The sequence below is a fragment of the Natator depressus genome, chromosome 7 (genome assembly GCF_965152275.1).
Source record: "Natator depressus isolate rNatDep1 chromosome 7, rNatDep2.hap1, whole genome shotgun sequence".
Taxonomy (NCBI): Eukaryota; Metazoa; Chordata; order Testudines; family Cheloniidae; genus Natator; species Natator depressus.
In genome coordinates, this window is record NC_134240.1 from 71,115,711 (window position 1) to 71,259,889 (window position 144,179).

The following is a 144,179-nucleotide window of genomic DNA, read 5'->3' on the forward strand; positions in this document are numbered from 1 at the left end:
CCTGAAACCTTTTGTCTACAGAAAACAGGCAGCACAGAAAGCAACAGCGTAATCTTCCCTTGCTTGGCCTGCTGCCATGTCTCATATCCCTTAGGGACCACTTCAAGGGCCAGGAAAGACTGGTCATTCTTAGCCAACAAAGGTGCCACTGGGGATAGAGGAGTTTGAATAGGTTTTATGGAAGCACAATATTCTTCCATCTAAGGATCTCAAAACACTCTACAAAGGAACCTCAGCATGCTTACATGAGGTAGTTAGGTAGCACTATTTTACAGATGGGAAAACTGAAACACAGATGTCTTCTGCATGGCCATGCAACAAGCAGGTAAAAAAGTGATACATAAAACCTGATTACATCAATTGAGCTCCATGTGGGTGCAGTGATTTGAGCTACAGCTCTGATTGCAGGATTGAGGCCCAAATATTACTATTAGATTTGTGTGGAAGGGGCCCCTTGCATTAGTACTATTGGTACTAATATATCCAATAATAAAAGCACCGCTTTCTAAATACTTGAGGCTAAATTCAGTCCTGGCATAAATAGGTGTAACCCCATTAATTTTGCTGCTTGAATGCCAGGACTGAGTTTGGCCCTTAGATTTGCTTTCTACTGTCTCTAAAGCAGTGGTTCTCAATCAGAGGTATGTGTAGCCTTGGGGTATGCAGAGGTCTTCCAGGGGGTACATCACCTCATCTAGACATTTGCCTAGTTTTACAACAGGCTACATAAAAAGCACCAGCAAAGTCAGTACAAACTAAAATTTCATACAGACAATGATTTGTTTATACTGCTCTATATACTAGATCAGTGTTTCTCTAGCTGGGGGTCATGATTTATTTTATAATCATATTGTAAAAATGAGAGAGTTAGCAATTTTTCAGTATCAGGGTGCTGTGACACTTTTTTGTAAACAAGTAGTTTTAAAGTGAGGTGCAACTTACAAGTCAGACTCCTGAAAGGGGTACAGTAGTCTGGAAAGGCTGCGAGACACTGCTCTAAAGAGCTGGTTTCCATCCCTCTCCCAGAAACAAAGTGAAAGGAGTAGAAATAATTTGAAGGCTATGTTAAGTCAGGACTAAATGTGACTTTGACATTCACAATGAACTTTATTAATGATGTAGGACTGACATTTTGGAAATGTATTTTAAGGAAATACCACAAAAATGGTCTCAGCTATAAGCAATGAGGATAACTTTGACTAAAATATGCAGGGTTGGCCTGTCCATTTGCCAGTGAAGTACTACAAGGTCACGGCCACTAATTGGTCAGCTTCCCTAGGATCCACTCATTTGGGATTATAGGCTCCGAGCCTATAAGGTGTTGCGTGACCTGTTCCCCTATTGAAGTCAATGTGTGCTGAGAGTCCAGCAGTGCCCAGAATTGCACTCACAGTAACAAACATGTCAGATTTTAAAAGGTATCTACTGTACTTAGATGGTTGCTGTGTAGTGTCTACAGCCACGTTGTTTCACATTGTATATACTTCATGAGCAAAGCGCATTCAGAACAGGAATAAATGAACTATTTTTTAAGCATGGGTAATAAAGACAAGATCAATAACTAGACAGTTTGTGATTCACAGCGGGATGGATGCCTACCACACTTTATGAACTACTGAGTCCTAGTTTTCCTCTTCTCCCCTCACGCTTTAAAATCAGTGCATGGTCATTCCTGCCCTATCCAAAGACAAAGCGAAGCAGCCATCTTTGTTTAACAGCATTTGTGAAGGCTACAGTGCCTGTTAGAATCAACCTTTTCCCCCCGACTGCTGAGTTTTGTGCCTTATTTTGGTCTTCTGTTGAAATCCAAGCACAGGTTTGTGTTAACACACCGAATTCCGCAGCCTTTAATGTCATAACGAATCACAGCATGTTGAGCTGTGCGAATAATTGATTTTCCAACTCAGCAACTGAGCCCCAAAATGAAGAAGACAGTTTCACGTTACCCAAAATGAAATTTGTAAAAAGTTTTCATTGAGGCAAAAAGTGAAAAAAATTCCATCCGAGTGAAATTAAATGTTTGGGTTTGGGATATTTTTACCTTTAAAAATAAAATTGAAATAAGAATCAATAGGCCAAATCATTTTGCACTGAAACATTTACATGTTTCCAAAAGGCCAAAACAAAATGTTTTAGACTTTTTCAGCCCCCCCGCCCAAATGAAACGATTCAGTGAATTGACACAAATTCACAGAATGTTTCAGTTAACTTCTGCTTCTCCCTTACCCTAGCCAAATACAGCACCCAGCTGTGTGTGTAGTGCCAAAACATGGTGCTGTTCTAGTGAAGATTATCACCGTTTGCAATATCACTCAAGTAAATAAAGTTTACAGCACACAAGTCGAAAGACAGGTTTCAGAGTAGCAGCCGTGTTAGGCTGTATTCGCAAAAAGAAAATAAATAAATAAATGGAGGAAGAAAAGGCTTCCTTTAGACTTGTAAAAAGAAAAGGAGGACTTGTGGCACCTTCGAGATGAACAAATTTATTTGAGCATGAGCTTTCGTGAGCTACAGTTCTCTTCATGCATCCGATAAAGTGAGCTGTAGCTCACGAAAGCTCATGCTCAAATAAATTTGCTCGTCTCTAAGGTGCCACAAGTCCTCCTTTTCTTTTTACAAGTCTAAAGGAAGCCCTTTCTTCCTCCAGTTATTTCAGAGACAAGGTGGATAAGAGAATATCTTTTAAAGAGCTCAAAAGTTTATGTCTCTCACCAGCAGAAATTGGTCCAATAAAAGATATTACCTCACCCACCTTGTGCCTCCTGGGACTGACACAATACAACATCCTAGCTATTTGAACAGACCTGCTACTACAACGGTTTGTGTCCTCTTTTCAGGATTAATGTATATACAGAATTCAGGATACCTTAGGATTTCATGTGCATACATAGTCTCACACTAGGTTCGCTACGTAACTCCATTCTAGTCAAGTGTGCCAACAAGAAGTTTCAAAAATCAGGGGCTTTTAGTTTATTGAATGACACTTGGAAAACATTAGTTTCAAAGAAAGGAAGGTAAAAGTTGTTGGGTTTTGTCTAGAGTCTCTTCTCCGGATAGTTCTTGAAGGTTTTTAGAGGGGTGGGGTTTTTCCGTTTATTTTTTGGGTTTGTTGTTAAAAATCGATGATCAATGAACAGGCTCTGCCATTTCTTTTCCAGTCATAGATGTTACCTCGCATTGCCTTAGGATGAGTGCAAACAAAGTTTGAATGGTCCCATCATTTTAAGAAAGTGATTTCCCTTTGTTATGGCAGACTGGTGATGCAGACAACAGACAGCAAAGCGGAAAGGACCCATTCAGCTAATAATGTTAAAAATCATCAAACTCTTAATTTTCTTTATTACAGACTGGAAACAAAAAATTCATATCACAGGCTGTTCACCCAAGCAATCTACTGTGGATACACATGGTAAGAGATCGCACTGGCAAATACGACAGAATGGATACGTTCTTATGCTGTGGTGGTTTGCATTTTTCCTCCTGAGTGAAGAAACACCTTGATATGTCACTTAATAATGACTCAGGTTTCAAATGCAGAAGATTTGCAGGATGGGGCCTATAATACTTGACCTCTTTCCAAGCACTATACAAATATTAACCACTTCTGTTTTACATAAGATACACTAGCCCAAATACTGCACGTGTTAACAGCCTTCTGTTTCAAAGCGTTCAGGGAGACATCTAGCTTATTTCATTTGTTTAAAAAGGAGTGGGAAATGCCAAGCCTCTGGCTCTCCGTGGAAACTTGAGTTTGGAATTAATACACAAGCACTCATTTTTAGGAGCCTTCATTCAAGGTCCACAAATGTTTTTTTATTCAGAAGTCATGTTCCGGCACAGCAGCAGGATCATACATTAATGAAACTAAAACAGAGCTTGGGCATTACTGGCAGGATTTTGGCTATTCATTGTCATGCTTTATTGCTAATGGTGAGTCTCAACTGAGAGTTTTGAAAGTTTACTGTCTAGTGAGTGGAGCCAATAGCAAAAGCCTAAGCAGTAGAAACTTGCTAAGTAAATAACCTTTTTGAACCAAAATGTTACTCCCAAGAGGCCTCTAACAGCTGTTTAAAATAAGGCTCTGATAGTTTATAAATATGCTTTGATTTGGCACAAAGTAATGTACTCATTACACTGCTCTAATTTTTTTTATTAGGTAAATATTTTATTTTAACCTCAGTGTCATGCAATTATTTTTAATCAGATTGTTCAAAACCATCTACTGCTTTACTTTTTTCTGCCCTATCAAATAGCTCAATTCCATCCCTTTTACTAAAGTGAAATGACCTCCACTAAGGTAGAAAACAGACAGAGAAAGCAGACAAAATGAGAGATGCCAGCACTTTTATGAATGGGATGCTAATACCAATCCTCAAAGGAGAAACTGTCAAAAAACAGCCATAAGAGAATTTATACATATATTTTTTTACATTCTTGGATGGATTCTTTTTAAAAAAAAACAGAATGCCACAATCTAAAACACAATGAAAATGGAAACCTGTCATTCACTACTTTTATTTCTATGTTAATTTTGTTTTCTACTTTTGTGAATACAGAGCCATGCGTGCATCTATCACAGAAATGAAGACTGAAATATTTCATGTTGTACTGAGATGGCACACAGAGTACAATAAATAGTCCCACCATTATTTAGCTGCACCCACTTGCCACTGAAATATGCATTTATAACAGCATTGAAATAACAGTCAGCGGCCACAATCCAATGCAAGACTAATCATGTTCTCAGCTATAGGAATGAATAGGAGACAAATTTGACTGGTCTAAACTTGCAGTAATTTCCCAGCATCTATAAAGATTGTTAAACTTCAAAGACTGAATCAACTATTATGTTTCAGAGGTGAGAGAAGAACCCAAGACATGCAGCCCAATTTAAAAGGGACACCATTAAGGCTCTTGAATGTACTAAGCTTGGTTTTGGAATCCAGGGATAGGTGAGCATCTCATCACTTTGTACATCTACTCTGGCAGATGGATCATTCCACTAACCTGCTATCTCGCAGGCAGAGGGGACAGATCGGAGGAGGTGTACACCTGTTTGTGATGCTGAAGAAAGCTCGTGTCCTGGTTGTGTTCTTGGCTGAAACTCTCAGCTGCTAAGTTCAGTTTTAACGGGCTACTGCTCACTTCGAGGAGAGGATGGACTTTGAGATCTGAAGGACAGTTAAACATCAATAAACTATTTAAGAAAACACAGTAGGATAAAGTCTGGCCCATCAATCCTGGTGACATCACAGGCCAAATGGCAGCAGCAGCAACAACACAGGGGCAGACCTTATTGCCCACAGACCAAGCACACCCCAGCACCGCAGTACACAAAGGCTGAGTAAGCATAGTTTGGGCAGGGAATCCAAGATGGGTTGAGGGAAGAATTCCTTCAACTTGCTTCCCAGTGGCTTGACATGATGTTACTGAATCACTGCTTAGCTGCTACCACTGCAGCCCCTGGACTGTAGCAGCAACAGGGAGGTATAGTCATGTGGTGGAATCACTGGCCACGCTTCCTCCCCAATATATAGCAGCTGTGAAATACCCCATACAGCCTGTGGCCTCCTACCCTGCACAGCTTACTGTGGTGATCCTGCAACTGTCTGCACCTGCAGGAGGAGAGGACTGCACGTGGCCCAAGGAAGGGAAGATTCACTGCCACTGCAAGACCTTCAGGGCTGGAAGATAACAGTTAGAGTCCAGCAGAGGGACAAGCCAGCCGTAGTTGCCAGAGAAGAGGAGGAGTTGTTGTGCTCCTAGGGAGATCAGCAGCTTTCATTAAAAAATCCTGCATGTGAAACTAGCTCACCTGAGGTTAGTCTGCCTGCTCCAGATAACCCACTCAGAGCTGCTGGCCCAGGGCAGGAAATAAAAGTAGAGGAAGCCAGGCTTCTGATACCACTAAATCCTATGCTCTAGGACAGTGGTCTCCAAACATTTTTAACCGCGCACCCCATCAATAAAATTTTTTTGAGCACCCCCCATATATGCATAAATTATATACTGTACTAATATATTATGTAAATTATAAAACATACACAAAAAATAGAAATTAAAAAACAATGATAAAGATGAAAAACTGTTTTTAAAATATTTTATTTTATTTTAATTTTATTTTTGAAAATCTTAGTTTAACACTTTGTGATACAGCTGGTGCTCAGGGTGGGGTGCGGGGTCTGGGAGGGAGTTAGGGTGCGGGAGGAGGCTCAGGGTGGGGGTGTGGGAGGACGCTCAGGGCTGGGGCAGGCAGGAGGTGCAGAGCACTTACCTGGGGCAGCTCCTGTTTGGTGCAGCACAGCACCACCCCCAGGGCCACGATTCTGGGAGCTGCCCCCCCCAGCACAGGCAAGGCCACCCGGAATGCCGGGGCTTTAGGGCCCTGGGCTAAGGGGGCCCCGGGGCCCCGGCCTGCAGCTCTAAAGCCTCTCTCGGAATGCAGCCCTGCGAGCACGGGCCGGAGGACTCAGGAGGAGCAGGGGCAGCCACGCAGCCAGCGGACGGAGAGAAGCAGCGCTTTCCCGTTCAAAGCGCCGCTTCTCTCTGGCCGGCTTTGAAGGGCAAAGTGTCGCTTCTTTACGGGCCCGAGGACTCAGGGCTGCTCCTCCACGGGCTGGAGGACTCAGGGCCGCCCGCCCGGCGGTGCTCCTCCTGCCGCGCTGCCCTTTTGCTCCAGCGGCCCTCCTCCTGCTGCGCCCCCGAATCGATCGTCTTGCGCATCCCCTGCGGTGCGCGCACCCCACTTTGGAGACCAAAGGAGAGAACAGGAGAAGGGGCAAGACATGACAAAGCAGGGATCAAATGTCTTTTCAGTAGCACTCTGGCAGACTGTTTAACAAGCAGGGTCTCTGTGGTAAAATTAGCCACTATTTCCCCAGAGGTGCTCCCCAGGGTTTGACCCTGGCCTGCCAGGCTGGCTCTATCAACAAGTGGTTGGTCCCCTGGCCCTAACAAGGTCTTCTAAAGACAGCATGTTTTCCTTTCTTTGGCACAAGAGGTGCCTATGACAGCAGAAGCAGCAGGGACTTATTACTACCAGGAGAATGAGACAAAACAGAGGGGTCAAATATCTAAAATTAATGTACATTGTTTTTCCTTCTGAGCTATCTATATTGCACTAATGAGTGCCTTACAGGTTAATTACGTGTTCAGAAGAATCTTCTCTCTCACCTATAGCTTCCTCTCCACACCTCCTCCCTGCTCAGATTCTGCCCTCCCTTCACCTCTTCAATGCCCTCTTTCATTCATCCAGCTTTAAAAGAGGGGTCAGGAAAGAGTCAGTCCAGCTTGATATGCAAAAGTGAAACTCTGAAGCATAGGTAGTAAAATGAGGATGGGTAACATACTTTGCAACTATCTAATTAGAGCCACATGCAATTATTTTGCCAAGTTGCTGGTCAACATTTTTGTGATTTCACTGCATGTGATTTTGCGCCTTCAAAATGTTTTTTTTCCACAAGGCTCTAAGAATTTTTTTTTTTTTTGCAATGTCATGTTGGGATATGAAGTGCGTCTTCATCTGAATACTATTTTGAATTTCAAAACTGGATTATTTATCAGAAAACAGGGACTATTTTTTGTACGAACATGAGCTCCTGCTTAAACTGCATAATGTGCTAACATTAGCATGTAACTCCATTTGCAAGTTGAATCAAGTTAAAAATGTTGTCTGCAGGGAAAAAAAAGATCCTGTTTTCAAGGTAACAATGAAATTTTTGAAGGTTTTGACTAACTGGACCGTTTCCACAATCAAACTGTCACCACTGTTTTCAAACTTCACTGCAAGCATTTTGCACAGCCCCAGTTTTCACTCTTGGGTATTTGTAATGATTTCAGGTACCTACAGAAACCTAGAAGAATCACACACCTTAAAAACACAAGGTTCTACCTGGCAGCATGTTTCAATCACATCATCTCAGCTTCTATTCCTCTAAGCCTGAAATCATGCTGTATGTTAGCTGTTTTAAGAGAAGATCAGCCTGGCTGTTGGAAATGGCTAGTTTTTACATCCATATTTCAGATTCCAAGGAAGTCAGTATCTGAGGAGGCAGTTAAGAAAATGAAACAATTACAAGTCAATAAAAACTCAAAGGCCGTGGGGCAGTGAGCAACAGCAAAACCACCAAACCTCAAAAAACAAGAGGCCCAATTCCCTTCTCATATCAGTATAAATGAAGAGTAACTCCATTGCTGTCAACAGTTACTCCAGCAAAAGTGAAGAGAATCAGGCTGGAGACTTAGCATTGCACAGAATAGGGAACCATACAGAGAAAACTGACTTTCCATCAAAAGTGAATAAAGGGCCAAATCTTTGTTCCCCTTACCCCAAATGGGCATGAAAGCACCTAGAGGGAAAAAAGCCACATTCTGGCAGTAAAATGGAAGAATGGGCTTGTCTAGAAGCAGAGAACCTGCATAGAAAGACTCTGTACTATTTTCTCTGCCATGATGCTTTGAATTGTGGGCCGCCACAGGAGCGGAAATGGATCCATGCATAACCAGCTGATTTCCTTTAAAGTCCCTTACCATCCTGTGCGTTCTCATGTCTCTCCAGCTGCTCTGTCAATTGTCCCTTTGTGCTGACTCTCTTCTCCTACTGCTAGCATTCCTCAAGGTTCTGTTCCTGGTCCCGTTATGTCCCACATCTACCCCTCATACTCGTAATCCCAAAGCTTCAATTCTACAGCAGTGACTCCCAAATCTACCTCCCCCATCCCTGACCTCTTCTGTTTTATCCAGTCTAATCAGCCCCAATTTAATACAGAAAAATTGAGCTTATCTTTCTGCCTAAACCCTTTCCCCGCTTTCTTCCTGCTTCACTGCTGTAAAGGGCACCCCCATCCTCTAAGGCTCAGAGCCTTGGAGTCAAATGTAGACTCCTCTCTTCAGAGGCCATCACCAAAATCTAGCTGGTTCTCTCTCTACATCATCTTAAAATAAAACAAACCCATACCCAAGCCAATTGCTACAGCTAACACAGGTGACTAAGGTGACAGCAATGGCAACCTTCCCTTTATGGCTTTGCTTTGCCCCTCCTCACCACCCTCCAATGTATCCAAATGGCCACTGCTAAAATCATCTTCCTTGTGTGCTGCTAGGATCATATCATTCCCCTCCAGTTGCTTCCTCTTGTCACCATGTTCAGACTTCTTGTCCTCAGCTTCAAGACTCTGCATGACTCCACCTGTGGCCACATCCCTGTGCTAATTATGTATTATCTACTACAGCAATGCTTACCAACCCCAACAGAGATTAAGTCCCATTTTGCTAGGCACATAGATATACATGGAAAGAGACAGCTCCTGCCCCAAAGGGCTCACAGTCTAAGTAGACAAGACAGACAAAAAGTGGGAGACATTATTCCCATTTTACAGAAGAGAAACTGAGGTGCAGAATAGTATGTGACTTGGCTCAAGGTCACACAAGTAGTATGTAGCAGAGCAGAGAACTGAACCACACATTTCTAAACGCCAGTCCAGCAGCTTAGCCCCAAGCCCACCTTTCCTCTCCATCTATTCTTATTTCCTTCACTCAACCCTTTCTGCCTCACTATTTCCTTCTGCTCCCAGGCTTGTCCTTGGTTTTTCATCCTGCTCCGTGAGTCTGAAACTTCCTCATTTCTCCCTCTTCATTCAGAGCTCTGAAACTCATTTCTTCCACAGATCATTTCAACATTGTCCCACCAGAGCAATGCTACCACAGCTCTGTCACTATACATACCAAACCCGCCGTGCTCTATGATGGAAGCAATCTGCTGGCCAGGTAGGGCATTTCCTGTCTGAATGGCCTTCTGTCTACTGAGACTGTGACTCTTTAGATCGGGGATCATGTCTCCCAAGTGCCAAGCACACTGTTAGCGCCTCCAATAGCTATGAAGAGTTGGTCAATTAACTATGTTGCCTAGAAAAGGAATTGCTTCAATTCAACTTAAGGTGGGAACTGGGTGTCCTGTGACTCCAGGAGACTAATATACTTTCCCCTAACTCCTCACCCCTTTAATTTTTTCCATTGTTTTGGCCTTATTACCCTCAGAGCAGCCCTATACCTGGAGTTACCTTTTACAGACATTTGTAAAGGCTTTACTCCTTCATTCATTCCCCAGTTTGCCTACAGTGCTTTAGAGGGGAAGATCTACTCACAACCTATTTTCTTAGAAAGCCAAAAACCAAAATCCTCAATAGTTTTCCCATGTGCTTTTATTTACTCCTTTGGAAGTGCTGTTTTATAACAATTCTGCATGGAGATCGTGTCTCAGAGTCAGAACATCTTTCCTTCAAAGGCCTCCAGGTTGAAAACTGTGTCCAGAAATCTCCTGAGCGACACCAGGTGAGCATTCTTGTTACCTGTGGCGGGAGCAGCAGCTGGTTCTCGGCCAACATACCTTTGTAACACAAGAGACAATTGGGTAGACAACAGCGAGGAGAGAAGAGATAGAACAATAGAACTAACAAGGATGCGTACATGTAATGTAGACAGAATACACTGCTAAACAGCAGCTTTAGACAACACGTAAGTATAAGACAAGAAAACTCTCCTGTTTTCTTGCTTGGAGGCATGGAGACTTGCTCTCATGCCTCCAGTTCTAGCTCCACTGGAGATTCGAAGTGATATTGCAGGTTTCTGGTTACAGAGCAGACGGTCAGCTGGTGTAGATCAGCATAGGTTCCACTGGCTTCAACAAAGCTATGACAATGTCATCAGCTGAAGACCTGGCCCAACAGATCTATCTGAAGTCTGGGTCTATGTGGGTGGAGGAAGGGGTGGCTTTCACTAATTAGATAGGCTGCTATTGGCGAGGTAGGGACCAGAATCGGATCATTCTTGCACCAATGTCCCTACAGTGAAATAGGAGCAAACAGGCTGGAAAAATAATTGTGAAGGGAGCTTAGTGGCTTAGATATTGTTCCATTCAATGGTTGTTTCCTCCAGAGAAGCACAATTTGAAATGGGATTTTTAGAAGGGAAAAATAGCCCATTCAGAAGTACAAAAGATAAAACATAAGGCATGAAAGTGCGATAGGGCCAAACAATATAGACAGTGGTGAAGAGCGTTGGCTTGATAAATTGCTTTGGATTTTTATTTAACTAAAAATGAAGTCACCTGTTAGAGACTCTGGTTTGGGATGATCACCAGGATCTCACGATTTAGGATAGCAGAGATGGTTAGAATGTACTGCTGTACTGTTTATGTACTGACCCACCATAGTAGGTGAGCAATGCAGGTGCAGACCAACCAGAGCAAGGGAGTTCGGTGTGGACCACACACTGGGGCCATAAAGACCAGGTTGAAACAGAAGAAGGAGGGAGATGGAAGCCTCGAAACTCAGACCTTTCAAGGTGTGTAGAGTTTGATTATTCCATACATGCATCACCCCATCTCAAAGCAACAAACCAGTAAGAAGCCTGGAAGGCAAAATCATGCCCGTGATGCAAAGGAAACATGGAAGTAAGTCTCATACCATATGGGCCGAGTGTGATTCACAATGGTGCGGAAACGAGGTTTGACGTAGTCATAGTAGCCAATGTTCTTGTGCTCTTCCTGACACCACACTAAGTCAGCTCCAGGATATTTCTCAAGCTCTTCCTTTACCAGATCAAAGGGGAATGGAGAGATCTAAAGAGATAATACACTGAAAACACATGGCAATGCTTTCTTTTACATGGACAGATATCATGTAAAGCAAGGTTGTCCATGGCAAATATTGGGCACTGCAATTGTTACTATCCATTTACTACTAAGCTACCTAGTACCTGTATGTTCTTGTAAATTATTGCACTTCATTCTAACAGAGTAAATATAAGTAACTATAATGTAAAAATTAAATTAAATTAAAAGACAAATAACCACATTCTGCAATGTCACAGTACTCACTACCATTGGGAACAACCAATATAAAAGCACACTTTTCTGCTACTCTGGAGTCTAGTTGTTATGCACAGGGCTTCAGGGAAAATGTCTTCTGTAGCACTTAATCCTTTCCCAAAGATGCTTTGGGAAAACTGGAGAACTGTACTATTTGGTCATTCTTGGCAAACATGACCGTTTTCAAGACACACTTTGATCTAGCAAACTGAGCATGGGGCTAGGAGCCAGAAGCTACCAAATTCTAATCCTGGCTCTGCCACCACTGATTTGCTATACAGCCAAGGCATTTAACCTCGCTGGTCTCATTATCACTACAATAAAGATAGGAAAACTAGTCCTTCCCTAGCTCACAAGGGGCTTGTGAGGATTAGTTGATGTCTTGGAAGATATAACATGCTATACAAATGTTAAGCATGATCATTATCATCATGTCTTGCAACTGCTAATTATTTAAAAGTTGGCTCAGTCACAATCCTTGGCTGAGATTCTTCCCAAAGCCTGAGTTTTCAATAGGTTCAGGGCACTCACCTGCTCCAGCCTAGTTATAGCCACTTGTTTCTCCAAATCTTGATTCTTTCTCTCTCTAATGAGATCATAGTACACCTTCCCTGTGCAGAAAATCACCCGCTTAACCTCATTCGGTGCGTGCGCTGCAGACCCATCCTCAGGAATCACACGCCTGAAACTGGTACCTAGTCATACCAAAAATTAAAATAAAAATGCATTCTTCTAGTGATGGTCACATTCAGTCAAGAAATTCTACTGAGGCCGGCCCTATCTTGGGTGATCCACAGAGTAGTTGTCACAGTGCTCTGTACCCAAGAGACTGTATCACCCCATCCTCTATATTCCTAGATCTTTTCAGACTCCAGATTTCGACATAGGTTATTTAAATACCATCCAGTTCCAAGAGGGAGCGCATTAAAGGGTTTCTGATAAACAGCTCTTCACAACTAAATGGGACGGACGACTTCAAGACTGGTATCTTTCTTGTCATGCCCAGGTACTAGGCTCACATTATCACAGTTCAGGAAAACTGCACCTGTATTTCCTCTCAGTGGTCCAGCAAGGGCACCCACTCTCATGCTTCCAGCTCCCCAGCCCTTGCCTTCCTTGGGTGGAGACCCTCATCTCACCCCCTTCTGATAAGGGTATTTCTAGGCTGCACAGTTCCTGTCTGCACTGTGTTATTCCCAGGAAAGACAGGCTACCCAAGCATCTCTGCTTGCTTTCTCTTCAGAAACAGCTAACAGTCTGACTGCCCCCAGTTACAGATACCACACAGCTCTTTCTATGCAAGCCTATTTTATTCTTGAGGTAAAAGCACTTCAGAAACACAACAGAACCTACACACATGCTAATAAGCTTACCTGAGATCACCCTCTCACTCTGATAAGGGTTCTGGTTGGTGACAAGTCCTTCCAACCCTTCTCTAAGAATTGAGGCTCACCTTGGACCAGGGGTTCTTCCTGTCCATTTGTTGGGCCAGAAAGAAGGCTCTGAACCAGTTTAAAACCAGCTATTTATCAAAAATCCTCTCTTTGTCTGTTGGTCCCTAGAGAATCCAGTTTGAATTAGCATACACAGGCCTCTTAAGGGGATGGAATTTCTCTGGGGATGTTACAACATGAGTGAATTTACCTAATCACCTCCTGCTGTTTTCCTATTTACCCTTCCAATGGAAGTATCCACAGTCCCTCAATTACACACAGATGATTGCATTTTTAAAGTAATGCACCCCAAAGATATTAAAAACTCAATTTAATAAGGTTTAACTCAATTCAATAAGGTTTGTCCAGGATATTACCGGATATTGTTAGTCTGTCCCATACATCACCTATTTATAACCTGTATTTTTGGTGTTGAGGAGCTGGTGTTGAGGAGCTGGTTTAATAGCACCGCATAGCTGACCTAGGTGCATTTTTAACAACTAAACATTCCCCCTTAAAAAAAAAATCTTATTTCCAAAATAATCTTAGCTACAGAATTAAGTAAATACCTCTAGAAAGCCTGCAAGAATGCTTGGTATATGCTGAAAATTTACTTTTCATTCCAGTACAATAGGTTTTTAAAAATTTGTGTTTGTATATATTACAAGTCTGTGCACCAGCAAAAACCTTCAAATAGCCAGAACGGATGGTTATAATGGAGCTTCTATTATGTAAGCAAGTATATAACTAGCTTCAGAGTAGCAGCCGTGTTAGTCTATAGCCGATGAAGTGAGCTGTAGCTCACAAAAGCTTATGCTCAAATAAATTTGTTAGTCTCTAAGGTGCCACAAGTCCTCCTTTTCTTTTTACATAACTAGTGTCTTTGTTGTATTCTGTGATCAAGACTTCTGTTTGAGACATTAAAACAGAATTATCCCAAAAGAAGAATTAATACAGTACTTGGGCATACAGCTTTGAGTACTGGGATACAATTTAGGCTGCTTATCACAAAGGACTTCCTGACAGTGGGATGCATTTTCCCTGTGGAACAATCTCCCAAGAGAATAGGTACAAGCCCTTTTGCTTGGGCCACATAAAACTAGAATATACAATAGGGAGTAATTCTAGATGGTCTAATAGGTCTCATCCATCGTTCGCTTCTATGATTGATACAGAAATAGTTTTAATCATCCAACTGTGAGGTTGCAAATAGCAGCATGACCTCCAAGTCTGAACCAACACAACACACCCACTTACCAGGAGAATAAATGCGTCATTCATCTTAGGGAGCAAAACAGGCATAAATGCATGAAAGAAAAACTGATTTATGTCAGAATTATCCAGTCTGACTGAGAACCAGAGTTCATCATTAAAGACGACTCAGAATCAGTGCTTTATTGGGTCAGCTGGAGCTAGACTCCTCAGCCTTCACAGATATAAAAGAAAGTCATCTACAGCAGTAACACAAGTACATCTGAATTAGCAATTAGCGGCTTTGGCCACTATTGTGGGCTAACGTAAAATCGATGGGGAACCCAGGAAATAAATGAAGAGTGGACAGCATATAAGGGAACCAGACCACAATTATTAATGAATCCCAAATTTCATTAGTGTCAGGTTTCCAGACTGACTAATTCTACGGGCTACAACACAATCAAATCCAGGAAAATCCCTTTGATGATTGGCACTGCATTCATACGAAGGACACACTGTCTTTTCCTAGTGACAACATCCTCAAGAAGAGGAGAATGGAACAAAGTTGAAACCAAGCAAATACTTAATGGCAACAATTGCTTCATTAATTACTGTGGAGGATGGTGCAAATGACACACAGGTTACAAACCTAAGGTCTAAGGAGATGAAAATCTGACCAATAATTTTTCCTTTAAACACAATGCTAGAATACCAGTGTGTCCAATGATTCAGCTTTAGGCAGAGGGCCCTGCTTGTTTGTTTACGCTTTCTGATCACTCAGCTATTCTGCGCCTCTCCCTGCATGTGCCACATTGGGGGGCAAATTCACACCCCCTTTCCTTTTTTCCTGGTTGCATGGAGATGGTGGGCTTGCCGCCACTGCCTCCTGGTGCTGTCCAGCACAAAGAGCAAAGCTTCAGACTGCCAATCACTGACTTAACGCCTCACTTTTACTGGCTAGGATCTTGCTTTAGGTTAGCAGTGGGATAAGGCAAGCCCAGAACTGGGAGTGGAAGGAAGTGACAAGTCAGTGGAACCAGAACCACTCCTGGAAAGGGAAGCAAGGGGGAATGATTTAAAACCATGGAGTTGTCAAAAGCAGTAAAAAGAACATTTCAACTTTTTAAATGAAATGAAGACAAATGATGAAGATGGATCCCTACAACCTTAGGAGGATGGGAAGATCCCTGCAGAGAGATGAATGCCACCCCGCACCCAACCCTCCCATTAAGAGAGCAACTGGCCATGAGATATGCCACTATATACTGAAACTGAAGTCTAAGAACTCTCCTTATTTGGATGCAGATTATTTTGACACAGGAATTACATTTCAAAATCCAGGCCAGATCTCTCCCACCCTGGCACACGGCAACTCCTAGGGAAATCAGTCAATGAGAGATGCATGCGAGCTCCTCAAGGTGAAGTTAGCTCTCTCTCTGGACTGGATACTCAGCATTCTGAATACATAGTTTGGCATGCTGACTGCATACAGATGCTTGAGAATTCACAACATTTGTAACTTGACCTACCAGATACCATTTCGTCAAAACTGGATTTAGCTTCAGGATGTCTCAGCAGCGACTTGGGTGTGAAGATAATAAGCTGTAAAATACAGATTGTTATAAAACTCTCAGAAGCTGCTGCTTGATCCACGGCCTGTTGTACATACACATTATTCTTCTTGACACACAAATGGATACTGCATGTGGTACTCTATCACAGATTCTTAATGGACTGGGTTTGGGAATAAACTAAACAGTGGAAAAAAAAAATCTATATTCTTTGAAACTGATTAGGCGCTAGGAATCTCTAAGGCTGGGATTTTCAAAAAGCCCCAGAGCAACTAGGCACCCAACTCCAACTGAATTTCCCTAACTCCATAGGGTCCCTTGAAAGTCCCAGCCTACATAACTACTGCCCTCTGAGGACACAAAAAATTAATGTGAATTATAAATTTTTGAGCTGGACTAAGGTAGAGAACCATCAGAAAAACCCCTTGCACTTTTGTTTAATGATAAACATCCAACTAGTGAATTTTAGGCTTCAAATTGTATAGAATCCAAGTTGCTTCAGAAACTTGCACTGAGGTTCCTTAAAAACACTTAAGCTTTGTTCGATGCCATCCCATTAACACTGAATAGCACAAGTCACACTAGGATCTGATGTAACTCAAGGCAATTGCCCTTGGAAAGGGTCTCATTCTTAGCACAAATCTTCCCAGAATGGAGAAGTAATTAGAGGTGTGCTAACTTGGCCTTAAACCTGAACTAGAGAGGATGAGAATCTCAAACTGAATGAATGCTTAGAAACAAGCCCTTTGTCAACTGGACCATAAGGGCACCACAGCTTAATTATATAGGGATCAGGTTCAACTTCATCTTTAATGCCTTGTCTACATTGTGGTTTTAGTGACCAGTATAGCTATACCAAAGCAAATCCCTAATGCAGATGCAATGCAAAGATATGAATTGTGACATAGTATACAGTTTACCGCAGCTGAAATGTGGACTAACCTGCACCAGAGCAAGTCATGATTTACATCAGAGCAGCACGTTTGCTCTAAGTGTCTGCAAGAGTGACAAAAATCATTGTAGATAAGGCTAAGAAGAGCCTGGTTTTGCAGAAGGTGTCCTCCTTTTGTGCACAAACACACACATGAACTTTTCAAGCACTTGTACCTATGTCCGCAGGTGACTGAATTTACAAAACCCATTTGAGCAACACCCAGGCATTAGTGCTAAAAAAAAAAAAAAAAAGCACGTAGGTGGGCATCTGCTTGGACAAAAGGAAGCTAGGCTGAAACCCAGGCAGTACAATTCTAGAAAGCAAAGCTGAGATTTCATTAATCAGGTCCTCAGTCTCCAACTTGAGTTCCATGGAGAAATACTAAAATGCATACATCTTCCATTCTGTCAGATGTTCTATACAAACAAAACCCTGCATGCAAGTGGTTTAGTATTATAATTAGACAACAATATCAATTAAGCTACTTACTGGTTTTCTGAATGGCAGCAAGATCTGTCTTCTGAGGACATGAAAGTAATTGGCTGGAGTTGAACAATTCACCACAATCCAGTTGCATTCATAGAGCTGGGAAACTTCAAAGTCTGCACTGAACTCCTAATAAAGACATTAAAGGCACCAGAAAATCTGCCTCCTTTCTCTTCCTCCCAACTCTGCCCCCCATTAACCTTTTTAGGCTCCAATATGTTATGCATTTTGGTGCACAAGAAAGGAACTATAGTAACCTTGGATGCACTTACCACTACCAGTGAGTAAAACTGCAGATTCTCCATTCTTGAACTTAAAGGTTTGTCTCCCACACTTACCTGATCAAGAGCTCAGCAGGTATTGGATCATAATCACTATGTACACACAACCCTAAAGGCAAGAAAACCAGCATGCTCCCATTTCCTACTCCCTATCGTTCCCTTTCCTGAACCTCATCAATACATCTCTTTTGTTAATGTTTTGTTGTATATAGATAAGTGCCCCAGCAACTCAATCTCAAGTCAAACTTTCTCCCAAGCTTTACTTCACCTCAACATGTATCTTTAAAGAGACAGTCAAGTAGGAAAACAAAATCACACTTGGATCTGAAAATGTTGTACCTATTATTGTTACAAATAATGCATATGATTATTCTAACAGAAAGAGGTAGGTTTTTATACACTTGAGTCTACCATGATGCCAACAGATATCTGCAAACGACGTGTAGGCAGGAGATGAACTGTGATCATGGAGATTGTTACTAGTCAGCTTATTACATCTACCAATTGTGCACACAGCTAACGCATACAAAAACATTTTATTATTATAGGTGCAGCTGAAAGTGCCATCTATTATTAAGGTTTCCCATAACTTCTTATAAGACCCTAGTTTCAGTTGTTTAGAATTTTGTCAAAATTTAACAGTTTGTGCTAAATGTTTCCGTGCTGGGTGTCTGCCTCAGACTGATTGAGTTATTTGTGTATTTTAAGTTCAGCCATAATGGTTGAGCCATTCCTGAGAAAAACTAGGGGAAAATGTTTTCCCCATTCTAAAAAATGCTGACAACCTTTCCTTTGAACAGCTCAAGTGCCCGTATGCTGTGGGGCAGGGACTTCAGATTTGGTGGGAGGGTGGCCTTTGTTTAAGGGATGCTAGTCCTGTAAAAATCTGCCAAATGTGTCAAGATGCAAGCTTTTGAAAAAAAATAACAGTTTACACATGCTTGTCTTAGAATTTAGCAGCCACAATGTCAGATGATTCCATCCTCACTGAGCGTGCTCCATTCCCTCACAGCTCCTTATCTGACCAGACTGCATATGCACCATCCCCACATAGTGACTGAGCATGCTCTACCCTAGGGCCACAGTGGCAAAGCCAGACTTTCCCTATAACTGCTGCTCCCAGCACGAGTGGGGATGAGCACTGGAAAAAAGTTACCTACCTTTCTGTAACTGCTGTTCTTCAAAATGCATTGCACATGTCTATTCCACTGTAGGTATGTGCGCGCCTCATGCACAGTTGTTGGAGATTTTCCCCTCAACAGTATCTGCTGGAGCATTGTCAGCACCCTCTGGTGCCTTGCACCACTGCACAGAGGTATCAAGGACTTCGCTGCCCTGACCCCCCTCAGTTCCTTCTTATCAGGAAGGCTCAGAGGGGGGAAGGAGGGTGGGCCATGGAATGCCCATATGTAACACTTTTCCAAAGAACAATATAGTTACAGAAAGGCTGGTAACCGTTTTTTCTTCTTCATGTGATAGCACATGTCCATTCCACTGTCGGTACTCACAAGCCATTTGAGCTCTAGGTGGGCTCGGAGTCTACTTGAACAGGGATTGTAGGACCATCTCTCCAAATCTGGCATCATCTCTAGATTGATGAGAGATGGCACAGTGAGAGGCAAACGTATGGAGCAGTGACCAGGTTGCCACCCTACAAATGTCCAGCATGGGTACACAAGCCAGAAAGGCTACAGAAGCTGCCTGCAATCTGATTGAGTGAGCCGCCACTTGATGTGGAGGTTCGATATCCACCAGTCAATAGCAAACTAATACAGCTGGAAATCCTCTGGGTGGATAGTGGGTGGTCCTTCATTCTGTCTGAAACCGTGACGAAGATCTGAATGGTCTAGTCCTATCCAGGTAAAAAGCCAAAGCTCTTCTAATATCTAGAGTATGGAGTTTTCTTCCCCTTTACTCAAATAGGGCTTTGGAAAGACAGAGTGTAAATAAACTATTTGGTTAATAGGAAAATCAGAAGCCACTTTAGACAGGAATTTAGGGTGAAGTCAGAGGAAAACCTTATCCCTAAAGAAAATTGCATAGGGAGGCTCTGCTACTAAAGCTCACAATGGGATAGGTAGTTGGCAAAAATTGGGGTGGGGAAAGATGGCACTCTGGTAGGTAGTAGACTGCTCTCCACCAACAGGAGAGGACCCAGTTTGCTTAGAGGACCCAGTTTGCCTAGAACCGTCAGCTGCAGAAGAGGTGGGAGGAGGAGGACATGTGGTAACTTCTGTTCCGCTTTTTTCCTGTGTCCTGGGCACACGGCAGGAAGAGCTGAAACCTCTGAGACTGCTGTCGGGGTAACAGCTTTCTTTTTGCTATTGGTGTATAAATCTTCAGAGACTTAAGGGTCACTCTTCAGTCCTTAAGGCTACGAAGCCCCTCATCTGTCTTATCAGAAAACAGAAAGGGGCCTTCATATGGGAGGTCTTGAGTGGTTTGTTGCACCTCCAAGGGAAGACCTGATGACTGCAGCCAGATGCACAATGCATAGTGATGGAGGAAGCCATAGCTCAAGCCATGCGGTTTGTTGCATCCAGACTTGCTTGCAATGCTGTTCTGGCAACTAATTTGTCCTCCTCCACTGTAACAGTGAACTTCTGCTTTCAGGAAGCTTGTCTTTGAACTTCAGGACATTATCCCACCAGCTGAAATTGTAGCGACCCAGTGTTGCTGGTTTGCAACACTAAGCTGTAAACCTCCTGTGGAATAAAGTTCCCTGCTGAACAGACCTAGCTTTTTTGCTTCTTTCCCTTTCAGAGTAGAGGCCTGGGGTCCCTGCCTCTCTTTTTCATAAGCCACAGTGACTATGAGGGAGCCTTGAGGAGGGTGGTTATAGGGACATATCTTTTCTCCACCCTTTTAGCAGCAGAAGGCAGAAAAGATGGCATATTCTGCCATAAAACCTTGACTGGTTCCAGGATAGCCTCATTAAAAGGGAGAGCTACCATAGTGGGTCCTGCAGGGGCTAAAACGTCCATGAGCCTGCGAGATCTTTCCAGATCCTCTTCTGGTTGGATATCCAGAGCTGCAACAAGCCTCCTCAACAAGACTCAAATCATGGGGGGCAGGGCAGAAGTAGTCTCAGTCACGACTGCCTCATCAAGTGACAAAGCAGCAGCAGCTAAGAGTTGTTGAGGAGGTCCCTCCTCCAATTCCTCCACAGGAGAGTCCTGAGTGCACTTTCCCCCTGCACGGTATCAGTACTGGAGGAGGGAAAATGGTGACCTTGCTGCAGATGCTCCCAGCACCTAGCCAATGTAGAAGGGCAGGAAGGTAGAGGAGAGGCTCTCCAATGTGGAGGGAAACCCCAAGGGATCCAAAAGGGCCACTGCTATGGAGGTGGGACCCAGCTATGTGAAGGCAATTGGCCCATACCATGGTGGGCAGGCACCCCACTGGGGCTGCTGGGCATGCTCAGGTTGAGTCACTAAATGTTCCCATCTCAGAGTTCTCTTCCTCAGACCACGGTGAGCTGACCCTATTGGTACCAGGGAGACCAGCTCTGGGTCTGGAGATGGGGTACCAGTGAGATCATCGCTGGATGGAACCCTACAGAAAAGGTGCCACAACTGCAGAAGACACGAACTGTGCTCTGGGGCTGGGACTGGGACTGTGGGAGTGAGAACTTCCAAGCCTGTTATTGGGGAGACTCCTGAACAGCATGGGAAGCCAGCATTGACAGGCAAAGCAACCCTCTGGCTGCCTCATAAGCCTCAGCCACAGACAGCACCAGAAAGGGCTCCTGAGTCTGCGGTACCAAAAGGTGCCCAGTCCTTCAGGGAGTGGTCTCAATGGATCCTTCCAGTGCTCCGGAGTCAGCAATCCCTCATGGTTTATGGACTGAGCGTGGAGGGGCGGGGGTGTGTGTTTTCTCTGAGCACACCTCCAAGTCCTTGCCTCTGCTCAGTGCCTTCATCATAGACTTTGAAGGACCTTGTACTGAGTCTTAAGCAGAGACCATGCAAATCTCCTAAGGTACTGGCTATTAAGATCTGCGTCTTGACTCAGAACAGGGGAGCCCTCCTAACTGACTTGGATGTGCTAGGTACGCATACAAAGCATTTAGATGATTCAAATATAGTAATAAAATAAATTTATAGGATTAAAAAACACTGAGAACTGATCACCTAAACATAACATTGCATACTCTCAGTGCAGAGATTTTTCCACTGTTCCCAGTGGAAAGGTTCCAACAGCAGCCAAAACGCAGACTCCGTAAGCAGGTACTACAGTCTGGTATCCCTGTCCTTTTTAGATCAGCATTTGAACCCTCTATAAATGTGACATTTGTCACTCCCATGCACCTCTCCAAGATACTTAAGGCAGCTGTGGTGGGGGTTGCTTGCTGGCATAGACATGTTACATGAGTGGCAGACCTTGAAGCCAGTATAATGAGACCCGAGTCTGGTATCGAGCTCAGTACCTCACCAGGAACTGGGAGTCCCACTCTAGAGAAATACTGTTCTAAGCTTAGTTTTATAAGTAACTGTGTACAAATACACTTCACTAGACTAAAAACCAACACTGTAGGTACTATTATATTCTAAAAGAGGGAAGACTTGCAGATATGAAGAATGCAGCTCCAGTAACAACCATCACTGGTGGTAGGAAAGAACTGAGGGGTCAGAGGCAGCGCAGCCCTTTGTGCCCATGTGCAGTGACATGAGGCACCAGTAGGAGCTCATGCTGCCCCCCTGGGTACTGCTGAGGGGAAAATCTCCGACAACTGTGCACGAGGCACACGCCCCCCCCAACCTCCCACAGTTCAGCTGAGATAGCAAGGAGGAAACTGACTTCAATGCCGAGAGGGATAAGAGCCATACTGTGGGGGATGGAAAAGACTTGACAGGGACAAGGAGCCTGCTGAGACCAGGATTCGGGGCGGGGGGTTTGAGGGGCATGGTAGTGGGAAGAAGACACTCAGACTGATTGATAAAGACTGGGAGCTAGAACAGAAAGGAAGGCTGGGATTAACTGAGCAAGGAGATTGGGACTGGCTGGGGAGGATGCTGGGACTGAGAACTAGAACAGATGGGAAGCAAGGACCTGCTTGGGCCAGGAGGCTGGGAGCCAGGTGGAGAGGCTGCAACACCTTAGGAAAGGCAACTAACTGGGAACTGGTGAGGAAAACAAGGGGAAAGTGGGGATGACCCTGACTTTGGATGGGGAATTGGAAGGCTGGAAAGACTATCATAATGCACATTCTGGCATTTCCTAACTTCTGAGTGCCTGACTCTGCAATCTTAATAATATTCTTTTAACATATGTTTTTTGGGAGTAATTATTGTTAACTCATCCTAACGCTCCCTGCCCATATTTTCTGTCATCCACCTGTTATGCTTTGATTTAGACAATAAGCTCTCTGGGGCAGGAGCTGGTCATTTACTCTGTTTGTACAGCACCTAGCACGTCCTGGTCTATAACTGTGGCTTTGGGGCACTCCAGGATTACAAATAATAATAATTTTCAGTTTGCTTATTAAATACATTTGGCAGTGCTGAATACATAACCAGTCAATTTCCCCTGTTAGGGTGGGTCTTTCACACACACAAGCAGAGACAATAACCATTAAAAAAAAAATAAAGACAATGAGGCTGTAAAACCATAAAAACTGGAATACAGCTACAGGCCAACTTTATCTAGAACCCAACGCTACCTTAGCCTATTTTTTTTTTTTTTAAACTGACTGAATCTTAAGTCTATGTTTAATAGTTCACCTTGGAGAAGGGGAATATCTAGTTGATCTTTAGAATTACAGTTTAGCTGAAAAAAATATTTTGATCAACCTTTAAAGCACTTAGATGATTCAAATATAGTAATAAAATAAATTTATAGAATTAAAAACACTGGGAACAGATCACCTAAACATAACATCACACACACTCGGTGCAGAGATTTTTACACTGAATCTGCATTCTGAAGTTCCCAGCTGGACGGTTTGCTGTGTTACAAGAACACTGGGTTTTAGTGCTATCTGATCTTCCTTAGAAATGTGTTACAGACATCAGCTTGTGGTACATCCAGCTATATGAACTGGAAGAGTTACTGTCCCCTAGGAACACCCATAAAGAGACAATACTACCAGAGACAAATTACATCTGACCTCAGCTTTCAAATGAAATGCAGACTAGACTAGACTAGTCACTTTTATTATCGAAATGAGCTGAAAGTCACAGCAAATATTTGAGCTAAACATTAAAATACACCAACTAGCGGTCTTAAAAGGTGACTTCCAACCCTGCAGGAAAATATTCAAGCTGTTGGGTGAAGACAAATGCTGTTTGGCGGCAATAAATTGATTTCTCAAGTAATAAACCCAACAACACCTGGTTTAAAATAAGACTATGAAAAGCTCGAAGCAGGAAAAAGGACATTGCTGTTGACGAATCTACTTACTGGATAAGCATCGGAATCGTCATTGCTCATCTGCAGAAACCTCTCCGGCCTGGCTGAAGAATGCTCTGGGCCCTGGTAATCACATCATTTAAAACAAAACCAAAAACAATTTAGATGTCTTTTTAGATCACTCACTGCACAAGTGCTTCTTGTCAGCCTAATCATCATGGAGCAGCATCGATACAGGCTGCTGACCCCACCCTCTCAGCCAGAGAAGAAATGCTGTAACAATGACAATCAGAGAAGAGGGAGAGCTTTGAAGAGGGTAACATGGTGGTGCCCCTGAATACAGGAGCTGTTATCTTGAGTATCTTATATAGGTTAGTCTCAGATCAGATGGAGATGGGTTACACAGAACTCCAATGTCACTACCACTAATTAAAGGTTATATAGTCAATGTGGTTGTGCAAGAGACCGAGTGCCTGGGGCAATCAGCCATCCTGCCAATCCAGGACAGAATGGTGCAAGATGAGGTTAGGTGGTATGGTGCAAATCTGTGATCCTTTAAAAATGAGCAGCACACATTCACAAGCCAGCAGGTCACCCATGCTTGAGGCCATGGATCACCTGCTAAGCCAGAAGCTGGATCCTCCCATTATTTATGTCTTGAGCGCTAGGTTACAGTCCTACCCTAAGGTGGGGGGAAGAAAGAGAGTGTGAGTGTAGATATATATATATACAGAAGAGAAGAGAACTTCTCTCTTCTCCCACTAGCACACCAGTTTGACATAAGACAGGATGCTCTAGATGGGTATATGTACTTTGGCCAATTCCCTGCAGAATTAGTGGTAACCTATGTTAGGTTGAGTAAAGTTTAACTGGCATAGCTAAGTCAATTACTCCATAAAATCTTCTTATAGGAATTTTGTGTTACGCTATAGTTAAAATATCTATCACTCAGACAGTGCTTTTCACTAAATCTCAAGGCTCTTTACTGAAGTGGGTAAGCATAGGGGGGAGGGATAGCTCAGTGGTTTGAGCATTGGCCTGCTAAATCCAGGGTTGTGAGCTCAATCCTTGAGGGGGCCATTTAGGGATCTGGGGCAAAAATTGGGGATTGGTCCTGCTTTGAGCAAGGGATTGGACTAGATGACCTCCTGAGGTCCCTTCCAATCCTGATATTCTATGATTAGCCCACCACAGAGAGGAACTCTATGATAACTGGCCCCCATTTTACAACGGTGAAACAGGAACACAGGTCACAGAGTAAGTCCGTGGTAGGGAATGGAACAGAACCCATTGTCTCCCGACTCCCACTCTTATTAATAAGGTTGGAGAGAGTTAATTGCAAATCAGCAAAAGAATATGGTGTGGGGTTTTATTTATTGCTGATTCTGGGTATCACTGTTTGTAAGGGTGACAAATATTTATGATTAAGAAGGGGTTTTGTACCAGAGAAAACCATAAGGTATCTCATCCTAAAGATATAACTGCATTTAACCTTTCAACTCGTATGTTAGTTCCATTTACAAACCAGGGCTCACTCCCTTACACACCACCTTCTGTTTGTTACTGCACTGAAGTCACATTCAGGAATCTCAGAGAACACCACAGTGATGGCTTTGTCTACACTGGAACCTACATGACAAAACTTTTGTTGTTCAGGGGTGTGAAAAAACACCCCCCCCCCCCGCCGAACAACAAAAGTTTTGCGGACAAAAAGCGCCAGTCTGAACAGCGCTGTGTCAGCAGGAGAGCTTTCCTGCCAACAAAGCTACTGCTGTTCATTGGGGTGGAAGTCTGTCAGCAGGAGAGCTCTCTCCTGCCAACAAACAGCGGCTACACTGCGTGCCTTTTAGCGGCACAGTTGTGTCCCTAAAAAGTGCGTAGTGTAGACATAGCCTTAGAAACTGTTGCTAAAAGAACAAGGGAAAAGTAATGTGTACTGTTCAACTCCTCCCTATTGTACAGGTAGAGCGAGCCCCTAACAAAACACTTAATATCTTCCCTACGCACAAAAGGAACACTAAGATGGAGCAGCTAGCATATCTGTGTCCTGTGTAACTTCTCTTGCAAACTGGCCTCAGTTTTGTGGTGCAAATTTGTCTGCTCATTAGTGGATGAGAACCACAAAGCCACACAGTTCTGGCACATTGTGAGTCTAATGTTGTTAGTGCCACTCCTGTTTCCATCTATTCATGTGCTGTAAATCATAATTCTTACACACTGCAACCTTCTCCTATTTTAAAAACATTTTAAATTGTTTACAAATGAATATAGTATTCAATAAACATGCTGAATTCACTGCACTGGAAACAGAAGTGTATCTACAAAGGAGACAGTAAAAATGCAAGCTTCCCAAACCCCGCCCCACTACCGACCTACCTACCTACCACACACACACACAGTGCTCCATTGATAATCCTCAAACCAGACTCCACTCATTGCCTATGTTTAATTTCTTTGCTGAAACTGCTAACAAGACTGCCAGTTAACGGGTGGGAGGGGGGAAGGTTTCAGACCCCCTGTCCAACAGGACCTGTACAGAATCCATTAGCTAGTTGCACATGAGCCACCAAGGAGCTATCAGGTAGCAAAGACTTTCAATCACAACCAACCAGGCTGTATGTTAGCTAGCGACCTAGAGGTGAAAGGATTCCAATCCCATTACTAATACCTCCCCAAGCCATCCTGTCCTTAACAGATTTCATGCTGGAGTCTTTTTTTTTTTTTTTTTTTTGAAAAAAGTCCTGAGGATCCATCTTAGGCATGATCTTACAGTCTTTACTCAAACAAAACTCAATTCGTTAGGATATTTGTCAGCAGGACTGTGCTCTTGTATAAACATCCACACAGAAAATCACCCACTAGGCATGAACCAACAGCAGTGTGTCAGGAAAGGTTATAACTGCATGGAATTAAATGTATAGAAACAGAACAGGAACAAGAAGAAATGCCTTTATGTTCACTTAAAGTGAAAGAAAGAGAACATTTACAGCTATGGCAAACACATCAGTATCATGATAACATATTTGTTAACAGAAATACTGTAAACATACATTAAACAATACACAGAGTGTCACTGCATTCTAAAAGGAAATAACTATTTCAAATAGCACAGGCCAGAATGCTATGTCACTTTTAAAAATGATTTAAAAGATGCCTACAGTGATCCTAGAGCTAACTCCAACTTCAGAACAGAGGAAAGAGGTACATGCAGATTTTATAAAGATCTGATTACAGAGCTTTTGTGGCTAGCTCACTAGGAGTTACTGAGAAGGGGAGTGGGCAACCATTCAAAGGGATTCTCTCCCTAAAAGAGCAGATTTCTTATTTCCTCCAAGTTATCCAAATCATCATCATTTTTAAAAGAACGTATTTGTTTGGAAGCTCCATAAAAACCCCTTGGAACAATGTTCTAACTTAAAAGTAAAGTTTATATAGGTAGAACACATGTATCTGAGAATCTGAGATTTGTTTCATGTCATCATAAAAGTGAAACAAAATAAAATAAAGTAAAAACCTATTGAAATTTTAACTGTACCTGAGAATCCCAAGCTGGCTCCTTTATACTTTGCTCTTTCTAGGAACTTTACATTTAAAGTTATAATTTTTCAAAACCACAAAGCTCTAATGAAGAAAAATACATTGACACACATTGTACTGACCAAGTAAGTCTTTCAAATAGTAGGGGAACAATGGCAGACACCACTGCAAAATAACCCATTCAGAGGAGGGCACAAGGAGAGGGAGACTGAATGTTCAGAAATATATCAATGCTATTTTCCTTTTATTCTCGTTCCTGGCTAATTGCTAAGACTGGTTGCTGCAAGCACATTTATTTTTGAGATAGAGGAACAGTCTAACATGTATGTCAGCAATATACTCTTTTCTTTTCATAAAAGTTATAAGATCCTGAAACTGTATTTGTACACTGCAAAAAAGGAACAATTAAAGGTTCTGTAGTTTCTGTTCTACTACTTTATGCCAAAGCATCTTTATTGTTCCAATCAGTGAAAGCCTTACCATTCCTTCCATTCCATGTGGCAAAAGCAGCACAATCCCATTGTGTCGAACCCACTTAGCCTGTCCTGGGCTGATAAACTGGTCTATTATGCACTGCGCAGTGTTGTGGAAGTCGCCAAACTGTGCTTCCCAGCACACCAGAGCATTGGGACTTGCCATAGCAAAGCCAAGTTCAAAGCCTAAAAACAATTAGAAAGAAAAAGATCCTGATTAGAATTATATTCTGTTTTCCATAATCTAAGACAGCACCCTTCTATTGTGACTAATTAAACAAAAGAGAGCAGAATATGCATCAAAATGTATACTCATGAAGTGCAACAGCGTTTTCAATAGTACCACTTCTGCTAGAAGGATTAGCAGACATTTGTTTACACATATAGGATCCAATCCTACGAACTCTTCCTTACATTAGTAGTCCCAGTCAACGACATCATGTGGAAACTTCCGTTTCCATGAAAAAGTTAAGGTATTAACACTATTTTTTTCTCCTGGTAGTAAACATTTTTATACACACATCTAGATAGATGCCACCCTTTTAATAAAAGTAACTATAAATGTATTTAGAGTTAATATTGAGGGTTCAGTTAAACTATTTGTCTACCTTATGCATTACACAAGCCTGCACAATGCTATGAATGTGCCTATACGTTTATACAGGTGCTGGATGGAATCATTTGTTGTGGCTGGTCTTTTACATGCGTAAATTGGATCATTTAATATATGTTTTATTTACCAAATGGTGACTGGAAACTGTGGTGATTGGCACTTTGGAAATGCTTATTCAATAAATAAGCATTTGGCTGTTATCAGTCATTCCTCGTTTCCTTTCCTTAGTTACAGAATCCTACATGTTTTTGTCCTGTGTAACTTTAAGCTAATGCCTAAATTTTCAGAACATTTCAAGAGATTCTAAAGATGTGATTATTACTACAAAGGCAAAGGGCTCTGCAAATCCGTGGATCATTCCTTAGGTGTGCAAAACTGAGCAAAGAAAATAAAAGGTTTTAGACAAGTTACTGGAGGCAATGCAGCTAAAGTGCTCCCTCAGAGATAAGGGGCTAAAACTTCCCTCACGAGTCATGTCCCTCTGCATTCTTCACTGACATCTGTCCCAATACTGTGGTGAGGGAAGCAGGCATGGGGAGCACTTCTACTGCAGAGACGGTATCTCTGCTTAAGCTAATGCAAACAGGAAAATCGCTGCAGGTTTCCAGGAGGATAAGCAGGAGAGAGCAGATCTCTCCCTCGCTCCTCCCAACCAGCACAGCCAGAACTCCACAGGGTCCATGGGACTGGGATAAGAAAGGGAGGGAGCATGCTGCAAAGTCTCTGCTTTCCTTCTTTTTCGACATCTCATCCCAGATGCACCTGATCTGGGGCACTTCCAATCACAGTTCCCTCTGCTGTACTGAAGTCCAAGGTAGGCAGGGAACACTGAGTTGCACAAAGGCCACATGACTTTGCCATCAGGTCAGCAAGTCAGTAACAGTAACTGGGACTAGAGCCAAGGTTTCCCTAGTTTCATGCTATACCCACTAGACAACACTGCCTCTCTATCCTCAAACAAATGTAAACATAGATTCTGAATACAGACCCAAGGGCTGAGTTTTACCCAGGTATTCAGAAAGATCATGGTTAAGTGCAGTGGGAAGCTCACAAACTGACAGCAATCTGATTTTCAGTATAAATTACATTTTACACACTGTGCAATGTAACAGGCCAGAATGCTTGTTGCCTTTTCCTAAAACCTGTCATGTTCCAAACCCAAAAGTATCCTCGCAACAGGCTATGTGGTCATCACTCAGATGCAGAACAAATGCTTGCTCTTGTTGGAAGAGATCTGGGGCAGTGCTGTAAAGCCCCAATTCTACTGCAGGGACTGGGGTGATAATGACTGGCAAAGACAAAAAACAAACAAAAAGTTATTAGAATACCAACCAGCTACTGTAATTCACGCTCAGCAGCTGTGCTAAGACACATTAATTGCAAACTGCTAGAGTATTTACATCTGCTACAGGGCTTTATTGTGCAGCTTTAAAATGCAAGATTTCAAGCAGAGTCAGAGTTCGTGAAAAAACAGTTAAATACAAGGCATGTAATAATAATCTCCTTTTAATGACCTATCTTAACTTCAAGATATTTTCCCCTACTTATGTCCCACAGTTAATGGCTTATTTGTGAAAATCCACGCCTCCAAAATTCCAATGCTCCCACTTACATGGGTCATAAGACTAGTGACAGCATAAATATTCCTACAGCAATGAAGAATGACGCCACACGGGCTAAATTGCAATACAAGGTGAAGACAGTGGTTATGACGGACGGACCACTCTGCTTAGGCAAAGGGTAAAATTGCACTTTTAAAGCACAGTTCCACAGTATGGAGGGTGTGAAGCTGCAATGCCCCAGAGGGACCTACTGGAGGCACTGTACACAGGTTCTTCAGAGACCCCAGAAAGTGTGGGCCCGAGACTCTTTTGCTGCATCCTTTGATGGGGGCAGTATGTGCTCTAGCCTGGGTAGATCCAGCTCTCCTCCATGCGTAAAGGGGTAGGAAGCCAATGGCAACTCTGTATCCCTGTTATCTTTAGGCAGACTAGTATCACAGGCAGTGCTAGCCTCAGGAGTGCAAGCACTAGATTAATGTCTGGGTCCCATGCAGAGGTTCAAGGCTCTGTGCGCCCTCTGCTCCCATTCACACCTGCAGACAGGCCAGGTACAACTTGACTCCAAGTTATTTTCAACAATTTCACATTTAACTGTACTTGTGTAGCACTTGCCCACTGGCAGCCAACCATGAAAATCAACTGCATCTTAAAATACTGAACACCTACTGAATGAAACAATTAAAACCAAGAAGTTAAAGTCTACCCTCTGTTTCACCACTGCAAAGCTGGGTCACTCCAGTGGGACTACTATGGATTCACAGGGCTATGACTGACAGGGACTATGGTTCACTATGTTTACAGAGGACATCTGTAAGAGTTGTTTGCTTATGCTGAAGTCATGCAGAGTCTAAGCATTTATCTTAAATAATGGTAGTGTAAGATGAGAGAGCCATCCCATCCAACACATACCAAACAGAGCAGCAGATTGGTATAGTCAGTCTCTACTGTCCAGATTTTATTAGAAAATTCTCTGGATACGTACACTTACCATTGCTCAGAAACAAAGACCTGAGAAGAAACCAACTGAAAACATGACAACTTGATCTGACTTCTGTTCCTTGTACAGACACACTCTCTCTGCAACCTAATACCCTAGTTCCAGGATATTAAAGAGACAAGGTGGGTGAGGTAATATCTTTTATTGGACCAACTTCTGTTGGAGAGATAGAGAAGCTTTCGAGCCCCTCAGAGTTCAGGTCACTGACCAAAGGAAAAATTCTGTGTAGCTCAAAAGCTTGTCTTTCACCAGCAGAAGTTAGCCCAATAAAAGATACTTCCTCACCCACCTTGTCTCTTTAATATCCTGGAACTAACACAGCTACACAATTCCACTGCATACCTAATTACATAGTGAGATTTGAAAAGTGAGAGTGCGTCTTTTTCCTGTGAGATCTGTCTATATTGATCCCCACTTTCTTGTTTATCAATAAAAAAAATCCCCACCCCACCCCCCTTTTTTTTTTTTGCCTCATTTCATCCCCTTTTGTCTTTTCTTAAGTTTGCTGCATGTTACACGGAGACCAACACAAAGGTTATTCTACAATGTAGCCTGCATGTGCCCAGCAGAAAGCAAGCACACCCACTCAAGTTACAGAAAACCTAAATTCATTCCCAAATCTGGGTCTTCCCCACTACCACCAGCTTCTACCATGTTACTAGTGCACAATCCCATTTAAAAAAACCAAAGATGCAGAGCCAAACCAACTCACATTTGGAGGCTGTGTGTGTGTGTCTAAATCTGGTGTGTTAGTTTAGGCCCCTCTATATTTACAGTTGATCTAAAATATTGGACAAGAGTAAGTGATTGAACTGGTATAACTTTACATTTATGGGTTAGATTTTCAAAGGCACAAAAGGCAGTTAGATGCCTAACTCCTGTTGATAGTAAATGGGCACTAGATGCCAAACTGCCCTTTGGCCTCTGAAAAATCTTCCCCTAAAAACACTGCACATGGGTAAAATCCAGGAGCAATTTTTCTTTAACAAGCAATATTAGCCAAGAAATTGAGAGACCTATAGGGAAGACATGAAATAAACATACAAAGAAACCTCTGCAATCACGATTTCTGGCTATGATCAAACTTCTTATACCTTTAATTAGAAAAGTTTTAGGAACTCTGAAACTCATGCTGACTGATGGAGACCAACTTGGCACCTTGATATTCTCTGCACACAGTAGGCTACGGCTTCAAATCCCATCAGCAAGTGCTCAGTGATAGGCTTCATGTACTTGTCATTTGTGATTTACACCACGGTGACTGGAGGCTCTCCAGGATCATCTCTCCTATAGGAATTTATTGGATATGCAGATTGCTTCACAGAGTGCTGTGATATAGAAATCAGGCAAAGCATACCTACACCACTGCAGGGCAGGCAGAAAGGGGGGTTTAGCAGCACTAAAACATTGAGTCTCTGATACTCTTCTGTGTCAAGAACTAGATTAGGATTTAAAATAAAAGGAAACTGAACACACTACAATTAAGAACCAAATGAGAGGAGCATGTTGCACTTATAATATAGGACTATTTAATTTTTAAAGACATCAGCACATGGCTATGAACTTGGCCCTGTAGGAACAATACAGGATTAACCTCCACTGAAACAAACCCTTTCCCTTTTGTTTAGCTTTTATTCTATTTTTTTCATCTTGCCATTTACATTGCTCTGCATCAATTTCCTACTTCTCTTTTTTTAGATCATAAAGTCCTAGAGAAACCAAGGGACTGCAAGAATACATTAATGATATTACAGAAGCACCTAGAGGCCCAAACCAAGTTTGAGGTCCTATTGTGCTAGGCGCCGTACATACACATACTAAGAGACAATTCTTTTGTGAAAGTTTACAATCTAAATTGACAAAACAGACAAAGGATGGGAGTGGGGGACTCTCCACTTTGCAGACTGAGAACTGAGATTATACAGGGAAAAGATGATGAGATTTGCCCAAGGTCACACAGGACATTTATGCTGAGTTGGGTTTTGAACCTAGATTACCTGAGTCCCAGTGTAGTGCTTTAACCACAAGAACATCCTCTTGCCATATATCACCTGATTTTTTGAAAGTTAGTTAGAAATGCATAAACCAAAGATATTTATGTCTAAACTTTTAATGGTCACTGCTGCAATCTGAAAGTCTGTCCTTCTACCTGGGATGACCAGTATATACACTCTCCTGGAAGGCTGATGAATGTGTAGGACAATTTGACTATGTCAACGGGGTGGGGGGGAGGGGGCGGCAGGAGTGAGATCCTAAAAATGAATCCTTTTATACATGGATCTATATTGTTTGTATCCACTTTTGGAAAGTGACTTTTTATGCACAGTTCCTATGGAAATTCTATTCCAGATGTTTGGACCCAACTTGATGAAAGAAAGTTGATGAACCACTATGTCCCTGTGGTGCTGAACTCTGTGAACGGCCCATCCATGACTCCAACAGATGCTCCTTGTTCTCTTCTTGCCAAAAGAAGGCTAAAGGCTCAGAAGGACTGGCCTTTTCCCTTCAATTCAATCTCCTTGGATGGTCCTAGCTGACCATCCTCACCCCCAACAATGCTATCTTCCAAAAGACATTTTAAACCTCAGCCCTCCTTTTCTGTGTGGTCTTGCTGTCTCTAAGAACATTCGAAGAGCGTAAAGCCTGTATAACTTCTTCACTGCAAATTCCCAAAGGTATTTACAAAATAGATTTCCCCAGATAGGTTTGAATCCCATTCTAATTTTAAACAAACATTAAGAGACTATTTCTGCTGATTGGGTGACATGGTTGAGAACATATGCAATATGGCTAATTTGTTCAAGGCTTATTTGCACATATGCTGTGCGCTCTACTAGGACAGGGGTAGTCTAACTTTCAGATGAGACATAAAACTGAAGTCCTGACCGCTTGTGGTCATCAACTTTTAATAAGCATAGGGAGCTTAACCCTGTCTCCTGACCAAAATTTTGACCCAGGTAATTAAGTTCTGTATACCAATATTATCTTGAAATTTCAAATGAATATGATACTCTTCCTTACTTCCTGTCCTAAACTGTTATTTAATGTAGCTGTGCACCACTAAACACTGTAATACTGTACCCCAGAAGTGGCTGTGTTTAATGGGAGGCTCAAATGATCCCAACACATATGTACCCTTTACCAGGCTCACAAGGGCATTGGGTGAGGCTTATTCATTTCAGGTTTGCAAAGTGCTTTGAGATCCTTAGATGAAAGGCAAGGTATAAGTGCAAGTTATTAGTTCTGTTCCTGTTCCATGTGCTCTCAATCATTCTTGTGTCATTATAGCAGGGATAGGGTGGTGTTAAGCAAAGTGTCAACTTGCACAACCCATGCTGTGTTTTCCCCCACAGCAGTTTGCGTGACTGTCCCAAGAACTTGCATCTTTCAAGTAACAAAAGTAAGGCTGCAGCTTAATTCATATGATTTTCAAGTGTCCCAAGGCATGAAAATTAAAATAATCTAGCAAGTGTTTTTGAGATGGCCGCACATGACTTATTAGTCGGATGTCAGTAAGCGGAAAACCATAAGGAAAGACTTGCTGCTAGATTTAAAGAAATACACTGGGGACTGGTACTGGGATACACAAGCTCTCTTTTAAATCACTAACTTGAATACAGCCCAGAAGAGCCAGTGAGATCAACAACATCTATTTGGTTTCTGAACCATGGAAATACTGATGCTCAAGAGGTAGGGGAAGCCCCCTTATGCCGTCCAACAGTCCCACTATATGGCCTTGTAAGAACCTGGCCCTCAGTTTTTACATTGTATACCTAATTTCCTGCTGCAGTTTTAGCCAATATCATTATCCAACTATCTCTTCATCTACTAAAAAAATGGTGTAGTGCCATATTCCAACACAGAGATAATGATCTCACCACGGATATGCGGCTATCTCTACATAAACATAGGGATCATTCACAATGAAAGGTACTGTGGACTTTCAGACTACTATGCTGTAAAGGATTTTATAATTGTTCACTAGAAACAAAATGGTTCAGAAAGCCTAAGCACCAGCCTTATTCCAAATGACAAAATGAATTCAAACCTTTAAGACTTCCAAAAAAGTTTAAAATCAATAGATTAATATTCTTCCTCACCTTTCCCGGTCAACCATAAAATCATACTGAATTCCATCTCCAGGCCTAAGAAGATCCAGGAGTCTCTAGTGGTCTGTCTTCAAATCTCATGTGTCTGGGAGTTTCATCTTTTCCCAGCATAAGGCAATACAATCTACTCAGCACTGATGAAGCCTCAACAGGAGTAGTGGGTCCAATTCTGGGCACCACACTTTAGGAAAGATGTGGACAAATTGGAAAGAGTCCAGAGGAGAGCAACAAAAAGGTTTAGAAAACCTGACCAAAGAGGAAAGGGTAAAAACACTGGGCACGTTTAGTCTTCACAAAAGAAGAATGAGAAGGAATATGATAAATCTTCAAATATGTTAAGGGCTGTTCTAAAAAGAGGACAGTCAGTGAGTGCTCTCCATGTCCACTGAAGGTAGGACAAGAAGTAATTGGCTTTATCTGAAGCAAGGGAGATTTAGATTATATATTAGGAAAAACTTTCAAACTATAAGGATAACTAAGCAATGGAATAGGCTTCAAAGGGAGGTTGTGGAATCCTTGTCATTGGAGGTTTTAAAGAACAGGTTAGACAAACATCTGTCAGGGATGATCTAAGTATGCTTGGTCCTGCCTCAGTGAAGTGGGCTCGATTACATGACCTCTGAAGGTCTCTTCCAGCCCTAAGTTTCTATGATTCTATGACTCTGAGGCATCTGAGACCCTGGGAAAGTCTTAGAATCATGAAGCCAGTATCCAGCCAGAGCTCAACAGAGAGAACCATACTCCCATAAGGAGAATATCATCAATAAGAGGCCTGTGGAGGTTCAAGAGAATGAAGAAAGATGGAAGTATACGCAAAAAACCCAACACATTTAAAGTAACAAATGAATATGTATTAGTAGGCTGAGTGTGTATAAGGGGCCTGTAAATTATGTCTGCTCTCTTCCTCTATTAACATGTCTAGATAAACTGGTGAAACTATATTCTGGCCTTCTGCTCAATAAAGGGTTGCCAGGCATCCTGTTTCGATCAGAATGCCCGGCTGAAAAGGGGCTGTTAAAAGTCCGGTTGGTGATGCAGCAGGAGCCCGGGGCTTAGGCAAGCTTCCTGCTGGTGCGAGGGCAGCCACAGCACGCGGAGCCTCACTGATGCACCTAGGGGCTGCAGGGACCTGGTGGCCACTTCCTGGGAGCTATGGTAAACACTGCCAGGATCCCCCACCCCAACCCTCTGCCCCAGCCCAGAGTCCCGCCTGGAGCCTAAACCCTGCAAACCCCCTCACATCCCAACCCCCTGCCCCAGCCCAGAGCCGCCTCCTGCACCCCAAATCCCTCATCCCCAGACCCACCCCAGAGCCCAAACCCCTAGCCAGAGCCCTCACCACCTTCAACCCCTTGGCCACAGCCCCCTCCTGCACCGTAAACCTCTCAGCCCCATCCCAGACCCTGCACCTCCAGCCGGAGCCCTCACCCCTCACACCTTAACCCCCTATCCCAGCCCAGAGCCCTCTCCCGCACCCTGAACCCCTCATTTGTGGCCATACCCAGAGCCTGTCCCCTCAGCTCAGAGCCCATATTCCCCCCCACACACCCTAATCCTCTGCCCCAGCCTGGAGCCCTCTCCCACACCCCAAATCCTTCATACCCGGCCTCACCCGAGACTGCACCCCCAGCCGGAGCCCTCACCCCCACCCCAGCCCAGTGAAAGTGAGTGAGGATGGGGTAGAGTGAGTGTTGGAGGGAGAGGGGATGGAGTGGGCAGGGGTGGGGCCTCAGAGAAGGGGAGGGCAGGGGTGTTCGGTTGTGTGTGATTACAAAGTTGGCAACCCTAGCTTAATACCTTCCTAGAGCAACTCAGTTATGCTTCCAGACTTCCCTATTGCTGAAACCGAATAACCTGCAGCTAAAATACTATTTTTATGAGACTAACTGAATTGCAATAATCCAGCTATAACTAAAACAATACACCCAGGTTAATAGATGGTAATGCCTAGCTCTTATATGTGCTTTTCATCTTTAGATCTCAACGTACTTTAAAAAGTTTAGTAGTATTATCTCAATTTTACAGATGGGGACATGAGGCACAGGGAGGGAAGTTCTTTGATTAAGCTCAAGCAGCAGACTAGTGAGAGCCAGGAACTGAACCCACACCTGCCACATCCCAGTCTAATGCCCTATCCACTAGGCTGCACTGTAACAAACAAAATCTAAAACAGTAGAAGTGCTCTGAATACAACCCTTAAACGTACACATCCCTCTCACTTTGCATCTGAAAACAAATAGCTTTTTAAAATGCAAAGTAACTAGCCTGTTCTGGTTTTATCACTAAGGCAAATCAGTCTTGTCAGAATATCATTTTAGTGGAGCTATTATACCCCAGGTGCTCCTAACAGGGAAAGCAATAACTTGGTGCAGACCTCACAGCTCTGAACAGGCGCCAGCTCTCTGCTTCTTCACCTGCCAGGGAAACAATTTGTGGTATTGTCATGCAGGCTATTCAATCCATTCTTACTTAATGACCTCTAATCCACAGAAACTAAGGAAATTCCCAAAACGATTTGAGTTCTTGCATGTTTACACAGACACAAATTAAATCCACAATAACTCCTTTTCCCTTCATAGCCACACTGCAATATTAGAGACTTCCAGGACAACCACTCCAAAGCTTCTTGTTGAACAGTGATTGTGCATGCAGTAGCGGTAACGGGAGAACAAAATAGGGTGACCACACGTCCCGTTTTGGCTGGAACAGTCTTTTTTTTTTAAGCCCTGTCCTGGCCATCCTGACTTTTTTGGCAAAAGTGGGCCTTTGTCCCATTTGCTCTTGCCAGCTTGACTAGTCGAGTTGGCAAGAGCAAATGGGACAAAGGCCCACTTTCATCAAAAAATTGAGGAACGTGGGTGTGGCTGGGATGAGTAGTGATGCCAGCCTTGCGTGACATCCCAGTCTCGGGGGCGGGGGGGGGGGGAAGGGGAGGGCGGCTCAGACAAGCAGCACCCCCTTGCCTCGCAAGGGGAGCGGGGATGGCACTCCAGTGAGTGACTTGGGTCAGTCCCCCACTCGGGGAGAGGGAGGGGCCTCAGGCTATCCCCACACAGTGTCCCATTTTCCCTTTGGGAAATATGGTCACCCTAGAACAAAACAAACTCTGCTCCTCTTTCCATCTTCCTCTCTTGAAGCAGCAAATCCTCAGACTGGGAAAGTTTGCATTTCCCCCCCTCTTTGTATTCAGAAAAGGACAGCCCAGAAAGCAGAAGTCACTAACTACTCTGCATAGAAAGCCCTCTTTTCCACCACTCTCTAATAATCAAATACCACAGAAATAACTGACACCCGAACAGCATCCTGCGTAAGTTAAACCAAAATAAGAGTTTCCACATAGGGATTTGTATCAGTTTAACACACAGATTTAAGTTAAATTGAGGCAACTATCCCACGTAGGCAAGGCCTTGATTTAGAGGCACAAATACCATGATGATGAGCAAGATACAATATATCTGCTTTAATATCTGCAGTCCTACTGAACTTGTGAAGTGAGTAAATAATTGTATATGGACTAGAATAATTAATCCTGTGTCTGTGCAATTGTTGTTGGGTTTCTGTCCCATATATTTTCTTTGGCTATTAATGGTTTTTTTCCTTTTGTTTTTACAGGAGTGATTTTACAAAACAGTTTTGTTTTAATATTAACCTTTAAAACAGACTCTTTAAAGTTTCAAAAACACATAAGATAACACTGAACAGTTCCTATTTCTAGCTCTATACAACTTGAACTGGAACAAGGTGTTGATTTCTCTCCTGAGGAAGAATCTATTCCTTGTGCACAAAGCTTTCTGACCACTTAGAAGCTATGACATTAATAAACTATCCATTCAAAAAAAAATAAATCTTTCCTTAAAAATGTTACTGGCAAAATGGATTAGAATGATAAAGAAGTTATGTTTGATCAAAGTTCTTAATAAAAGAGGTAAACATCCATTTGGAGCTCTCTCATCTGAAAACTATTTCTCTCTATAAATACAAATTTGCAAAGGTAAACATTTCCAAGCGCCATGATATATGGTAAATGTTAACAAAATTAATTAAAGTCACTACAGCTGAAGAAAGAGGAAAAAGGACTTTATTATATTAAAATTTTAACCCACTCACATACAAGATGGAATTTCTAATAAAAAATTTCTAATTACAAAAATCTGGTTTGTCACACTCACCCACTGTAAATTGCTCTCTCCATTTTGTTTCCTTCATTATTGGAGAATGCCATAACTAAGGATTTTTAAAATTATGTTATTTTAAAATATCAATATTAGTAATATTAATTTGTGCTCACGTAGTACCCTTCATCCACACACATTTCAGAGGAATTGCAAAACAATTTTTTTTACTGCCCTTCTAAAATGTATAAAAAAAGAGTCCCATTATTGTTTCCTTGCCGCTTCCACACCCTGGAAACATCAGATTTGACAGGTCATATTATACAAGGCTGTACCCTGATCTGCCGGAATGTCTCCATCTAGATGAGAGAAGACGCCATGCTAATTTAAAAAAATATTGCTTCAGTGTTCACTTTTTCCAAAAGCAGACATTTGGCTAAGTATTTGTGAATTTATTTAAAACAAACAACAAAACCACTTCCCTAGTTACAGAACTTGAATTAGTGCACCCATTTAAAAACGCACAGGATTAAAAAAAAAAAAGAGAGAGCAAAAATATAGGAGAGGATTGCAAAAAAAAATCTTATCCCATATGAAATTCCGCCGTCATGTCCACCTCAAGTAAGTATCAATATACCCATTTTACAGAGAGACAAACTGAGGCATACAACACTGAAGTGTCCCATCACTGCTCACACACCAAGTCAGGGGAAGAACACAGAAGAGCCCAGGAACCCCCAGCTCCTAGGCCTGTGCTCTAACCACGCTGCCTTGTTCTATCTGAATTTTAACACTGTAGACCTAAATGACAAACATACATTAAAATACAATCCTCAAAATGTTTATACAGCCAAATATCCACGTAACAGATGCTAATCTTATTATAAGCCACTGCTATCTATTAACTCTTCATTTTTTCCCTTTTGCTTTCATTTGAATTGTGAAATAGATACGTAATAGTTCTTCATTAATTTATCCACAGAGCCAATAAAGCTTCTTGATATATTATTAGATGTATCAATTTTATTTTGTGCTTCACATATCATCCTCTTGCCACCTACAGCTTGTCTGAGTGAGGTCATCCATTCACCCCCAGCTGAAGGTGAAATGTCTAGCCAGTGCCGCAGTATAATTTGATTCACTATGATTAATGCAATTTTTAACAAAGATTTGTGATCTCAATTTATGTAGTAAATTTGGAATACCACTCAATACACATAAGGTTGGAACAGGTTTTTATATCTATATTCCCAGGCATCCATGATTTTACTCATAGCACCGCCTCTCATCAAGTTGTTAATAAATTTGCAAAGCCACATTATATAGCTAAAATCCCTCTTTAGCAAGTGTATACCCTCAAAAGAACCCCACTGCTTTACGATGTAGAGACGGTGTATTTTCAAAGTGCTAATACATGAGAAGGAATATTCTGAACCATTTTAATTTCAGTTTGGACTGACTGCTTCACAATTCTTTTCCCCATAATCTTTGCTGATGAATTTCTGCATATGTTGCCCAACAGCCTTCTCCTAAAATAGATTTTAAATCTAATGACTTCACCATTACCATTAGTCTTTAACAGAAAATTGTATAAGATAGATGCCTGGGGTGTTTCAGCTATGCTCCTTTAGTGATCAGTGTCAACTATTCTCCGGTAGGATTTCTGAATTCGCACCCGCTTTTTTCCTCCCCTCACACCATGCACAATTAGGTTTTAAGCAGCTGACAGGAACAGTGGTGAAGAGGAAGTGGAAGAAAGCATTTTTATAGCAGGTGTGTAATGATGCTACAGTTTGAGCAGACCTGCATACATGATATTGTAGGCATGGTCGTCATCAGTCTCAACATTAAAAAACCCAACAAAACTTTTCCAGTCCATTTTACATATTTTAGTGTCATTTTTAAAAAAAGAGACACAATGGACCAAATCGTGGTCCATCACAGAAGGGCAAAATTTGGATTAGGGTCTATATCGGGGTAGGCAAACTTTTTGGGGGTTGGGATACAGGAGTGGGCTCCGGCTAGGGGTGTGGGCTCTGGGGTGGGGCTGGGGATGAGGGGGTTGGGATACAGGAGGGTACTCCGGGATGGGACTGAGGGGTTTGGAGGGCAGAAGGGGGAATCAGGGCTGGGGCAGGGGGTCAGGGGTACAGGCTCTGTGCGGTGCTTACTTCAAGCAGCTCCCAGAAGCAGTGGCATGTCCCCACTCCGGCTCGTATGCGGAAGCACAGCCAGATAGCTCTGCGGGCTGCCCCGTCCACAGAAGCCGCCCCTGCAGCTTCCATTGGCTGCAGTTCCTGGCCAATGGGAGCTGCAGGGGCCACGTTTGGGGCAGGGGCAGGGTGTGGAGTCCCCTGGCTGCCCCTACGTGTAGGAGCCGGAGGTGGGAAATGCTGTTGTTTCTATGAGCCGTGCGGAGCGGGGCAAGCCCCTGACCCCGCTCCCCGGCAGGAGCTCGAGGGCCGGATTAAAACGTCTGGTGGGCCGGATGCGGCCCTTAGGCTGTAGTTTGCCCACCTCTGGTCTACATAATAAGATTCCAGGATTGTCACTATCTGTGTCTCTGAAACCTAGAACGTCTGTTAGTGATGGAAATAGCTACAAGCATAGTTGAGAGCTCTTTTTGTTTAGAATATGACCTAGTTCAATAAATCACTGGATTTCAAAGTCCATTACCATCCAGTTTATAAATTTTCAGCCATTCTGACTGTACCAATTACACCCATGAGGTGTACAGCCACAGCAAGGAATGTATGCCATACCAAGAGACCTAGACCCCAGTGATATCAGAAGTAACACAACCAACCACTACCCTTATTCTGCAGCTAATCTGCATGCAATGATTGCATTGGTTGTGGGAGAGAGAAAGCACAGATGGTGGATTACTACACCCACTGCCACACCAGTGCAATAGCAAGAGCTCTCAGCTATTAGTTGTAATAATAATTTTTAATAATAACCCCACCTTAATCAAGGAAGGACAAATGACAAATAAAATTACTAGAGTAAATTTGAAAAGCAAGATTTTTCAGGTAGTTCAATAAAAAGAAAAAACTGATTAGCAGTCACACTCTTTCATTTTCATGCCCTTGCCCGGCACGTTACTACTAGAACAGAAGCGCTAAGTTACAACAAAAAGCTGTTTTTGTTGCATTTCCAGTCTGACCAGCTGCAGGAAGTACCAGAAATCTAAGGGAAGAGTTAAGAGGCTCAGATAAGATCTGAATGTCTGAAAAATCTTAGCGGAACAGAACCTTTCAATAGGTGCAGGTTCAACCATCTTTAATTTATGATTTAAACAAAATTGCTTTTAATTAGCAGTCATCAATTTCCAGATCTCATTTGAGACATCTTACTTCATAAGAAAACTTCCCAAGCATTTTCCGAGACTTACCTAAAACTCCATACTCCGAAAGGGAGCTATTGCACACAGTGTAGGGGGCTTGCTGTTCCCAGAGGTGATTCATGGGAACACATGTCCTCTTGTCAACTTCTTGATCATGGAGTACATGGTGGCGATGGCTACAAACAGATGTAGATACAAATGATTATTTGGCTATATTTTCTCATATGTTCCCAAAGAGTTTCTAAGATTTAAGGTAAATTAATATGTCCTGGCAACTGACTTCAATGGAACTACCTCTTCTATACACCATTATAGCTCCTGTCTGAATCACAGAAGTACCACCATACATAAGGGTAGAGTATTCACATAAAAATAAATGTTCTTTCACGGGCTATTCACAGTTGGTTTTTCGACACCGGAGAGATTAGAGAGTTGTGAAAATGCATCAGCATCACTGCAGTTTTTGCTAAAAATATTTGTAAAAATAATAAAAATTTAGAAGATCTTTTACAGTTCATATTCGGTTATTAAAATAGCATTATGCCTTCTCTAGCAGATAGAATACCGTAGTTTTGTTGCTAGGTAATAGGTACGGAAGCTAGATTGGTGTATTTCTGCACTCCAAACAACATGAAAGATGGACACCATTGCACAGAAGGTAGCCATTTCACAAATTACAACAAGCTGTGAAATTCTATTAGTCCTCTTCCTAAAATGACAGTGGTTTGTCTTTTTACAGCAAAGTATCACCTATTGAGTATTTTTAAGGACTAAGACTTAGAACAGTTGCATCCTCTTCCTCACTTTACACTGCCATTCCCACCTTTTACAGCTCTCCAGAACTTCATTAATCAGCATTAGAATGGTGCACCAAGGAACATTATCAAAACAGAGATGACTGAAGTAATTACTGTAATCCATTAACTCCCTGAGCAAGACTAACTGAGTGAATCACACCAATATGTTCAGTTCTACAACCACTAAGGTAAGGAGGGCTATTACACTGATAATAGCTATTATGTGCTGTGTAGCTGCTGATGCTGAACAAATTAGAGACAGACTCTTTCTGTAGTCCTCTGTTCTAATGCATCTTAGCAAAACAGCTCTCAAATCTATATAGAAATTAATTAATAGCATAAGATCGGGGACAGGCGGGATTATTGAGGAGCAACACTAAAAACAGGATAAAGGGTAGCTCTGAGGCAGGAATGCTCTCTTGATACTACCTCCCTTCCCCTACCCCTGAAACCCACCAGGGGAAAATAAAACTAATATATGGCATGCTTTTTGGGAAGACAATTAAGTTCCCTAGTAGATGTTGACTAGAGTAAGCATAGCTGGAGAGCCACTTCATCAGAATAATACAGACACAAAAATCACGTCTTGATGTTGCACTGACCCTTGGCAGTCTCTCTGCAACTCTTCATGCTGATGCAGATTCAGCTTCCCTCCCTCTACCCCCTGTCCTCCCTCATTCCTAGGTGCTAAAAGAGAAAGGGACTGTACTTTTACCTGCAGCAGTATCCAGCTCCCTTTCTACTGCTAATTAACAACAATATGGAGTGCTGAGGTGGGAAGTAAAAGGCTCATTATAAATTCTACTCTTTTAGCTGATCTGCATGTTTACCAGTGAGAGCTAATGGGGTAGTGTCCCCTCAGAGAAGAAACAGGACTCTAAAAATTAATATAATGGGGATCCTGCGTGGAGGCCGCTGGATACGGGACAACCCTTTGTATCTTGTTCCAGATCCCTGACTAGCCTCTGTTGCCCAGTGTCACCACAAAGATATGGCTGAGTCCTGGTGTGAACCAAACAGTTATGGAAAGTACTGCTGATTACACTACTGCTAACACCTTAGGAAGCTACAAGATAGCAAAAACAATAATGAACGACTGCCCTGATGTTCTCATTATGGCAATACAGTACTTCTAAAATACTAATTGCGTATCTCTCAAATTTTACTTAAATTTGATTTTTATAGTAATCACAGGTTGAAGCAAGGGTACATTGGATACAATCACAGTTGCCAACTTTCACATGGTAAATAAACACCCCAACTTTCACAATAAGCCAAAAATCAAGCTAATCCAATTTCAAAAAAAAAAAAAAAAAAAAAAAAAAAAAGGCCAAAACAAGCCAATCCCTAAGAATCCCAATACCCTATAAAAATTACATGTATCCAATGAAGTGAGCTGTAGCTCACAAAAGCTTATGCTCAAATAAATTGGTTAGTCTCTAAGGTGCCACAAGTACTCCTTTTCTTTTTGCGAATACAGACTAACACGGCTCTTACTCTGAAACCAATACTCTGTGTTATTAGATCCCCCCAGCATGCAGCCTGGGACTGTGGTGGGCCTGCTGTGCACCCCTGACTCTCTCCCCCCTTGCCCGGAGCCAATCAATCAAAAAAAAGAAGCAACAAGCTACAAGCCAAAAACTAGCCAACAAGCAACTCACAAACTAATTAAGCCAAAAACAAGCCCAATTTCTGCATTTTTTTCAAGGGTTTGGCATGTCTGGATATAAGGCTCATTCCTCAATCTCTTGTAGAAGGACTTGTTCTAATATCAATGCATGGGAATTTTGAGAAACTCCTGTTAATGATTATGGGAGTGACACACATTTATTATAACACATCAGGTCACACAATCAGTGAACAACAGACAAGATTTATTTAAAGCTACACAGACTCTTAGCTGTGCCCCCATGCCTAGAAAATGTTTCTGCCTCTTTCCCCTGCTGAAAATCAGTCTGAATATTACATGTTAAGCCGTACAAATTTCTACAGGGAATTTTTTCCACACTTCTTTTTAAATACCATCATTTGATATACTATGACCTAGCCTGATTTTCGGGAGTACTTTCTAATTTCATTCCATATTGTCCAGCTGTTCCTAACCAATTGCAATTAAGATATACAGTCATGCCACTCTAGCAAAAGCACTTGACAGATCCTTCCCGCTGCTGCAGGCAAACATGAGCTTAACAGTAAAGCAAGAGCAGGCTACCATAAATCAAACAGTTATGATCATGGAAGACTTTAGTGTTCAACACCACAAGCATTTATGTTATTTCATTTTTACTAGGGCTGTGAATTAATCACAGTTAACTCATGTGATTAATGAAAAAATGCAATTAAGAATATTAATTGCGATTAATCACATTTTTAATCACACTGTTAAACAACAGAATGCCAATTGAAAATGTATTAAATATTTTTGGATGTTTTTCTACATTTTCAAATATGCTGATTTCAATTACAACACAAAAAATAAAGTGTACAGTGCTTACTTTATTTTTTATTACAAATATTTGCACTATAAAAATGACAAAAGTAGTAGTATTTTTCAGTTCACCTCATACAAGTACTGTAGGCAATCTCTATCATGAAAGTGCAACTTACAGATATAGATTTTTTTTGTTTACATAACTGCACTCCATAACAAAACAATGCAAAACTTTAGAGCCTACCAGTCCGCTCAGTCCTACGTCTTGTTCAGCCAATCAATAACAGAAACAAGTTTGTTTACATTTATGGGAGGTAGTGCTGTCCGGTTCTTATTTACAATGTCACCCGAAAGTGAGAACAGGCATTCACATGGCATCACAGATCAGCTAAACATTCATGCGCTTCTTCGTGCTTTGACCACCATTCCAGAGAACGTGCTTTCATGCTGATGATGCTTGTTAAAAAAAAAAATGCATTAATTAAATTTGTGACTAAACTCCTTGGAGGAGAATTGTATGTCTCCTGCTCCACGATTTTGCCTGCATTTTGCCATGTATTTTGTGTTATCGTTGTCTCAGATGACGACTCAGCATATGTTGTTTGATTTAAGAATACTTTCACTGCAGATTTGACAAAACACAAAGAAGGTTCAAATATCAGATTTCTAGAGATAGCAACAGCACCCAAGGTTTAAGAATCTGAAGTGCCGTCCAAAACCTGAGAGGGATGAGGTGTGGAGCATGCTTTCAGAAGTCTTAAAAGAGCAACACTCTGATGGAGAAACTACAGTACCTGAACCACCAAAAAAGAAAATCAACCTTCTGTTGGTAGCATCCGACTCAGATGATGAAAATGAACACACGTCCGTCTGCACTGCTTTGGATCATTATTGAGCAGAATCCGTCATCAGCATGAACACACGTCCTCTGGAATGGTGGTTGAAGCATGAAGGAACATATGAATCTTTAGCGCATCTGGTGCATAAATATCTTGCAACGCCGGCTACAACAATGCCATGCAAATGCCTGTTCTCACTTTCAGGTGATATCGTAAACAAGAAGCGGGCAGCATTATCTCCTGCAAACGTAAAAAAAAATTGTTTGAGCGATTGACTAACAAGAAGTAGGACTGAGTGGACTTGTAGGCTCTAAAGTTTTACATTGTTTTGTTATGGAGTGCAGTTATGTAATAAAAATAAATCTACAATTGTAAGTTGCACTTTCAGGATAGAGATTGCACCACAGTACTTGTTTGAGGTGAATTTAAAAATACTATTTCTTTTGTTTGTCATTTTTACAGTGCAAATATTTGTAATCAAAAATAAATATAAAGTGAGCACTGTATACTTTGTATTCTGTATTGTAATTGAAATCAATAATATTTGAAAATGTAGAAAACATCCAAAAATATTTAAATAAATGGTATTGTATTACTTTTTTTAAAATCACACAACAGCCCTAATTTTTTCTGATTTTCCAAAAGGCTGATTAATAAATTCCAGTGCTATAATCAGATAGAGTAGGAGCCTCTTGTCACTTAAGAGAAGTCATTTAAACTAGCAAGTGGTTTTGTGTTCCCTATAGGTATGTCTACACTGCAGCTGTCAGGTGCGATTCCCAGTGTGATTACACAGACGTGCACTAGCTCCGCTCAAGCTAACGCACTGAAAATAGCATGGACATTGCAGCTCAGGCTGGCATCCAAGCTTGGACCCTGGGGGTCAAGTGAGCTTGGAGTCAGGTGGCTTGTCCAAGAGTTTACCTGTGTCACAATGTCAAAACTGCTAGTTTTAGAGTCCTGAGTCTGTCTACCCACACTGGGAACCACACCCAACAGCTGCAGTTTAGACATACCCTATGTGGCTATGCAGCCACTAAGTTATTTACTTCCTTACACTTGCATTGAAATCAGGCTGTTTGTTCTAAAAAGAAGATTCTCCCACAAGCTATATTACAGAATCAGGATGTTGCCTTGTTGCAGGTCTATGCAAGAATGCCACTATATTAATCAATCATCACTTTAAGAGAGCTGACTAATGCCCTGATTCTACAAAGAACTGAGCACCTTAACTCCTACCTGAATTTAAGGAGAGCTGGGGTGCTGAGCATCTTCCTGGATGTGCTGAGCACCTTACGAAAACAGATCCTAACACTGAAGCTAGGAAGATACTTTCAGTGGATTTATCTCTTTTTAAAAATGCTTGTCCCAATGATTCTGTTAAAATGACAGTAAAAGAACAAGGGGGAGAAGAAAGCCTCAAAGGTCTGATAGTAAATGAAGTTAAGCAGAAACATGTGGAGCTGCATACCAGAAGGAAACAGGCTAACAGGCCAAATTGGTTCATCATGAGTTACTGTAGGCAATCACAATTAAGCACAGGGCAGCTGCTAGTTCATCCACTACCAGCAATGGGCTTCGCATCAAAGGATTCAATTAAATACATCATTAAGATTTTATTCCATTGAGAGTCAGATCGGGACAGGGGCACCACTTACATTTTGTCAAGCGATCGAATTCTGTATTCATTCATGTCTAAGGCCCTGTGTAAACCATGATTCTGCCTCCCCCTTGTTGTGGGGGGAAAATCATAGTATTGAGCTAATTCAACTGCTTGTGGCAGGGATTGGGAGTGTGCGGGGGTATCACTACGTGCCACCATCCATCTGGCTCAGCTCCAACCCAGACCGCTGCTTCCTGCCTGTTTGGTTGGCCAGTGGGGAGAGAGGAGTGGCACTGAAAACGTGCAGTAATTAGGAGCCCCACACCAGCTCCCAGCAGGCTTGGGAGAGAGACCGCTTGAAGCATGGGGATAATATTGCTCCATCTTGTCTAATGACATAGTGCAGAGCTACAGTGTTGTCTGTCTGCATTTGTATTGTGGATCCCTGAAGAGGAGGTGGGAATGCTTTGCATGCCAGGTAGCTGGCTCTGAGCTTTAAAACATTTGTATGAAGGAGAGTTTCCTGAGAGGACCGCAAGCCTGAATTTGAAGCTGATCTAGGTAAACCGCCCCACCCCGCGTGGAAACATCTGTCACCAGAGTCTTGGCAGGTAGAAATGCTTAGAAGAGTACAGTATCGTGCATCTGAGGAGATCCTTCCACCAGTTTAAATGAGGAAAGGATTTCTTGGGGGACCATGACCACCACATGCACGGTGGTCTTAGGCAGATACAGATTTCAACCACTCTTGCATAGAGCATAGGTGAAGTCTGGCATGCTGTGTAACAAGTGCATTAGGTCACAGAAATATGAGCCATGTTTCACTTATGTTCTTGGGTGGGCTTGGAGCTGGTTAATGAGACCTACTATGGTATGAAATCTCTGCTGTGAGAAGTAGGCCTTGTTGTCCTGAAGTCTAATACCACTTCTATGAGCTACGCTCTGAGTCTGAGTCAGTGTGGATTTCTCTCTCTTGACTTAATGGTAGACTTGGATCCCTTGTCTCTTTAGATGAGCTGCCAGGACTGCTGAATATTCTTGATGCTGTGGAAAAGACCAAAGGAGTAGGACTTGTACTGGTAGAGAGATGTGCCTACCAGGAATCTGAGGTTTTTGCTATGGGCCAGATGGATTGATATATGGAAATAGGCATCTTGCATGATGAGAGCAGCAAACCAGCTCCGAAGATCCAAAAAGGGGATTTCAGAGGCAAAAGTCACCATCCTGAAGTTGAAATGTCAAATGAAGATTTTGAGATGTCAAAGGTCCCCCGGATGGGCTGCAAATCCCCTTTCCCTTTTTGAATAAGAGGGAAAAAAAAAAAGGAATAAAAATAGCTGCTCCTGAACTTCAAGGTCCCATTGCTCCAATCTGTAGAAGGGGTCTACTTGTTTTAACAGTCAGAAGAAGGGTACCCAAAAAAGAGATCCAGAAACTAGGGACAGGTGGGAAGGAACTGCAACTGAATAGGATACCTCTTGCTTATGATCTCCAGGACCCAGTGATCTGAGGTAATCCTAGCCCAAACTAAAAAAGCCTTTCTGAAAATAAAAAAAGGCAGCTGTCCAGCGGTGGTAGAAGAGGTGTAAGAAGGCAAAAAAATTCTCTGGTAGTTCTATCAGGTTCTCAATGATGGCATCAAACCTGCAGCCGGGGGAAGTCCTAGACCATGAGGGAGCAGAAAAGACAGCAGAGGGTTGGTCATGATGGAATATCTGTCTCACTAACTCAGTGGCTCTGAGGTCCTCTATGGCTGATTGTAACATTGGATATAGGTACTGGCTAAAAGACTGCTATTGCGGTGATCATTTTCTCCTTGTGATTGGGACACAAAGGCCCTGTAACAGGGTGCTTGGAGGGTCAGGCAGCCTAGTTGTTGGTGCACCTGACCTCTAGGCAAAGTGCCTAAGTCTTTTACGTGGTGGGGTAGTGGGACCCAAGCCCTCCCTCTCCACCTGGTGCCATCTCAGGGCCCCATGTGAGTCAACCCCTGAACAGGGGGACCTCTCAGCAGGGCGTCCAAATCCACTGCCCTGGGCTACTTCTTACACTGTCCCTTCAGTTTGGGGTGTGGCCCCTATAGTCCAAGTCACTGGAGTGACTTGCCTCCAGTAGCACCCCCTCGCGGACTTGGGGCGGTGCCCTGCTGTTGTCCCAGGCTCCTTTGGGTGAGGCAGCCATAAGTTTAGTGAGGCCAAACTCCACAATGTCCCTGTGCTTCAATCACCCATCTACCTCAGTTGCTGGAGGCTCCTAGGTCTCCTCCACAGTCTCCCTTGGCTGGGAAGACAGTGCTTACTCCCTGGTGGAAGCCTTGGCTGGCAGGCTAGTGACCCTTCCTTTCACCTAGGGAGGCAGCTAGTTCATGCCTCTTCACCAGTCAGATTCAGATTGAGCCAGGTTCTCTCTTATTCTCTCCCCTCCAGGCCTGCCATTGGCTACAGGTATAATGGAGTGGGACTAGCTGGGCCCAAAGGCTCTCTTTAACCCCTGCCATGCTGGTTGGCAGTTTCTCCAGTTCATCAGAGGCCCAAAGAGCTCAGAACCATCCTTGAATCTTTGAAGGAATGGAGGGCATCATTTGTGTAATGTTAAATAGTTCGTTGCCCTCAAATTGGAGGGCCTTGATCGTGGCTTGGACCTCCCTGGGCATCCTTGAGGACTGAAGCCATGTTGACCTCCTCTTGGCTAATGCAGTGGCCATAGTGCACACCAGTGTCAGACATGTCCAGCACAGCCTCTAATGAAGTTTAGGCAGTCAACTGTCCCTCTACCGTGATAGATTTAATCCTGGTACTCCTTCGGAGCACAACTTAACCCAGTATATTTGGAGAGAATATTTAACCACCTTCATATGGAGGCTAGCAGATGAATACACCTTGTGGCCTGAGACATCCAATTTTGTTGGGTCCTTCTCTCTTGGTATGGACTTTGGAGGTCTCTGCTGTCTTGATCCCTCTTGAGCAGCAGCCACTATGTTTGAAGAAGAAGTGACATATTGAACACCACTCCAGGATACGTCCTTTTCCCTTGCAGTGGAGGGCATCAGGAATGCCCATTGTTAATAGGCATATAAGCATCATGTGAGGGACAAGTCTCAAATCCTGGAGATTTAGCCTCTGCCACACTGCTAGTATCCCTGTATGAGGGAAGAGGAGCTAGCCTAACTGAAGCTTATCTAAGGAAAAATTATGGTCTTCAGTTTGAACTCCATTGCCCTGCCCTCAGGTGACAAACCGTCATCCCCACCCCGTAGATTCCTTTGCAAATTTGAAAGTCCCCTTCCTGTTTGCTCGGTGACGCGTGCAGTGGTCTCAGCGCATCTTTCCAGGTGGCCATGCCTGGTCCACGCACCCAGCAATCCCCCGCTTGGAGCAATGCTGAGCTGCTGGACCTCATCTGCATTTGGGGAGAGGAAGCTGTGCAGTCCCAGCTGCGCTCCTGCCGTAGGAATTATGATACCTACAAACAGATTTCACTGTGCATGATAGAAAGGGGCCATGACCAGGACACATTGCAGTGTAGGGTAAAAGTGAAGGAGCTGCGAACGCCTACCACAAGGCATGGGAGGCAAACTACCGCTCCGGTGCTGCGCCAAGAGCTGCTGGTTCTACAAAGAGCTGGACGCAATACTCGGTGGCGATCACCTCCACTGCAAAGGCCCCTGTGGCTATTTCATTGGCTCACGTGCCAGTCGAGAGTAGACCAAGCCAGGAGGAGGAAATCATGGACAAAGAGAGGGAGCGGGACCCAGAGGCAGAGGATGACTCGGAGGTCAGAGACGCATGCCCAGGAGCTCTTTTCTACCCCGGAGGAGCCTAGCCAATCACAGCAGTCAGATCTTGGTGAAGCGCAAACAGGAGAGGAGGTCTTGTGGCTCATGTGTGCTTGCCTGGGGTCAGCCAGTTAGTGACAGGTGTGAGAGTACTGGCTGTGTTTTAAAGCACTGAACTAGTGTTGTCTATGTTGCAAACAACATCGCTTCTGTAAAATGTTGCATTTAAACTTCACAGAGATGACCTTGGGAGGCCAGCCTCCCTTATCGGCAGCAGAACGGCTGCGCAGAACTAGAAACTGGCCACGAAGAACTAAGGAGGACTTTCTCCATGAGGTTATGATGCACTCTGCTGCTGAGAAACAGGAATTGAAGGAAAGGCGGGACAGCAAGAAGAGGGAATGAAAGGAGAATGCAGCACACCAGAAAGAAGCCATGGAGCGGTTCTTAAATGTTATGGAGCGCCAAGTGGACACGCTCCAGGCAACACTAGCTCTTCAAACCAAGTAGCTCCACACCCACCCTCCCCTGAAGCTGCTAGCACAAAACTCTTTCCCATGTGCCCCCCACACACTGCCAACCCACTGTTATCAACCTCCTGGCTCCACTCTCTACCCACAGCATTCCACTCCTCCCTCCTCGCAGTCCAGCAGTGTGGATTCCTATTACCCATTGCACTCAACACCCATCCCTCTGCAGTTTGGCCCTGCTGACGTATAGCACCCGCTGCATTGTACTCCAAAGGAGAAGGTTGGGTATGATTCCTGGACATACACAATTCTGTAGCTGTCCTGGGACCACTCGTCCTCTGGAGACTTTCCCTTCCCCCATTCTCCTCCCTGCTGATGTATTTTTGTTGTTTGACTCTCTCCTCCAGTTGTCGTCTTTTAATAAAAGAATTGTGTTGGTTTGAAAACAAACAAACAATCTTTATTCTATTAAGTGAAAGCAAAAAGAGCACTGCAAAGCAACATACAATTATGTTAAGGTCCCTTCTTGCATCATGTGCACCAATCACCTCCTAGCATTAAAAGCACTACAATCCCGAGTATAGCAACAAATATTAGTGGCTTTCAGCCCCAAATTGCAACTGATCCTTATGGCCCCACACTATGCCCCTCTAATAGCCCTGGTCTCTGGCTGTTCAAACTCAGCCTCCAGGCACTGAGCCTCTGCAGTCCAGCCCTGAGTGAAGCTTTCACCCTTCCCTGCACAAATATTATGGAGAATACAGCACGCGGCTATAAGCATAGAAATATCGTCATCGGCCATGTCCAGCTTGCCATACAGGCATCACCAGCAGGCTTTTAAACAGCCAAATGCATACTCAACAGTCATTCTACACTTGCTCAGCCTGTTGTTGAACTGCTCCTTGCTGCTGTCAAGTTGCCCCGTGTACGGCTTCATAAGTCACGGCATTAAGGGATAGGCGGGCTCTCCCAGGATCACATTGGGCATTTCAACTTCCCCTATGGTGATCTTCTGGTATGGGAACAAAGTCCCCGCTTGCAGCTTCTTGAACAGACCAGTGTTCCGAAAGATGCACGCGTCATGCTCCTTTCCGGACCAGCCTGCGTTAATGTCCGTGAAACGATCCACAAGTGCCTGGAGAACCATTGAGAAATACCCCTTGCGATTAATGTACTTGATCGCTAGGTGGTCTGGTACCAGAATTGGAATGTGCATGCCATCTATCGCCCCTCCGCAGTTAGGGAAGCCCATTTGTGCAAAGCCATCCACAGTCTCACACACGTTGCCCAGAGTCACGGTCTTTTGGAGCAGGATGTGATTAATGGCCCTGCACACTTCCATCAACATGAGTCCAATGGTCGACTTTCCCAGTCCCAACTGGTTAAGCGACCGACCGGTAGCAGTCTGGAGTAGTCAGCTTCCACAATGCAATCGCCACACGCTTCTCCAATGACAGAGCAGCTCTCATTCTCGTGTCCTTGCATCGCACGACTTGGACAAGCTCATCACACTGTCCCAGGAAAGTGGCTTTCCTCATGCGAAAATTCTGCAGCCATTGCTCGTCAACCCAGACATTCATCACGATGTGATCCCACCACTCAGTGCTTGTTTCCCGAGTCCAAAAGCAGTGTTCCTCCGTGGTCAGCACCTCCGTGAATGCCACAAGCAATCTCGTGTCCTAGCTACTATGCATGGTGAGATAAATGTCGCACTCCTCTTGACTTTGTAGTTTAAGGAATAACTCCAATGCCACTCGTGACGAGTTGGTCAGAGTGAGCAGCATACTGGTCAGCAGTTCACAATCCATTCCTGCAGCCGGAAAGAGACAGGGCGCGCAGTACACAAATTGTTGAAAGATGGCACCAAATGCGGACGGAAGCACAGGGTTTGCTGGGATGCGAAGCAATGCATCATGGGGTATTGGACCCAGGATGCCCCGCGACCCTCTCCGCCTTCCCACAAGTCTTAGCGGCAAAAAAGAAAGAGGTGCTCTGTGGGACAGCTGCCTAGACTGCACTGCTCCAAATAGCACTGCAAGTGCCGCAAGTATGAACACGCTATTGCACAAGCAGCTGTCCGTGTGAACACACAACAGCGGTTTTCCTTCTGAGCTCTCTGAGCAGCGCTGTAACTGCTGGCGCTGTAACTTTGCCAGCGTAGATGTGCCTTAAGACAAAAAAGTTTGCTTACATTTCTGGGAGATAATGCTGCCCACTTCTTATTTACAATGTCACCTGAAAGTGAGAACAGGCATGCGCATGGCACTTTTATAGCCGGCATTGCAAGGTATTTACATGCCAGTTATGCTAAACATTCGTATGCCCCTTCATGTGTCGGCCACCATTCCAGAGGACATGCTTCCATGCTGATGACGCTCGTTAAAAAAATAATGCGTTAATTAAATGTGTGACTGAACTCCTTGCGGAAGGATAGTAAGTCTCCTGCTCTGTTTTACCCGCATTCTGCCATATATTTCACATTATATTAGTCTTCGATGATGACCCAGCACATGTTTGTTTTAAGAACACTGTCATTGCAGATTTGACAAAACACAAAGGTACCAATGTGAGATTTCTAAAGATAGCTGCAGCACTCGACCCAGGCTTAAGAATCTGAAGTGACTTCCAAAATCTGAGAGAAACAAAGTGTGGAGCATGCTTTCAGAAGTCTTAAAAGAGCAACACTCTGATGTGGAAACTACAAAACCTGAACCACCAAAAAAGAAAAATCAGTCTTCTGCTGGTGGCTTCTGACTCAGATAATAAATGTGAATGCGTGTTGGTCCGCACTGCTTTGGAGAGCGGAAGCCCACATTAGCATGGACGCATGTCCTTTGGAATGGTGGTTGAAGGGGCATATGAATCTGTAATGCAACAGGCACATAAATATCTTGTGATGCAGGCTACAACAGTGCCATGTGAACACCTGTTCTCACTTTCAGGTGACATTGTAAACAAGAAGTGGGGGGCATGGTCTCCTGCAAATATAAACTAACTTGTTTGTCTCAGTGACTGACGGAACAAGAAGTAGGACTGAGTGGACTTGTAGGCTCTAAAGTTTTACATTGTTTTCTTTTTGAATGCAGTTATTTTTTGTACATAATTCTACATTTGTGAGTTCAACTTTCATGATAAAGAGATTGTATTACAGTACTTGTATGAGATGAATTGAAAACTACTATTTCTTTTGTTTTTATAGCAAATATATGTAATCAAAAATAAACAAAGTGAGCACTGTACTCTTTGTGTTCTGTGTTGTAATTGAAATCAACATATTTGAAAATGTAAAAAACATCCAAAAATATTTAAATAAATGGTATTCTATGGTTGTTTAAACAGTGTGATTAATCACGATTATTTTTTTAAATCGCTTGACAGCCTATTGTATATATATTTTTGCTAATGGGTGAATAACTATATAAACCACATACTTGCCAAACTACATAACTATAGTTCTGACTAACACTAGCACAGTATGCGAGAGAGTGGACACCACAGGGGTTCTGTCATGCTGCCATAGGCAGTAAGAAGGAATTGAAGGATGGCTGAGCCTGCTCTGCCTTTTATGTCCTTGGGGAGAGCAACTAAGTACTCCCCCAATCTACATTTCCATTCTCCTGGCCTCTCTCCCTCCACCAAATCCCAAATCTCAGCCTGGCTCTCCAACATTCCCACCTAGATGTCTTGTCATCAATTTAAACTCCTCTCAGCCCTCTAACCCGACACCATCCCGGTGGTGTCCAAAACTTACCACTTCACTTCTTCTTTCATAACATTTCAAAGAAGCATCCTATTCTTTCTAACAAGATACACAAAACTCAAACCCTCCTTACTTCTCATCTTAATTACTGAAACCATTTCCTTTCCAGTCTCCCTAGCTGCCCTCTCCAATCTATTCAAAATTTAGCTGATAAAAATCATATCCTCGTCCACTACTCTAACTATGCCATGCTCTAGTTACTTGTCCTCAGGCAAAAGGCCATTCATAAATCTGCCCTTCCCTGCTTTTCCGTTTGTTTCTTATTGCGCACCCTCCTCTGTTTGTCAGTTTTCCCCATAATTATCAGTGCCTTCTTCCACAATGTCCTAAATGCACAAACATCCTCCACCACCACAGCCAGCACGTTCTCCACAGTCAAACCCCACTTTACTTCTTACCTCTGCTGTAACAGCTATAAGAAATTAGCCAGTTACTGATGGTTAATTTGGTGGTGGGGGTGTGCGAGGATAGCTGACATGCCTTTAATTACGAAAATACAAATATATATAAAAGTTGTATATACTGGGTTGTACTCATTCCCCTCCCCTCCCCCTTGGTATGTAACTTGTCTTTGATTTAAGCTCTTCAGGGAAAGGACTGTGTCCTCATACAAGTTTAACAGCACCTAGCACAATGGAGCCCCAGATCTAAACAAGTCCTCTGGGCACTACCTCAATATAAATGTTAAACAACAATTACTATTATTAAATATTAATAAAAACAAGCATTCATTTGCTGCTAATTTTATATCCTTCCATCCTATGGAAGTTATCTTTAAGTATATAAACATAAAACATACAGACACCTGATTGATACATACACACAGCACACAAAATGCATATGTAATCAGTTACTGTAAGCTTATAATTCCTTCCAGAGTATCATAATCCATAAGAGAACCCCTAGTTGTATTTGCATGCAGTTTTTCATCCACTGGTATTTGGCAGCAGCCAACTTGGTACTCACCTAAAAGTGCCCCTTTCCACATCCTGCCCACTCAGTCGGACATGGATCCCTTCTTTCAGCAAAGATCCAAAAGCCATGTATTCTCCCAAGGCCCAGTCAACCACTCTGTTCTTGGTCATTTCCAATCGGCCTTTCAAGATCCGAGAAAGCCCTACATGGGGTAACAGTTGGGAATTAAAGAGGCTAGTTCATAAATGTTTCACATGCATATTAAATTCACATCTCTCGGAATGCAGAGGCTGAGCCAGGGAAACGTATCAAGTTTGAATGGTTACTCCCACAGTTATATGCTGACCCACTGTACTTGGCAAATCCAAACCAGCAGTAGCACAAGTTAAAAAAAAACAACACACACACACAGATCCTAGTATATCCAAGGACACACAACCATGCTTAAGATACAGATCAAGAAGAGGGGGCTAGAAATAGCTAGACAGTATCTGACAGAACCAACAGTTGATTAATATTAAACTACAACAGTTATTTATATCATGGTTTAGTGATAGGAAATAAGGTGAGATACAGAGTTTACCAGGAAGATCATTGTGCAGCAATACAAAAGGATTTTTTAAATAGATTTGGTTCTATTTTGTAGAAGATTGAAATTAACAGACGGGGGTTGGTTCAGTTTTTGTATTTTACACTACTAGACTTGTCTCAATATGTACTTTTGTTTAATTTGAAATAGATATGGATTTTCAGTTAGCATATGGTTTATGCACCAGCTGTTTTCCACAGGGAAGATCTTGTAATTTCTTCATTCTTTACAATTGCACAGAAAGTAAATAAATAAATAAAATAAATAAAGCACAAGGTGCACCCTCACTGACTTTCACAGAGAACAAAACTGAAAACTCCTTATGTCAGTGTAAATCAAATTGTGAGAATACAAGCCTCGCAAACTGTGTGTCATATTTTACTCTGTTCTCTATTTCTGCCTCCATATTAATACCGTTACTAAATCCTGCCATTTGCCCCCTTTGCAACACCTCCAAAATCCTTCTCTCTGCTTCTCCCCATTCCTACCGCAAAAGCCCTTGCCCTTGATACATCTCATTTCAATCACCACAACCTTCTCATCTCCAGCCCCTTGATTCCTTCCTCTTTAGCCTGCTTTGAACCTGTCCAAAACATCCATCTACACTTTCCATTTACCCAACCTTTTCCAGCCCCACTTCACATTCCTTCACTAGCTTCCCAACACTCATCCTGATCTTCTAAGTTATGTACATTTAGCTTCTGCTTCCACTCTGTTCTAATCTCTCCTCATCTGACCCTTGTCCATGCCCAGATTACCTAACTAACTACTCCCTTCACCATGTCCTTGTCTCCAAGTTGTCCTCCAGGAAGCCCCATTCACCTGAAACCCCCTTTACAGACTCAGTCAACCAGTTTGCAACTCTCTCTTCCTTCAAATCATACTTTTCCAAAATGCCAATAACCCCCCTAACAAACAATGTTCCCTTCTCCAGATAATCAGGTGCTCTATTTCACCACTCAAATACATACCTTTCTAACTTTCCAACCCGTGTCTCTAATTAGTACACTGATTGTTTTTTTACACAGTCATCTCTTTGCAGAGGGTTCTTGTCTTCAGACCGCTCTGTAAAGCACAATATTGATGCTGTACAAACAAATATAACATGCCTTCTCACGAAGTGACCCAAATTGTACTGATGTGGATTTTACAAGAAATCTGTATGTTAAACATAGCAAAGGATTATTGAAAATGTATTTGAGGACTGACTGCTACAGTGTACTATCAGAATCTTCCTCCTGATGAGTAACTGTAGTTCGACTTAGACAAATTATTTATGCTAATTAAATGCCACTTGAACACAAACATTGAAGATGTTTAATTGAAAGCACTGCCATAACGTCGTTTTAGGAATTTTAATCGCATAAAACACTCCTAACCAATAAACTCAAGATTCAGTCACCAAAAATTACTTCAAATCTTAAACAGCTCCTCTGGTGGTTTACGATTAGTGCACTATAATGGGGCACTTGGGGGAGGTTCATTCCTCAACCTGGATCCCCAGTTGGAGATTTGCACAGTAAAGTTCTATCAATATGTGCAAGGCAGAACACAGACTGGCCACTGACTACAGGTACTGCCAGACAATCTAAGCAGTGGCTTTTGCTCTGGACGAAAAGCACTAACACATCTTCATGGAGCACCTCCCATTCCAAATCCCCAATCCCTTTCCTTCTCCATCTATTCTGGTGGCCTTTTGAACCACCTGAAAGAGTTCTGCAGACCAGAGTTAGAGTACTACTGCCTAAGGCTACATCCAGACTAAAAGCTCAGTATATGAGCAGGGGAAGTAACACTCATAGTATACACAAAAAGAAAAGGAGTACTTGTGGCACCTTAGAGACCGACACATTTATTTGAGCATAAGCTTTCGTGAGCTACAGCTCACTTCACCGGATGCATTGGTCTGAATGCATCCGATGAAGTGAGCTGTAGCTCACGAAAGCTTATGCTCAAATAAATGTGTCGGTCTCTAAGGTGCCACAAGTACTCCTTTTCTTTTTGCGCATACAGATTAACACAGCTACTACTCGGAAACCTGTCACAGTATACAGATAGTCTTAGAGGAATGCCACTCCACAGAGTAATAGAAAGCTATGTTTAATTAGAATGTGTACAATCCACACCTAAAATTATTCTTCCAGTAATATTAAAACTAATCAAAGTGTCACAGCAATCCAGTACCTCTTGCACAAATGCACACCAGATTTTTACAGCTAATACAGTAATTGGTTCAATAAACATGCTAACATAATTAGGGATCCCCTTACCACTGCTTGCTACATTCAATACTCTTGAAGGAAAAGTACACACAGAAGGTCCTATTGCAGCTGCTGACATTGAGAGGTTTCCGGATGTATATTGACATTTAATTTTTTGAAGAGTGGTTACAGAGGGGAAGAAGATTCTCTAGAGAGGATCCTATGCTGAAGAACAGCCCTCATGCCCAGGTGACCGTCCTTCACCTGATATGGACAAGGTGAGTGGGGGTTATTGTGTCAAGTGGTTCCATTCTTCCCCACAGGCTGAGCATACTGCCTCTCTAGTGCCTCCAGATTCCACCACCGCAGGGAGAAAGAAATTATGCTCAGACCTTGGCATGCTAGTGCAGACCACTTCCCACTTAGCTAGTCATATATTTAACTTTTAATCATTAGCGTTACTAGTTCAGAATTAAGCCCCTTGATGCTAAGGGTTAAGTTTTTTTTTTTTCAGAAAGCACTTGACTCTCAGTAGCAAGACTTAATGTAGTCACTGGACGACGTGTGTCATGTCTGCCCACAAGCTGAAAGAAAGTTTGACCAAGCTTCCTCACACCAAGCACAGTACAATGATATGCCATGTGGTTTTACTAGAAAATGATTTCTTGAAACAAACAGTATTGTTTGACTAGAATATAGAATATCAGGGTTGGAAGGCACTTCAGGAGGTCATCTAGTCCAACCCCCTGCTCAAACCAATCCCCAACTAAATTACCCCAGCCAGGGCTTTGTCAAGCCTGACCTTAAAAACCTCTAAGGAAGGAGATTCCACCATCTCCCAAGGTAACCCATTCCAGTGCTTCCCCACCCTCCTAGTGAAAAAGTTTTTCCTAATATACAACCTAAATCTCCCCCACTGCAACTTGAGACCATTACTCCTCGTTCTGTCATCTGCTACCACTAAGAACAGTCTAGATTCATCCTCTTTGGAACCCCCTTTCAGGTAGTTGAAAGCAGCTATCAAATCCCCCCTCATTCTTCTCTTCAGCTGAATAAACAATCCCAGTTCCCTCAGCCTCTCCTCATAAGTCATGTGCTCCAGCCCCCTAATCATTTTTGTTGCCCTCCGCTGGACTCTTCCAATTTTTCCACATCTTTCTTGTAGTGTGGGGCCCAAAACTGGACACAGTACTCCAGATGAGGCCTCACCAATGTTGAATAGAGGGGAATGATCACGTCCCTCGATCTGCTGGCAATGCCCCTACTTATACAGCCCAAAATGCCGTTGCCAAGAAGGCTAATAAGGGCACACTATTGACTCATATCCAGCTTCTCATCCACTGTAACCCCTAGGTCCCTTTCTGCAGAACTGCTGCCTAGCCACTCGGTCCCTAGTCTGTAGCGGTGCATGTGATTCTTCAGTCCTAACTGCAGGACTCTACACTTGTCCTTGTTGAACTTCATCAGATTTCTTTTGGCCCAATCCTCTAATTTGTCTAGGTCCCTCTGTATCCTATCCCTACCCTCCAGCATATCTACCTCTCCTCCCAGTTTAGTGTCATCTGCAAACTTGCTGAGGGTGCAATCCACACCATCCTCCAGATCATTAATTAAGATATTGAACAAAACCATTAAAAGACTAAGCTGAGTCCTTGTATGGAGAGGAAATTATTTACCCCACAAGGAAAGCATCATAAGGAGTGGTCTCCACAATCATAACTGCCTTTAGTATTTTAAAAACTTGCTCAGATCTAGAACTCCCATTTCAGGAAGCAAGTTAGATTTGTACTTGTAGTACAGACATCTTTTCATACTATGCATTAAAGAATACAAGCACGTGTCCATCTGCACAAGTGAAGACATACATGCCATGCATTGCACATCCGGAAAAGAACAGATCTCTTGATTAGTCTGGGTAGTTACAGTCTTACCTTCTTTGTAACATGCCAGCTGCTTGTTACAAAGATGTTCTCACTTCCCTCCACATTATAAGACCACAGAGAAAAGGAATTTACTTTAATAAGGTTAGGAGAGAGGTGCTATGATAAAAGAATATTAAATTCTTGATGGAGAATAGTTCAGTAGGATGTTCACTGTCACCTTCCCACCTGTCAGTAAGGTGGCATATGTGAATTGTGAAGGAAGGTCACCAGCTCCTTCCTCCCCTTTACCAAAGTACCTCAGAAGACCGACTACCCTGCGACTGATGTGTAGAAACAAACAAAGCAAGGACAAAGAAAGCAATGTCTGATATAGCAGAGAATCCAGCTGACCTCCATGTATTTTGAAACCCTCGAGGGGCACAGAGCTAGCTCCATTGCCAATGTGGTTCAGCATGTCTTCTGGGATGCCTGTTGGAGGACAAGTCATGCTCTTTGGTTCTCCATCCAAATTAAAAAACCCTGGAAGGAGAAATTTTATAAGGCTTTTTGGATGAATAGAGGCTTCTAATTATTAAGAGAACAGTTACTCTATTTGCAATAAAAATAAAAACATAAGAATTTTACTGTTAAAAGAAACACTCTTAAAATGTCCTTCTGTTTTCAACAGCCAAGAGCCATTTCCACACCTTTTAAATTAGGGAACAGATTATTTCCAGGCCCTATACGGAACAATTCTTGATCTCTCACACACAAGATGGCTCTTTCATTTGCTGTTTTACTTTCCCTGATTGAGAGTGAAATTCAAAACATGTGCAGAGAGCTAGCCAGCACAAGACACATGCACCATTTCAGACCTGCTTAAGGCCTGAAAATAGAGGTCCACAGAGGTGGAATTTCTCTCTGAAGCAATAAAGGCAGGTAACATTACAGATAAATCACTTCTCTGTTAATAGTAGACTGAAAAAAATCGGTTTTCAAAGTGATAAAGTCTTGCTTTTGCCACATCCATTGCTAAAGCTGTACTGACAATTGCACCTCTGCCAAACAGTTTTGGCATCCTTTCGTTCTGCTAGCATATACAAACCAAGAACAAAATCCTTCACTTCAGAAGGATGTGGTGCCTAACAAAGGGTTCAATAAAGGTGGCAGGATTTTGGTTCAAAAGGAAAGCACAAATGACACCAACCAGTCTCACTGGCATTAGGGTATTTGAAGGATACTTACCAGGCCAAGGTGAATCAAGCCAGTGCTTAATGTGTAGAATTTTCTTATCTTTAGACCTAGTATAAGCTTCTTCACAGATTTTATCATACTTTGCAATTTCTTCCTATAGAACAACAAGTTTCCATATAAAAGGAGTTAGAGTTTTAAAAAAAACCCAAAATTGACATACTGCTTACAGAAAGTGCATACCATTCCAAAGCGATAAAAACATCCACATTACAGCATACAAAATTCCAGTTTTTGATCTCAGTTATGCCAGGGTAAACCCAGAGTAATTCCACTAATCTCAGTGGAGTTACTGGAGTTTTGCTCAGCTCAAAACCTCTTAAAACACATTTGTCCATTTCTTAAAACAAAACCACCCTGCTGTTTGGTTCTTTGGGCAGATTCTGCTGATGAAAGATCCAACACTAGAATAGCAAGTGGTATTCCACGTCAGCATCAGAACACCACACGTAATTTGTTGCCATACATATGAAGATTAAGGTTATCCAACTGGCTTCCAGTGTCACGACAGTGATCAGGAAGGAATTCCCCACGCACCCTATGTAGCTTAGCTGTATAACTGTCTAGGTGCATTATTTGGGTACTGTGGGCAGAATGGCTCAGAGCCACAAAGGTATTTCGGCTCCTAGCCTCCATCAATTTCAGTGGAAGTTAAAAGCCTAAACACCTTTGTGGATCTGGGCCATCTCATTAACTATTAGGCATGGTTCTTGCCTGAGGCAGGATACCAGACTTAGTGATCTTTGGTTCAATCTAGAATCCTATGTTCCTAAAAAGCTGGAACAGTCTCCCCTTGCAATGCCTTGTTTTACAGTGCTGCTACTACTACGTCCACTTTCACAAGTACAGAAGTACACTATAAAGAGAGTTAGCCAGTTTAATATGAATAACTAATATAGTAAAATCTGCAGATTTAATTTTTATATGGTAGTTCAGACTTATCTCTTTGAACTCTGAGCACAGCAGGTTCAATACAACTGAGGCACAAAACTAATGAGTTTGTTATCCTATTCTGAGTAAACATCAGCATATTGCCTACAACTGCCAATTACATAAGATGCTCCAACAAGAAGCTCCCATGATTAGAGATGCTGTAGATATAATCACGAATATTCAGACACCTCTGAATTGGTGTTCCCACAGATCCAAGGAAGGGAGATGAATTTGATTCCATGTATCTCCCCTCCACTTAGGCTCTTTAAATCATACTAATTTGTGATTTTCAAAGGCTGCTGAAGCACTGACATAGCCAATATTAACAGCCTTAACAGCCCTACCTTATCACTGTATCAGTCTAAGAATTGAGGAGAACCTGTTTTTCTAGGTACCATGTATTATTTTAATTATTACACAACATTCCAGTCCTCCTTGGTTGATAGTAGCTATGTACATAGCAGATCAACACAAGTGTCTCAGCTTCACCAGTTAGAGACAATCCTCCATTTTTTTCCATCTTTAAGCCTTATGTGAGGTAAGCAATGAAATTTAAGCTCATCTCCTGCCACACATTTCTCCAGTAGTACTATTTTCTATTTTATGTAAAACAAAACAAAAGACAGTCAGAAAAAGGAATAGAATGAAGGCAAAGAAGTAGTGAAGCAAAAAGTAGTTAACGAAACAGCATGCAGTCACTTCCTTCTGCAAACAGCATCACAAATGGCCTTCTACCTCTGCTGACATACTGTACCTCAAACTCCTGCAGTGTTACAGTCCCATCTGCAATCAGTTTGTCAGCATACTTCTTCAGCACTGGCACCTGCTTATGAATCTGCTTGTACATCAAGGGCTGGGTGAACATGGGTTCATCCATTTCATTGTGGCCTCTCCTTCGGTAACAAACCTACACAGGGAAGATTCATATCTGTCAATAACGAGAGACATGAAACTAATCTCTAACATTTCCTGCTTTCTAGAGATTTATGAACTTAAGGCATTAAAGTTCTTGCTCAAAGAGACATTAAAATCAACATAAGTCTCTTTGGGGTAAGAGCTAACTCTTATTTTGGGTACAGCATCTAGCACAATGGGGCTCCGGTTCTGGTTGGGTCCTCTAGGCCAGCGATTCTCAACTGAGGGTCCACAGACCCTGGGGGACCGCGAACAGGTTTTGGGAGGTCCACCAAGCAGGGTGAAGCCCTGGAGCAACCACCTGAAGCCCTGAGCTGCACCACCTGGAACTGAAGCCTGAACAACTGAGCTTCGCGGGGGCCCCTGTGGCCTGGGACCCCAGACAATTGCCCTGGGACCCCAGACAATTGCCCTGCTTGCTGTCCCCTGACGCTGGGGCTGGCTTTTATATGCAGAAAAACAGTTATTGTGACACACGTAGGCCATAGAGTTTTTACAGCATGTTGGGGAGAGTGGGGTTCAGAAAGAAAGGTTGAGAACCCCTGCTCTAGGCAGTACAATAATACAAGTAATAACGTAAGGCAGGGAAAACTGCTTAACAGTAGCATTCAAGCCAATAAATGCAATGAGCGCAGCAATGTTTATGAACCCATAGTAACATATTTGGCATTACTGACTTATTTTAAAAGACTAGCATAAAATATGCAAAGTGAAGAGTTAAAATTAACCCAGTACTTACTAAATCTACAACCACATCTTTATTGAATGTGTTTCTCCATTCTGCAGCTACATTGCACACATACATCACTGCTTCAGGGTCATCAGCGTTCACATGGAATATGGGTGCGTTGACCACACGGGCAACATCTGTAGGGTATGGAGACGAGCGGGCCATTCGGGGATCTGTAGTGAAGCCAATCTAAGAAAAAACAAGCTTCCATTAATGTGTGAGAAAGGGGTTTTTTTGCTTTTCTTTTGAATGCCTGAAATCTTAGTTTAATACCTAGTTATTACATGGCAGTAATTATAACTTTTCACTTTGGAAGGTAATTTCTTCTTTAATTCATCTAACATAATGCATCATTTTTATCTACTTATTTAGATCCCACAAAATCCGTGTCTCCTATGCTGAGCACAGCCAAATGTGCTGACAATTTTCAGGGTATAATCATTCTAGTCAATTAAAGAGGGCTGGTATATACAATCTATCATGACAAGAATAAAACAAAGGAATATATGGGAAGTCATTAGACCCAAATTGCTTAAGAAATTCTGTTTTTCACCTGGTTATTGACCACAACATGAATAGTGCCATTTGTGGTGTATGATGGGAGGTCACTGAGATGAAAGGTTTCATAAACCACTCCCTGTCCAGCAAAGGCAGCATCTCCATGTAGTAGTATGGACATGACCTAAGATAAGGGAGGAATGAAAAAAAAAAAGTATCAGATAACAAGAAGTGTAATTGTCAGTTCCTAGGGGGCATGAACTTTTTGTTATGTATTTTTACAATGGCCAGCCCCATAGGCCCCTGGTCTACGGCTGGGATTCCTAGGAAGGACCACAATTCAAATAAAAAAAAGTATAAGAAATCATAACATGCATGCTTGTCCACATTAAGACTGCTTTGCTTGATTCCCAATTGAGTGAAAGTTACAACCTATCTGAGGTTTCCAAGTTCAGGAACTAAGTTAATCAACCTGGTAATCAGTCAGAGAATTAGGAAGCTTTACCCTGTGCTAATTTAAAATTACTAGTTTAGTTCAAAGGCCAACATATCCAATTACACAAAGAAATGTTTCAGTGTCTTGAAGTACCTCCCACTTCTAGAGCTCAAAACTTTGGTAAATTGGGCTATTAGAAAAATTTACACATACACACACCAGCAAAAGTTATCCTAGCATGCTTGTAATTTTACCTTTTTCCCCTCTGTATCCCCTCTGTAAAACTGCTCAGCTTTGGTCTTCCCCTGAACAACAGGGTCTACTGCTTCCAAATGAGATGGGTTAGCCACAAGCGACAGAGTGATGTTCTTATTTGTTGCTCGGTTGATCCTTTCATGGTACATTCCCAAATGATATTTTACATCCCCAGACCCCTAAACACACAAAAAGACAGTCAAGGATCATGTACGCCAGCCATATAAACTACTTCCAATTCAACATTTAAAATCTACACTTCATACTGAAAAATGAATCTGGCTAGTTGTTACGTGTAACCCTGCATGGTATTTTTATTGAAAATAATTTCAAATTTTAAAAAACATTTGTTTCTGTTTTAATACCTCAGTGTCAGAACACAACACTTCATATTAACTAAGCACAGACAACATGCTTGTCTCTGTACAAAATAGAGGAAATAAAAACTATGTTACAGAGATACCCGGTGAATTGATTTCACTGTTTAGAGTTAATGACTAGGAATCTTTCTGCACTTGAAAGATGTGCTATAGTGTTTCATAAAGAATAAAGTTACCAGTGAACCCCATTGATTCTGATCACTTAACAAAACAAAATTATGAACTTTAATAGTTCCTAATACTGTGTATTTACATGGACAAGAACATCCAGAACAATTCAGTACTTATTCTCTATCAGTAATAAAGTTGCATGTTACCTCATCAGCTGCATCAAGTTTTGGATCAAACTGACAGAAGATCTGCTCCAATTCCTTTCGGATGACATTGGCCAGTACATTCAACCTACCTCTAAACAACAATAGAAGGTTCTTTGATGAAATCTTACCAAACAATTTTGGAAATTTAAAAAAAAAAAATGTATTTTAAACATCTACAAATACTGTCCCTTAATCCTCCAACAACTCCCCACCCCTCCCACACACACACTCCCCCCATACCCACCCACCCCAGAGTGTCCCTACTGCATCACCATTGGCACTCCATAGTGCCTAGGTATTTAACCACAAGCTAGAGATTTTTCTTTTGTGGGTTTCTATCACAACCCTAACATGCCATCAGTAGAGTGCTATTATCTAGACCAGTTACTTGACAATGATCACAGATGAGAGACTGGGGAAGTTTTACTTATTTTGGCTGTTTGGGGGGCATCATATTTTGCCTTTGGATACACGTGCACAGCTACTCTCATGCACACCCAAGTGCAGGCAGGATATGATCCTTTGAAAATATATTTTAATGAATGGTTATAGCAATAAGCTACAGTGGGCTGTTCATCAATTGGGCAGAAGGCCAAAAAAAATGCACCAGTACCCAACTAAGGACCCCTGGAGTGGCTTATTGCTATCACAGTACAGCTCCTTCATTTTACATTTCTTGATTTTTGTATTTAAAAATTTTAAGCTAAAAAAACCCACAGTTTTGTGAAGTTAAAATAACATTCTGTGAGTGTGAAAAGTAGCTCCTAGTACAAGGTTATGAGAAAATAGCATGGAATGGTTATGAACCCTTTCTCCTACTATGATGAATATAATATATTGTTTACTATTTTTTCCTATCCCTTCTTTTAAGGTTCCCTGAATTATAAGGACCCCTTTTTCCCACCTATGAGAAAACTGACTACCCTTTCAACAAGGATCAATGACTCAGCAGCCATGTTCCAAATACTAAAGTGTTTTCAAAGTTGATTCTATTGCCACCTGTAGCAGATTGAAACCTGGGAACCAAAGAGAAATCCCACAAGCAAATGCGCATCTCACTTTTTAAATATAAGGATGTTTATTTCCCCTTTTTAAAATGACTCTACCCCTTCCTGTTTAAGATATTATTCGTCAATAGTGTCCCCATTCCTGGCACTGCCTTCCAGAATATAGATAAAGATGTGGGAAATTGGTACATCCTCTCAATTCCAAGCTCTCCACAGTGGGGAATGAAGTATAATGCCTGCCAGACTCACTTCCTATTTCAAAGCAGGTCCTTGACTAGTCTCCCATGATGAAAGTTTTAGCCCCTCACTGAGAGATAGCTCCCTTAGGACTCTGTGATATTGATACTCAATATATCTTTTAGTTGGGATAACTAACCTGTTTTACCAACCTCCCTTATAACATCACATTCCCAGTCTCTAAAAGGGGCCAGAAACCTAAAGCAGTGTATACCACACTGTGCAAATGAGTCCATCATTATTTGCCTTTATTTTAAATGAACAGTTACCTGTGAGGCATCCCCATTATTAAATATTCAACCCCCATTTCGCTGGATTTGTCAATGATGGTTTTAAGAGCAGGAATCATTACTTCACACCCTTCTAAACCAAAGCGCTTCTCTGAGGACCACTTGCGGGCAAGGAAGTCTTCAAATCTTGCCAAAAGAGGGAGAGAAAAGCAATAAGTTAAGGAAATGCATCAGATGGTAATTTTTTTTAAATCAACTAAAGGGCATTTGGAGAAGTAACATAAGATGCCCACTGAGAAGAAGACTTTTAGAGAAGACTTCTCAATACATACTCATATTTCTCAGAGCATGAATTTTATTGGGGGAAAATAAGTCTATAAAAGAGGAAGGATTTCTCTCTTGCCTGCCCTACTGCCCACCTTTAAAAGTTCTCACCAGCACTTTGTGAATCGATCCTGACACCTGGACATTATTATGATGAACAAAATCAAAGCATAGAAATTATGGCAAAAATTTTCTAGTTTGCTCTCCTTACATGCAGGAAGTTCCTACTGACTACAATAGGGAAAGCCTCACATGCAGGCAGAATGTCAAAAGAGTAAGCCACCCTGCAGATCCAAGAGGAGACAAAAGAGAATCCCATATCTTCTGGAAATAACAGTGAGTAAACAATTAAGGGAAATGGCAGCGTAAAAACTTGCAGCAGAAAACACGTAATTCCAGGGGAAATCTTGGAAACCCTATTCAGTGGCACAGCTCCACAGACTAAGTGATGTAATAGTTGGTAATTTGCCAGGAGCCGCTACACTGGAATCTGTGCCTCAGGAATCAGTAACTACAGACATAAAATCTGTCCTTTACTGACAGTTCTATGTTGTTCCATCTTTTAATGGGTTAGGGCCAGAGGCACTGCACACAGTTAAAGTGGCTTTTAACAAACGCTGAAAGGGTCATTTATAAAGCCTAAAGATATTGAACACAAAGAAAAATAAATCTTCATGAAATAACGTTAGTGGTTACATCATCAGTGTAATGCAAGGCCTGATAATGTCACAATGTCCATTAATACTCAGCTCCAAGTATAATGCTGAAGATTACCTCCCTTCTGATCTAAAACTTAAAAGCCATAACAGCAGTGAAATGGAATGTTGCCAGAAAACCCTCCTAAGCTGACCCAACAGTTTAGATTTAAGGCAGTGTAGAACTTTAAGAACAATGGACAGATCCTGAATTGATGTAAATTTGATAGCTTGAAATCAATGGAACCACATCCATTTACAAAAAGCTGAAGGTCTGGCTCCTTGAGAGCATAAGCCCTCTAGACAATGGGGTGAATTAAAATGGCAGCTGTATCTGCGATTTTCCATCCTTTGGGGGTTTGATGTTAACCCAGTACTGCACAGTGTAACTCCTTCCCTCCCTCCAGTTAGGAAGTGTATTTACCAGAGCACATTGCTTCCAAAGTCAGTGGCATTTTCGACATTTCAAAGTGACATCTTGCACTTGGGACATGTTGGGCCGGGGGAGGGAGATTCTGGTTACATAAGTTTAGAAATAGCTGGTTATCCTAGTGTCCTAACCAAACAAAAGTCAGAAATATTCACGAGCAGGCAGGCAGTAGGTGGACAAGGCTGATAAACTGTATTCACCATGTATTAAAGCCTTGCATGTGATAGAACAGTCACAAATTGGTAACATTAAAAGGGTCTCCTCACAACCTCCCATTCTTCCTGCCTCCCTCCATCCACACATGGGAATATGGAAAAAAATGGTTACTAATCTTTCCATAACTGTTGTTCTTTGAGATGTGTTGCTCATGTCCATTCCATGTTAAGTGTGTGCGCGCTGCATGCACTGTCACCAGAAATTTCTCTCAGTGGTATCTGTTGGGCTGGCTTTAGCATCCTCTGGTGCTGTATGCTTATGTGCTGGTATAAGGGGCACGGCTGGCCCTTCACCCTCTCAGTTCCTTCTTGCTGGCTAACTCAAACAGAGAGATAGGTGGTGGGTTGTGGAATGGACATGAGCAACACATCTCAAAGAACAGTAGTTACGGAAAGGTTAGTAACCGTTCTTTTCTTCTTCGCGTGATTGCTCCTGTCCATTCCACATTACGTGACTCTCAAGCGGTACCTAAGGAAGGGGGCTTGGAGTTCATGGACATGAGGATTCCAATACTGCTCTCCCAAACCTGGCATTATCTCAAGCCTGCTGGGTGATGGCATAGTGGGAGGAGAAGGCATGAACTGACAACCAGGTCGCTGCTCTGCAGATGTCTTGGATCGGGACCTGGGCCAGAAACAGTGATGATGAGGCCAGAGTTCTCATTGAGTAGGCAGTTAAGATGGCAGAAGGTGGGACACCCACCTGCTTGTACCATCCATGAATACAGGAAGTTATCCAAGCTGAGATTCTCTGGGCTGAAACTGGTAGGCCTTTCATCCTATCTGCTATTGCCATGAAGAGCTGAGTGGATTTACGGAACAGCTTGGTCCTTTCAGTGTAGGAGGCTAGGGCAGTCTAACATCCAATGAGTGGAGATGCTACTCTTCTGAATTCTTGAGTGGTTTTGGGAAGAAAATTGGCAGGAAAATAGACTGGTTACTATGGAACCACGAGACTACCTTTGAAAGGAACGCCAGGTGGGAGTGCTGTTGAACCCTGTCCTTGAAGGATACGGTGTACGGTGGTTCTGACATAACGGCCCTAATTTCCGGGACCCTTCTGGCCAAGGTAACTCCACCAGGAAAGCAACCTTCCAGGAGAGATACAGCAGAGGGCACAATGCTAGTGGTTCAAAGGGAGGGCCCATCAGTCTTGACAGGACCAGGTTTAGGTCCCACAGCAGAACTGGTTCATGAATTTGAGGGTAAAGTCTTTCTAATTCTTTAAGGAACCAAATGGACATCTCGTGTGAGAAGACTAATAAATTAAGCTAAAGAGAAACCACTGAATAATGCCTTGCCAAAGCAAGGGGAGGAGTTCCAGCAATTGTTACAGTCGGTAAGAAGGAACTGAGAGGGTGTAGGGCCAACAGTGCCCCTTATACTGGTTTATAAGCGTGCAGCACCAGAAGGAGCTAGAGACAGCCCAACGGATACCACTGAGGGAAAAATTTCCAGCCACAGTACACACAGTGTGCACACACCTAACGTGGAATGGACATGAGCAAAAGAACAAAAGCTTTCTCTTCCCTTTACCCTAGTAACATTTGGACTCTAAAATAGCATTTGGAAAACCAAAGCCTTTGTGGCGGTTCAAGAGGGCAATATGCTCATACGTGGATAGCGAGGAGGTATCAGTGTACCTTACCTGAAGGACTGCCTGTAACATCTAAAGAAACATAGGGCTTGGTTACCACCACCAAGGATGTTCTATGGTTCTATTAGCATTTTGATCAGATTTTGACCAGTCTATATTCTGAAGAGAAAGGGACATGTTGCCTAGGGCCTGACATCTTAGATGTAACCTCCAGGTCCACAGGATATTTAAACCAGCCAAGTCAGAAACTTCCCAAACAATCGGGGCTCGCTTTGGTAGTCCCATCACACTCTTCAAGGGACAATGGCAGCTAATTCAGGCCAAGGTTGTTAAAGTGGAAGTTTCACCAAAGGAAAAAAAAAAATCAGTCAAAAATTATATGGAGATATATATGCAAAACAAAACTTTCATAACCTAAATTGTCCCTGAATTAGCTGAAATTCAGGTTAAACTTTCACAAAAATGTATTTTACACACACACACAGATTTGTTCTATTTTTTTCTTTTTTCTTTTTTTTTTTTTTTTTTTTTTTTAAGTAGCAGCTTTCATTAGATTTAAACATCCTCCCTGCCAGACTGTGAAACTAAACACTATGAGGACTTGTACATGAGAAGCAGGGAGGGAGAGACACAGACATGCCTGGAAAGGCCTTGATCCCGCCAGCTGGTGTGCAGCCATTAGAGTCCTGGCCACATGAATCAGACTGAAGACTCAGGGCCTAACATTGCCTGTGTTTATCATTTGAGAGAGTCTCCAGAGATATGCAATGGACATATTTTCTAAAATAAAAAACTGAGTTAGGTGCCTTTTCTAAATCTACTAGTAAACAAACAGCACAAATGAGAAGAAGTTAGATTATTAAAACTGAATTTTAAAATCTACAGTGATATTAGCTATAAGGCTGCTAACTCAATGAGTATGAAGCAGATTTTGCACAGCAATAGATTTAACACTTTCAACCTCTTTCAGTAGAAATTGTGTCCACAGCTGGGTGGGACAGTAATTCATCTAAGTACTTCTTTCTGTATTTTCCATAGACAAAAAAAATTTGATAAGACGTTTGGCTCCTTCCTGTTGGTCAAAATCAGGTCCCTCCACAGCCAGAAGTAATGCAAATTTCTGCATCAGGAAGATAAATGAGGAAACGTCACACAGACAAGTTGTTTAACAACCCATCACTCAAATGCCATGTTCACCTGACTATTAAGTGTCTGACTAAAATTCCTTTCTGTTTCATTAAAATTTAAAATTGGACAAGAATGATGCACTGTCGTCTCCCCAACCAAAAATATTGCTGAACACCACACACAGTGACAAAAACGTCAGTACCTTCTATTGGAACTTCATTTGTAACAGCTTTCTACTGCCTCTCCCTCTCTCTTTTTTTTTTTTTTTTTTGGGGGGGGGGGGGAAGAAGGGGGAAAGAATCTAGTAAAGAAACATATTCCCATTAATCACTCTCTAAATCAGTGTCACTATCTTGTGCTGACTGCAGCGTTTGTCAAAGATGCCAGATCAACATCACTGAGAAACGAAGTCCTGTCCTGTGGATAATCGTGTAGAGAATGGGTAGCAAGCCTCACTCCTCATGCAAGAAGGTAGGGTGGCCTTCATACTCTATGACCTCGTCACAGAGACAGTCAACATGGGTGCCACTGGGGGTAGTGATTGAGATGTGGATTTCAGTCCACTGGGAACTAGACACCTCCTTCAACTTGTTTAAAATTCAGGTCACTAAACAGACAGGACATGAAAGAAGTCTGTGGGTCAGAGAGTGCCATGGTACAGCTGCATTTGGCATAGCTCAGAAGTGAGGAAACAGACATGCATTTAAGTCACCTTTATGCTTCCAAATCCTGTTCTCTCTTGGTACAGCTTTCTGAGCCTGGGAAGTACGCTAAGTTATGTCTGGTTGTCCTGACCCCAAGGGGCCACTCTGGCAGTAGAGCATCAGTTGGTTGCAGGGATAACCTGGCCATGCCACCTATGCCCAATAGAGGAGGAGCACATCTACTCTACACACCACCTGGGGATTCTCCTCACACCAGAGAAATTCTGAGAGGGCCAGTTACAATGGCTTTTTCAGTTTTGTGGCACCAGAGGGGGGAAAAGTACACAGTGTATCGTGGACAATTAGGTACTTTAGAAGGTAAGACTGGATGGGAAAGCTCAGCAACAGCATTCAAAACCACTTAAGAGTTCTTTTCAGACAGAAACTATGAACTACTTACATGGATTGGTTTATTAAAACATTCTCCCAAACCTCCAACACAAACCAGTGAATCTGCTGCTAACTGTCACAAAAGCCATGGAAATACCCAAGAATGTGATCTATCCCTTCCTCCCCTCAAAAGAAACAGAAAACAAAATGTTGCTGGACAAACCCCAACATACCTCATGGAACGCACCAGCCTAGCCAACAATGTCCGTTTTTCCTCATTTGTAAACTTCATGACACCAGGAGTTTCAAACTTCTGTCGGATCCACTGGCATTGCTCCACATCATTGATGAACATGAATTCCAGTCCAATGTGCTGACAGTATGTATTCTGGGAGGTAAAACATGAAGTCTAGAAACTTACAACTTTGGGAGTTCATGGATTGGGAGAAGTAGGACAGATATTCTAAAATTAAAGCAAGTAGTTTATTTTTGTTATCATTCCCACCACCGTTCCATTATCATTCCCTGTATTAAAATGTGATTTCCCTTCCCTTTGTATTAATTCTTTCTTGGGGCAGTAAGCAATTCAATTCTTTTACCAAATCCTGGATTAGGATTCCCAAGCCCCACAAACTTTCCCCACAGAAACTAATATTTCAGACACTTGGAATCTGGAAGATTTCTTTCACCTGGTAATAATCATTTAAAAGTAGGTCAATATATATGCCCTAAACTAATTGATGAAGTTAATCTAACTGACAAAAAAAAATGTAGCCAGATCACGGTCATTGCTTTGGATGCTGCAGGAAAAAATTCAAATTGGTTATCAGAATTTATCCAAAGGGTTTTTTAAAAAAATTATCAAATGAAATCAAGTAATAAAGACAGTGAAAAGACATTTATGAAGCCCCATGCAAATTGTTTGATAGCTGGCAATTCTTAAAAGGCTAGGAATCAATTTCAGATTTCCAACTAAATTGAGAGGGTAGGGGAAGTAACCTAATTTGGTCTTTGATAATGGCAAAATCAACATATTTTGGAAGTAACTCTAGTTTGTCATTGTGGGTATTTAAAAGTTTTCTATTATTTATTTTAGAGGAAATGTTTACTGGAAAGATATATTACACATAAGAGGAAGTTAATAGGAGCACCAAATACAGAGATTCTTACAGTAAAAAAAGCACCAAACCAAATATACAAGAGAGTCTGATTGTGATAATGTTGACAAAGCTAATCCAAACTTCTGCAATTAAATTTTTTTCCCCTTTATAGCATGTTTCGTTTCATGAGTATGTGATGTGCAAATAGATTTTAAAAGCCTGGCACTTTTAAAATTGCCACGCAAATAGCAGGGAGATAATACGGTCAGGCACAAAGCAACTTTAAAAGATCCATTCTACGTCTGCAACGTAGAAAAGGACCATGGATCCCCTACAGTGTCCCTGTATGCGCTATGAGTCCGATCCTGCAAAGTGCTAAAGAGCCAGTGGTGACAGCATTCAGTACGTCAAAGGAGCATCCAGCAAGATCAGGCACTGTACTGATACGTTTCTAATGTTATCTGCTGTCTCATTTTGGGTTCTTCCCACATTATTCTCTTAAACATTTCCAGTTTCACTGAATTCATACAGCATAATTACATCGGCTATTGGGGAAAAAAAATATAACTATGAGGGGCGGGGGGGAGAGGGCGGGGAGAGCCACTATCATACAAGCTGTTTCCAATCTGTATTGGAGTGGTCATGAGTTTAGGGCCCAATCCCAAAGTCATTACACCAGAAAAAAAAAAAAAAAAAGTCTCACAGATGTCAAGGCTGCAGGATTGAGCTCACAATGCGTCCTGAGGAAATGCATGGAATGGAAACTAGTGGTTTATAAGGAGTTTCTCTGTGACAGACCCAAAGAAAAAACAAAGAAATGTTTTAGGGGCCCTTATCCTGCAAAGCGATCAGCTAGCTTGATCCCTTTGCAGGAATAGGGCCTACGTTAGTATTGTGCTGCATGGCCCACCACCACCTCCTACATTACACTGGCATTGAAAGATGACCCAACAGCTTCTACCATTTACAGGAAACTCTGTGGTTATAGAAACAGTGGTTCTCAACCTATTTACCATTGTGGGCCGCATATGCGGCCCACAATGTGTTATGTGGGCTGCATCCAATACTACCTGTTTGGCCCTGAGGATGTCACATGGGTTGCAGCTCTGTGCTGATTGGGCCACAGGTTAAGAACCACTGCTCTAGGGTCACCTTGAATGCCATTTGAAGTTCCCTTATGTGTCCTATTGTCAACTGAAGTGGAATGGACCAATTTTATAATATACAAACTGACAACAGCTCACTTCCATCTGGATGAAAGCAGTTACACAAGATATATCGCCACACTGACCTCCAGCCGCTTGATGATCTCTCGTAAAGAAAGAGCAGTCTCATCTCCTCCTATGAAGGTGATTGTAGGCAATCGAAAAACCTTGTCCAAGTCAGATTCATGCAACCCATACAGCCCTACAGTGTGTCAATTGGTGAGGGGGTGGGGAGAAAAAAAGCACAAGCTAAACAGACAGTATGTCCTGGTCAAGACAATACACAGTGAAAGTTTAAGGCTGCTGTAAGACCCCTTACCCTTGGAGAAAAGGGAAAATATTTTGAATTGCCAGATTGTAACGAACACCACACACTTGGAGAAACCCATATTTAACAAGCACATTGGCAGAGTTTTCAAGAGGTTTATCAGATGAAGGAGCAAATCTCATCTATTAGATCAGTATCTGCTACGCAAGTAAGTGGTACAATATTCCAATGGAAGGCTGCATGTGACAGAAAACCTTCACTAGGGGGAATAACATGGCGCCTTCCCTGTATTCCAAGTTCCTACTACTATAGGTTTGGTTTTTTTTTAAATTTCATCTCAACTCACTTCTGCCATGAAATGTGGCAACACAAGAAAAACCAGTTTTAAACAGATTAAAGATACATATGTAGGTTAACCCATCACACCATAACCCTTGTCCTAGCTTCCCAAATTTTTACTTTATGATCCTCACTGATGTAATTTCTAAATTGAAACTGGAAGATTTTTCAGGGAGGGACTGGACGATTCCCTTACGACTACTTTTTTTTGTTCCCAATGCATTTTTGGGGACACAAAAATACATAACATATTTGAGTTCATTCCAGGTACTTCTGGCAACTCTCCTCTTAAAATCTCTCTTTATATTCTCTTGAAAACAATGATAGGTCCATAAAGTTGTATTTCCTGAAACTCTTCCTACAATCTAAAAGTGTAAAAATTAGAAAGTCTATAAGTAAGATCAAGACAAATAAAATAATTAGCAGTCTTTTAGCCAATAGAATGCTTTTATACAACCACTGGGCAATATAATAAATTACTGTCCACATTGCCTAAAAATAGCAGCAGCAGCAAAAATCAGAAGTAATTATACAGACTGAAGAAAATCCAGATTGAAGGAATAATATATGTGTTTATAAGAGATGCAGCAGAAGCTGGGCTATAATTGCATTGCACACACATTCAGTCCTTGGCTTTTGAGAGAGTGCCAACTAGAGTGCCAATTAGTTTTCAAGATGGGGATATTCACTGAGATTATCAATTTATCTTACACATGCCATCAAACATCTTATCTATATTACATTTGACCTGGAAACCCACAGGGGAAAAAATTTCAGGGTCTCATTGTAACGTTAGGAGGTGAAATTGACCCTGTCTTTGCTATTAGTAACAGAAGTCCTACCAATAACTTCAGATTTGAACCAGATGGTCTATAAATCAGAGTTCCTCTCAAGGCCAGATACTGTGAAAAGAATGCATCATCTCCACCCTTAATTTAGGGATCTCTGAACCTGCCAAGGCCAAGAAATCAGTTTCTGCCAATCTTTAACCTATCTTTTGCAGTTCCAAGAAATGAGGTATAAACAAGACCAACCAGCACCACAGCATTGCTCAAAGTACATGGTGAGGATTCTGCACGAGGAAACTTAATCTTAACCCATTACAGACTGAACACATACTGTAAGCAAGTACTTTAGCTTTCATTGACTGACAGCCTGAATAATACCCAGAGATCTAAGAGTTCACAAGGAAAGGAAAAAAAGGATCAGTGTTCAAATTCTAGAAGGGGGAAGAGAACTAAGCAATGTAAAGGCCAAACCACTATGGAACTCAGTGTACTACTTACCATGCAACAGTGTCAGTTCATTGATATTGTTATTACTAATACGTAATCTTTTCATTTAAAATAAGTAAAATAAGTATAAATGGTAACTAGATAAATAGCACTTCATTTTTCACTTTAAATTTGAAAAAGGCACATATACAGACACACATAGAATTGAATCAGTGCAATTTACTAGTACTTAAGAGATTTGGTTCTAAGTCTGTGACACTAAAGCAAAGAACGCAGTGCCACCAGCTTTACTTTTATTTGATTCCTTGCTGACTCACTCTCTGACTTAGCAGGATTTTCATGGGCGGTCATGCAAACAATGGAACATGTAATAGAAGTGATGTGGGCACAAATAGCACAGCTGTGTCTTTTACCTCAGCACTGCAAATTTACTACAGCATCACTTCAGGTTTAAAGGGATAGGGACCTTTGAGCTTAGACCTCACTGAAGGTATTTTTTAGGCATTACTATTTTGCAAAATGTGTTCTTGCAACTAGCTGTATTGTAAATATAACTCCTAAAGGGAACTGATGCATGGGACACTACATACAGGAAATATGTATTGCTGGCCATGATATTCAAGTATCTTGTGTGGTCATTAGAGGCTCTTTGTAAGTTTCCCTATTGATCTCAAGCCACAGGGGAACACTTAGCACTGAGCTTGGAAATCCCATTATCCACACTTCAACTTCCTTTTTCTAACATATTCATATCATACATCCCACGAGACACATGCTTACATGGCACCATCCCTTCTAAACATGCCATCCCTTCCTGTTTCACATTGCAAGCATCTAGTTTCTTTTTCCATGTGATGTCACGCTCCTGATAGTTTTTCAGGATGCCCAGGATTTCACGTTGCATTATTTCTGAGGTTCAGAGAAGCCACGCCAATGGTCTGCACTGAACTTGTACTCAAAGTCATGCTAAGCTTCATGTATGCTCTGGATATCCTGAAGCAGGGGTTCTCAACCTCTCTCTTTCTGAAGGCCCTCCCCCCGCCAACATGCTATAAAAAACTCCACTCCCCACCTGTGTCAGAACAACTGTTTTTCTGCATATAAAGGTCAGGGCCGGCGTTAGAGGGTAACAAGAAGGGAAATTGCCCAGGGTCCCACTCCACAGGGGCCCCTGCGAAGCTACATGGCTCAGGCTTCAGCTTCAGCCCTGGGTAGTGGGGCTCAGGGCCTTGGGCTTCAGCCCTATGCAGTGGGGCTTTGGCTTTCTGCCCTGGACCCCAGAGAGTCTAATGCTGGCCCTGCTTGGCAGACCCCCTAAAACCTGCTCATGGCCCCCCAGGGGGCACCAGACCCCTGGTTCAGAACCACTGCCCTGAAGGACCTTTGTGCTCTCCCTGCCATCTCTCTTCCCAGCAGGCTGAGAATGAGAAGATAAACTAATTTCTCTTATGCAATGCATGAGTCTGGGAGCCAAACTCATCAGGGTTCTGATGGTGCCTCACATTGGAGGAAATAATAACCTCATTTTAATCAAAAGTGCAGACTATTTTTCACAATGAAGATAATACAGCTGGGATCCTGAGTGCTTGAGGCTTTCCTTTTACAGAAAATGTAAACAACAAAGAGAAGAAATGAAATCATCCCAAGAGAGGGAAAAACCCTGCACTCCCCTCAAGGCAACATGTGTCACTTTACTGAGAAGGAATCACAAAATGACTCCTTGACCTGCATAAGGCTAGCTACTAGCATGACTCCCATGAAGCCACTAACCTGTGCCACTGACAATGTGTGTAATGCACCTTCTTCACCTTGCCTGGGTATTGAGCTCTCACATAAAGCCACCAGAGACTGGTCAGTCAAGTCACCTCTACTGTCATCTAGTCTGTGATTAGCATGACAAAAGATATAGATCACCCCCTCGCCCTGGTAGGTCAAAGCTGCATGTCCCAAACATTAATATTAGGTGACACTGTGTATTTCTGCCCCCTCTGTTTTACGTTGGAACCCTCCTCTTTTCCCACAATCCCTGTGACAACAGCCCCTCCCATCTACAGCTGCTTTTTGTGCCTTGCATTTCAACAGGTACCATAATCAGCAGTAGCAGACTGCACATAGCATAAGGTGATGCAAGTATTTTAATTTTAAATTATCTATATTTTGTTAATTTTATATTAATTTAATAATACAGATATTACTACTCCTCAGGTCCTAGCATATTATAATTATTTTGCTTGTACTAGAGAGCAGACTCAGATAGGGGAGACTCCCCAAGGACTAAGAATGGGGTTTCTTCAGCTCTTTCTGCTCTAGCAGAAATCATGATCATGTTGCTTCATCTCTGAAACAAATGCCATCTAAGAAAGCTAAAGCAATCTTGGAGAACCAGGACACACTGCATTATTCCTCTAAGACAGGATTTCTGAAGCTGGAGTCCGGGTCAGGGAGTCATGTCCAGGGCTGCTGGCCCCAGTAATCAACTCCCCTCCCTCCCAGCGCCTCCTGCACACCACTGAACAACTGTTCAGTGGTGTGCAGAAGGAGTGGGAGGAGCAGGGAGGGGGTGCACTCGGAGGGGAGGCGGGGAAGAGGAGGGGCAGCAGGGCCTGAGGCTGAGCAGGGGGTTTGGGAGTCTGAAAAATTATAAATCAAAATGGGGGTCCTTGGATTGCTAAAAAAAAGTTTGAGAACCACTGCTTTAAGACACCGTTAAGTGATGACTGCAAGACTGAGATTTACAGTCAGTGTTCAAAATTTTACAATCTCCATTTTCTTCTTCTAAGATACAGCAGGGATCAGCAACCTTTGGCACGCAGTCTGCCAGTTTAAAGAATCTGTCAATTTGAAGAATCTGTCCAAGCTGTATCCTGTATCTCAGGGATTGGCAACCTTTGGTACATGGCCCACCAGGGTAAGCCCCCCACTGGCCGCAGTTCGCTGTCCCAGGCCAATGGGGGCTGCGGGAAGTGGTGGCCAGCACATCCCTCAGCCCGCGCAGCTTCCCGCAGACCCCATTGGCCTGGAGCGGCAAACCACCGCCAGTGGGAGCCGCGATTGGCTGAACCTGCGGACGCAGGAGGTAAACAAACCGGCCCAGCCCGCCAGGGGGCTTACCCTGGTGGGCCATGTACCAAAGGTTGCCAATCCCTGAGATACAGGATACAGCTTGGACAGATTCTTCAAATTAAGAAAAGAAGATGGGATTCACATTGAGAGGACTAAGACTAGTCTGGGCATCTCTTCATTTAGTCAGAAAACTTATATCAAAACTTTTTAAAAATATGTAGCTTCTGTATCATTCACAGAAAGATTCATTCATGGAAATGCACAGTCTACTGTTCCACAGAAGTAAATAAGGAACAGGAAAAACTATCAGTCACTGAACTATTGTATTAAGATTTTAGCATGTTTATAATATCACTCTAAAAAAAACTTTAGGACAATATGATTTTTGGAATATATCTAAGTCATAACAATAAGACCATATGACTAAAAATAATAATTATTAGAAACTAGCCCTTATGTAACACTGAATAGGATGCATTTTGTATTTGATTCAGTTGACAATGAAGATCTCTGCTGCACAGTGCTCAAACCATAGTGATGTGCAATTATAGAAATGTCTATATCTATTAGTCGCTTTAGATGTGGTCCAGAACCATGCACTGTGTATGATTGTTTCCTGTACTTTTAATACACTAGGAAGATACTATGGGCATTGTGTAACTGTTCATTTACTATGCACTTGTTCTTAATTCTGTTGTCCCCCATACCCTCCCCACAATAAAAGTTCCAACTAAATAGCATGCAGTGGCAACCAGCTGCAAAGGGAGAAGCTTCACTGGAATGATTTAGCCATCTTATTGTAATATAACTGTGCAAATTGCCAAATTTACATCATATATTACCATCTCATCAGCCAATCCATACTCTGTTCTCTAATGTTCTAAAAGTATGCTTGATCGCCCCAAGCTTGGAACAATGAGCTATAGCTGCTTCTACGAATAGGTAGTGCAAGAATGAGGGAATGCTCTATTTTCAAATTTCCCTGAGGAGTGGTCACTGGTTAGAGTCACAAAAAACGTATCACAATCAAAGCAAAAAGTCACAGTGATTTATCATAAAGTAACCAAAAAGGTTAGAGGAATATTTTCACTAATTAATAGTTGTCCTATCTAAGAAAAACAGAATACTCAGTTGTTGTAATTATCTCGCCTAGTGACTCTCTCTAGAGGATACACTGTACCACAAGACATGCCTCTGGCCAAACATATTGATTTATATCAAAGTAGTTTGCAGTTCTCACCCAGTTTATCAATAGTAGTGATTAAATCAGATGGAACAAATGAATCCAAGTCTGCGTCCAAGATTCCTAGGGGATCCAGCTGAGCCACATGATGTCCACGGATCTGTATGGGTGCAATTAGGTAGGAAGAGGGAGGAAACACCAAGAAAAAAAAAAATGATAAAGTCAGTAAAAAGGAAGAACTTGCCAATAATTGTGCCCCCAACACACAGATAACTCATGGAATCATCAAACATACACACACAAAAACCATACGAGCAGCCATACCGAGCCAGACCAATGGTCCATCTAGCCCAGTAGCAGTCAACCATCCCTCAGAGTTAGAGTATGATTATCGTCCATAAAATGATAGCCGGTTATCCCAGGTGGATCCACAGGTGGCTAATTAGACCAATCCCTGACCCACAGCTCTTGTCACAGCTGGGGCAGGCATTTCCCAATGGAAGGGCAGATTTGAATTGTTGAGTCAGGCTGCGGTGCATTCTTTCCTCCTTTCCCGTTTCTCTGTTTCCTCTTGTCAGTGGCCAGTGCCAGATGTTTCTGGCAATTGGAGGGTTAGGGACATCCAGTGCATGGGGTGGTGTCCTGACCATCTTGGCTAACAACCATTGATGGATCTATCCTCCATGAACTTATCTAATTCTTTTTTGAACCCACTTATACTTTTGGCCTTCACAACATTCCATGGCAAAGAGTTCCACAGGTTGATCGTGCACTGTGGAAAGTACTTCCTTATATTTGTTTTAAATCCTGCTGCCTATTTTCATTAGTTGATCCCTACTTCGTGTGTTATTGTGAAGGGGTAAACAACACTTCCCTATTCACTTTCTCCACGCCATTCAGATTTTATAGACCTCTAACATATCCCTCCTTAGTCATCCTTTTTCTAAGCTGAACAATCCCAGTATTTTTTCTGCCCCCTTGGAGGATGCTGGTCCACACCCCCTAAGCATTCTGTTGCCCTCCTCTGCACCTTTTCCAATTTAATAATGGTTTGGGGTTTTTTTGAGACGGGGTGACCAGAACTGCATATAGTATTCAAGGTGCAGGCATACCATGGATTTATATAGCAGCATTATATTTTCTGTCTTATTATCTCTCCCTTTCCTAATGGTTTCTTACATTCGGTTAGCTTTTTTGATTGCTGCTGTACATTGAGCGGATGTTTCCAGGAAACTATCCACCGTAACTCCAAGACCTCTTTTTTGAGTGATAACAGCTAATTTAGATTCCATCACATTGTATGTATAATTGGGATTATTTTTTGAAGGTGCAATACTTTGTCCTTAACGTTGAATTCATCTTTTATTTTGTTGCACAATCACCCAGTTTTGTGCGATCCCCTTTGTAACTTTTTGCAGTCAGTTTTTGACTTAACTGTCTTGAGTAATTTTGTGTTGTCTGCAAATTTTGCCACTTCGCTGTTCACCCCTTTTTCCAGAACATTTATGAACATGTTGAACAGCACAGGTTCCAGTACAGTTCCTTTGGGGACCCGCTGTTTACGTCTCTCCACTGTGAAAACTAACCAATTATTCCTACCCTTTATTTCCTATCTTTTAACCAGTTACTGATCCATGAGAGGACCTTTCCTCTTATCTCAGGTCTGCTCACTTTGCTTAAGAGCCTTTGGCAAGGAACTTGTCGAAGGCTTTCTAAAAGTCCAAGTATACTATATCAACTGGATTACCTTTGTCCACATGCCTGTTGGCACCCTCAAAAAATTCTAATAGATTGGAAATTATGTCTCACCATTTACCAAAGCCATGTTGATTCTTCCCCACCGTATCGTGTTCACCTATGTGCCTGGTTGAAACTATAGCAAAGAACAAAAGTATCAGTCTGCCTAGTACTGACGTTAGGCCTACTGGCCTATAATTGCCAGGATAGCCTCTAGAGCCGTTTTTAAAAACACGTGTTATATTAGCTACTCTCGAGTCATCTGGTACACACGCTGATTTAAGTGATAGGTTACATACAACAGTTACTAGTTCTGCTATTTCATATTTGGGTTCCTTCAGAACTCTTGGGTGAATACCATCGAGTCCTGGTGACTTATTACTGTTTATTTTATCATCAAGTTGTTCCAAAACTTCCTCTACTGATATCTCAATCTAGGGCAGTTCCTCATATCTGGCACCTAAAAAGAATGGCTTAGGTGTGGGAATCTCCCCCAGCTCCTCTGCAGTGAAGATCAATGCAGAGAATTCATTTAGCTTCTCTGCAATGGGCTTGTCTTCCTTGTGTGCTCCTTCAGCATCTCAATTGTCCAGTAGACCCACTGACTGGCAGGTTTTCTGCTTCTGATGTAAAAAATTTTTGCTCTTCGTTTTTGCGTTCTTAGCTAGTCACTCTTCTGATTCTTTTTTAGCTTGCCTTATTGTACTTTTACACTTACTAGAGTTTATGCTCCTTTTTATTGCCCTCAGTAGGACCAGACTATCAATTTTCAAAATATGCCTTTAAGCACCATTTTTTCCTCCATTATTTAGTCATGGTGGCATTTTTTTGGTACTCTGTTTTGGGGTTTTTATTTGGGGACGGACACACACACACACCCCACTAATGTAAGTGTCACAATATAGTGCCCTATGAAAAGAACTGAAAATAAGGAGTATGTCACTGGATATATGCCCCAATAATCCCTATTATGAACACTGACCTCAACACTGGGGACATAAGCAATTATGTTCTCTATCTTGCTTACTTTTCAGTTTAATTTTTGAATTGTACATAAATTGTAACCTCTATCAGAAATTGCTGCTTATCTATGTTCTGTAAAACTCTGGGCAAATTTAAGGAACCATGTATATATCTTATAATAGTAATAGGATATTCTTTTCATTTCCCTTTTCAGGTACTAATATAAAACTTCCAGACACAGCTTATTTTTTAAATTCATGGATAAATTATGAGTCACTTGACTACAATTTCATTCAATATACTAGTGTCCTAAACATGGGTGAAAATAAACTATAATGCCAAGGGCTGAACTAGAATTTCAGTACAAGAGGTAGCAGCTGTGAACATTTCTTAAAATGCAGTTGTACTCTTAAAAGTGACTCTGTAAAAATGCCATTGTGGAGTTTGGTATTTGCATCTATTTTCCATATGATATGTGCTCTGTTTACAAAGAAACGAAACGAAACAAAACATTGTTCTATAATTGCCAGTCTTGTACATTTAGCATTGATCGAGCCAGGGTTGTCGTGCATCATCACCAGTATTAAAAATTCTGCAGGTCACATTGCGCTCTTGATGACATCTGTGCAACCTCATTGTTTACAATGGCTACACAAGTGTATCTGATTAGATCTGAGCAAACAATTCTGTTGACGATACTCAAGATGGAACAGAATCTTCAGCTCCATCAGTGTTTAGCTGTGTTTGTTCTGCAGCATTAACAGAAGAAGTAAAAGTAACTCATTTGGGGCACTAGTATTAACAGCTATAATTCTGAAAAAAAAAAATCTGTCAATTAAAATGGTGCCATTTTACGTACATCTTTTTAGCATAAAGCCACACTTTCAAAAATATGAAGTTTGGAGGGAACTACACACGCCAGAAAGGAAAATTCAGCATTTCATTTCTACAGCAGCTGTATATGCATATGAATACTGGGCACTTTGTGTGTAAGTCTATTTGATGCTTACTTGGTTCATTGAAAGCACAAAACAGTAACATTGTCTATTACAACATAAAATGCCAGATATAGCATATACGTTTTCTTTTTTCAATTGCTACTTCACATTGATTTAGTTTACAAGATACAAATAGTGGGGGTGGGAGGGCGGTGAAGAAATTCAGGTTCAATGCTGCAGCGGTGTGGGAAAAAATATTTAAAAAAAAAAAAGTCTCCCCCAACCACTGGGCTAGGATGACATCTCCAAAGTCATGCTGGTCTCTCACATGATAGGGTAATATTCTAATATCCTGATCTCACTGAAGTAAGTGACAAAATTCACTAATTAACACCAGGATTTCATCTTCAGGGCCCAATCCAGCAAACACTTCTGACCAAAACCTAATACTTATTACTGCGAGTAATCTCATCTGAACTCATGGTAGTAAGCAATATGCCCTGTAGGTAGAGCTTGCAAGATTGAGCCTCTCAATAGATTTCCATTGGGTATTATTTTTATTTTCTGCCACTTACAGGTTTTATCCTGATCAACTGCACAAACTCAGGAAAAAGGGAAACAATTTTCTATGGATATTAACATTTTCAATTATCTTTTGTTAATTAATCTCTGTAATAGATAACTATTCCAAGACAACATAACATAAATCACGTGAGGTATAACAGTAAAAGTCTCACAAAAAGCCATCTGGCAAAAAAAATTATTAATTATTACACTCAGTGACAGTAAATGTCAAAAGAAGCACTTCTGCACCACACTTAGATTTATCATTTGAATAATATTTCCCACTCTTGGTAAAACACTTTCAAGACACGTTGTTTTTAGGGACACATGTAAATCACAAGTCTGACAGTGCTCCCGGTTTGCAACATTAATATTAAAAATAAGCTAAATTATTGAAATAGAAAAAAAAATTGTGAGAATGCTGTGTGAAGAATAATGCATACAAATTTACAATGTGTTGTGAAATGAGTTAATACTTTACATATCAGTTCAAGAGTGAATGCACAGAAGGGAATTCTTTTCAAAGGTGTTTTAATATTGGTTTCCTCCTCACCCTATTAAGGAAAATTCCAACAATTCCAATAAACCAATTTAAGCTTAATTGACTCTCCACCTTCAAAATCAGGGGGTTCCCCCATCTGTTTTGTTCTGCAGACCATTTCATAAGAAAACATTTAATTCTACCGACCACTAGGACAGGCTTCTTTGACCACTCCACCCAAAGTAGCTTGAAAGCCTCTGTTTGAAATAATAAGATAACAGAAGATGATATGGAAGCAGTTTGTTTGTGCCTTTTATTTTATTATTGTGCTTATTATTATTTACCAAACCTTTTTTTTTAAATAAAGAACCCAACTGACTTCTTGAGATCACACCAAAGTTCAGCCTGTGTTTAGAATCGGCTCCTACTCACTGCTGTGTCAGTGAGGACAAAACTCAAACCTGGGGAAACCAGATGCAGGTTCCAATGGTAGTCTCTGGGGTAAATTATGCAGTGAAGTGAGTGGTAATATATGTCACACATCAGGCATAAGTGGTACAGTGGTTTTACCTGCCTCAGTTTGTCAAAATGACTAACTTACATGTCATAGTTGATGGGGAGTTGGGGTGGTAAAGAGGTGCAGCAGAAAGCAACTGATGGGAATGTCCAAGATACGGCAAGTCCCCTAAATAATCTGGTATAGGTTGCATTACTTTACAATTTACACCCATTTTCTTACCAAGGTACATCACATAGGACCACTGCTTTTGGCCCTACTTAAGAATATACATTCATATTCAATCTTTGAGCTTGCTCTTCCCAGCAAAGAGCTCATAACTTTGTAATGTTCACTATATTCCAAGACCCTTACATTCATGAAGCTTCAAAGAATCACAGCTTGCAAGCAGAAATAATTGTGCAAAACTATTGATGTAAACATTTATTAGCTACCTTACACTGGACAAAAAAATTGCACTGTAAGAGTAAAAGCAATTTTTAAAAATTAAGTGTCTCATTATTAGGAATAATTAAACAACCACAAAAATATCATCTTTAAGATGAGCATCTGAAGCTTTATAATATGACTGAGAAAGTACAACTTCCATTTCAACATAGATTAAATCAAACCTTTCAAAGTTCTGTAGAACAAGTTCCATATTTTTCAAAATTGATTTACCCATTTTTTTTTTAAATGACTAGGTTTTAAACTTCGTTAAAATTCAGCCACACATTTAAGGAAACAGAATGAATCATACTCAAGTTTTTAAAATCCCTGTTTTACCATCTATTCAAATAGGAGCTGAATTAGGTCAGTCTTACTCTACATTGTTTCCCAGAAATCATGCTAGGAACAGTCTGTACAAAAGCATATTTTAGAGACCCATTTATAGTTACAGGGAAAGAAAGAAAAAGTGATGAGGCATTTCCATGAACTACATTAAAATTAATGGTTACGATAGCATTGTAATTTAGTAAATATTAAGAAAGATTCTATAATTAATCACAATGTAAGGCATTTCAATCAATTATTTTAATGGAATTGTTTGTCACCCGTAGAGAACTAATACAGAAGGGCAAAACACCAAAACCTCATATGATCCCCTTCAAATTGCCTGGGGCAGGAATGCTCCTATTCAAAACTCAGGATCAAATAATTTTGCACTGGATCCAAAATTTGAACAGTCCTATTTTTCAATTCACATTTGGCTGAAATTCTTGAAATAATGTTTCTTGCAAGATTTCAGCCAAAGGTGGTAAAAATCTCCTACTTAACTGTTCTTGAGAGATTTCCACTATTTGTGCCCCAAAATTTCAGGCAAACAATGAATAAGATTTGGGTGTAATTACAGAACTTAAACACTAGCTCTGATTTGGCTACAAACGTAAACATAATCCTACTCAAGAACAGAAGGATATAGGACTCTGAAAAAGGAGAATGAAGTCTGAGGTGATCACAACAAAGATTCAAGACTTTCTCCCCCTCTCCACATTGGTTTCAGAGTGTGGTAGCAGCAAAATAAGAAAAATATATCAATACAGATATCATCCCTGTCAACATCTCCAGATGGTAACAGACTAGAAGTTTGCATTAATATTCATATACAGTTTTTGCATAAATTTAAGCACACAGATTATCAGAAGCATGTGCTTTAGATTTATTATGCCTTGTGGAAAGATAACGAATCTTATAATTGATCATCTATATTATGAGAGAAATCAGGAAATTTACTTGGAAACATTTTAGTCGGTTTTTTTGGGGGGGGGGGGGGAAGGAAGGCAAAGGATTATTAACATAAATTACTATCTGATTTTGTATTAAGTCCTCCTTCACAGAATCTAGAATCCGGTATTAGAAAAAAATCAGTACATTTACTGAATTTCCCAACAGAAGGGCCACAGAGCAGTCTACTACAAAAGCACAAAAAACTAGCAAGTCCGAGAAATCAAAAGTTTTAGGTCTTTCTCCATTATATTTATTTAATTATCTGACAGAGAAGCATTTACAATTGATAGCATCTCTTCAACAATTTATAGAGAGCATTAGATACATCTATAATCACCAAAATGCTTTTAAATAATCCTTTCATTATTTTGTCATGGAGATGCCTACAACAAACAAAGACACCTCTATTCCATCAATTACGTCAGGGAATATATAGTTCCAAATAAAGGAAAGTTGTGTTCTCTGCGTATTTTGTTTCCAACTGCTTTTTTTAGCATCAGAGCAACCAAACATTCTGTAATTCTTGCTGCTACTTCAACAAAATTTTGCTATAGATTTCACACAAGTGAAGGAACAATAGGATGGTGTGAAACTGACCATATTTTCGGCATAGTCTACTTTTATTTAAGTGACTTCCATGACATGACTATTTACACAGGTCTTTGCACCTATTTACCATACTGCAGAATGCATTCATTTAACACTTAGAGTGGAACACATTTAGCACAGGGACAAGGATGCTACTTCTCAACCACATGATACCATAGAATGAGCTGAAAGGGAAGTCACAAAACTATTTTCTCCAACTTTTGTATTCACAGTGATAAGGATTCACATTTTGCTGAATTTGCTCTCTCATTCAAAGTATACTGCTTCCTTTTTCCTAGGGAAAGAGAACTCAGAGCTTATAGAAGGTAAAACTGATATAGATCACAGTGGCTTTCCCTTGTCTGAAAACAGATTCAGATAAAGCAAAGCACACTGTGGAGGACAACGAAGAATGTCATTTCACTGCACATACCTTAATGAAAAAAATAAGACAGACATTAATTCAGCTACAGTTTAAGCTACTGCACAATATGCAACTGTTTTGCAATGGATTGTATTATCACTTATTACCCAGGAAAAATCTGCTCCAGTGAAAAAGCTGGATTTCAGAACATTTCTTTATTCTGACTCAGTTCTCCATCTGGACAGAGTCAGATGGGCAGGTGGAGCTGAGGATCAACTGTTTTGGTGAAGAGGCCAAACCCTAGAGGTGCTCCAGTTCCACAGTGATGCGTGAAATAAAAGAACCAAGATGAATTAAACCGTCCCTGCTTGGATATGGACACCCTTTGCAGTACTGTCACTTAACCTCTGTGTGTCCCAGGTGGACAACTGGGATAAAGTTATCGGTCTCTTAAAAATGTTTGAGGACCAATCAATATGTATTGCAGTACCACTCAGGAACCCCATTATAGATCTGAACCTCACTGAGCTACACATTGTACAAACAGCATAAAAAGACAGTGCCTGCACCAAAGAGTTTACAATCTAGGCATAAAACAGATGGAAACATACAGACAGAGGAAACACAAGAAAGCAATCTGTTAATATGTGCAAAGTGCTTTTAAAAGGAAACTCCCTCCCCTATATATTGATAAGCAGCAATAGTACACTTACTTGATATGCTCTGATCAATGACTGCACAGCCAGGTGGTCCTCAACTAGTTTTTCAGCTTTACCTGGTGTCTTTGCCAATCCATGGCTCAGAAACAACAACGCTCTGCTTTTTGAAAGGTCTGGTAAGTGTGTCTGGTAAGCTTGACCAGGAGGGGCTCCAGCGTTAGCGTTTCGGAAAAACAAATCCCAAGACTGGACAAGGTTGCAGAGAAGAGGGATGAACAGAAAAACGGAAGGAAGGAAGAAAAAATTGCTTTGTTAGATCAAATAAAACCCATGATTCAAAGCAGTAACTTTACACGTGACAGTGAATGTGGCAACATAATGGCCATACTAGGTCAGACCAATGGTCCATCTAGCCCAGTTTCCTGTTTTCTGACAGTGGCCAATGGCAGATGCTTCAGAGGGAATAAAAAGAACAGGGCAACTATGAAGTGATCCATGCCCTGTTGTCCAGTCCCAGCATCTGGCAGTCAGAGGTTTAGGGACACCCAGAGCATGGGGTTGCATCCCTGACCATATTGGCTAATAGCCATTGATGGACCTATCCTCCATGAACTATTCTAATTCTTTTTTTAGCCCAATTATACTTTTGGCCTTCACAACATCCCCAGGCAACGAGTTCTACAGGTTGACTGTGTGTTGTGTAAAGAAGTTTGTTTTAAATCTGCTGCTGATTAATTTCATTGGGTGACCCGTGGGGCTCTTGTGTTATGCAAAGGGGTAAATAAAAACACTTCCTTATTCACTTTCTCCACACCATTCATGATTTTATAGACCTCTATCATATCGCCTCTTAGTTGTCTTTTCCTAACTGAAAAGTCACGGTCTTTTTAATCTCTCCTCATATGGAAGCTGTTCCATACTAATAATTTTTGTTGTCCTTCTCTGTACTTTTCCCATTTCTAATACATCTTTTTTGAAATGAGGTGACAAGAACGGCACAGTATTCATATGGGTTTCCAGAGATTTATACAGTGGCATTATGATATTTAGTCTTATTATCTATCCCTTTCCTAATAATTCCTAACATTATTAGCTTTTTTTGACTACCGCTGCACACTGAGCGCATGTTTTTCAGAGAACTATCCATAATGATTCCAAAATCTCTTTCTTGAGTAGTGACCGCTAATTTAGTCCCCATAATTTTGTATGTAGCGTTGGGATTATGTTTTGCAATTGGCATTACTTTGCATTTATCAAACACTGAATTTCATCTGCCATTTTGTTGCCCCAATCACCCAGTTTTGTGAGATCCCTTTGAAGTCGCATGCATTTTGTGACGCAATTTCAGACAAGATTACATATACACTGCAGGGTATCCCCTCCCAACCTCATGTTCTGTGGCAACCCCATGGTACCAGCTAAATGTAAACTATTATTGCTGTTTGATTTCTAGGGTTTTGACTTCTGCCATGCTACAGAGCTTTCCATTATACCACTGAAGAATGAAATACAAATGCCAGCTTGCTACCCGTTCAGATAAAGATGACCTGTCAGACAGGCATTTCAAAACGTCAAGAAGAACAGGTTTTATTTGCAAGGGGGAGATGGGTTGGTTGGCTATTTTAGAGAAATCTAAAGTGTCACATTGCTAAAAGCATAACATTATCCATCTAGGCCATTTACCTATGATGTTAATGCAAGCAAACATTAACAGATATATAACCAGGAAAGTTCTATTATTGCATCTATAAGCTCTAAATCTGAAAGTCTTGATTAATAAAACAGGTAGGTTTCTTTAATTATATTTAGGGGTTTTTGGATACTCCAGTAGTCTTCTCTTCGGGGCCAATCCACGAGCTGTTCACTCAATCAGAGGTCTTATCAACTACATTCAGAGTTTTGTCTGAATGAGTTCAGGAGTAGGCTCTTTTCTTCAGCATCTCAAGATATTACACAGTCAGCCAGACTTCAGGGCTGTGATTTCAGGGTTATGTAAGTGGCTCTGAGGCATAATTTACGAAGATACTCATTTCAAAAGTCAAAATCTCACAAACAAAAGATCCACCTATTTGCATCAATTAGTCCTATTCAAATGTCTCCAGATAAATGCAAACTGTTATGATTTAAAGTCATAATATTCAGTTCCCCCTACAATTAACAAGCCTGGAGCTAATCCCTTCTCTGCGGTTATATTTATTTTTCAGGCAAGACATACAAACTCCTTGAGGTACAACACAAATGCTGGCTTAAATGTAATAATACAATGAATAAGAGAAACCAAGACAAAAATCCCTTTCTTTTTCCATCACCACCTGGGTTTCTGAGCTATATCGTTTCAGAGGAGAGTGTTGCTCTTCTAATCTAAACACATATGTCGCCACACATCATTAAATGCTTTGATGATGACAGAAGTGGACAGCAGAACAGGACAAAATAAAAATAAAAACAAAACGAACAATCTTGCATCATCAGGGGCTGCCTAGTAAGTCTGTTCCACCTCTGATTTCCATCATTGGATTGGAAAAAATTTTTAATACTTCCCCCTTGAGCTAGCCAAACTGGGGAGATTCTATGGCAAAATTTTAAAACAAAAATGGATCTAATTAAACAAATGCCTAATCTGATGTCCTGGATATTAGAACCTGACTGTTTAAAAAAATAAAAACCACCATCGAAAAAACCCATCTGCATTGAACCCTTACAACAAAATATCACACCAGCCATCACATTTTAAACCCTTTGTCAGATACAGAACTACCACACAACTTGTCCTCACTGTTGAAATAGGAAGACTATGTAACAAACATTACTGGAAACCAAAAAGGACAATTGTGATTGTTTTCCAATAGATGGTATTTTCAGATTCAGTAGAAGGTAAATGCCATGATATGGAATTTAATTGCAACGCAGTCTCACTAGGCCAACTGTTAATCTTTATTTAAAGAAAAACCCTGAAAAGTTAGCAAGACTTCATTTTTGCCTAGTGGAACCGGAGCCCAAACACATGGGCTACAGAAAGTCAGAACAATATTGACTACGTTGGAGACATGTTTTCTAAACTCTTTTACAGCTAATGGATTTGATTGTCCATTGTAACCAAGGGTGCAGTAACCAGAGGTAGAAAGTCTGCCCATTGGGGCCCAGCCAGTACAGTCCCTAAAGTGGGTCATGCTGACAGGAAAGAGGACAGGACAGGGCACCCAGGATGCACTGAATCAGCATCTCTCAAGCTAGCCTCAGCCCACAGTGCTCCAAGAGGCTCCAAATGCAAGTTACAGCTATTCTCTTCTCATGGTACCCTTGGAGAAAAAGGGGAGCTCCAACGGTACAAGCACACACATGACAGTAACCAAGTTCCCTCCCTACATATGGAGGCCTGGGCCCATGTGTCAGAAGGGTTCCATTCTTGGGTCTGACACAAACTTGGGTAACCCATACAATCACTCGGTGCCTGAGCATTCCCATCTGTAAAGTGGCAATACTGCTTCCCACCTCCCTGGGGTTTAGTGATATTCAATATTTGTGAAACACTGAAATCCCAGGGCCAGGTATTATTTCAGTGGCTGGAGCGGACACAAAATGTTATATGTGGTTTAGATTGGGTGTTTTAACAGCCTCTAGGCTCTAGAGTCTCTGATGTTCTTTATTCTTTTACATATTAATTTTAAAGCTATTTGCTAACAACTAACAGGATTGTGTTCTCTATTATGTAGTTGCTCCGCTGTATTGTTCCAGGGAGCCTGAGTGACTGAAAGTTCTGCACTGTATACACATGGCCCTGAACTGGCATAAATCAGAGCAACTTGATAACCCAACAGAGGGGGCTCCGCTATTCCCTCCCCCATCCACTCCCATTAAACTTGATGAAGCAAAACAACACTTCTCTAATTCCTTAGAATGCTTTGTTCCGTCTCTAGCCACTGGATAGGTTTTAAATGCATCACTCTGGCTACCCAAAAACAGGATGGATACTTTTCTTCCCCCCAAATATGATTTTTCCTGAAGTTATTTGGTATTCATGCTAATTTTAAGCTAGTAGCAATAACCCACTACTTTTAGAAGCTTATTCATTCACAAGAGGAATTCAGTTTGTAGACTCAAGAGCGCGGTCAGTTACACTATTGATGAGCTGCAGACGTCCTCACCCTTTAGCCATCCCATTTATCTAGGGAAATTCAGACTTCTTATAGAGTCATATTTTGTCAACTAACTCAGTAGTTTTTGGGTTTTAATTCATTATTAAAATTTCCTTTCTGAAATGCACAGGATTCAGAGAAACCAGAGGAAGTGAGCTAGTCTTTCAACCAGATGTCACTATCCATAGAGTTCTGCCCAGCGGGGTACTTGTACCTAGAGGCACATTGTCAAACACCTATACCTTCAAAAATGGTGCCAAGCAGACTGTCACCATCTATTTATTCAGGATTTATATTTAGTACATTACAGGTTTTCCGATCTGATGCTCATTGATGCTGCTGGTTATGTAGAAGCTCCTCCTCTACAACACAGCCTCCCACGCAATGCCCCTGACAACTAGATACACACCTCATTTTGCAGGGTGGAGAAATATTTTAGTAGGAATTCAGTTGCTTGTCATCTCCCCTCCTCCCCCACCCCACATTTTTCCTGCATAAGGGAATATTTGAACCCAAGAGGTGGAAATCCTTTCAACTCTCATAAAAAACTATTCTGAAGTCACTGAAAAAGAGGTCCTGGTCCTCCCCATCAATTAGGTGTGGGCACAAGTAGATAGGTTGAACATCTTCATTTAATCCTTGAATACTGGGCCTCCACTGTATCCTAGGACAGGTACTAGACAGACCAAAACTGTATGACTATTCCAGTGTAGTACTAAGTCCACATTTTACTAATATCTTAAGAAAGTTATTCTGATTCTAGCGTAGAAAATCTGAGAAGGCCTACAGCCTTGGGTCTCGGAAGTGCATGTCTCTGGAGTGATAACCTTCTACTCTGATGTGGTATTTCTATAATTCATAGGATACTAACCATCTGAAATCTAAATTCTCTACTAAATGATTCCACATCAATCTTCAAGATCTAGGCCCTGATCCTGCAAACACTTATGTACATGCTTAACTTCAAATCCCATTGATTAGTTAGCATCCATTCCCATTTGATTAATCCCCTTCTAACTAAACCCTACCCAAACAATTCAAACAACAAAATCCAGACAGCTATTTGGGGGGTTTGAACTTCTTTTAAAAACAAAATTAGCAACATAAGCAAAGCATTATCACATAAATTCATTGCTTCAAATCAGACCACAAGACAATCTCTTTATCCAAGACAGTTTCAGCAGGATACTGAAACAAGATCTTCAGGGTATATAGTAGATTCTAGATGACTGGAGCTGAGCTGGTAAACTGGACTGCTCATCCAAAGTACTCCGTGATCACACTTGTATTAAGAAGGGTTTCCTGAAAGAGCACTTCCATATAGTTACACAGAAAGGAACATTAAAGATTCACACATTAGAGTACACTGAAAGTTACTCTTTAAGTTTCAGGAAGTGAGAATAAGGTAGCTTAATACAGCATTTATTAGTGTCCTTTCTGAATGATCATTAAAATTAAGAAGTTTCAAACAGCTTATTAGTTCAGGTTTCTAATTTTCACAGCATATTTGACATTTGATATTCATAAATTCAAAGTTACAGTCATGGAAGGTACAAATGTAACTTTTACTGTCATGTCTCTCACAAGGTTTTACATTTAGATATAAAAACAGTATATTACAGGGCAGACCAACAAGCAATGGAATAATACTGCTCTAGACAAATGGTCTTTGAGGCTGTTGGTGGGAAAGTCTATTCAGAAATTAACAAGTTAACTGTTTTTAAGGTTTATAACCACAGACCCTGTTCCCGCTATGCAAATTCAATATGACAAAAGACTTCAGAAATAGCTTCAGAATGGTTACATCTGAAGATACAGGCAGATGAGGCACACGGGGCTGGGGGGGTATAAGTTCACTTTTGCTATTGATGTTCTTGACTGTATTGATTTGCTGAGCAGGTTTGATATTTCATCAGAGGGGAGGAGAAAAATACACCATTTAGCTAAAGAAAATTAGTTTTTCCGAGACACACATCCATCAAGAACTTCAGAAAATTGTATGGCATCAATCTTGAAAGACATCAGAATGAAGTCTTCTGGAGCTCTTGTGCATCAGATTTTGTCTCTACCAATAAAGCTTATCATGCAACTGAATGGATTGAGATCCACCTAGTTCCACAGCCTTTCCAAATTGAAAGAGTAAAATTCTTTAAGATAAAAGTATCACCACAGATCTGGTTATTTAAGTTATAGTACTAGGAAGAACAGACTATCAGCAGAATGATTACATTAAATGCAGCTATATAAAAAAGGAATTAAACCTTTAATAAGTTTTGTTGTGTCCTGTATTTCAACATTTTTTCCAAAGCAGCAAATTATTAAATAAATATGTGCTTTTACTCTCAAACAAATATAAACACGATTCAAATGATTCAATAACAGTTTTGTTACTACTTACTGTAAAGCAGTAGATATCAACATACATAAAGGTAGGTTACTTGCTATTTTATATTCTAGCATCACTCCAGAAAAATCTAAAGTAGTTTTATTCTAAAAAGCCTATTTCCATGTTCTACTAAAATGTACTTTGTCCTATCATGAAAAGGCAGCACAATAAAGCCTTAGAACATTGTTCCTTGAACTTATTTTTTAGTTTCACATTCATACAGCAGTCGTCTCTCTTTTATAGAGACTGATTTCCAAGCATACAACATAAGGAAGCAATTACACGCTAACGGTATAGTGGCTGCATACAGGAAAACATGGTAACCATTATGTACTCAATATCAAACCATGCAGTTCTGTAATTAATCTTGTAATAGTAATAACTGAGCCTTGACAAGCCCCCTCCCTATGATCTATGTCCCTGACACCAGTCTATGAGCAGAAATGACGACACATTGTTAGAGATCATGTCATTTTATGACCATAGCTGTTTTAGATACTGTACTACTTTCAGGAGGAGGAAGATGAACACAGAGGAGTACAAAAGCAACTCAGAAAAGGATCAACTGGGGTGAGGGGAATGGAGGTTTAAAATAGTTTCCGAGAGAAATCCCATCGCACTTTCCCCTTCCCACTCCCCTGGAAAAATTATCCTTATTCTCTCTTCAATATTCCAAAAATCTGCATAACAGAGTGAGATCTGTAAGTGCCAACACTGATGACAATGAGAGTGTCAGTTTCAGATTCATAATTACATTGCAAACAGAAGGTTTAATATATATTAATTACACACACACACACACACACACACGAGCAGCTACACCTTCTAGCACCCTTCTGAGAAAAGTAATGTAGGGAGCAGAGATTCATGGAGATTTATAGGAGTTTCCAGGAAGAAGTGAGAGAAATCAACTTAAAATCTTACCACCTCCCAGATTCAAAAGGAGACATCCTACATCTCAGCAGAGGAAGTCCAAAGTAAAGGGAAAGAACCCCTTGGTACAGTATCCAAAATACTCAGATTCACTGGCTTTTATAATGGTCATAAGCCTGATGCAAAATCAGGCCTTTGTAAACTATGCTGGACATATTAGTTTCTAGTGCTGCCCAATGGGTTAAGGAGACATTCAATTCTTAACTGGTGTAACACAGTACTTTCCATCAATAAAATATTAACATCTTAAGTCTACTACATCTTTCTTGCTTTAGGATGAGTTCCTTGACTCTCTTCATGGCCTGATTAATTTGTAAATTCATCTGGATTCACTGAATGATATGAAAAACATCTTCTGTGCACTTATCTCTTTAAAGGAGACAACGTTGACTTGAAATCAAGTCAATTTTTATAAGAGCTAAATGTAATCTTAGCGATTATACTTGTTCGAGTCTCCCCACAAATTTCTGTGGTTTCTCTCCCTCTCCCCTCCCCTGCATCCCTCCCACCATTTAAACAAATGGAAGAACTTTTTTCCCCCCTTGCTGTTGTGTAAAAACTCTCAAACAATGGGGAATATTGACTACATAGGGGGGAAAAGTGAAACTGGCTACAAGCAAAATAATATCAAGTGCAGAAAGAAAACATTGAAAAAAATATTTGTTTTTCAACTAGCATCTTTCATTTACATAAATCTTACTAGTGTTACAAGTAACACCTAAATAAAAATGTTCAAAAAGAAGTGACTTTTTAAGTTGACTGTGTCCCTTTAAACATTCACAATGGCTGGTCTAAACATACCCAGTAGCAGTCTTTTAAAGTTCCCTCGCACCCAGAATTGAGTTAAGAGGGAGAAAACTAAAAGCCTCCCACAACCGCAGGAATGCAACCTAAATTTGCAAATGCCGCCTTTAATTTAGGCATGTGCAGGATTACGTGAGCCACGTACTTGTGCCTGCACTTCGCAGCTGTAAATACCTGCATGTACACTAACACCTGCACACATACATAAGTGCTTGAATTTACGCCTGCAAAACCTAATGAAGACAATGAGTTTTGAAACTGCAAATTTTAACACTCATGTAAGTCTAGGAGATAAAACTAAAAGTGTTAGACTTTACATGGCATGCATACTGGTGCTGTGCCAACAGAAGTGCAAGCGCAAATATATGTGCCTACACACAAATAAAAGCTAGGTAGAAAGCCAGCTAAAACTTTACCTCAGCAAGTGTAATGCAATAGATTAAGAGTTACCATGCTCCGACAAGATTTTGTTAGATTTTTAAAAATCATATCCAACGTCCACTAGAACTCCTTACAGTTATTTGACTTCAAATGCAAGTTCTGACAGACAGCAGGGGGATGATATAACCTGTATGTCTATGTTCTCAATAAATCTTGCATGCTAGGTTTGGCAAGGGGTGGCAAGAGCAGCCATGACTCTGGAAGCAGAATCTTTCCAATCTTCTTTTAGAGAGGAGATAATATAGCAGGTTACAGAGTTAATGCGAAGGGTGGAAGGAAGATTAAGGCCATTTTCTGTCTTTTTAATTTAAGGGGCTGGCCCTGGGGAATGTAGTTCAAAAAAGCAACACTGCAGTCAAAAATGGCCCAAAATTTAGATTTGATTTAAAAAAAAAAGTACAGAACTTAAGACAAAAAAATCATTTACGTGACATTTAAAAAAATCCAGTAGAAATGTTTTGTCTGTTAAAACATGACCTGTGATATTTACAATCCAAACACTGTAGCAATGAGTTTGCGTGCCAGAAGCTAAACATTAAATTCATTAAACAAAAGCAAAAAAGTGACTAGTGCATTTTTCACTATCTAGACTAGGGGGACTGCAAAAAGTAAATACACAGCATAACCAGAGAAAAGGAAAAAGTAGATTTGTTAAATCTCAATTTTAATCATTCAAGTTGTTTATAGTAGTTTAGAATATTTTCTTTTTTAATTATGATTTTAATCTGATCATGTCCCTTTTAAACTTCACAAATGACATAAACAAATCAAATTACAGTATCTGAGGCATTGTTAGAATGTTTTTACCTACAAGACACTGAAATACCCACAAGTTCTTAAAATTGCAAAGCAGCCCTTTAAAGAGTCAATTACTACCAGAAGAATAGGTCTCAGCTAATTCCAGAAGCAGAGTGAAGACAACAGACCTCCAGGCAGGCAGTTTTGTCAATGACCAGGATAACAATCTGTTTTTTTTGACTGCTTTAGAGCTTGTACCCTAACTGCTAAGCACTATTTGTTTAGGGGTAAGATGCCCATCAAAGAATGTTGGTCAATATAGAAATGTATCATCCTGCTTAAACATCTCATTTACTCAATAGCTTAATTATTTCAAATACAAGTGTACTTACTGTTTAAAAACCTCTCAAAATAAAAGTGTTAAAAAAAAAAAACAGATAATAAAGTTGATTGACTTTGTTTTTCTCTTAATAAACCACCATGGTTGCAAGTATGACCTCGTGGTTCTCAAAGCACTGTCCAACGGACAGGGCACTGGGACAGAGACCGGGGTTCTAATTCTAGTTCTACAAACATAGGCAAGTCACCCCATCTTTCCGTGCCTCCCTTTTCTCTCCCACCTTTTGTCTCTTTTCCACTTACCTAATAAGGTCACCATAGCAGGGATTGTCCCTTACTATACATTTTTACAGCACATAGTACATGGGACCTCAATCTCAGTTAGAGCTTCTAAGCGCTAGTATAATACAATAATAGAGAAGCTGCCACCAAAGTTCTCACATAACATGGTAGTTTCCCTCTACCCAAACTGGCAGCTTAGCTGAAGTCACATTTTTCTGATCTGTGTTGCCACACACAATTTAAAAAAAAAAAAAAAAGCAATATCTGCAAGTATAACAGATGCCTATTGACCTTTAAAATTCTCCTAAGCGCCACTATCAGTAATCAGTGTACTGTAACAGGTGAATCTTATTTTCTTTTTTATTTTATCATTGTGCAGAACTTAACCTGTGTTGAGGACACAGTTAATATTAAACACCACATGTACAAAAATTTTCAACTTTACATGGATTTCTAGCTGTGAAAATCCATCAAAGTCAATAGGACATGCAATGTTAAAATGCTGTGAAACACTTGAAAAAGTGTATTAATCATTATATAAAAAAAAAAAGTATGATTCCACATCATTTGGCAAACAAAGTAAGGCATATTCTCCGTCTTGATGATCTTAAAGTCTAAAGATCTTATCCTGCAAATCTTTAAGAGAATAGTCATTAGCCCTTTTCTTATGTGAGTCACTCTCATGTGTGTACAGGATCAGATCTTAAGATAGACGAGACAAAGACTGGTTGCTGAAAAATTTACTCCAAAAAATCTACACTCCATTCATTGTTATCTTCACTCCCTAACACAATCAGAAAAATGGCTTCCAAATTACTACTGGCCAAAAAGGGAAGAGCCACATTATCAATTTACTATATTGAATGATGTTGTACATATTCCTTTTGATCAGCTGAACACCAACTCACAAAAAACAATTTGTTAAATTAAATTTTGTTTTCAGCCTAATTAAGACAAGAAGAAGAGATGAGTAAGTTCCATAGCTACATGGGGCAGACAGGCATAAAAAGAGTAAACAATTGCACTTTTCTTAAAAGAGATGCTAACAGCAGCCATAAACCCTGGCAATCTAGATGAGAAAAAATTAATACCCTTTAAATACTTTTAAAACTGTCCATGTAATTAATAACCAAAAATTCTCAAAATTGTGAATAAAGAAGGTGGTCTCAGGACTATATCCACTGAATTCATAAACCCCACCATCCTACAGAACACTTGTTGGTAACTTTGCTGGCAGTCTCCTCATAGGAACCAAGGCCAAAAAGGGCCTGGAAACTGAACTACCTCTCTCGGCCCTGGAGATGGGCCTTCCAGCTCAGAGGTAAGGTAAAACAGGGAAGCTTTGCACAGTCTGTGCTGTACTTGTTCTGTGAAGAAACAGAAGGCTTCAGTCACCACTGCTATCACCTTTCACCAGAACTAAATTCACACAGACGAACCAAAAGAAAAATCATAATTGCTAATTTTGGCCTCCCTTTTAATTTGTAAGCCTCATTTGACTCATTTCTAGATGATTTATCAGAGTAAAACCAAGTTCTAAATATGACATTTATAAAAATGTGCCTAAGCACAAACACACAATAGCAGTGTTTCACCAAACACTTGTTTGAACTATTTCTTACAGAGCAAGACAGGAGAGTAATTTTCTGTAACTAAATAAGTTAAGATTCCAATCCATGCAAAAAATTAATGCATAAAAGCAAATATTTTAAGTGAATTAGCATCCCCATACAAACAAACAAGTCTTAATAATTGACAGAAAACGTCACAGAGTAAGAAAAAAATTAGAGCTGTCAAACGATTAAAAAATGAATCACAATTTATTGCACTGTTAAGTAATAGAATGCCATTTATTTAATTATTTTTGGTGTTTTCTACATTTTCAAATATATTGATTTCAAATACAACACAGAATATAAAGTGTAAAGTGCTCACTTTACATTTATTGTTGATTACAAATATTTGCACTGTAAAAAAAATATATATATTTTTCAGTTCACCTAATACAAGTACTATAGTGCAATCTCTTTACCATGAAAGTTGATCTTACAAACGTTGAATTGTGTACAAAAAAATAACTGCACTCAAAAATAAAACAATATAAAATTTTAGAGCCTAGAAGTGGCATTGAGTGGACTTGTTGTTCAGCCAGTCGCTCAGACTAACAAGTTTGTTTACGTTTGCAGGACATAATGCTGCACGCTTCTTATTTATGTCACCTGAAAACGAGAACAGGAATTTGCATGGCACTGTTTTAGCCATCGTTGCAAGATATTTAAGTTCAGATGTGCTAAAGATTCATATGTCCCTTCATGCTTCAACCATCATTCCAGAGGACATGCGTCCATGCCGACAACGGGTTTTGCTTAATAACAATCCAAAGCAACACAGACCAACAAATGTTCATTTTCATCATCATGAGTCAGATGCCACCAGCAGAAGTTTGATTTTCTTTTTTGGTGGTTAGGGTTCTGAAGTTTCTGCATTGGAGTGCTGCTCTTTTAAGACTTCTGAAAACATGCTCCATACCTTGTCCCTCTCAGATTTTGGAAGGCACTTCAGATTCTTAAACCATGGGTTGAGTGCTGTAGCTACCTTTAGAAATCTCACATTGGTACCTTCTTTGTGTTTTGTCAGATCTGCAGTGAAAGTGTTCTTAAAATGAACATGTGCTGGGTCATCATCTGAGACTACTATAACATGAAATATATTGCAGAATGCAGGTAAAACAGAGCAAGAGACATACAATTCTCCCCCAACGAATTCAGTCACAAATGTAATTAAACACATGTTTTTAGAGTGTCATCAGCATGGAACTGTCCCCTCTGGAATGGTGATCAAAGCATGAAGGGGCACACTAATGTTTAGCATATCTGACATGTAAATACCTTGCAATGCTGGCTACAAAAGTGCCATGTGAATGCCTGTTCTCACTTTCAGGTGACACTGTCAATAAGCCGACGACGACATTATCTCCCGTAAATGTAAACTAACTTGTTTGTCCTAGCAATTGGCTTGAACAAGTAGTAAGACTGAGTGGACCTGTTGGCTCTAAAGTTTTACATTGTTTTGTTTTTCAGTGCATTTATGTAAACACCCCTGCCCCAATCTACATTTGTAAGTTGCACTTTTACAATAAAGAGATTGCACTACGGTACTTGCATGAGGTAAATTGAAAAATACCATTTCTTTTGCCATTTTTACAGGGAAAATATTTGTAAACAAAAATTGTGTACAGTGCTCTCTTTATATTTTGTATTCTGTGTTGTAACTGAAATCAATATATTTGAAGAAGATATAAAAAAAACATCCAAAAATATTTAATAAATTTCAGTTGATATTCTATTGTTTAACAGTGCGATTAAAACTTAGATTAATCAGGATTAAATTTGACTTAACTGTGTGAGTTAACAGCAATTAATCGACAGCCCTAAAAAAAATATTTTTCATTAACAAAAATACAAAGTTTAGAGGTAACAATTAAGAAATAGCTAGCAGGTGTTTGGAATTTAGAGACATGTACAGAGTGAAATATTTTCCAAACTATAGAAACTTAAAGATGGTAGTTTTACAAAACAACATTTAAGGCTGGAATTTCCAAATCCAGCATGGGGAATTGAGCACTCAGCTCCCTTAGGCAGCTGTAAAATACCACACCATTTTATATTATGTGTGTATATATATATATATAAACTTAAGTATAGCAGAGAACATGTTGTGACTATTACAAATATTAGAAGCTTGAAATTTCTGTAAATCATAACTAATTTCCTTCAATAGACTGATTAAATAATCATATTGCAACAAAAATATCCTGAAAATCAGATGTCTGCTTCTGTTAATATTTTCATAACCAAGACATCCCATATTCTTCAAACCAGTTCACCATACTTGGGCTTCTTATATTTTTATGTTGCTGCAATTTCATATCTTGCAATGATCAATATATAAGGTAAGTTTCATTTTTTCATTTAATAAAAGACCATTTACAAAATAGTCAACGAGTGGAATCAATATTTATACTTTTTATCTTAACAGTAGAATTTTCAGTTAACATTTAGACTTACCTTATGCACACTTTTAGGGTTTTCAAGCCATGTGTAGTACATTTCCTCTACATAATTTGAATTACTTCCACTCAGGAATGGTTCTGTGGCTCCCGATGAAACATACCGTTGGCTCTGCAGAAATACCTTTCTGGTTACATCTTGCTTTACCAAAAATTGAATGCCATGAGGTTTCAAGGTAGCTACAAGAAACCTCAAATGACTCATGTTTGTTCATTCGGTAGAAGATCCAAGTCTATTAAAAAAGACAAAATAAACATAGTCGGAAGAATGCCCAACGCACTACAATATCTTACTATGAAATCTAGCCTTGTGCCATATATTTCCTCTTTAACAAAGTTCAAGCTTAAATACAAAATATCTTCAAGACAGTGGAAAGCCCACTGATCAGTTATGAAGCCGATGCTCTAATATCCCTGCTGTCTACAGCTGTGAAGGTGTTTCTAAGGAGTTGCCCATTCCCATTTCCCACACCCAACAGTCTATCTCCCAAACAGCTGACAGAATCTGGAACTGATGACTCTGAGGGCTTCTATGGCTATAAACAGGGAATTGCTTGAGCTATGTGCCCCCAATGTCCTGGACGCATGAAGAAAAAGGAGGTTTACTCACACCCCTTGGTGATATTGGCAGCTGTTGCTGCTGTCTCTCCTTGAAGGAAGATGTGGCATTTTTAAAGACCAAACCCCTTACAGATATCCTAGAGGGCTTCCTCCCACATCTTATGCCTGGGAGGGGAAGATGGAGCTGCTGGTCCCAAATTCATAGCTCCATGTGTTATGGAAGGAGTGCATGGAACATTAAGTGTTCATGTTGGCTTTAGGTTTAAATAAGACAAGGTTACTGTAAGAGGTGGCTTGTGAATGACCACCTAGGTTATTCTTTTGAAGCAATTTATAATTTGTGTAAATGAGCACTCCTGAAAAGTGAAGGTGGTACACTGTTACACCCAACGACCACTTAGTTTCTTTGCTTGCTTGCTTTAACTGGACAAGTGAATTTCCTAGAATGTTGAACAAACAAACATCACACACACATGCAAAGAGTTTCATCTTCATCTGAGAAATTCTGAGCATTAACAACTTCCAGTGATGCCAGTTGAGGATACACAGCTCTCAGTCAGAATTAGAGTTCTAAATATAAACTACAGTTTGAAACCTATACAAGAATCCAACTATACTATTAGACAAATCAAAATGCAGGAAGACCAAAAATGTTAGGGGAAGACGGTAATTTTGTTTCCACTTTAAAACACCTGAAAAACTAAACAAAAGGATATGATATAAAGCACGAATATTCAAAGTTAGCAGATGTCAGGGATGACACGCCGGAGTTATTGTGCATAGGTATTGCATACATGATAATCAAAGCACAGTAATCAGCTACACTGATCCACTGAGACTGGTCTTTGCATGGATTATCTAGTATGCTGCCAGTTTTAGCTGTGAATTTCCTTACTTGTGTTACTTGGGTCATTAACTAAACAAATCACTAAAACAAAGCTTTTAAAGAAGCATATTAAAGTTTTAAATACACTTCTAAAAGATTTGAAAAGGACACCAACTTAAAAAGTCACCTGTCTGATTTTTATTTTATTTTTTACCTACTATAGTTATCAGCAACATCGATGATGACTACAACTGACACAGATGAGAGGAAAAATATTTTTCACTTTGTGCATCTGAAAACACTTTGTGTATATTCAGTTCAACTGCACATAAATAATCCCTGTAGAATCAGTTTTCCCTGTTATTTGTGCGAGTCCTTCATGCTGCAACAGGAGAGAGAAAGACACTTAAAAAAAAAAAAAAAAATCAGGAATAGGTGGCTGTAAAACTCCTAAATTGGAAGGGGAATGAAAAGGCAATTATTTCTAACCCATTCGAACAAAGGTAGGTTTGAGAATTGGCATGAAATTATTTCTGAAGACATCACAATCACCAACACCTGGAGAAAAGAAAAATATTCTCTCACATTCTCACAGGCAACTTCTACCCAATCACTGCCCAAACTGGGGGCACTAAACTCATTTGAAAAGGGCATTTTAAATGTGCTCCTACTGTAGAACTGATCAATGAAATTGTTTTTAATTGTTCACTTTATTAATATAACTTCATAAGCAAAGTTTTATAAATGAAACATTCGTTCATAAAACCGGTTACCCCAATAACTGGCTAATTGAGTTTCACTTTCAATCCAATTGCTGCTTAAATCGCTGAAACGTATACTGCATTTTCCACTGAATGTATCCGATGAAGTGAGCTGTAGCTCACGAAAGCTTATGCTCAAATAAATTTGTTAGTCTCTAAAGTGCCACAAGTCCTCCTTTTCTTTTTGAGGATACAGACTAACAGGGCTGCTACTCTGAAACCTGTTTCAACATTGTAACTTCTGCTCACTGTTTGCCATTCCTTACACTTGTCCATATTGTAACTCAAACTCCATTTTAACTTGTCCCAAACTCCATTTTAAAATGCTCACTTCATTTTGTAAAAGCTTGTTGCAACCTTCATTTTTGCAAAACCCTGCTGTAATCTTATTAGTTTAGATGTGTGAATGAGGTATGGGTGGATGATGGAATCAACCTCCAGCCCCAGCCTGTCCTGATGAAATAAAATGTAAACACCCAACAGCTGAAGATGCGGACAACAGTCCTGACAAAAAGAAAAAAGAAAAGGAGTACTTGTGGCACCTTAGAGACTAACCAGTTTATTTGAGCATGAGCTTTCGTGAGCTACAGCTCACTTCATCGGATGGCATCCGATGAAGTGAGCTGTAGCTCACGAAAGCTCATGCTCAAATAAACTGGTTAGTCTCTAAGGTGCCACAAGTACTCCTTTTCTTTTTTCTTTTTACGAATACAGACTAACACGGCTGTTACTCTGAGTCCTGACAAAGTAAGAGGAGTCCACCCTCAAAAGAAAAGAACAAAAGTATAATAGAAGAAACATCAAAGCCAGGTCCTAGGCTGAAAAAGTCATGTCTGCAATTGACGGGCGATCCATCACACTGAACCCAGAGGCAGCGTGACACAGCAAGACCTATAGACTCTGGATTCAAATTAAAGCCTACAAAAAGGATGGGTGAGATGGAAGATTTTGAAGGGTAACATTCTGCTGCCAACATGGAAGGGAATTGGTGCATGCCCAACAGAGACCCAGCTCTTTTTTGTGCCTGGCTTTCCTGGCCACTTAGCCGCCACAAGCTACGAACCCAAGCCAAGAACTCAAGCTACATTCAGGACTGGTATGTATACAGCAGCTGCAGAACGTGTGTGTGTGTGATAGCTATAACTGACTGCCTACTATGATTCTTTTTGTATTCACAATAAATGTGACATTGTCTTATCCTCTTTAATAAGGTCCTGATGGTTTTTATTTTTTTGGTATAACACTACTTCTTACCATAGACAGATTCAGCCCTGTGCACTCAGAAGGCAAGTGTTGACAGACATGTGAGGTAATGAAAGAACTATTCCTATGCACATCTGAAGCACACACAAACACCTGCTTTGTTCCTGCTCCAAGCATGCTCCACAAGAGATCATCTCCTCATGCCTAAAAGAGATCCAAGGAAAATGATAGGCATGAAAATCCTCCCCTCATTTTTCCTCAAACCTTCTCCTGATTCCAGATGTCTCTCCCTCTGCTGCAAGCAGCCCCAAAGCGGTTATCCTAAGTCACAAAGGTCAAGTAATTTACTCTTAAGGAGATGCATGCTTTTAGCCCAATTGCTATTAAATATTTAAAAAATCTTTTGCATTTTGGTAATACTGGAGAGCTAACACAAGTAACACTGTGAAAACCTTTGGGGCAAAATTAATGCCTTCACCTCAGACCAGAAAAAGTACAGAAGGTTCAGCTCCTAGAAAAAGTGTGTGGGTGTTTGTTTTGGGGTGGTTTTTTTTTGGGGGGGGGGGTGCAGGAGAAGGGGAAAGGAAATCATTCATGAACATAGTGCAAGAAAAATATAAAGATGCTAAAATCTCCACAGCAAAAAACAGGACAACTATTACAAATAAAAAAAATGGCAAAATATGTAAAACAAAATTATTATGAACATAGGAATATGGAAAGTAAGGCTAGCAAATGAGAAAGCAACCATCGTCCAGCCTGATCTCCTAAATCCTTCAACCAGTACAAAACACATTAACCAGCAAAGCAGAGGAAATAACTTTGTGTAATTAGAAAAGGTTCTCTACAGTAAGCAGGAAGAATCCCTTGACAGAATCACCAGCATGCAAGGTGGTTTAGCAAAAGCTACACCTAATAATCTCACTGAAGTTCAAGAAGCAGCACTTCTAGGACCATTAAAAAGGAGAGGCTCATAATTGCTGTGAAATCCCTTATGATGTACAAAACACCAGGCTCAGATGGGCTTGGGTCAGACTTCAATAACATTTTCCTCAAACATATATGCAATCCACTGTAGGGAGTACTCACACCACCACACGTCAACTTCCTCCAGCTTAGATTCAAAGATCATAAAGCCTGAAGGAATGTAACGGGGTCGCACCCACCCCTCACAAGCACCCCTTCTGGTCGGGTGTGTCTGAAGTCTTTACCATATTTATATTTATATTACCAGTCCTGGCCCTGGTATCAGGCCATACCCCCAGGGCTTCCTCCCTGGAGGCAATGGTTTTGCCCTTTCTGAGCCCTTCTCTCAGGGAATAACTACCTCCCCAGTGGAGCAGGCCCTCCTACTAATCCAGGTCCCAACTCAGGGACCCTTTAAGTAGCAGCCGCCATGTGCCACATCCCTTTTAACTAACTACATTTCCCTAGGCCACTCTCAGCAGCCCTTAGCTTTGTCGAGTCCCAGGAGCCAGCCAGGAACACCTTACTTGCCCCCCAGTCCCTGCCAGCAACTATCTACCTTAGCACTTGCAGCTCCTGCAGCCAGTCAGGAGGTCCTTACTTGCTCCCCTGGTTCCCATCCAGCCTTTCAGCTCCTGCAGCCAACCAGGAGCACCTCTTCCTCCCTCCCTGATTCCCTCCTAGAACTGAGCTGTCCATGGTGCTGCAGTTCCCTTTCACCAGCCAGGAACACCATTTGCACTCCTCTGGCTCTAGCAAGGAACTGACTCTGGTCTGCACTGCAGCTCCTTTTATGCTAGCCTGCAACCTTCTGATTGGCTAGCCCCTTGCAACCTCCTGAATAGTCTTTCTAAGCCACTTTGAAGACTTTGCTCCACTGCTCCTGTCCTGGGACAGGTGTGGCGGGGGCCTCTGGGCCTAGTCCACCGCATCACAAGGGACCATTGTGATTCTCTAGTCTGACGTTCTGCATAACATAGGCCATAGGACTCCATTGTATTAATTTGTTTGAATTAGAGCATCTCTCTTTTTAAAAGCATCCAATCTTGATTTAAAGATTCCTTGTGATGGAGAATTCACCTCAGCCCTTGGTAAACTGTTCTAATGGATAATTACCCTCACTGTTAAAAATGTTTTTTTCAGTCTGAATTTGTCTAGTTTCAACGTCCAGCTATTGGATCTTGTTAAACCTTTCCCTGCAAGATTGAAGAGTCCTCTATTATCAAATTTCTATTCTCCACCTAGGTACGTATACACTGATCAAATCACCTCTTCACTTTCCTTTTTCATTAACTAAACAGAGGAAGCTCCTTCAGTATATCACTATAAGGCATGTTTTTCCAGTCCTTTAATCATTCTCATGGCTCTTCTCTCCAATTTGTCAACATCCTTCTTGAATTGGGGGCATGAGAACAGGACACAGTATTCCAGCAGCAGTTGCACCAGTGCCAAATGCTGAGGTAGTACAACCTCCCTATTCCTACTCAATACTCCCCTGTTTATATATCACATTAACCTCTTTGGCCACAGTGTCACACTGGGAACTCACATTCAGCTGATTAGCCACCATGACCCCCAAGTCTTTTTCAAAGTCACTGCTTCCCAGGTCAGAGTACATATGGCCTGTATTCTTTATTCCTAGATGTATGACTTTTCCTTTTACCATACTCAAAACACACATTGCTTGCTTGCACCCAGCTTATCAAGCAATCCAGATGGTTCTGTATCAGTGACCTGTCTTCTTCATTACTTACCACTCCCCCAATCTGTGTTTCATCTGCAAACTCTATCAGTCATTATTTTGTGAGTTCTTTCAGGTCATTAATAAAAAATGATAAATAGCATACAGCCAAGAACTGACCCGAGGAACACCCCTAGAAACACACCAGCTTTGATTATGAAGATTCCCTGCCTACACTTAATTTTGAGAGCTATCAGCCAGTTTTTAATCATTTAAAACATCATCCTGCTTTTTCTCCAAAACCAGAACAGAAATATATATTAGAACACTTTTGCCTTCTACATTATTACTGAAAATTTCATTTCTATCTAGTAATGAACCAATACCATTGTTAGGGTTCTCTTTATTCCTAATATACTTACACTCCTCCTTATTGTCCTTAACTCTGCTAGCCACTGATTTCTCCATGTATCCTTTTGCTTGCTTTATTGGTTTTCTACAATTCCTAGCTTCTAATTTATATTCAGTGCTATCAACTTCCCCTTTATTCCACTGATGTCACTTCATCCCAAAGCAAGTTGATTTTTTTTTAAAACCAGTATAGTCTCTCTCTCTCTCTGTTATGGATTTTTGAGCATTTAGTAAAATATGCTTCTCTGTTGACAACTATCAAAAGAAAGGAAACCCCTGCATCATTGTTAGACACAGGTTACAAAACCCCCTTATCAGGCAAACATATATTAAAGACATAGGGCAATTTAGTCCAGTGTGCATTCCACACCATCATTTTTCCTTTCATTGTTACAGATCTTACAGTTCTGTGGATACTGCACCTCACACATGGAGGGCAGCAGGCAACTGTGATATACATTCTCTCTGGACCAAGAACTGTGATATGCACATTCTCCACTGTCTCCACATTAAAGAATAAGCCTGAGTGTAAAGAATACTCCTGAGGGAATTCTGCGCCCAATAATTACAAATTCTGAACACAATATTTTAAAATTCTGCATATTTTATTTGTCAAAACAACACAATATAAACATGCCAGTTTCAATTATTTTGGTAATTTATTTCAAAATACCCGTCAGCAAGTATGTCTGTAACAAAACAAAAAAGGTTCAGGAAATATTTTTTGAAAAAGAGATTTCTTAATAGGAATGTTAATACAGAACTTTGAGTAATAATTCATTTAAACTACAATACAGAAACGTATTTCCCACACGACTCAGAAGCAGTGCAAAGGCTTGGGGGAGAGAAGGGTAATGGAAGAGCTGAGGGAGAGGGAAGTAATTGCTGGGAAGGAGCCTGGGAGCAAACCTGGAAGATTGCTGGTTGTGGGTGGGAAAAGTATGGAACAGGTTGTTTGTTTTTGGGGGGAGGGATTATTAGGGAATTGGGGAGCCTCTCCCATGCAGACCCTGGTTGACCCCTAGCCTCTCCCATTCAGTCAGGCACATCTGACTCCATCCCCATGCACCCGCTTCCCCCCATGTGTCCTTGCACCCCCACCTCACACACCCCATCTTCCTGTCCCTGCACCCCCACTCCCAGTCAGCACCCACCCCAGTCTGTCTCTCCCACTAGCCCTTCTGAACCCCAGTCTATGTTACCCACCCCAACAGCCCCATGCTGACTGTCTCCACCATATCGCATGCCTCCTCCCCTGGCTCTGCAGGCAGGGTGATGGAGGTGGAGAGGCTGCATTCTTCACCTCCCTATTGGCTGCTCTGACCAGTGAGCTGGCTTCCCTGTGTTCTGGTACCACAGCAGCCACTGGTGAGCAAAAGGAGTAATTGCAGTGCCTCTCCAGCAGAATGCATTTTCTGCAGAGAAAAAAAACATCTGTGGGGGACATGAATTCTGTGCATGCACAGTGGTACAGAATTCCCTCTGGAGCAAAAGTAGTATGTGTTTCAGCCTGCTAGGGGCACACAGAAGGATATCCTTGTGGCCATACTGGAAATGAACAACAAGATATGCAGTTGCCAAATACTCTCACCTGCACTACTGGCTTCAACTAGGAAGAATATAATGCAAAGCATGCACCTATCTAACCATATGGAAGATCAATAAGGAGAAAAGGAGGACATGTTTACAGAAGTACGAGTCTCCTCAGTAAGATCAATATGCCAATAACGACTGAAAATAATTGGGAATACTGTCTAGTGGACTAAGCATGGGGCTGGAAGCCAGGAACTTCTGTGTTTTAACCTTGATCCTGCTTTTGGCTGGCCTCGCCCAAACCATTTAACCTGTTTCGGTTTCCTCCCCTTTAAAATAGATTAGTAGTAATTATTTCACAAGGTTATGGCAAAGATGAGTTAGTGTTTGAACAGTGCTTTCAGATGTAAGTCAACGCAAAAAAAATCTTGTTACTAAGAAGGTACACTACTCCCTCCAAAGTAAACGCTGAAGCTAATTTCCTATTTAAGCCTATTTTTAATTACTACTCAAAGAGTATTACTAGTAGTACTACTACTAAAAAGAGTATCATCCTCACTAAAAGGTCCCTCCTCTGTCATGAGACACAAACATGCCCTGTCACTGAATCTCAAGGAGAGAAAAACTATTCTAATAATGGATCAGAAGTCAGGAAAGACTATATCCAGGATGCTGAGTCACTATGCAAAGACTCCGAGGTCAGAGTACACCAGGTTCCCAATATGAAACATGAATATAAAAACAGCAACTTGACTTTGTGAAATTACAGCCATCTTGAAAATACAATCCTTATCCCAATGTATTTTGCCACTGTTCACAGTGACCACTAAGCTAGTATGATCATATTAAAAGGAACTGATAAACTAGTTTATGAGATACTAGTCCTACAATATGTAGTGCATGTGCTATGGTATCTATGCCTAGAGCCCTCAGCATTCATTGAAGTCACTGAGGGTTTCATATTCCTAGTGTATCATGTCAATTCTTTCATAACATTACTAGATACAGCCTTTCCTATTCCTCCACACAGCTAAAACTCTCATTCGGGCTCTCATCTCAGTTACTGCAACATCCTTCTCTCTGACCTTGACAAATACAATCTTGGTCCACTCATATCTATTCAGAATGCTCTTGCTAAAATTGTTGTCCTAGCCCACTACTTTGACTTCATCACCCCCTCTCTGCATTCCTCCATTGGCTCTCCCCCTCTTTGTTGCATGAAACAATCTGCTTGTCTTCACTATCATGGTATGCTCACACTGCAGCTGGGAAGTGTGATTCCCAGCACAGGTAGACAGACTCATGCTGGCTCTGCTTAATATAGCTCAGTTTAGCTGCCCAAGTCCAAGCCCACCTGACCCCCGTGTCCAAGTTTGAGAGACTAGTCTGAGCCACTGCCAGTGTTGCAACATCCACACTGCTACTTTAGCATGCTAACTCAAGCTGACCCAGTATGTCTGTCCACCCTTCCTGGGAATCACACCTCCTAGCTGCAGCGCAGACATCCCCCTAAGGCCCTTCACAGTCTACCCCCACATTACCAATCATCTCTAATTCACTATCGAGATGTTAACTCTGATATGCCCATAATGCCAACCTCCATCACCAGCTTGTTATATCTTCAAACAAACATCTTCATATCTTCTCCTGTGCTGCCCCTCAGACTTGGGAGGAGTTCGCCAAAAACATCGGCCAAACTAATATCATCATCCTTCATATCCTTCCTTAAAATTCCTTTTCCGTGATGCCTACAAAAAAAACTAACAGTTATGACCCTGGTAGACTGAGATGACTAGCTATCAAACTGACTAACGCAGCCTCATTGTTTCCTTGTACTCCCATCTGTTATTATATACTTTGATTGAAAGTTCTTTGGGGCAGGAACTGTCTTTTTGTTTTGTGTTTGTACAGTGCCTAGCAAAACAGAGTCCTGGTCATGACTAGAGCACTCAGGTGCTATGGTAATACCAATAATTAATAAATATTTTTGGAAACAGATGATAGTCATACAAAAATCCAAAGCCATTTGGGATCACATTGGCAGAGTTAAGAATATATTTTTAGACCTTTAAGTGGTATTTTTAGTACATAGTTTATTTAATATAATGGCATTAAAAGTAATGATGTGCATAGCATATCATCTGCCACAGCATAATGTAAAAGCCCTCTATTTCTCATGTCAATGTGTTATCAAGGAAAGAACGGATACGTCACAATGAGGCATATGACTTCACAGCAGGAACAAGAAAGCCAAGAGGTAAATGGGTACAAATCCTTGCTTATACATCACTTTGCTCATTGGCATGCATGAATGCATGCATAAATAAAGGCATGAAAAAATACAGGGATACAAAGCATGCACACTGAATTAGTCCTTAAAGGGTCACTGTCAACTTAAAAACCATACCTATATATTGGAAGATATTTCACCTACCTATGCTACAAGTATTGGTAATATTGTTATAGCAAAGACCCGAGAGCAAATGCAAAAGAAAAAAACATTTTAAAAATAAGGTAGTGATGGTAAAAGCACTAAACTTGACCGGGCTATTCATGGCAGATGTAACACCAAAAGCTACTTTTACCTCATTTTTAAAAATATGGACTAGATCTCAAGTTGATTGTATCCCTTAAATATTCCAGCAGAGAAAAAAAGAGAAGCAAGGTGACTACAAGTGACTTCAGCCATCTTCCCTTGTTCTGCTTAAATTTCAAAAGAGGGTCAGTGTCCCATTTTAAGAGATAATCCAATTAACAACTACATAATCCACAAACTCAAAGACAGATTAGTTGTCTTCTAGGACGGTATGAAGATTATTGCGGAGGTAAAAATGTTACTAGACATATTATCCCTGACTAACAAAAAAGTGATACCTCATTTTACTCAGATACGAAACAGAAGTGGACAAAGCCATCTCTGATGTAACTCCAAAGTCAACAGGTTTACATTAAGGATTAATTTTGCTCAATAAATCTAACGTCCTCCTGGTTCCTCCTTGTGCTTGCTGCTCTCCAGCACAGACACCAGCTGTCAGCATCAACACTTAGCAAATCAGAGACCACAAGTGTGATCACAGAGCATTCTGGCCTACTCAGCCCTGAGCCCATCATTCAAAAACCAGCACAAAGGGCAACAGACAGAATCAAGAAGCAGTTAGGATTATTCCATTTCACAATGCCTCCTAAATCAACCTTGAAATGAAAACAGTGATTGGCAAGGGAGCATGCTGAGTTAGGAGCAACCAAAAGGAAAATATTAATTAAATCTCTACCAGGGATTGAAAAATGAGAAGGGAGTACTGAACTGGAAGGAAAAGCAAACTTGATATTTATTAAGCAAAATAAACCACTCCAGCATTAAAATAGTGGAGGAAGACAGACAGCATTAGGGGATTTAAGTCTGAAAGCCTACATGTCTGTACTGTAATACAGCTTAAGATAAACTAGTTTTCAACCCTTGCAGGAGAAACTAGCTTTTGACATTGACAAGATTGTCAATTACCACAGCCCTGTGTCTAATCTTCCTTTTAGAGGAAGCAGAGGTGGAAGGGAAAGGTTGTGGCACAGTAGGTCTGGTATCAATGGTAATCTTCTGATATACTGATTGTTTTAATTGCTCATTAGACTTAAGTATGGCATAGACTGTACTGACCTCATTCTCCTCCTAAAACACCAGGTGTATTTTGTGGTTCTTTTAGATCTCTGTGGTATAAAGTCTCCATGAAGAACATTAACAGTCTGGCCCAAGCTTCAGAAAAACATCTGTCCCTTAGCATGGTTAATTTTCAAAATGCATTCCATGCAACTCCCTCTTAAGAGTTTCCTCAACAGCATAATTCTCTATAACATATGGTTGGTGCAGAAGAATGGATAAAGGTAGAAAAAACCCCATAGAAGCTGGTGCCTTATAGATATTTGAACTGAATAAGAGAGGTATGAATAAGTAGCCTTGGATCACAGAAGCAGATCGGAGAAGAGGGAAGGGAAGGAGGATTGCTTCAGAAAAATGCTCAGACATCACTGCAAAACTAAATCCTTATTTTTTCCTGCAGAGAGGAACTGTACTAAATGTAGAAATATCCATTTCCCTTAATGGTTTTGGTTGTGTTTGTTTTTTTTTGTTGGGGGGGGGGGTAGCCAAACAATTTATTCACACACAATAAATACGTGAAGTCCTCTATATGCAAGCAAAACCCAATTAACACATAGTGGAAAAAATAAGTCAGGAAATGAAAATACTACCCTATCTTTTACAAACAAACAAAACATACACACACACACACAAAGCCAAGTTGGTATGTTTTAGTGGACAATAAAGTTGGTAGCATCACAATAATTACTACTATCACCAGTTTCCTGGAGTAGTTAGGACAAGTACTTGAAAGAAAGGAGAAGGAAAGTCACTTTTGTTCTTCAAAGGCTTGTCTACACTACCACCTAAGTCAATGTAATTTATGTCATTCAGGGGTGTGAAAAAACCACCCCCTTGAGCGACGTAAGTTACATCGACTTAAAGTGCTGTCTACACCGCACTATATCAGCGGAAGACGCTCTCCCACCAACTTCTACCTCTCATTGAGGTGTTGACAAGAGAGCACTCTCCCGACAACATAAGCGTGTCTTCACCAGACACGCTACATCGGCGCAGCTGCATCAATGTAGTGCGGTAGTGAAGACAAGCCCTCAGTCTCCTGTGTGAAATGTAAATACATTAACCTACCATGACCACTGAACACAACCATGTCATCAATCTGTTATTCACCTTGCCCAAGATGGGATAATTATAGCTAATCAGATTGTCAAACCATTCATAGTGATGTATCAAAATTTAGCATAATAATAAAGGCTAAACAGACTTCTCTAATTGTTTCAGCCCTGCAGGCCTCTCACTTAAAGGCCCTCACTTTGGAAAGCTAGTAATCAAGTTAGGATCAGCATTACCATTCTCTTTTGCTTTTCAGTACAACTCTTGGATGAATAAGAGAAGGGGGGAATTTCCTTTACAGATTCAGGATTAAATTAATCCTAAGGGCACAATTAAAAATATATTTCCATTCCAAGTGCCAGATTGTAAATACCTAGCTCTTATATAGAGCTTTTCATCAGTAGATCTCAAAGCACTTTACAAAAGAGGTAAGCATCATTATTCCCATGTTGCAGATGAGAAAGCAAGCACAGGAAGGTGAAGTCACTTGCCGAAGATCAGCCAGCGGGTCACACTGAGAATAGAATCCAGGTCTTCTGAGTCCCAAATCTGTACTCTATCCACAATGCCATACTACCTCCCATAGAAGTAGATGGTATTATGTAATTACATACGGTAGTCTAATCATGAACTTTAGAGAAAAACTTGAATGACCATTTAAGTCTCCATCTCCTTGCAAACTAAAGTGATAGACAACACTATTAGATTGTCTTTTTCAATTTATTTACTCTTTTTCATATTTGTGCTGCTGCAACCCATAGGGAGGTCACACAATGCAATGCAGAGTAGTCAAGGATTACTTGAATACACAGTAGTAGCCAAATTACATTAGTCCAAAACATATGTACCGTCTAAAGCAGAGGTGACCCTATTAATTTGGATTACGTACCTGGCTAGACTACAGCAACTCAAGTCCATCATCATAAACACCCAGCTTAGCCACCATGGTCCAGAAGCAGCCTACTGTAGGCAGTCTGCTCTGCCTGGTACACCAGCACAGCAACATTAACAAACAGGCACTTATCCCTAAAATGCCGCCCCACAGAGCCTTTGCTGGCCAAGGAATTCTGAAGAGGATTTTTATTTTTCATCCAGCCTTTTCCCACCCCCAGGGCAAAGCGAGAGGCCCCACCTGTGCCCAGAGTGACCCATACCCGAGGTGCCCAGGCCTTGTCCATTAAAATCAATACTCTGCTTTACAAAGGTATTTTGCACACCCTCCTCCTCCAGCCAGGTGGAGTTACCTGCCTCTTCTCTAACGTGCAATGCCCAGCTGATCCCCGCCAGCCCCCTCTCCCCACACCAGGCCGCCTGCCCCACCTGGGGGCACAGCCTTGACAGACGCCCCTTGGGCCCAGGGCACGGTCTCCCCGCGGGCCGCTCCGGCAGCCGGGCGGGTGACAGACCTGTGCGAGGGGTGGGGAGGCTCCGGCAGGTCCTGGAGGCGGCGCGGCGCGGCGCAGCCCCCCCAGTTGCCGGGCCGCTACTGAGGAAGAACTGCCCTGACCGCCGCAGCGCCAGCGCGGGGGGGGGGGGGGGGGGGGGAGGTCTCCCATCCGCGGGGCGGGCGAGGAGGGGACAATTACCTGTGTCACGTGGGAGAAGGATGGCCGCGCGCTCGGAATCTATACTCGGCGTCCGCTGGGCGCGGTGAGGTCATCAAACGGTGGGTGGGAGGGGCCACGAGGGGAGCGAGCGAGCGCCTGGCGCTGTCCGCAGGGCGGTGCTGGAGAGGCAAGAGAAGGCGGGAGAGCTGGGAGCGCCCACCTGCCCTCCGCCCCACGGGACCCCGCCCCCGCCAACCGCCCCACGGGTCCCCTCCCCCGCCAGCCGCTCGCCCCATCGGCCAGCAGTCTCCCCCTCCGTTCCACGGGACGGGACACTCCCCCGCAAACTGCATCCGCCCCAGGCGCTCAGGAGCATCTCGGGTGTCCCGTTTTTTTGCATCTCAGAGGTGGCAACCCTACCATCGCCTCCTCTGCCTTGTGGGACCCTCTCCAACTCATGTCCCCTCTGGCCCAGGGGACCCCTCTTTCCCTCCCCTGCTTCTCTCTGTGGGCTCTCTTCTCTCAGCTGTTCCCACTCTGTGGTCCGCTTCCCCTCCCCTCCCTCCCTCTCCCCCCTGCACCGCTCACCTCACTGTCCTCAAGCTACTCGCCCTGTCTCTGCATCCTCCACCTAATGGCGGTGTCTTCACCTCCTTCTCCTTCTCCCTCAACGGCCCACTGGCTTAGACGCTGCTGTAACCCCACATCAGTCTCAGCACTTGTGAGAAACCCTGTTTTTCTTGGGATGGGCTCTCACTCTTACTTACTGTTCTCCAGCTGAGGGGTTTCAGAGTTTGCCATCCCCTCTTCACCACAACAGCCATGGCAGAACTCTGCTCCACAACCGGTGGGGGAGACTTCACAAACACTAGGGTGTTGTTTACTAACATCCATCAAACTAGTAATAATATTACAGTGCCTTGTCAAGCCCTTCTCATCAAAGGATGCCACAAAGGTTTAAGCCTTACCATGCCTCCTTGAAGAGAGGTAAGTACCCATATCACTGATAATCAGCCATGCCAGTTCTTCACCATTTGCTTGTATGTTTCATCCCCTATCCTTTGTCCATCTGTGGCTTTAGATTGCAAGACCTTCAAGACAGGGACTGTCTCTTTTCTGTGTTTGTACTGCGCCCAGCACAATGGGGTCCTAATGGGGCACTACAGCAATATATGTACTTACTACTGCTAATGAGATAACTGACCTGAGGCACAAAAGGCTTGGTTGTGTCAGTGTGTAGTTCTGATCACACCAGTGTAATTTTATTGAAGTCAGTGGCCCAGATTCTCTGATGGGCACTTCAGAGCAAGGTGACCCAACAAGGGAGTCAGTTGTGCACTTTGATTTTCAGGCTAGCTCTACACGAGCACAGTTTATAGCAGTCATGAGGCTATGCCAGCTATTGACAGCCCTCAAAGTGCCATCCACTAGTTCAGGATTACCAGAATATTGCTTGCCTTAGTCACATCCCCTCTTCTCTCCTGTCTTGCACCTATGCTGGGGATTGTATGTGAGGTGATGTAAGAGCAAACTTACTCTACATTGGTTGGGGACTCCCCTACAGTGGAAAAGTCCTTAGCTCTGAACATCCAGCAGTTTCTTTGGCCCCTTTACTCCCCACCAGCAGAACAATGAGGCAGGAGCAAGCCAGAGAAGTTGTCTCAATATGATTGATTCTAATCTCCTCCAATTGTAAATCAAGACTATCTCCCTTGTAGTTAATGGCATTAAGGGACTGTAAAAAACACTGTAAGAAAGATCAGGATCAGGCCCACAGACTTCAGTAGAGCTAATCAAGATTTAGAGTGGGGCGATCAAGAGCAGCATCCATTCCAGTAAGATTAATTGCCCCAGGTCAAACAGGAAATCAGTTTCAGAGCTGGGAGTAGAATTCAGATGTCTAACCACTGGTCCTGTATTCCTATATTTAATGTGTCTAGTTGAAAACTTTATAAGGCAGTGTTGCTTATGTATCACACTCTGCTGTCACTACCTGTTACAGTCATGTAAAGGACAACATGATAGTATTATACGTGAACAAGCTAGGAAAACCAGGAGCACAGTCCTCATGAAGGATCCCCAGACTCTCAGTTGGATAGAACAAAACAAAATCAATACATGCAGCTCAAATCAAAGGGTCTTTAATAGAAGAGATGACTAGGCAAGACAAAAATTAGAGAGAAAGTAGTTTCAACCTGGAGGTTTTCAGGTGGTTAGCAAGGAAGATGGGATTACTAGAGATGAACCTGTTTGCATCTACATAGAACAACGAGGTCATAAAGTACTTCTTGAGGCAGCAAAATCCTAGGGACTGTTATAACCATGAAGTTGCCACTATATGCCTTCTTAACAACACTAGTTAGCTTCAAAACTCATGGCAAGAGCCAAATATTTAATTTGGTCTTAGTCCTCATTCAAAACACGGAACACTGTTAAACTAACAGATGGCATAGAAGGGTCCTTTGATCCTTACCCAGCAATATTTCATTAAAGATAGACTACAAGTGTATGTGCGACTAATGAGTAGATAAGAAATATGGCAGGAAAATTGGAGGAAAGCAGGAAGATTTAAAATGCAAGGTCTTTACTGGAATAGTGGGAATGAATTACCAAAAGCTACATAAAAGATATAATATGTTTTGAGGACATTTATGCTTTTCTATCCAATATTGGTATGAAATGAGACAGTTCTAGACCTTGACAAAATGATTGGAAACATGTCTAAGCCCTTATAACTATATGATTAGCCCTGTTTTATGTGCCTGAATATACAGTACAGGATAGTATGGCAACAAGATTTTGATTTTTCCTCCTGCTGTCATTTTTATTTGAGGAATATATTCCAGGCTTCTTTTTATTGGATTTCTTCGAGCTACAAATATTTATGTACTTTCCTTGATTATATGTAAAGTTGTATATTTGTTATTTCAACTGTCCTTGATAAAACTACAGAATAACATGCAACCAAGGTCAATCATCTATAGAGCCAACTAAAATTGTTACCTCAGCTTACAATTGACACCATGGCATAAATATCCACATGCTTCATAATTTTCTGGGCAAATTGAGGTAGGATGGAATAATGGAAAAAATTGTACCTGGATAAGAAGGGAAGGAGGATGGCGAGAGAGTCATAATTTATTCTACACAAAGAGTGTGTTACAAAAAATGATTTAATCAGGGTCAACTTGACTTCAGTAATAAGCAAAATCTGAGACAGGAAGGAGCACTGGCAGGTTTTACATGAGCCTCTACTGTAATGTATTTTAAATTACCCCAGAATCAGATTAGGCCCTTGGTTATTACAGCAATTGATAGTTCACTCTAATTTTGCTGATTAGAATACAGGAACATATTTTTTCCTTGAGATAAAAAATTTCTTGGTCCTCAGAATCAGCTAAATTAGATACATTAGAAATCTTGATTACTATCTTACTAGTTCTACCAACTGCGTGAATATTTTTCAAGCAATTGTCATATTTTGAATAATTATTAGTATTGTCAATTTAAGTTAAAATGCTCTTGTGAAATGATCTTTAGAGCTGGGATAGAGTTCCCAGGGGTGAAGCACAAAGAGCAGTTCATGAAGTGATGCACTTAGTGATGTTCTGCCACACAGATCTGGGAGGGAGGTGGACCGGCCAAACTAGTTAGTGGATCCTGTTGACATTGCAAAACAAAAAGTTTGCTGAACCAGTTACATGAAAACAGCCATATGATAGTCTAGTCTGCTGGCAATGAATGAAACACTGTTAGCTGCCATAGTTACTAACCAAGTTTTAATCTTATTGCAAGCAGGCACAAACCTTGTTTAGTGGCAATCATGTTACACTGATTATAAACTCAATTAAAAGATATAGTGTCATCAAAGCCTTACAGAACTCCCATTGACTTCACGTGAAAGCAGGTATACCTAATAAACATTTAGACACTATAGTGATGAGCATGGTATATATGTTAGGATAAACATACCATCCTCATCATTTTATAGACTTTAAGGTCAGAAGGGACCATTATGATAATCTAGTCTGACCTGCACAACGCAGGCCACAGAATCTCACCCACCCACTCCTGCAATAAACCTCTCACCTATGTCTGAGCTACTGAAGTCCTCAAATCATGGTTTAAAGACTTCAAGGTGCAGAGAATCCTCCAGCAAGTGACCCATGCCCTGCGCTGCAGGGGAAGGCAAAAAACCCCCAGGGCCTCTGCTAATCTACCCTGGAGGAAAATTCCTTCCCGACCCCAAATATGGTGATCAGATGAACCCTAAGCATGTGGGCAAGACTCACCAGCCAGATACCCAGGAAAGAATTCTCTGTAGTAACTCAGATCCTACCCCATCTAACATCCCATCACAGGCCATTGGGTCTATTTACCACTAATAGTCCAAGATCAATTAATTGCCAAAATCATGTTATCCCATCATACCATCTCCTCCATAAACTTATCGAGCTTAATCTTGAAGCTAGATAGGTCTTTTGCCCCCACTGCTTCCCTTGGAAGGCTGTTCCAGAACTTCACTCCTCTGATGCTTAGAAACCTTCGTCTAATTTCAAGCCTAAACTTCCTGATGACCAGTTTATATCCATTTGTTCTTGTGTCCACATTGGTACTGAGCTTAAGTAATTCCTCTCCCTCCCTGGTATTTATCCCTCTGATATATTTATAGAGAGCAATCATATCTCCCCTCAGCCTTCTTTTGGTTAGGCTAAACAAGTCAAGCTCCTTGAGTCTCCTTTCATAAGACAAGTTTTCCATTCCTCAGATCATCCTAGTAGCTCTTCTCTGTACCTGTTCCAGTTTGAATTCATCCTTCTTAAACATGGGAGACAAGAACTGCATGCAGTATTCCAGATGAGATCTCACCAGTGCCTTGTATAACGGTACTAACACCTCCTTATCTTTACTGGAAATACCTCGCCTGATGCATCCCAAGACCGCATTAGCTTTTTTCACAGCCATATCACATTGGCGGCTCATAGTCATCCTGTGGTCAACCAATACTCCAAGGTCCTTCTCCTCCTCTGTTACTTCCAATTGATGCGTCCCCAGCTTATAACTAAAATTCTTATTATTAATCCCTAAATGCATGACCTTACACTTCTCACTATTAAATTTCATCCTATTACTATTACTCCAGTTTACAAGGTCATCCAGATCTTCCTGTATGATATCCCGGTCCTTCTCTGAATTAGTAATACCTCCCAGCTTTATGTCATCCGCAAACTTTATTAGCACGCTCCCACTTTTTGTGCCAGAGGTCAGTAATAAAAAGATTAAATAAGATTGGTCCCAAAACCTATCCCTGAGGAGCTCCACTCGTAACCTCCCTCCAGCCTGACAGTTCACCTTTCAGTAGGACCCACTGTAGTCGCCCCTTTAACCAGTTCCTTATCCACCTTTCAATTTTCATATTGATCCCCATCTTTTCCAATTTAACTAATAATTCCCCATGTGGCACCATATCAAACGGCTTACTGAAATCGAGGTAAATTAGATCCACTGCGTTTCCTTTGTCTAAAAAATGTTACTTTCTCAAAGAAGGAGATCAGGTTGGCTTGGCACGATCTACCTTTTGTAAAACCATGTTGTATTTTGTCCCAATTACCATTGACCTCAATGTCCTTAACTACTTTCTCCTTCAAAATTTTTTCCAAGACCTTGCATACTACAGAGGTCAAACTAACAGGCCTGTAGCTACTCGGATCACTTTTTTTCCCCTTTCTTAAAAGTATCTAAGACCCAGATCCACAAAGGTATTTAGGCTCCAAACTTCCATTGGTTTCCGTGGAAGTTTGGAGCCTAAATACCTTTGTGGATCTGGGCTGAAGTGCTTATTCTGCTCTCTGAACTCTGCACAATTTTTGCAGCAAATTTCCTTTTTCATGGGTTTTTATGTAAAAAGATGATCTGGCCCTGTGTTGTAAGACCAGGCTTCTACATTTAATTGTTTCATTTAGCCTTGGGGCACCCAACAACCTGTTCGTACTTATTGTTTCTATTTGCTTCCCCTTTTGCTTCTTTATAGCTCTCTCCTCGTAGGCACCTGTTCCATTCATTGCCTACCTCTACCCTACAAAGACATTGTCTTGAAGTTTTTGGGAATTGCTTGCTTCCACTTCTTCTCCTGTATTGCAAGTCCACCAATCTGGTCCTCTGTGTGCCTGTAATGTTACTGATCCCATGCTTTCTAATGAACTCCTGTGAATTCTTCTGGGCTATTTTCTTATGACGCAAAATCTGTGTAACCATTGACCTACTTCATCATACATCCTACTTGCCTGCTGAATAGGACACATACTTACCTTGCTTTGATTTCTACATAAAGCTCCTGCTAACTTGAATGGAGTTTCCACGTGCAGAACGATAGCACACAAAAATCTCAAGTGTCAGAAGCTACGGAGCCAGTTCACAAGTGGTGTAAGTCCTTTGAAGTCACCCAGTTTCAACTCCATACTGCAGTAAATGGCGTTACACTGAGGATGAGTTTTGCTCATTGACATTAAAAAAATCAGCAGCATATGACTGCTGATTTAACCTCTGAGGATAGGACAAGAAGCAATGGACTTAAATTGCAGCAAGGGCAGTTTGGATTGGCATTAGGAAAATCTTCTTAACTGTCAGGGTGATTAAGCACTGGAATAAATTGCCTAGGCAGGTTGTGGAATCTCCTTACTGGAGATTTTTAAGAGCAGATTAGACAAACACCTGTCAGGGACCATCTACTCTGAATAATACTTAGTCCTACCTTGAATGCAGAGGACTGGACTAGAAGACCTCTCAAGGTCCCTTTCAGTCCTATGCTTCTATGACAGCCATGCCAAATAGTTAGTGTTAGAGATAACAGTCTAACATTTGTAATTGCATGCTGTGTAGGCTATAAATTGAAGATATTCAGCCCAAAAGATTTATTTTTCTTAAGACCAATTATCCTGGGGGGGAGGTAGGAGGGGGGAGCAGAAGGGTGTTTCTAGTTGTAACTTGTAGATGTGCTTTCTAATGAGAAGTTATCCATTTATTTTTCCTGTATGTCCCCAATTCGGTCCCATTGGTTGACCAAACTAGGTTCAAATTATGTCTTCGGATATGCACCGTGGCTCCCATCGACTTCATCGGGAGCTGTGTTTGTGTAAGGGAAGGCATAATTCAGCTCTTTGTTTCACTGTATACTGTTCACTGACTATGGGAAGAAGTGCCACTTGGTAGCTGGCATTATTCCAATAACAGAGCAATTCGGTCATCTTTTGTGGAACCTCCTTTAACTATAAAATCAGACTCAAAATGAATATCCTTCATAGACTATAAGCTACTATAATTCCTCACAACTATCCTTACTTGCTTTCTTGTACATCAGTTCTGCCTGCCAGATTGACAACTACATGCGGTCAACATTGCACTTCCAGAAGTTAATTGCCTCACACAACTCTTTTTTTTAACACAGCATGACTTCTCCGTATGCTTCTTACTTCAAAGGATGTTCTCATTAGAGATGGTCTGGATACAGACTACTCTGAGAAGGACAGTCTCATTAATAACTTCCCCTCCTGAAAGATAGATATTTATTTTCTGAGACACTTTATTGTTTTTATATTCCTATTTCTACTACGTTTGACAGTGTTTCCTGAACTCCAGCATAGAAATTCCATTTTACATTAAAAAATAAAAATAAATAAAAATGTTTTTCTCAGTTTGTTTGTTACGTGTAATTACATTATGAATACAATCTAAAGTAAATTAAATATTCTCTCTCATTTAAAGCAAGGCACATCTCCAAATGAGAACTGCAAACACACTACAGCAGTAAGCCTAATACTAAGTTTGTAAATATACCAAATAGCCATGGAGAGGCTGGTTTAGAGATCTAAACTACAGGTTGAAGAGCAGGTTCAAATGCTATCAAGTCCTTAATTCTTCACATAGTTCATTTGAATTCCATGCTGTTTACTCTGGATGTATCTTTGGAATAAAAATCAAAGACCTGTCTTGTCTGTGTGAATATTAAAGAATCCATGGCACTTTTCTTAAGAGCTGGGGTTTGTGCTAATTATCTTAGCTAATATTTCTCCTCCCATACAACCCAGCTGGAACATAATGAAATCAGAAACTGAAGGACAAATCCCTCACCTGCCATTGTATCTTTCCACACAGGCCTTAACGCAGGTGGGACACGATAGTTTAGGCATTCGGACACACCAGATACAGTCTCAATTCCTCACACATTCTTACGTTTCTCAACCAGCTCACTCAGAAAGTTGACTGCCATCCCTCAGCACAACCCAAACAGATCACAGCAGAAACCTTTCATTTTTCACCTGCCACCCTAATGTCACACATTCTGCTGTCATTACATTCTACACTGTTTTGCTACAAGAGGCAACATTCTCCCTGTGCTAACGGCCCTGGAGTGTCATGATTCCGTCTATATACATTAGGGTGAGAATATATTGATTGTACACATACTTATCACCCTGTGGTTCATACCATCGTTTTAGAAAGAACCAAATTACACTGAGCAGCAACTGACAGGTTCTTAGTGAAAGCAAGCGATTTCTATGACAAACACCCAATCCTAATGCCATGTTTTTTTCACTACAACTTTAATTTTTAGTCTAACAAACATATTTATATACTCATTGTCTCCACTGTGTAGCCAACACATCCCCTTCTTATGTTTAGTAAATTTGAGTGTTCCAAGAGTGGAGTCACTTTAGGATCTAAGCAATTTTGAAATATACAACCAAGTTCAGTAGGCATTCCTTACCACAGTAAAGTCAATGGCCAAACTTCTATTGACTTAGTGAGCTCAGGAGTTCACCCAATGTCTTTTGTTTGCTTTGGGTTACTAGTTTTATAGGTTATCAAGTTTTGCCATCCAGCTTAAGGGCATAATGGCTCAGATATTTAAGTTCCTAATTTTCATTGATTTCAATGAAATCAAGTAAGGAGCCTAAATACTTTTGAGGATCTTGTCCAATATTCCTTCAATTATGAGTTAATTAAGGAAATACAGTGAGTTTCATAAATTAGTTACTTTTATTATCCATATGTTTGATTACATTGGATCCTTCAGTCCTGACTTTGTCTGTCATACAGGTAATAAAATATCTGACTTCCTAGAATTTACCTTCTTTTCTCAAGGCTAATTTCTACAGGAGATCTGGATTTCCTGTTGTGTGAAGATCCCCAACAAAAATCAGTCCAGGCACTTTACTGCTTACATTGTGACTCTCATGCAAATTTAACAATGATGGTGGAGTGTGAGCTACTTGCTGCTCAAATGTGTGGTCATTTTTCAGCCAGTAGCTAGACTCATGTCTGTGGCTAGATTTAAATGTGGTGTTTGTTCAAGGTATCTTTATCCAGTCACCAAAAAGAAAGCGACTGAACTGTTCTCCATCCTGAATTTGCGGACGGTACCACTCCAGCTGAAAACACCGTTGTTAGAAGTACATTGTGTATGCAGTGGAAAATGAAGATAACAAATCTGAAAAATTCCTTCCCCCTTAAGTGGATTACTATAAAAATCAGATTACTTATCAAGCAGCTGTTGTTCTGAAAATGTGTTTTCAATGCAGAGCCACACTGTAGCAGTCATGACTCTAGTAATTAATCCATTTAGAATAGTGTCAGGGTTCCTTCCCCACTCTGAACTCTGGGGTAAAGATGTGGGGACCCGCATGCAAGACCCCCTAAGCTTATTTTTACCAGCTTAGGTTAAAAAATTTCCCAAGGCACAAATTCCACCTTGTCCTTGAACAGTATGCTGCCATCACCAAGTGATTTACACAAAGAATCAGGGAAAGGACTACTTGGAGTTCCTGTTCCCCCAAAATATCCCCCCAAGCCCTTACACCACCTTTCCTGGGGAGGCTTGAGAATAATATCCTAACCAATTGGTTACAAAGTGAACACAGACCCAAATCCCTGGATCTTTGGACACGAAAAAAAAAAATCAATCAGTTCTTAAAAGAAGAATTTTATTTTTTTAAAAAAAGAAAAGGTAGAAATCCCCTCTGTAAAATCAAGTTGGAAGATAACTTTACAGGGTAACAAAAGATGCACAAAACACAGAGGAACCCCTTCTAGCCTTAGTTTCAAAGTTACAACAAAACAAGGATGAACCTCCCTCCAGCAAAGGGAAAATTCACAAGTTGAGAAAACAAAGACAAACTAATACACCTTGCCTAGCTGTACTTAAAATTTCTGTAATATGAGAGACTGGTTCAGGATGGTTTGGAAGACATGGATTGATTTAGTCCCAAGAGCGAACACAGAAACAAAGAACCCAAAACAAAGCCTCTCCCACCCCCCAAATTTGAAAGTATCTTTTGTCCCCATTGGTTCCTTTGGTCAGGTGCCAACCAGGTTATTTGAGCTTCTTAACCCCTTACAGGTAAGGAGGAATTTTAGGCTACCCTTATGGTTATGACAAGTAGAAAAGTTAAGACATGTATATCCCTAAAATGGAACATTCCATCTGGTTACTCGAGTCTGCCGCAGTAGCCTTGCCCAGTGTTTCTCAATCTTTTTGATACCAGGAACCAGCTTGCTGCCTTCCTAAACTGTGTCAGGGAGATCTCAGGGACCAGCACCGGTCCACAGGCCGGTCATTGAGAAACAGTGGCCTACCCCAAAAGCTCTGCGAGAACAATAGCAATTTTAACCTGAATAACTGCTAAAACCAGCTGCACTACAACTGACTAAAGAATCTAACTAACTATTTTAAAAATGTAAATGCAGAACTACTCAGAAGAGGAGAAGGGCATACACACACCTTTGGTGCATGAAATGTGAGGTGCAAAGTACACACACACACACCCAGTGATGAGCTGCCAAAATCTTAACAACCGGTTCCCTCCTCACCCCACAAGGGGGTCATGGCCCCCCCCCAGGACTCCTGCCCCGCCCCCGTGACTCCTGCCCCATCCAACCCCCCCGCATTCCTTGATGCCCCTCCCCCCCCGGAACCCTGCCCCATCCACCCCTGTTCCCTGACTGCCCCCAGAACCGGGCAGAAGGGTGTTGCCACCGTAGTGGGTGCTCACTCCGCCCTGCCCCTAAGAGCCAGAGGGACCTGCCGGGGGCAAGGTGGGGAGTCCCACTGGTGCTTACCTGGGGAAGCTCCCAGGAAGCATCTGGCAGGTCCCTCTGGCTCTTGGGGCAGGGTAGAGTAGTTAGGGAGGAACAGGGGGAGCGACCACTCCCCCACTGATCACATCAAAAGTGGCGGCTTAGGCACCAACTCTGTGGATGCCCCGGGGCTGGAGCAGCCATGGGGAGAATTTGGTGGGTGCAGAGCACCCACCGGCAGCTCCCCGCCCTGTGCCTGGCCCCAGCTCACCTCCGCTTCGCCTCCGCCTCCTCCTCTGAATGCGCCACGCCGCTCTGCTTCTTCGCTCCCCCTCCAGCTTCCTGTGAATCAGCTGTTCATGCCAGAGGGCTGAGAAGCAAGCAGCGGCTTCACGCTCGGGCCCAGGGAGGCGGAGCGGAGGTGAGCTGGGGCGGGGGGAAGGGGGCGCGAGGAGGGCTGCCCGCGCCAGAGCAGGTAACCCAGGGGGCACGCAGGGGAACTGCTCCCCGCCCCAGCTCACCTCCACCTCCGCCTCCGCCTCTCTGGGCCTGAGCGCGAAGCCGCTGCTTGCTTCTCAGCCCTCCCAGGCTTCCAACGCGAACAGCTGATTTGTGGGAAACCGGGGGAGGGGGGCAGAGAAGCAGAGCAGGGCGGCGCGTTCAGGGGCAGAGGCGGAGCAGAGATGAGCTGGGGCCAGGCGCGGGGCGGGAAGCTGCTGGTGGGTGCTCTGCACCCACCAAATTTTTCCCATGGGTGCTCCAGCCCCAGAGCACCCACGGAGTCGGCACCTAGGTGCCACTTTTGGCTGGTTGTTAAATTTAGAAACCCTTTTAGAACCGGTTGTCCCTTGCAGGACAACCAGTTCTAAAAGGGCTTCTAAATTTAAAAACCGGTTCCAGCGAACCGGAGCGAACCAGTTCCAGCTCACCACTGCACACACCCCTATCCCTACACCTACTCCTGATGGTCTTACTGCTCTAAATAGTTCTGTGGCCAGGCATGCCACTCGTACAGCATGGTTCTGTGAAGGCAATGTCATGGAGGAAAACAATATTTTTTAGATGTGCCATACATTACTAAAAGAAACCAAAGTTCATATAACTCTTGTGCTGGTCCTTCTGTCAAGTTTTGGTCACTATTTGTCATTAAGGATTAAGCTCCAAAAGCACAAGTGCAGATTGCAGTATTTTGTGATGTGCATGCCACTGAGATTAAAGGCGTGTCACACACTTATATTTTGACTTTGGCAGCCTTTATCTTGTTAAGTAACTTAAGTTCAAAATTTGACTTCTTCTAAAATAACTATAGTCTGATGGGGAATGTCTTCCACCGTCCAAGTAACTATTTATCTTAAAACTCTCAGGTTTATAACTGAGAAGTTAAATCAAAAACAGTAGCCAACAGTTTACACAAAGCCAGCCAACAGAAGCATCATAAGATAGCAAACCCTCTTTCCAGAAATATGCTGACATAATTAAAGACCCCCTTCAGTGATGCAATAGATAGAGTCATGCTGGCTGTTGCTCCATAATAAACAGCAAAAACTTTTTTACAACTTGGTATGGGAATAAATGTTTTAAAAATTTGATAGCGTGTCATGAACAATTGATAGTAAAAAACTGGAAATACGTGAGCACTTCTTTTTAACTAGAAATTCTAGTAGTTGAACAACCTCTGTGACAGCAGGAGTGGAGAAAGGTTTTTGGCCTAAATGGTTTTGGTGGAGTTACTGGGTGCTTCTGCTTGGGGTGCAAACATGTCTAATACTGGTGCCATTCACAACAGTTCTTTATTCCTTACGAAACTCTCAGAATGCAGTACGTGTGCACTTTTACTCATATGAATAGTCCCATAGAGTTCAGTGGGCCTACTCACAAGTAAAGTTATGCACACACATCTTCAAGTGTTGTAAGATCAGGACCTAAGAAAGAAAGTTGCCATTAATCAGACAGCCCTAACAAAAACAAGGAATTATGTCATGTTTTTTTACTGTGTTTCTCCAGTATTCCCCTAAACAATGCCTAAATGAACCTTCATTTTGCAGATTTTACAGTCTCTTTTAAATGACTGTAAAACATCAGTGCAACTCCACACATTCAGAAAGATTTTTTTACCCTTTTATTCTATATCACATGCTTCATTTATTTTCAGGATTCAGGGATGGGCCATTATGATTTTTTATTCTTCATGCACGTGTGTAATTATATTCCTAAATTTTAATTTAAAAGAAAATAACCATGCACAAATAATAGCAGGCAAAAAAGTTATTGAGCGATTTAATTTCTTTGGTATTTGAGATTTTTAGCTCGCTTTGGGAGTGGGTTTGCTAATGAAGCTTTTGAAGCCCCAGTGGCAATGTCTGATTGTAATTGCTGAAAGGTGCCTCTCTTAGAGGTTTATTTGCACTAATCAACACCATGTTGTGCCTCAAAGCTAAAGTTCTCTTAGATGCATTGCTCCTACTGGGTTATTCTGCAATAACTAAACAGCTTCTTCTGTTTACTTTTGTTCTGGCCCCATATCTATTTTTAATGGAATCCTTTGAAGCCATTCTCCAAACTTCTTGTACAGCAGAAGGCTTATAATTTTTTAAACATTCTTCCCATGTTCACCCCTTTCTCCTCCTCAGCCCCCCACTAAACAAACTTTTAGCAAAAGCATTCATGTAAAATATCCAATGTCTTACAACAGCTTTGAAAACCACATGGTGCTTAGGTATTGAATCCATTAAGATGATAGATTGACTGGATATAGGGGTCATTTCAAACTGTGTAACAATCAATTCTTATTTTCTTGGTAGTGGCCATTCGGAAACATTGCATCCACAATGCTGAAGGTGGATCTGCACTTCCCTTAAACATTCATTGCCTGGATTTTTCTATTTCCTACCATACTGAGGAATTTTAAGGGTTCATGGGTTTAATTCTGAGTTTACATGATCAAGGGGAACAAGACTGGTTTCTCATTTATTGTTCACATTAACCATTGATCCACTGGCAGACAAAATTCCATTAGATAGTTTTCAAGGAAATTAATATTGGAGATTTGGAAAGAAGGTGAACAGTTGATCTGAGACTCTGAGCAGCTGTCTGCTCTTGTGTTCACTTGGCCATTGCCATCCACGTTGTGCTGTGCTCCCCAGCTCAGGCCTATGCTCATTATAGAAGTTCCCGCATTTTCCCAACTCTCCCTCCCATCCATGCTTTGCTGATTATATTATTTAAATGAGACAGTGTGATGTGGTGGACCCAACATTGGAATAGGTGTCAGAAGACCTAGGTTCTTTTCTGTCCTAGTGACTCTCTCTGTGTCCTGTGTTTTGCCATCTGTAAAATGAGGATAATGCTACATAACCCTCCCTGTAAAGAGCTTTGAGATCCTTGCATGAAGAGCTCCAAGTAGGATATGTAATTAGCCTAGGAACTGCCCTAGGATTGGTGCTATTCAGTCAGAACTCAGGTTCTTGCTGACCTCTCCACCGGTCTTCCTCAGTTGCACAGCTGTATATTGAAGGGATATTTAATAATACTGCTTATTACTTATGGAGCTCTTCATGCAAGGATGTGTCTTAGTGCTCATGGATTTGTGGGGTGTTTGTCATATTACCATTGCTGCCGATTGAAAAAAAAAATCTGTCTGAGGCTTTATGAGAAAGTTTGGGAAAGTGTGAAATTTATTCCTGGCAAATCCTGCTCATAGGTGCCAGAGACAGGAAAGGAAAGATAATTGCTCGGTTTGTTCCTCACACACACCCTTTTTAAACAGAGGGGCCCATGACCCCCACTTTGAGAATGTAACTTGGCAGGGGTGCAGTGCTGGGGTAGGGGTCCCAGGCCCCCCATTTGGCCCCTGACCAGAGCTGTGTTGGGTAATGGCAGAGCTTCTTCCCTGCGGCATGACAGGAGGGCAGCTATGGCAAGTTTGAGTGAGTGGTATTGTGGGCTTGTGCTTAGCCCCCCACTTTTGCAGTCCCTCCGGTTCCCCTTACCTGCTGTTCTCCCATTGCACTATCTTGGATGTTGTAGTAAGAGGAGATCTGGATCAGAGCAGAAAGCAGTCCATATGCAGTTTTGGGACTATGGATCATGATCAGCCTACGTCCCAAATAAAATGAGTCTGAAGCTGACATTTCATTCAATATTATAAAGCCACCAAGCATAACTGGCACAGTCTATCACTCCATGCTTTAGAGGCTTAGACCTAAACTAATAGGGAGACTGAATTATGACTTTCCTTCTAGACAGGCTGAGCCTTTCAGGACAGAGCTGAGATCACTGACTAGACAGAGCTGAAGAGCCTGAGCAGTGATAAGGCCATTATACCAGAGTGCGGAGATATAAAAAGAGAGCTTATAAAAATATTTTTAAAGCAACATGAACACTTTCATGAGCACAGGACAAAACATAAACCTAGATTTTATGGGAAGGTTTCAGTTTTGTGGTTGCAGGAGTTTCACCTTTTGAAGAAAATGTCACTGCACAGAGGTTTTCAAAAGCAAGATCTTTTATCGGATGTGGCTAAGAGATCAGGCAGGACACTGGGAGCCAGGCTGCTTGGGGTTCTATACCCAGAGGACACTGACTCATTGTGGGAGCTGGACAAGTCACTTAACCTGTGGATGTCTCAGTATCTCTATCTGTACTATTCAAATAATGCCACCTTATAGTGTGTTTTGAATATTAATTAATATTCATAAATGTTTGTAACATGAGAACCATTGTATTCTTTGCCTGCTAGTGTCTCTCTGAGCCCTAGGGAGATGCTAAGGTAAGGTGTTTGAAAACATGTGAAGTCTGTTGTTTAGAGATGCAGTTCCACATCATCCACACAACATCCAGTGAAGAATTCGATCAACATTATTAGAGCTCAAATCTCAGATACAAATTTAAGATTATGTTAAAAACCATAGTTTAGTAACCCCACTGCCTTCTGCATTTTCAGAAAGGCAGAGCACTCTGCCATCCGTTTCTTTGGTACATAAGTACTTAGCTTTGGTCACAGACTATGGGCTTTTCATTGGTACAATTTTATATTGACCTGTCAAAAGCTTTTGCTACAGTACCACAGAGGCCAATTAAGACTCAATCTATTACTTAAATGATTTGAAGCTGTCTAAAGCTAATAGGTATATGGAATTCCCCAGACTTATTAAGCTTTACGGAAGCAAAGATGGGGGCTCTTGATGAAAGGAAACAGAATTTGAGCAGTATGGAATGGGAATGACAAAAGCCTGCATCCCGTTAGCAGCCATTGGAGGATCCTGCTATCTATCATAATGGAAAAGTTCCAAGAAAATACAGCTATTGTGCTAGATCATCTGATTGTTTCTAAAGTTCACATGTGAGGGGCTGGGAGAGGGGAGTCTCAGTGTTGCCAGCTCTCTTGACTTTATCACGTCTCATGCTTTTTGGAGAGGGATTTTAAAGCTCCAGATTCTGACGTCAGTTGATTACCGAGAATTAACCATGATGATTGCAGGAAAAGACTTGAAAATGTGAATCCTACAGGTTCAAAGACCATGAGGCATATAAAAAGTACCCCAAATTTTAGGACCTGACTCATAATTTTTGGGCTGGCAGTACTGAGGAATGACAGATGCACTGAAGCAAGTGAAATGGGACTATTGATTATTATCACTGGGATTGTAGTAGGGCAATATACACCCACATAACCAAAAAACTATCCACACCCCAAACATCCTGCATGTGGTTGGACAACACATGGAGAAAACGAGCAAAAGAGGAGGGAAGTGGACTGTGACATTCCCCAGGGTACAATCTAGATGGTTGAACAGCTGTGTCCCCTAACCTCTCCAATTGCCGTGCCTTTTACACTACCTCGCTGTGAGAGAAACCGCTCCTGGTCTGTTCATGCATGCAAAATCACTCTTAGCTGAATTACAGGCGTGCTTCTAGCCAGCCACTCCTGAGAATGACACCAGCAAATTCCCAGTCCCAGACTTGTCCCCAGAAATGTGGGTCCTGTACTGCCTACCTCTTTCCTTCTGGACAATACAAGCTGATAGAAAGTCTATCACTTCATTAATAGAAAATGATATGCACAAACCCTGTTATCTCAAGTGGAGGTTCTCAAACACTTCAATCCAAACCACACTGGCTTAGATGAAACAATAAAACAACTTCATTAACTAGTAGGGTGACCAGACAGCAAATGTGAAAAATCGGGTGTGGGGGGGTAATAGGAGCCTATATAACAAAAAGACCCCAAAATCAGGACTGTCCCTATTAAATCGGGACATCTGGTCGCCTTATTAACTACAGAAAGATAGATTTTGAATGATTACACATAAAGACAGATAAAAGTCAGAATTGGTTTGCATGATGGGGTCTGCTTACCCTGCACTAGCCCAGACAGGGTTAAGCCCATATTACTGGCAGCGGAAGTCCTGCCCCTGCAGCAGGACTGGGCATACTCCAAATGCTCTAGCAGTATAAAGGGAGGAAGCCCAGCTCATTGTGGGCTGGAGGCCGCAGGGGAAGGACCCATCTGGGAAGCTCCTGCAGAGGGCTAGCCACAGCTCCTTACTGCACTGGGAATCAGAGCCTCCCTGGGCCCACTTGAACCCCAGCAACTGGAGGAGCCACAGGAGGCGACCGGCCCAACTGACCATGGAGAATCCAAAGGCTCATGGGAGACCCCAGCGCAGATACTAGTAGGAAGTGACCCAGGGAGGGTGACAGAGTGGTACCTCGCACCCGGGAAACCTCAACGTGTTTCAGTAGGACCCCCACACTGAGTCAGTGGCAAGTTGCTATACCACTGTTATGGCCCTGGGTCGGGGCCCAGTGGAGTCGGGTGGGCCTGGATGCCCCTAGCGGGGCTGCTACACCCCTTGGTGGGTGCCTCACCCCATTGAACTCTGGCCACTAAGCCACGCTGCCCTGCACCCAAGGGCTGCTCCATAGACTCTGGCCGCTAGGCCACGCTACCCTGACCCTAGGGGCGTAGACCGTCGCACGTGGTGGAGAATGTAGGCAATGACCAGGACCTGCTGAAAGGTCCAGGGGAAGGAATCTAAATGACGAGAGCCCCACCACCGTCCAAGATGGAGACCGAGAAGCTTCTAAAATGGATGCTGGAGAGTCAGCAAGAGCAAGCAGCCCAACAGCGACAGCAACAGGCTCAGATGATGCAGCAGATGGCCAGCCAGCTGCAGATGATCCAGCATCAGGAACAGCAGCAGCAGCTTCTTCATAAGTTGGCTGTCTAGCAACAAATACAACAAGAGTGCCTGGTCCAGCAAGTGGCAACTCTATTACGCCCACCAGGAGCCCCAGCTCCTGCACCTATAGGAGTGGGATCTGGAGAGACTTTGGTGGGGCTGCCAATACGCCTCACTAATATGGGACCAGGGGACGACCCTGAGGCATTCCTGGTCACTTTCGATCTGGTTGCTACATCCGCCCAGTGGCCCCCGGAGCACTGGGCCACCATGCTAGCTCTGTATTTGGACAGGCACAGTGTCTACTGTAACCTTGATTCCCCAGAGGTCCTGGAGTACCCTTGGGTGAAGGCTGCCATATTGGAGCATACCGGCATTAGCTCGGAGACTTACCGCCAGCGCCTCTGCAAAGAACAGTACCCTCCTGGGGCTCGACCACGGGCCGTGGACCAACGGGTACGGGACCACTGTTGGAGATGGTTGGACCCAGAAGGCTTGACCGGATCCCAGGTGGCGGAGATGGTGGCACTAGAACAGTTCACCCAGATCCTCCCGGTAGGAGAGAGAGCATGGGTGCGACGCCACCAACCAGCAACCTCGTCAGCAGCGTGAGCCTGATGGAGGACTATCTGGCAGCCAAGGGAGCTGAGGCACCACCCTGGGAATCTGGAAACCTGTGCAGAAGGGACGGGCCAGGCCAGGCAAGGGAAGCCCCCTGGGAGCAGAGGCCTGGGAACCTCAGTCCATCGCCCACCCCACACTCACTAAACCCCCCAACCCCGAACCCAGACACAGGATCGCCCAGACTCTGATTTGAAGGGATCGGCACCCCCAAGAAGCCCGAGAATGCTGCTGGGAGTGTGGCCAAGAGGGACATTTTTGGCGGGAATGTCCGTTCATGGACTGCAACTACGGGCATGTCTGGGTTGCTGGCCAAAGAGCTCGGAAAAGAGGACTGGGAAAAATCGTGGTCCCTGTATGGGTTGAAGAGACCCCCCCCACGAATGCCCTCATGGACTCAGGATGTAGTCAGACCCTCATAGGGGTGGGGCTGTCCCTGACCTTAAACTCTCTGGTGAACAGATGCACTTACAATGTGTCCATGGGGACAACCATCCTTATCCCACAGCCTGGGTGAGGATTGAGATCTGCCACCAGGAGGAAGTCCTCCACGTGGGTGTGGCCCCCAGATTGGCCTACCCCGTAGTGCTGGGGCAAGACTGGCCAGAATTCAGGGAGATCCTCCAGAAGTGTCAACCACCCACCCCATGAATGGAAGGGGCTAGGTCTCTGGGGAGAGGGCTGCTCGGACACACACCAGAGGCAGACCCTGGGGAAGGGACAGCTATGGCTGGGAAGATGCCCGCCAACTCCTGTGCAGCAAGGCACCTGTCCTGGACAACACGCAGGCAGAGCTGGAGTGAGATATAAGATTTCATGCAGGAGCAGAGAGATAACCCGACCCTGAGTAGTGCCTGGGAGCAGGCCACTGGCCTCAGGGAGGACGCACCTTCGAGACCTACGCAGGGGCCCCAATTTGAGATCTATATTGGGTGGTACAGAAACCATAGACACCCGAGCTGCTCCATCAGCTGTTGGTGCCCTTGCACCTCCTTGCACTTCAGTTTTGTTTCACAACTTGCCAGCTACGTGGAAGAGACCAGCCAAGTTTGTTTGTTCTTCTGAACTAGCAGAATTGAGTCTTTCCAATTTGTCTTGTTAGAGAAACCCATTTTCAACACAACTGAGGGGGAGAAAGAGATGCAAAAAATCCTGCTGCCCTACATTGGACATTCCAACTAAGAAGGCAGCAAGGAGGGAAAATGAATGGCTGTAGCACTCTTCTCATCCAACAAAACAAAACACAGTGGAGATGGGTGTTTAGCCAAGCATGAGGATTCACTCATTTACTAATAAATAACAGTAATGCTTTTCTTAAACATTCATGAATAAAGACTCACCTCTAAACACTCTATTGGGGGCAGATAAGTGCTCTTAACCCAATTTTATTCTGTACATAGAGAAACAGATACAGAAAGATTAAATACAAAATGCCCAAAGTAGCATTGTAAGTTACAAGCAGAAATGTACAGGAAAAGAACCCCAAATATTTATTCCCTGTCCCCGTCTCTAACCTCTGGACCACACTTTCTTCCCTCTCATTAAAATAAGTCGCAATCTGACATTTCCATGAGAAATTTCCATTGTAAGCTTTGAAGACTCCTCGCTGAGACCTTCTCTGTGGGAAAACTATAAGTAGACGCCTTTTTTGATCAGAGTTTGGGATGCTCAATTCACAGTGGATGTTGGATTTTTGCCTTTCCACCTCCAATTTAAAGTTTTCCATTTAAGTTGAACATAAAATCAAACTCTCCCTCATTCTTGACCCAGATCTGCAGAAGGTCAAGTAATTATGAATGAAAATGCCATTTTGTTTATACAACTTCTGTTTCATGACAGAGATGAAGTTAAGAAATTCTTACTCCTGGCATCTTATTAATACTGTTTCTCTGTAAAGTTCCTCAGGCAACTGCGGAAATAATGACTTAAAACTTCAACAGGATAATTACTTACAATGTAGGCATTTCTAAGATAGAGTTAGCACAAGATTTGAAAATACTATTTGTTCAGGGCCTTGTCCTTTTTTTAGAAAAAAATGTGAAACATATACAATTACCCTAATTTATTTCAATGACATTTTGGATTAAACTCAATCAATTCCTAGTACAATAAGGAAAATTGTGTCATTTAATTACAGAATGCAGCCATCCAAAGCAGGTTTTTCACCATTTAATTTTGGAAATGTAAGTCAAATCTTTCCCTGAACAATATTAGCAGAATTAAAATTGGTCAAACTGGGATTTATAGTAAATTTTGTCTGCACCAGGTGTGCCAGGATGTCCTGATGATTCAAATAAATTGATGTATTGCAGCACTGCACTGCAACTTTCTGGTTCAAGTGCAGTTTTAATCTGAAAAGAAACTGTGAAAATAACACAATTTTACTCAACAGATTAGAATCTGGCCAGCTGACTCCAGAGGAAAAAAATGTTTATGCTGCTTTTTACTATTACTAGTCCTGAAGAGCCGATACAGGTAAGAGGGAACAATCTGGTTTCTCATCTAGTTAGTACATCAACAGAATTGTTTTCCCACACCTCTGCAAAGCTATTAAAGACAGTGAGAGTGAGACAGGTGTCACTAAGGGCCTAATTCAGCCTGAGGAACATTTATGACCAGTGAAAATGTTCAAGGTAAAAGAACTCTGTTTCAGTAACAGCCTGTGCCACTCAAGTAAGGCCAAGCAAACAAAGCAGCCCTAATAAGGGCACCATCGAAGACTCCTAGTGTGGCTTACAGTAGCTGGCGCAGAGACTCCTCTCACTTGTGGTGGGGCCCAAACCATCCCCCAGTAGTTTCAGGACTAGGGAAGCATTAAGGTGTGTGACAGGGTTGGGCCAGATGTCTACAGAAGAGTGATAGAAGGCAGATATATTAGCCCCAGGTTAAGTAGGTCCCTTTTCCCTGGGTAAGGTAACAAGGAAAGTTCCAGAACAATCAGGAACTTTCTGGAAACAATTAAAGCAGACAGGCTGATTAGAACACCTGCAGCCAATCAAGAAGCTTCTAGAATCAATTAAGGCAGGCTAATCAGGGCACCTGGGTTTAAAAAGGAGCTCACTTCAGTTTGTGGTGCGCATGTGAGGAGGAACTGACAGTGAGAAGGCGTACTCCTGGAGAACTGAGGAGTACAAGCATTATCAGACACCAGGAGAAAGGTCCTATGGTGAGGATAAAGAAGGTGTTAGGAGGAGGCCATGGGGAAATAGCCCAGGGAGTTGCAGCTGTCGCACAGCTGTTCCAGGAGGCACTCTAGACGGCTGCATTCCACAGGGCCCTGGGCTGAAACCTGGAGTAGAGGGTGGGCCCGGGTTCCCCCCAAACCTCCCAACTCCTGATCAGATACAGGAGGAGTTGACCTGGACTGTGGGTTCACAAAAACAGCCAAACTGAAGGCTGCCGTGAATCTCCAAGGCGAGCAAATCCGCCAATAAGCACAAGACCCACCAAGGTAGAGGAGAAACTTTGTCACAAGTGGCTTGCAACTACCTTTGCCCCCATGGGTCCTAAACTGAGCATCTCCAGGCCAGAGCTCAGTTTTGTGTTTGTAGATATAACAATGAGAAAAATGCCATATTTTTTACCTGTAAACTGAGCCATTTTGATTCAAGAACTGATAATGCCACGTTAGAGTAGAAATGTCTGTTAATCTCGAGTGCTCGTACAAACACTTGAAGAAGCCTACAAAGGAGACCACTATATGTTGGATATGAACTTTGCTGTATTGTTCTTTGACATCAAGATCACCTTGTGGAGAAGGGACACCTTAGCAAATGGGCAACAATGCAAAAAAAGCTTGCCTAAAGTGTATCCCCACTAACAAGGTGGTCTGCCCCTTTAAGGGTTAAGAGCCCACTCCTCCCATTCAGAGAGAGACTCCGTTTAAGAACGGGTATTTGGGCCAGCAAGAGGGGATTATAAAACCCAGCTGGGACGGGATTGGATGATTTCTATAAAGAGTTGAAATAACTCAGTTAAAGGGGGAGCTGTGGGAAGCATCCCGTGATAGGCAGACTGGAGCAGTGGGGAGAGATGTAAGAGGAAAGGCCTTTAAGCCCCTGCTGCTGATTTTAGTCAGGGCAATACCTTTGTTTGTGTCACTTTTTGAGTTTTGGTGTTTGAAGAATAAACTGTGCCTTGAAATAGCCTTTGGGCTTCACATTTAATCCTTCCTGGAGGGGAGACAGGTCAGCAACACACCAACTTAATTCTGAAAGCCTTGAATGTTAGACAATAAAGGAGAGGGTGCTCTGGAAATAAACCAAAAGATGGAAGATAGATGAGAGAAATCTAAACACACAGACAGAGAATACAACCACAGTATATTCCCATGCTAAAATCTAGACATATTGATGATGTTACTCTGGTTCATAACTCTACACTCGCTTCATTACAGCAACACGTGAAAACTTTTATTGTATTATTAATAATTTGACAAACTTTAAAAAAAAAGACACACCTAAATTTTCCAGGCCCAGGAAAGGAGTGGAAAAGAAAGGTGGTGATGTATTTGGAACCTATGGAGGAGATTCAAGCTTTCCCTTTTCCACTTCTTTGGTATGGCCCTGTCTTGGAGATAACAATTCTGGGTGGACAACTGTGGCTGGATGGCCAGATGCTCCTTCTCCTATACAAGGACACAACCTTGATTTGCAGAAGGTTTCAATTTCTCACCACTAATTCTGATGTAAAACAGTTGTTCCTTGTGTGAATTAAGAATTCCTGGTGGCCTTGAAGGTTAATGGATAGCAAGTATCAGACTTTTAGGGTATGTCCACACTGCTGCTTGGAAGTGTAATTCCCAGCTCCAGTAAACATATACACACTAACTTTGCTCAAGCTACTGTGCTGAAACAGGCAGTCTGGCCACAGCAACACAAGTAGCAGCTCAGCTAGCAGCTTGAGTACAATCCTGCCCAGCTCTTTGGGTATTTACTCAAGCACCTAGCCTCAGCTACTGTCTGTGCTGCTGTGAGCACACCACTCTTTTTAGCGTGCTAGCTCCAGGAGATCTACTGCATATATGTCTACCCAAGCTGGGAATTACACCTCCCAGCTGTTGTGTAGACATACCTTTTTTATGTCTTGCCTGAGTGTAGCAGGGAAATTTTTGTCTAAGGGTAACACTTTAAGGAATTATTAAAAGAAAGTGATTAGTTATAACACCCTATCTACAAAAAAAGGCTTTAGAACGGCAGTGCCGAGCTACTACATGATTACCACCCCCAGTTTGCAATATAGTGAAAAATGGCAGTATCTCAGATGATGCTGTGTGCTGATACCTGGTAAATGTGGACTTTTTGACAACCCCTTTACCTGTCTCTATTTCACTGTCTCCAGCCACTGAAT

The 144,179-nt window shown here is 41.8% G+C and overlaps 1 protein-coding gene across 3 annotated transcripts; it reads right to left on the bottom strand.

Annotated features, from left to right (window-relative positions):
- Window positions 1-10,181: 10,181 nt before the first annotated feature.
- On the bottom strand, window positions 10,182-120,116 carry OGDHL (oxoglutarate dehydrogenase L). 3 transcript variants are annotated; one of them, XM_074958735.1, is made up of 23 exons: window positions 119,992-120,116; window positions 105,757-105,991; window positions 91,685-91,876; window positions 83,170-83,272; window positions 77,111-77,226; window positions 74,953-75,107; window positions 69,336-69,482; window positions 67,823-67,913; window positions 67,125-67,304; window positions 66,490-66,618; window positions 65,946-66,125; window positions 65,046-65,198; window positions 63,353-63,455; window positions 62,519-62,647; window positions 57,507-57,657; window positions 42,914-43,041; window positions 28,134-28,312; window positions 24,168-24,239; window positions 17,488-17,613; window positions 16,023-16,095; window positions 12,398-12,561; window positions 11,463-11,617; window positions 10,182-10,384 (listed from the first exon to the last, which is right to left on the bottom strand). In XM_074958735.1, the coding sequence occupies exons 2-23, from the start codon at window positions 105,961-105,963 to the stop codon at window positions 10,261-10,263; spliced, it is 3,057 nt and encodes a 1,018-aa protein (XP_074814836.1). In that variant the 5' UTR covers window positions 105,964-105,991; window positions 119,992-120,116; the 3' UTR covers window positions 10,182-10,260. The 3 variants fall into 3 exon arrangements, with proteins under 3 accessions (XP_074814836.1, XP_074814837.1, XP_074814838.1); XM_074958736.1 differs by lacking the exon at window positions 119,992-120,116 and adding an exon at window positions 119,812-119,934; XM_074958737.1 differs by lacking the exon at window positions 119,992-120,116 and adding an exon at window positions 119,295-119,415.
- Window positions 120,117-144,179: the final 24,063 nt, after the last annotated feature.

Excerpts from the sequence above, each read along its gene's own strand:
- OGDHL (XM_074958735.1), bottom strand. The coding sequence starts at position 105,963 with ATGAGTCATTTGAGGTTTCTTGTAGCTACCTTGAAACCTCATGGCATT. Across the intron at positions 16,096-17,487 it reads TGCTGCCATTCAGAAAACCA|CTTATTATCTTCACACCCAA; the intron begins GTAAGTAGCTTA and ends TGTATTTTACAG. Across the intron at positions 11,618-12,397 it reads CTATAACTAGGCTGGAGCAG|ATCTCTCCATTCCCCTTTGA; the intron begins GTGAGTGCCCTG and ends TTATCTCTTTAG.